General features: G+C 38.3%; 2 protein-coding genes across 2 annotated transcripts; one reads left to right on the forward strand and one right to left on the reverse strand.

The window, feature by feature from the left end:
* Positions 1-24,012: 24,012 nt before the first annotated feature.
* LOC150090607 (alpha-1-inhibitor 3-like) lies at positions 24,013-96,068 on the reverse strand. The gene is made up of 34 exons (XM_090371723.1): positions 95,972-96,068; positions 90,767-90,882; positions 88,199-88,353; positions 86,368-86,559; positions 81,043-81,098; positions 80,455-80,527; positions 79,996-80,109; positions 78,260-78,344; positions 76,708-76,810; positions 76,008-76,104; positions 75,344-75,462; positions 70,509-70,664; positions 66,799-66,978; positions 57,606-57,866; positions 56,935-57,084; positions 56,654-56,738; positions 56,443-56,477; positions 54,283-54,385; positions 44,833-44,893; positions 44,701-44,784; positions 43,562-43,790; positions 41,337-41,576; positions 39,676-39,727; positions 39,345-39,437; positions 36,082-36,258; positions 35,177-35,415; positions 34,569-34,815; positions 34,144-34,334; positions 29,333-29,545; positions 27,292-27,410; positions 26,132-26,222; positions 25,906-25,980; positions 24,415-24,517; positions 24,013-24,202 (listed from the first exon to the last, which is right to left on the reverse strand). The coding sequence occupies exons 2-34, from the start codon at positions 90,832-90,834 to the stop codon at positions 24,156-24,158; spliced, it is 4,293 nt and encodes a 1,430-aa protein (XP_090227849.1). The 5' UTR covers positions 90,835-90,882; positions 95,972-96,068; the 3' UTR covers positions 24,013-24,155.
* Positions 96,069-106,169: 10,101 nt separating this feature from the next.
* On the forward strand, positions 106,170-121,560 carry LOC150090608 (putative glutamate receptor). The gene is made up of 7 exons (XM_090386793.1): positions 106,170-106,196; positions 107,178-107,269; positions 111,294-111,378; positions 111,675-111,833; positions 119,421-119,574; positions 120,578-120,810; positions 121,282-121,560. Exons 1-7 carry the CDS (start codon positions 106,170-106,172, stop codon positions 121,558-121,560), a joined length of 1,029 nt encoding a protein of 342 aa, XP_090242919.1.
* The last annotated feature ends 336 nt before the right edge of the window (positions 121,561-121,896 follow it).

Consider the following 121,896-nt stretch of genomic DNA (forward strand, 5'->3'; position numbering starts at 1 on the left):
GGACTGCAGGAAGTTTTATTTTAGCCAGCGAGTTATAAATTATTGGAATAAGTTGCCTTCATGGGTGGTAGAGGCCGACAGTTTGGGGAAATTCAAAGGTCATCTGGATAGTACTTTCGGGTAAGGGAAGCGCATAGGATGATAGGATTAATTTCCTTTTTATTTATTTTTTATTTCATTTTATTATTTTTATTTATTTATTAATTATTATTATTTATTTATTTATTTATTTAATTTTTGTTTATATCATTGTTTTGTTCGGATTTTTTTTTTTTTTTTTTTTTTTGGCTGGTGCAGCATAAGCCATAGGCTTTCTTGCACCATACGGCCGTTACTAATACTAATACTAATACTAATACTAAATCAAGCAAACACATATTATTGGGAAACTCGTATAAGAAAGCAAAGAGATACTTTGTTTATTTTTGTACAAATGTCAGGCATCAACTCGTATTTTCAGAGACTCAATTTCACCTAACAGCACAACGAATTGCAATTTATGATTGATGCACAATCAGTACATCTACCATACGGAAAAGTCTCCATCAGCTGTAGAAAGTTCTGCTTACATGCGAGGGCATGTAGATGGAACGTTCTATACAAGGAGAGGCATCACAGCGGAATTATTCTCCCCTTCAGCTATGGCATCCTGTTGCATGTTATGCGTCCCTTTTCCAGTTAAAAGGAAAAGCAAAGCACTTTTATTATACAGAGAATGGCAGATGAATTGGTGGCTGTCAGATAAAATGCTTCTAAAATGTTCCCCACAACTATACGAAGATTCTGACAACTGTTTAGATTTTTAACTGTTTAGATATTCCTTTTTTTTTTCAATCGAATTTCAATTTACTTTCGTCTTAGATCATGTTAAAAAAAATCAAGTGGTTTAGCAGTGCGTTGTATTCGACGGGCTGATTTGATGTTCCTCAGTTTGAAAAACCTAATTAAGGAATATGGAATGGTAGTTTCATCTGTTCGATGTAACTCACACAACTCTTTTTTGTTATAAATTTATTTGTGTTCACTTTATTGTTTTTCATTCACTTTTGACACCAATGCTTAATCATGAAGCTTTTAGGGATTTTCAAGGTTGCAATATTCTCCATTCTTCACGGGGAAAGTCACTGCCTCCTTCAGCCCACATTCAGTAAGTTCTGATTGCATCATCCGTTACTTGAGACTGAATGAGCAACGCCTAGTTTGGGCATAAGGCCGAGAGAGAGAGAGAACTTCGGCTTGTCACTGTGTTCGAATGTAATGATCAACGTGAGGAATCAATATAGTCGATCACACTGGCCTTGTTTACTCAGAAACTGGAAACTACACAATTGCTGACTGGCCACGGCTCCATCAAGGCCCGCCTAAAACAGTTTTAAATAGTTGAGGATGACACTTGTATCTGCGGCGAGAAGAAAGAATGGGCTCATCTCCGCTCAGCACGAATGCGTGGCCTACGTTCACCTCAGGCAACAGCTTTTCCTTGAGACCACCTTTCCAGACCTTCATTCGCTCCATTCCTGATTGTAAACAAGGAAGCGTTCAGTAGCTTCCTACAATTTTTGACAGCTCTCTTCAAGCGAAGAAGACACCTTCTGGCCACTGCTTCCACACTTTCCATCCCACTGGCTCCCGAGAAGCCCGTTCATCTGGGCTACACCCGGACAAAGTCTTTTCCAAAATCAGTATGAAACGTCAAGATGATTGCTAACCCTTATGTAGGATTTCATCGCAGACCAATATGGTTGTGTGGGATGTATCTGTGCAGGCTCCTTTCTCTGCTTGCTCTCTTCCTCTTTTGGGAAGGGTGCGTTCGCTGTCAATCTCTCCGCGCTCCCTCCTGTTTCTGTCTCTGTCATCAACTTGCAAATTACTTACCGTTCTGAACGGTCGACCATTATTTTCTTCTGATTTCCTGCTGACCTTAAAGACCAGCTCCGCTTGGCTCCCACTATTTTTGAACACTTTTTATCCCCATTCTCCCTCTGTCCTTTCTTCATTTCTTGGTTCAGCTCCCTCATTCCTTGCAGGAGGGTAGACCCCGACAGGCGTCACTCTACTGACCATGGATACTGAAAGGCCATCTCACCCATTCTTGTTGAGTGGAACCTTCCAATAACTAAGAGGACAGTTGAACTACACGAACAACACTACAACATTATAGTCACGGTACCCACACTACTCACACCTTCATCTATCCTTGACAAATTTTGCTACTTCACAGTGGTACTTTTACGTGAATTTATTGAAGGCTGAAGGTACAGCTGAGAGATACACCCAATGTCTGCTATTTGATGGATAACGCTCATATTATTTCTGGATGCGACGATTCCCATGATCACCTGTTCGGCTTATAAATTAATGGCCATCCCTTGATCTTTGTTCTATTTTCTTAGTGGAAGACTAAGCCGGCATTGAGTTTCAAGAGGATATGACCAGGATAGTGAAGTTTCTGTGCCATCAGCAATGTTCTTGTGTTTTATGTTCTGAGTGCTTGTCAATTTATTGACAGAAAACATCCCCGATATTCATTGAAATTAAATGGTGTGCTCTGAAGCTTTTTTTTTTTTTTGATAGATCTTTATCCTACCTTTATTCAATTTAAATACTTCTTACCATAGATACGAGTAATATCTGTTATTTAAACTACTTAGTTCTCTTTCAAAACTGAAATAAATAACAGATAATGGAGCGTTTCGTAGAAGGCATTTAAGTGGGTAACTAACACGCATGCTCAGTCTATTCAAATATGATTTAATTCTCAGTCGGTAGATTTGTTATTTGTTTTCTTATTTTTCAGTTGTCATAACGCTCATATTGTTTACCAAATATATTCTTCTGTGAACCATTAATGTCACATTTATTCCAGCTTTATTTCTAAAATCCATTTGATAAATATAGAGTGAAAATGCTGGCCGTTTTAACTGCATAAGTAGGATACTTTTTGAAAAGGTTTAAATAACCAGTTTCCTCTGTTTGCATGCATAATTCAACGAAACAATAATTAATTATTTACCAACTTGGTCTAAATTTCTGTTAGCGAGATGGTACCAATAGCCATAATCCCTTTATTCGACACCACATCAACTATGCACAGTCGTATATCTTTGCATAAAATACGCTGAGTAGCCAAACATTTAGGATCTCGTAGACGTCTAACTTTTAAGGCGCATAAGCATATATAATGTGCCTATTGTCTTCACTATCTTTCTCCCTCTATCTGTCCGTCCGGCCTCATGTTAGAACTCAACTCGCACTGAAGGGATTTTCATGAAATTTTATATTTCGATATTTTCAAAATACTTGTAGTGTTCATCAAAGTTTATTAAAAATTTGTCCACATGAAAATCCGGGCAGTTATTTTTTCTTTCTTTTTTTTCATTCATAACACACAGATTGTCTCTGTACCTTATAGTGCAGGAGAAGCACTGGAGATTACGTTTGTTGTCATATGCAACAGGTACGAATGAATGAGCTATGTGGTATAAATTAAATTTTCTCAGTTCTTCCTTAATATTATTTACTTGTTATTTGTTTTGTTATAAACCATGAATTAATAGAATTATTACAATTTCCTAATGTGTTTGGAAATAAACTCACTAGTACATTGAATAACTTGTTTCATATAAAAGAGACCTATAAAACATTTAGGAAACTGAACTGAACATTTCAACAGCTAATTCCTTGGATTCAGACCAAACCAGCTGGTCGAGGTGCTAGAGACTTTTGCAGTTATTAATGCCCTCACACATATTGTCCAATCATTAACAGAATACTAAACGATCCTAACCACACAGAAAACACTCTTGACCTTTTTCTCACAACGCTTCGAAGTACACGGTAGGGATGAGTGGTCCTTCAGGCACCTCAGTGCACAATTTGGTGTGGTCTCTTCCCCAGTGGAGTTTACCTTTCTCTTGTATTAGATATCAGCTTTTCAACATTAAAAGAATTTTCCTTGGTTGTATTACTGTCTTTAATCTTCTAATGTCAATGTTTGTTCAGATCATGTCAATAAAATTATTAGTTTAGGATTCATCCATTATTCCATCCTTCACCTTAAAATCTCGACCTTTATCTAAACTTTTGTTTTCCAATAAATAAGATTGAGAGCAGTTATTAATCAGTCCAAACTAGATTTTGAAAAGTCCAATAGTGGAAAGCTTGAATCTTTCCCAAACAGTAGTAGAGCATTTCGGTTTCTTGCCAAAGCTATTGCTGCAACATTTTCCCATTCTCTATTCCCACTCTCTGCCCCACCAGGTCATCCCACTCTCTAGTCCCACCTCCGTTAAAACCTCATGGTTCTATTACCTTCACACCTAAAAATAACCTATGGATTTTCGACTCTTTTTCTCTCTGACTGCTCGTTGAAAAATATAGTATATTACAATTTGTCTTTTAAATTTTCTTGTAATGCTGGTGTTCCTCAGTATTCAGTTCTTTCTTCCACACTTTTCCTGTTGTATATTAATGACATTTTTCTACTGACATGAAATACCATCCATAGTTTTGCACATTGCATTCCACCTTTCAGTTTGAGACACCTTAACTGCATAAGCATCTTCATCTTCTCGAATATCAACAACCAAATCCTTAAATACTAATCTTCACGTAATTCTCCAAGGGGACGAAGAAAATGTAGTTAAGTTCAAACCATTTAAAAGTTGGTCCTGTTTTATTTCGACCAAAAATGATTCTACCGCTTTTATGCTCAGATTTCAAACAAGATAAATTTACTCTATTAGGAATACACTGATGAACTCCAATATCTCTTCAATAAGGGGCTTAAAGGGGAACAGGTATCCTGTGTGTTATCAGACACTCAGCCTAAAACACTGATGGATCCAATATCTCTCTATTACAGAAGATTTAGGAGAAGTCCGGTTGACCTGCCTCCCTAAAATCCACTCATGCACACCTTCTCGATGATAAGCCCTGTTACGTCACTTAGGTGGCAACGAACGTGTAGAGTGGTTCTCTTCAAGACGCCTGGTCAGCGTGAAGAGGAAAAGACCAAACCCTCCAGCACATGAAAGCACGACGAAACAAATGGCCCTCAGTCCCCAGCAGCTTTCACTCTCCCTCTTACGGCAGCGAGAGGATCAGAGTGGAAGCAGAGGGTGCTAAGAATCTCTGGGTACGACCAGGCTGCCATGCACGGAAAATGAACTTGGCCTGTTATAACGTAAGAACACTCATCGGTGAAGACAGGATATTAGAGCTGGAAAAGGAATTGGAAAATGTGAATTGGAATATCATCGGTTTGGCTGAAACAAGAAGAAGAAATGAATCACTTATAAGTTTACCAAGTGGAAATCTGCTGTACACCAATGGAAACAGTGAAAGAAGTGAAGGTGGAGTTGGGTTTCTTGTCCATAAAGATTTTAAAAACAACATTTTGGAATTCAAAAGTACATCACCAAGGGTGTCAAGACTAATACTCAAGATTTCTAAGAGATACAAGCTAAAGATTATAATGATTTATGCACCAACATCGAGCCATGATGATGAAGAGGTTGAAGAAATGTATACAGAAATGGAGAGTCTTCTAGACGAGCAGAAAACCCACTACACTATTATTATGGGAGACTTCAATGCTAAGGTTGGAAAAAGACAAAACAGCGCAGAAAGGGGAACAATAGGAAATTTTGGAATTGGTGAAAGAAATGAAAGAGGTGAAAGACTTGTGGAATTTGCAGAATCTCAAGGATTGTCAGTAATGAACACTTTTTTCAAGAAAAGGGTGAACAGAAAGTGGACATGGAAGAGTCCAAATGGATTAACTACTAATGAAATCGACTTCATCCTCACTAACAGAAGATATATTGTGAATGATGTTACTGTCCTGAATAAGGTAAATGTTGGAAGTGATCACAGAATGGTAAGATGTACACTTGATATAGATGTAGGAAAGGAAAGGAAAAAACTGACCCGAGTAAATAATACAAAGGTCTTTGAGATAACAGAAGAGGAGAAAAAGCAGTATGTACTGGAACTTAAGAACAAGTTTGAGCTTCTGCAGACTGCTCAGGACCAAGATATCGACGAGGAATATTACAACTTTTTGAAAGTGATAAAGCCCAAGAAACCTATAGGGAAAAAGAAATCCAAAGAAGAAAAAATTAGTCAAGAAACACTTGTCATGATGAACCGAAGACGACAAATGAAAAGCAAGAAAAACACTGACAGGGAGAAAATTGAGTATACTGAATTATGCAAAGCCATTAGAAAGAGACTCAGAGAGGACATAAGAAGATTTAACACAAGAAAAGTAGAACAAGCATTAAGGGAAAACAAAGGATTTAAATCAGCAGCCATGAGCAGTAATACAGAAAGACAAATGATACTGAAACTGAAGAATAGCGATGGTGTACTTATAAACAGCAGAGAAGGCATAATTCAAATAGCAGAAGACTACTATAGAGAATTATACAAGGAGCAGGGGAATGATGCCAGCAGTGGGGAAGATCGATCACAAATTAGTAACACATACGACATACCCAATATTCTTCCTGATGAGGTAGAACATGCATTGAAGAAAATGAAGAATCAGAAAGCCCCGGGGGAAGATGAAGTTACTGTAGAGTTGTTAAAATTGGGAGGAAGAGACATAACACAAAAACTGGCAAGGCTCTTCACAAAGTGCCTTAGAAAAGGTGTGATGCCTAAGCAGTGGAATAATGCAATCATGGTTTTGCTGCATAAGAAAGGAGATAAATCAGAAATTGGAAATTATAGACCAATTAGCTTGCTATCCCACATCTACAAGTTGTTCACAACGGTCATTACTAACAGATTAGAAAGAATACTTGATGAGAATCAACCGAAAGAGCAAGCTGGCTTTAGGACAGGATTCTCAACTATGGATCACCTTCACGTAATATCACAGCTAATGGAGAAAGCAAATGAATATAAAACATCATTATGCCTGGCATTTGTGGATTATGAAAAGGCATTTGACTCCATACAGCATAAGGCAATGTTTCGGGCACTGCAAAAACAAGGCATTGATACCCCATATATTATGATTTTGAAGAAAATATATGAGAGTGCTACATCCTTTATTAGACTAGACAAAGACAGTATGAAATTTAAAATCGAGAAAGGAGTTCGACAAGGAGACACAATATCTCCGAAGCTGTTTACTGCTGCCCTTGAGGAAGCTTTCAGAAGATTAGACTGGTCGCAGAAAGGAGTCAATGTGAACGGAGAGTACCTAAACCATTTACGATTTGCAGATGACATTGTGGTCATTAGCCACGATCCCAACGAATTAGAGGAAAATCTTAATCAGTTATGCACAGTTAGTAAGGATTTTGGACTAAAGATGAATATGGCTAAAACAAAAGTAATGATGAACAAGTATGCCACAGAAAGGGAAATAAAGATTGAAGGAGCAGTAATTGAAAAGGTGGAGTCATATACTTATCTGGGACAAGTCATTAGCTGTAATAATGATAAATGGCTGGAAGTCAAGAGAAGAATAAATTTTGGATGGATAGCATTCAGGAAATATAGTCACATACTGAAGAGCAATATCCCAGTTTGTCTGAAACGTAAAATAATGAACCAATGTATACTCCCCACCATGACTTATGGAAGTGAAACTTGGGCACTCACCAAAAGAATGGAAGAGAAGCTGAGAACTACACAGCGAAGAATGGAACGAATCATATTGGGAATCAGACTGTTAGATAAGAAGAGAAACACATGGATTAGGCAACAAACTCAAGTAAAGGACATTCGTATCAAAACTAAAGAACTAAAATGGTCCTGGGCAGGACACATAGCTCGAAGACATGATGACAGATGGACTAAGAAAATAACAGAATGGTATCCAAGAGGAGCTAGAAGAAAACCTGGAAGACAAAGGCGGAGATGGATAGATGAAATTCATGAGTTTGTGGGTAGTAAATGGATGGCCAGTGCTCAAAACAGAAGGAACTGGAAAGTTGCTGGAGAGGCCTTCATCCTGCAGTGGATTGAAAATGGCTGATGATGATGATGATGATGATCTCTTCACATCACAAAGATTGGTTCATCTGCATCCAAAGAACAACGGTTCTCTTTCGCTCGGGGCATTGAAAATTTCTAAAATAACTACTTCCTGTGTGCAAATCTCAAATCACTTGAATCATGGAATATTATTCCCATATCGAGGGCACCATTAAAACCTCTTCGTCTTCGAACACCATTCAAAATAGGGAATTCTGGTTAATTGATCGCTAGTAATTTCACAGTAAATTACTCAGAGAATATAAGCTGACATCTTAGATTAGGAAGATACAAAGTTCTTTCTCCTGGTGCATTCAAGAAAAATATAGATTTAATAAACAGTAATGAGGACTTTCAAAATTGTTTGTAAAATTTTAAGTGCTTTTATTGAAAAGAGGTTTACAACAATCTCGAATAATTACAGTAAAGAGAAAAATACTTTTAAAAAGAAATAAAAGATTTTCAGATTTAATTACACGACCAATTGTTCAAATATCCTATTGGTCTATTAATATTCATCTTAAAAAATTACAATTTAACTATAAATCCAAGCATTAGACATCTGGATTGATTCACCAATAAAATGGCATTTTTGTGATGAAAACCGAAAATATTTTCAATAAAATAAAATTTATTGTTATTATTATTCTTATTATCAAGAAGTAGACATTAAAGTTCATAATAAAACAGTGAACATTCGGCAAGTATTCATGCGAGAATAAGTGATAAAATTTTACAATAAATATATTTTATTCTTCGCAATTTCCACAAATAGTTGGTGTTTCAGGCTCATAACTTTTAAGGATATTCTCATCTTTGTCTTCAATAGATTTTCTCTTCTTCAAGGTACGTCCAACTACCAACTCAGTGATCCACACAAACGTACAAATCATCAGTCCGACCAACCACATGTAGAACACAGGGATGACATTGTGGATGCGTAGGCGGTAATCAATTTTTTGCTCAATGCTGTGGCATTGGTCATACTTCGCTTCAAATCTCTTGTTAACCATAACGGGTATTCCAGCTTCAAACATGCCAGTGATTCTGTAAAAAAATTGAATGAGCCTTGAAGGTAAAACAAAATTACATACAGTTTATTACGAATAAGGCATATTTAATTTTATTGAATATAAATAATAAATTAATTCACAGTTGTGAATCCTACTAAAAGTAAAATACAGATTTTAAATTATTAGAGAAAATAATTAATGGTCCCTAAGAAGAATGAATTCGGCTCTCATCAAGCCTCAGGACTCGATATCAAATTACCATTAATCGTAGAATAAATTGTCTATTTACCTGTAATTGATGTTCTCCTTGATTTCTGCAGATAAACCTCTCCTAAATGCAGAAACTCCCATAAATTGGCTGACGGGTACCTTTCCAATGTGATAATTGCAGATTCCATTTTGTTTCTTTTTGTACCGATCGATTCGGTTTAATGCTACTTCCACGTCCAACACAATAACGTGTGTACCCTTGCGAACCTTCCGAAACTCATCGTCTCCCAATTTCTCCATCAGGTTGCCTTTCATCCTCTCCCACAGCGAATTATACAGGGAACTCTCCCTCGCAGCCTACAAATGAAATACGCATGAAGAAAAACAGACATATTAGGAAAACTCTAATTCAAAAATAAATATATTCACAAAACAGAGCTCAATATGACATACCATCTTTGGACACCATACTTCGGCATTGTTGTAAATGCATTTTGACTGTGGTTACCAATTAACTCAGTACAATAAAGGAATATTTAAAACTCTAAGAGGTGGATTGACTAGAAGTAACCTCATCTGCTAGAGTTTCTATTAAATAACTAAAAAGTAAAAATGGAGTCACTTTCTTTCTAGCAATGCTCCACTAAAAAGAACGAACTAGTGCTTACACTACATTTACATTTCATTTACAGTATTTTTAATTTTCTACTCACTCTGAAATAATGCTCAAAGACTGTGCCTCCCCAGACGAGAGGAACCATTCCAGCCTTACCATTGACATCCTCCAAGCTCTCTACTTCAGGGACAATTTTCCTTGCCGTTACTTGGGTTGTGACGAGTCCTCTGAAGACATTTAAGACGATCAGTATTAAATAGAGCAGCCAGACCAGCTGGAGAATACCAGATGATATTCTGTACGGTTCCTTTATATATTGCATCGGATTTCCTAATGCAGGGAACAATATGAGATTAAAACGATGTTTATATGCCATATATCTTAATGGAAAAACGTGTAATTTAAAAAATATTAAGAACTAATTATATCAAAAACGTTAGTTCGTGTTGGAAAGTTGAATTTGAGTGAAAGACAAGCTATATTTTTAAAGTCTTTATTTACCTTGAGATAGCAAGAGATGGACGTAGTTAAATTCTTTTGAGATCCATTTCAAATACATTTCACCAGGAGTTGGATGCTCCAGCTGTTTCAACTTTTCGATGGTAACTCTCAAAACTGTAATAACTATCAAAGTCGTGAGAAGTATAAGCCATACCTGAAACCAAAGAGAGGCTCAATTAAGTTGTAATGTGTTCTTCTCATTGAACAGAAAAAATGTCTGGTGTACAATTTACAAACACAATTTATAAACAGAGTATGACATCCTTTACGAGCAAACCGTTTCTTCATTTGAGCCTGTTAAGCCTGCAAATTAATTTTAGAAAATCGACTTGAGTCCATTTGCAGTATATGCAATGAGTAAAATTAAGAAGACAGCTGAATCTTACTTACTTGAAAGGAAAATATGTTCAAAAGGCAGTTTAGATCTGCATGCTGTTCCACAGTTCGACTTATCAACACCCAGTATTTATCGATCAAAGGATTGCTAAATTCGGCAGCCTGATGACGACTATATGATGGAAAGAATGGTCCGACTCCAATATCTGCTTCCTACAAAAGAATTGAAACAAATTTCTGAACCTATATGGAACATTCTCCAAAAGGGAACTTACAATTTGAAGTATTAAAAAACCTTTTAACTTAGCAAATAAAATGCTTCTGCATAAAATAAGATTCCGCTGAAGATTCTTACGTTTCTTTGCAGCATGCCAATGATTCCAGTGAAATTTCCATCCTTTTGCATGGAGCCATAGTTCTGTACTTTTGTAAGTTCATAACTGTTAAAGATAAATTGAATTAGAATGCAATGCCCTTAAAAAGAAACTTTAAAAAGAAAATTTTAAGAAATGCATTGGTCTAATACAAAACAGAACTACAATTCTGTTTTGGATTAGACCGATTGATTATTGAAGACTTCGAGGTACTCACCCAAGCGAATCCTGAAATTTTGTTTACCTTTGCTGAAACTATGCGGCAACGAAGAACTACAGCTGATGTTCTCAGTTTAGAAAGATAAATAAATAAAGCGTGTAGAGTTCTCCAATCAGAAACACTTAGCATATTATACAAAGCGAAACAAGACACTTCAGTTTCGAAACTTTAACCATCTAGGACATTTTGGTTAATAATTTATGGAGTGTTTCTCTCGTGACAGCGTATGTTCGCACAACCAGCGATCAGCTCACCACATCAGAATAACAGCTGTAATACTGTCGAGTGGAAAAAACTAAGAAGCAGTTTCTGTAGGCGAAAACCGAAAGCATTAAAAATTGCTGTTTCCAAATCAGACTGTCTACCACCTTATAAAATTCAATACAAAACACAGGGAGGAATCCTACATATTGTAAGGTCGTTCCTGTGTTTGCTTATTTTAATACTGACCCAACGCTGGTCGGTTGGGTCATCTAAGTGTGAGAAAAGGAAAATGCATATTTTGGATGTCGAAATGTGAAAACTAGATCCGATACACAGTCTTTTGTGCTAAATTACTTGAGTTGAATAAAGAAATATAAACGAAGTGTAACGACTGAGGAGATTAGAGGTATAATCTCCGTAATGCGCGTAGGTATAATCTCTAAAGAGCATATAAATATTACCAACCAGTAAATTCTGACATTTTCACCAAAGCTTTCGTGGGTTGGTACGGTTGGTTCGAACCCAGGTCTTTTTACTTAGAATAGAGACCTGAGTTTGAATCCTGTCAATGACGCGAGGAATTTTTAAGTACCTTTGCACAACGTGGCTCAGTTAGTTGGCCTCAGGAGAGGGTGGCATGGTCCACCCTCCAGAAACTCGAGGTTTTCATCGAGAACAGGCAAATCGACCACAAAAGACTTGCAATTTACGGATACAATATACTAACGCCTTATGGCCTTCGTTTTTCCGTTTTTTTTTTACACACTCTCTCCATACCGAGATCCGCCCATATGTTTGGAAATAAGTGTAGTCATATTTGTTACTCCAAAGAACTGATATCTACTTATGTATGGACAGCATTCGCTGCACCAGCAATCGAGACCAATGAATGAGGTTGCTGAGATTGATAGTGCAGTCGTACAGACTTGACTTGTTGACTCCTCAAACTGAGAAAAGAAAGATGAGAGCAGGAGTGTGTAACAGAATAGTGAAAAATGAAAAGGACTGGGGAGGAGGGGTGTAATTGTGCAGTCAGATATGAAGTTTTGTGAACCGTGCAGACGGCTGTTGCAGTACAACCCAAAAAGGGTTTTGTCAATGATATAAAGTAACTTTTTCAAAGTATTCAAAGTATTTTTGTATACTGCAGCCTCCAGGGTTTCCCCTATTGCTGCAATGGTTCCTGTAAGGTTCTAAGCCGGCGAGTGTGTGTATGGGGAGGTATTGTGTAAGTGTTTGTTTTGTTGAGTGTTGTATGCCGGCACCTGGAGACTTCGCAGCCAGGAGGCAGGAACAGATGTGTCCTGCGTCCTGACTCCCGTCCCTAGCCACGTGGAGGCGCTCCAGGGAGTCTAGCTTTCACTAAAGGAGGTTCTTGAACCTCTTGGAGTGCTAAAAAAAAAAAAAAAAAAAAAAAAACCTCGATGTGTGCCCCAGGCCCGACCAGGTCGGGTGGGGCGCACATCAATAGTAAGAAAACTTGGGGACTGCGCAGTATATTAAGCCTTTCTGTTATATGGGTGACAGTCAGGTTGTTTTTAGTGTGTATTTACATTATATAGTTCTTATACTTACCTGATCAATGTTGGTGACAAGCTGTATTCTATCTTCAGTCATATGTTGGGTGTACTGCTTTGTCCGGCTTCACCAAGTCTTTGACATTAACAATGTATTGTTAGCATAGGGCTATTAACAATGTTGCTTTTTGATGTCTCACATTGGGTTTACATCATACAGTTGTGTTGCAGTATGTAAACATTGGGTCATCTGTGTGGACAATCACTTAGAGTTTTAAGTTATTGTTTGGTAGTGCGCACTGCGCATGAGTCAGTCATACAGTGGTATTTGCACTTATTAAGCCTCTCTCCCGCAGGGCTTAATCCTGTCCAGGTGAGAGAGGAACAAACTAAGAGTGATTTTGATAATGTGGTTAGTTAGCACACTGTTGGAACCAATGGCTTCAACCCAGTCTTTGAGGGCTATAACCAAGTTTATTTTTGTTCCTTACGGATGTCTCTTCCCAGTTATGCTGTGCTCCTAATGCAGGGCTCAATCCTGTCCTTAGGAGTGAGGAACAGCAGCTGGAAAAAAAAAAAAAAAAAAACAAACAAACACACTTGTGCCAAAGCACTATGGAGCCGTTGGCCTCCACCCAGTCCTTTAGGGCTGTGGCCAGATAAAGGTCGCGATTTCCAGGGTGGCAGTGTCCCTGTTAGGTGGGAGCTGCTATTCTTGGTAGTAAGCTTACCTTTCTTCTCCGCTTTTTCCTGTCTTGCTGCGTCTCGTCTGTTTCTTACTTCCTTTATCTTTCCTTCCTCCTCCCTATACTTCTCTATCCACCCTTGTTTTTCTTCTTCCGTTTTCATCTCCCTGTCATTCTCTTCCATCCCCAGTCTGTTTATTCTCCTTGTTGGAGGGCAGCCCTCCTCTTAAATACTTTCCCTGCAAATGTCGAAAGTAGTTTGAGGGATTCTTCTCTGTCTATTAGTTGTGGAAATTGTTCTTCTGTGGTTACATTTGTTCCCAGTAGCAGAGGGTGTCTCAGGTCCGTGTATAAGTAGCAGTCAAGTATTAGGTGTTTTGCTGTTTCCTCCTCACCACATTGGCAGAGGGGAGTGGGAGCTAGGCCTAGCCTGTACAATCTGGAGTTGAGGCTGCCATGTCCTGTGAGTAGGAATGAGGTGTGCATGCTGAGCGTCCTCCATTTCGTAGATTTGTCACGCAGGTAGACATTAGGTAAGAATGCGTATGTATCTCTTCCGGCAGTGGTCGTTTCCCAGGTGTTCTGCCATTTGGCTATTATTTCCTTATATATCCTAGTTTTCTCTTCCTTAGCACTTTGGCTGATGTTGTTGGCCAGCTCGCCCATGGTTGTCTGTATTCCTATTCTCCTATTGTGGGCTAGGTAATGGTATATCACTTCATAGTATACCGGTGGCCTTCCACACAGGACCTGGAGTGCCTCAGTTGATGTCGTCCTACATGCCCTGTTTGTGGCCAGGAGAAAGATTCTCTGTGATTGTAGTAGGTATTTTTTGTTGGCCGACATTAGCGCTCTGTGTCCCCATGCCCCTGCTCCGTAGCATACAATTGGTATATAGAGGCAGGAGTAGTAGAGGCTGAGAGTGGAGGAGCTTATTCCCCACATAGCTCTAGTGATGTTTATAATCCAGCTTGCCATTGTTCTAATTTTTTGGACTAGGTACTTGGCGTGGGGCAGGAATGAGAGCTTATCATCTATCCATATGCCCAGGTATTTGTGTTGGCGTACTATTGCTATATTTTGGCCTTCCAGTTTGATGGTTGGTGGTCTGTTTATGTCTAGGTGACCTTTCAGTAACATTTGTTTTGTTTTTTGAATGGATATTATTAGTTTGTGGGTTTGGCTCCATGTGTGGAGGTCCTGTAGTATTGCATTCGCTTTGTCTTCGAGGTCCTTGCGTGAGTTGCCAGGGATCAGGATGGCGAGATCATCTGCGTAGGCTAAGGGGGTTAGTTCTCCATGTGGAAGGTTTAGCCAGCCATCCAGGACCACATTCCAACATAGTGGTCCCAGAACTGAGCCCTGCGGGCACCCCCTTGTCACCTGGCGTTGGACTGAGCAGCAGCCTGAAGTAACCACAACTTGTCTATCCTTGAAGTAGTTATCCAGCAGCCTGTAGATAGGGGCTGAGACTCCGGCCTCTCGGAACCTCGCCAGGGCACTCGGCCACCAAAGTGTGTCGAATGCCCCTTTGAAGTCCACAAAGAGGCCCAACACATACTTGTTGTCGTAGTTTCTGGTTGTGGATAGTAGAAGGTTGATCGCATCCGTGGTGCATTTATGCGGCGTGAATCCTAGTTGTCTTTCTGAGTTTAATTTTTTTGTATAATAGTATGTCTTTAGCCTTTGTGCTAGAAGTTTTTCTAGAATTTTTCCTAAGTAAGGTAGTAGGGCTATAGGTCTGTATGATGTAGCTTGGTTCGCCGGTTTTTCCTTGGATTTCAGCAGTATTTTTAGCTTGGCTGTTTTCCAGGCAGTAGGAAATGTACCCGAAGTCAGGCAGGAGTTGTAGAGATCCAGTAATAGCTGTGGGGAAACTTTCCAGACCCTTTTCACAATGGATACCTCTATTAGGTCTGGGCCAGGGCTCTTGCCATCTTTTAGTGTGTTGATTGCTCTTTCTACTTCTGCTGCTGTGAAGGGGTCCTCTGTTACCTCTGCCGAGTATGTCAAGTGTTGCATCCTTATTTGTGTTTGTTCCTGGCTTTCCGGTACCATTACATCTTGGTGAATTATTTCGTTGAGTATGGTGTTCATTGTTGAGCTCCAATTTAATGTTTCTGTGGAGTCTGGATTTTGTATGGACGTGTATGCGGTCGCGGGGTGTAGCTTTCCTGCCAGTAGCTTGTACGGTATTCCCCATGGGCCATTTGCCAGTGATCTTTGGATGAAGCGGTTCCACGCCAGTTTCTTTTCTTTCTGTATGCTATTGAAGTATTTGTTCCTGGCTGCTTTGTATAGTGTGTAAAGTCTGGTTACTTCCTCTTGTTGTTGGTTATTTCTTTTTGCATTTTGGAATCGTTTTCTTGTGGTTTTTAGATCTTTTCTTAGTGTTGTGAGCTGAGGTGTCCACCAGGGCACTGACCGAGATTTCCTCTGCCTGAGCGGGAAGGATTGGTTTGAGGCTTCAATGATTGCTTCAGTTATGTTCTCTTCCAGCTGGTTTGTATCCATATTGTGTTGTTTTGATCCAAGTTTTCCTCTGATTGTTTCCTGTAGGTGCTTATCAAAATGTTCCCACTTTGCATTTTTTGTTTTGTATCTTGGGTGGTCGTGGTTCTTACGTAGAATCTGTGTTGTTGTCAGTGTACCTATTGTGAAGGTGATGGGATTGTGGTCACTGGGTGTCCAGGAAGGGTGTACTGTCCAGTCGGCCAGGCTGTAGGTGAAGGTCCTGTTGGTGATGGTTACGTCGATGAAGGATTGCCCATGAGCGCTGACAAAGGTAGGCGGGTGACCAATGGTGTTATGTACCTTTAGGTTATTCGAGATGATACACTCCTCTAGTAGTTCTCCTTTTAAGTTGGTCGTTGGACTGTTCCACATGGTGGATGCTGCGTTTGAGTCAGTCATGATCAACAGTGCTGACTGCGGGAGTTTCTGCAGGATGTTTTCTATGTAGTTGAGAAATGGGTCAATATCTTGGGTGTGTTGACTGCATCTCATGTAGATTGATGCCACGTAGATGCAGCCAAATGAACCTTCCAGGCATGCACAAGCCGAGTACTCGGTGCAGAGGTGGTTGATTTTTGTTACTGTTATTTGGGGGTCTAGTACTGTGATGGCTGCCCAGACCCTGGTTCTTGTGTTGCCCCCTGTTCCAGTTGTTTCGGGGTGTGAGGTTACCATTTGTGACCCAAATGGAAGTCCTTTGACTTTTCCTCTCATGGTGTATGGTTCCTGTAGTCCTAGTAAGGTGATGTTTTCTTCTGTTATAATTTTTGTGAGATCGTTCATTACTGACAATGCCCGTTGGCAGTTTAGCTGCAGAGTTTTGATGTTTACGCTTTCTCTAGTTGCTTGTGTGGTTGTATTATCCATAGTCGGTTCTTGATTTTGTTTGGTCCATAGCTCTTAGGTATTCTGGGCAGGTGCGATCCTTATGTGAGTGTTGATATTCTTTCCTTCTGGGTTTGCAGTTTGCACAGGTAGGCGGGGAATCTTTCTTGGGGCATTCGGTAGTTAGATGTCCCTTTATTCCGCAATGGCCGCAAGTATTTTCTGTATTGTTACAGAACTTTGAGCTGTGGCCAAAGCCTAGGCATCGGAAGCATCTGGAGACTATGGTGAAGTCCCTTACACCGTGTGCCATCCATCCGATGTAAATTTTTCCTCCCCCAAGGAGAGTTTTCCTGATGTGCCCGGGTACTTCTATCACCCAGTGTTGTTGGTTCTGGGTGCGGGCCTTCATTTTGAATCTAACCTTTACTGTGTCTAGGAAGGTATCATAGTCGGTATCTGTATTCTGTAGGTTCTTGTGGTAGAGGTCCATGAGGAACTCTTCCTCACCCAAGTCTGTGCTGATGTCATAGATAACTAGTGTTGGCTTTAGTTTTCTAAGTGGGTCCACCTTGAGCTTAAGGTCCGCTAGTTTCTTACTTTGTTTAAGTATGTCAAGGTCAGAGGAGGTGGCTGTTTCTATTATCACTCCTCTGTCCCTAATTTTCCTAATCGATTTGATTTTTACTCCTCTGAATTCTTCTCTCAGCTTGTTTGAGATTTCTAGTTTAACCTCCTCACTTGATTCCAGGCCTGATCTTTCATCTGCTCTTACAATGATTGCGTGTTGTGCCTGGGGTTGGGTGGGGGTTGTTATGTCAGCCCCTTTTGGTGTTTTAGTTACCATTGCAAATGTGGGTGACGGTGTTATCACAGATTTGGCTGTGAGACATTTTCTTTCTAAAATTGTAAATATTTTGGTGATCTCTATAACTGTTGATGCCATTATATTTGGGTCAGCTTCCAATGTTTTAATTAACCTTTCTCTTAGGTTAAACACGTTGTTCACCGTTGTATTTGCCATAGCCTGTGTGGGGGTGGATGTGATTCCTTCCCCCTTTGGGCAAGGTCCTTCGGGGTTCTGCAAGGCCACCGTTGGGGTTATCTTGTTGTCAGTTTGGAGTATGTCCCGAAATTGGTTCTTATACTTTGTCGTCTCTATGTTAACTGTATTTCCTTTGGGTGTTTGTCCTTGTTGGTTCTCCACATTGATTACCGTTATGTCATTGGTATCAGTCTTGTCTTGCATTTGGACTGTGTGTGTCAAGTCTCCTGTGTTCTTTTCTTTTTCATTCTTCTCCTTCTGCTGGTCTCTTTGACCCCTAGTGTTTGGCTCCTTTGGAGTGGAGCTCATAGGTTTTGCCTTGCGAGATCGCAATATCATCCCCGCCTCTGTTTCTTTCTTAGAGTCAGCTCCGGTTGGGCTCGGGGCAACTGTAAGGTTTCCTGGCATCTCCAGGTACGAGGTATCAGAGGACGAGGTGTCACTTGTGGGTGCTAGTATATCCATTGATGAGCTAGTGACTGAGCTGTAGGATTCCTCTGAGTTGTTTCCCGAATAATCCTGGGGATTCAGTGAAACCTTGTTCCAAGTTTTGTCTCTGTAGGTTGAGTAGTTCCTGAGAAAAGGGTTTTTCCCGGTTTTTCACTGTTTGACCCACCAGGGGGCGCTGAAAGTTGGGGGGGATGTCAGTAGGAGGGTTCCCTTCCTGTCTTCCAATTTTCAGCCTCCTACGACTTCTGGGAGCCAAGATAGGTCTGTTTCATAAAGGATGGTAATGTTCTTGTCCCACTCCTTTGTTGTGTATTTCAGTTGTTTTGTTGCCTGTGTTAGTTGCCAGGGAAGGCCTAAAGCCGATTTCCAGGTTGGCTGGCTACCAGTTCTCCGGGTATTGGAGCTTGAAAATTTTTTCCCCGCCAGGGGCGCTGAGTTTCCGGGGGGGGTGTAGGGACTTTGGTTCCCTTTTCGGCTCTCAAGTCTGAAGTTCCTATGTGCTCTGGGGGCCGAGATATCTCCGTTTGAGTGTGGAGGCAAAAATACGGCGATGTGCTTGTAGTTGGGGAATATCATTTAGTTGAGTGGCTGGTGTAGGGTTCAATGGGCCTAGTACCAAGTTGCATGAAAATCTGTTCATTGGTTTCTCTGTTATTCGTGTTTAAAGCTTTGGACGGTGATGTTCTTGTCCAATTTCAATGTTGTTCACTCTTGTAGTTGGGGTAAGGCTATAGGGGCCTAGTACCAAGTTCCGTGAAAATCTGTTCATTGGTTTCTTTGCTGTTCGTGTTTAAAGTTTTGGACGGTGATGTTCTTGTCCAATTTCAGTGTTGTTTGCTCTTGTAGTTGGGGTAAGGCTATAGGGGCCTGGTGCCAAGTTTTAGCTCAGTGGTCCCAGAAGTTCCCTATATTCCATTTGTCTCTGGGTGAAGTGGTGATGTTCTGGTATTCCTTGTCAGTGGTGTATTTCTATGGTCTTCCGTTACGTTGCTATGACGTCGGGCCCTGTCCCGTGCTTTAACTGTCGTTGTCCCCAGATGCCCGTATGTACTTCTCCGGTGTCAATCGCTCCTTTCCCGCCAGTTTCTTTGTTTGACCATCGGGGAAGAAGCCAATATGTCCACCTGAAATGTTGTTGTTTTCACTGTGGGTTTTATGGCTAACGGAATTTTCCCTTTTCCGGGCCTCTGTTCACACTATTTCTATTTTGGAGATGTCCCCAGTGTTAAAGACATTAACCCCAATGTTCCAAATACATAGTAATGAATAATAAAAGCCATATCATATAGTTTTGGTATCAGCAATAAAGTCCTATGTAACAGTATATGTAGCCTTCCATATTAAGTCTATGGGCCAAGCACGTTTATCGGTACGATTTTAAGTTTTTTGATTTATAGCACTTATTTTAACTGAAATCATTTAGAACTTCTACTACAACACTAACCTGTCTTCTTCCATCCATCCAGTATCTTTTGGTTCCATTCTGGAGCTTCTAACTGCAATTTTAAAGCACTTTTTAAAAAACTTTTCAGGAGCACTGTAAAACACGACCGATCGCTACGGAGGGCAAAGAATTTCGACATAAAGTAACTTTGCTAGCAGGCAGAAGGAGGTGATTATCCCGTTGTATAAGACAATGGTCAGGCCATATCTTGAGTATTGCATACAGGTCTTGAGGCGCCGACCGGGCTAGCCAGGTGGGTAAATTGCTTGCCTAGCAACCCAAAGGTCGCGGGTTCGAATCCCGCCTCGGGCTTGGATCAGAGTAGAAAATGCAAAAAAAAAAAAAAAAAAAAAAACAGTTCTGGAGGCCTTATTTTAGGAAGGACGTAGAGCTGTTGTAACAGGTGAAGAAGGGCAACGTGAAGGGATCGGAATGGCGCTCTTTCCAAGAAATGCTTCAGTTCTTGCTGCGTCTGGAGACTAGGCACCTTCAAGGCGATCTAATAGAGGTTTTGAAGACTTTGAATGGATTCTTCCTCTTGTCCACATCACATTCGAGGAGGCATAAATTAAAATTGAGGAAGGATGATTGCAGGGTAATGTGCGGAAGTTTGTCTTCTGTCAGATAATGGTTGATTATCGGAACAAACTTCCATGTCATGTAGCGGTGGTGGGCAGTTTGCATAAATTGAATACAGAAATAGATATATTAGTAGACGCGATGGACAGGTGATGTGAGAAGGTTTTTTATAATTTGCTGTCTTGCATCATATGCCACTACTACTGCTTCTACAATTTCTAATAATAATAAACTACTGGTTGCTCTTTTGCAGGAATGCCTAACGAGATTGATCAACTATCTTTCCGAGTATTTTGTGATTATATTGAGCCATCTTTCTTAGTCTTGCTGGATGGTGGTAGTACCGTCAGACTTCAGTTTCATGATAACATTACAAATGGTCAAATTTAGATGGTGTCAGCAGTTGTAGGAACCAACACACCAGCAATATGACATCCGACTATAACACTCTTCTGGACGTCATTGAGTTCGGCAGTACGCGCCATGATAAGAACATCTAACTTATGTGGCTTATTCGCCTTCCTTGTATATCAGTCTGAGTTACTTGTTTATATGGGGAGGTCCAATGAACTATGCAACCAGAGGTATCTAGATAATTTTTAGAGAATAATATGCTGACACATTGTTGCTTTGACAAATTGCAAACGCCCAACCATTCTTGATTGCGCGGGTGGTATGATCAGATTCTTTGCAACCCTCAAGTATACTAACATGTACACCTCCGGAACTGCCATCACGATGATTGGTTTGTTAGTTAGCTGAATAATTGGACGTCATGGTGCAGCGGCTGTTCAAACAGAAGTGGAGATCAGTTCTGTGGAGTAACAAATATCGGTATATGGGATAAACATCACGTACTCCTCAGTATGGTCGACTATCGCTACAAACGTTTGAAAGGAAGTATATTAAATTTACTTGGATCTCCAATAAAGTCGGATCCGACCCCTTTTTCAGTGGCATGCTCAATATTTTGTTTGAGAAAATGCCCCCCGCATTTTCTATTCGTTTTGTTAATACACCTTTGATATACAGTCGATTACGTTCGTCGTGAGGGAAATGCTGTTTATATTCAATGCGATATCACTGCAACCCGTGCCTTGGCAATAACATCGAATGCCTTCTTTTCCATTCAAATATATTCATTGGTAAAAAATTAGCATCGATTTTCGATCGGTTTAAGTTGCTTGCTCTGCTTCCATCACATTAAATGCTTGGCTGTTATTGAGAAATAGTCCTGTTTAGGAAGGAAGAAGTGATCATAGACCAACGACATTTCTGATGGAAGCGAGATAATAATTAAACTCTTGGGTTATTCATACAGAACGATGCACGAACACAATTTGGAAGAGTAAACAATAGTTAAATTCTTTCTTCCTAAATGTTATTTTCATAAGACTGTTTCACTGAGGTGGAATACGATGAAAAATGGAGTATTCTCCCAGTAATGTAACGTTTAAAAATAAAATTATTAAAATGGTGATCGTGGTGTATCTATTTATTCGTCACAGCACGCAAAAATTACAGTATTTATAAGCAATAGTGGTTTCGATTTAGACCAAACTCAAGATTTCAATAACCGTCCATACAAAATTTACAATATAACATCTTTTATTTATGGATGTTTCGCCATCTGTCGACAAACAGTCAAACTATGAATTGCCATGCGCAGTGCGAGCAGAAAATGAACATGGTTCCTGAAAATCAGTCGTTTAGAACTACCCTAGGTGAATTTTGAGGGCAACTTCGACAGGGAACCATCAAAATATGCAATATTATTGATCAAGTAGAACACAAGGAATCCTGAAGTACTGTTTGTCTGTCCTATTTAGATTAATTCTTCGAGGTTTCACTAGAAAACCCTGAGAACACAATCGGGGAATTAATATGTTAAGATAAGAAATGCATTTCTCCCTAAAAATATGAAAATATTCATTTATATGCATTTCTTTTTGTCTGAGGATTCAAACTTCATTGACCATCTTCCCAAAACAAATACCAGAATTATGATAAACAGACAAGTTAGTTTTGGGCAATGATCTGACCACTGTTATTCACGGGTGCTGTGGCATATATCTTTTTTACACAATACCTAACTGAATCTTATAATGGTTTGCACAAAACGTTAGATCCAATTCACCAAGTACGTCATATTTTTATTGGTGTAATGTTTTTTTTATGGTTCTAACTTAACTATTGGGCATCAGTCATAATCACAAGCACATTACACTAACTATTTAATGCATTTAATAATCAAAGAGGGAAACCAGAGTGATGGGAACTTCTCTGTTGTAATAATCTTTCTTCAAAGATTATTACCACAGAGAATGAGCAATCTTTCTTACTTATTCACGGATCTAATACGGCTTCCCAGAGATCAAGGTGTTTAACCTTGTCTAAAATTTCATCTGTGTTCTTTTCTTGCTTTTCTTAAAAATCCTAATAGTTGTTATGGACAAAATGTGGTAAAGTATCCTATAACACCCATCGCAGTGGGCTGCTTGATGTTTTATCAGCTTGCACTAGTGTTTCTTGCTGTACCAAAGACGTTATATGTCCTTCCAAATATGGTCCGAAAATTTTAAAAATGGTAATTGAAGTTTTAATGCTTTTAAATGTAAGGTTGTGGATTTGGAGAACGAAAATCCTCGAGTCGTTTATAAGCTAGGGGAAGAGGAACTAAAATTGTCAAGTGTGCATTGTAAAGGTGCAGTCTGATATGAAATTTTCTAAGCAGTGTAAACAAGCAACAAAGAAGTCACACGGTACCTTGTTCACGATTTTTAGGACCTTAGGAAGAAGGGAGAAGGACGTCTTTATCTCTCTATACAAGACGATGGTCAGACGGCATTTCGAAAAGTGTATTCTGGTCTGGAGACTGCACCTAAAAGGTATAGATCTTCTGGAAAGGTCTTCGAGAAGAGCCGCCAGATTGGTGACAAAGTGCAAACTGATGCGCATTTGAAAAAGGGCTTAGAAAGTGGAAACTGCAAAATTGATAAACTAAACATCGACGGGGAGACCTGATTGATGTATACAAGGCAATGGTTGGGTTTGGAAACTGAATGACAAGGTCTGTGCTCCTTCGTAAGTACGAAGAGAACCAAGTTACACAAACGTAAAATCTCAGTTAATAACATTAGATTGGTTCTCTTGAAGTTCACCTGTGGCTGTCCTTTATTGGAGTAAGTTTCTTCCCAACTTCGCGGAGGCACTGAGTCTGGTTAAATTTAATACTGAATTGGATGAGCTCCTTGTGGGAATGGAAATCGTGGAAATATTCTGTTTTATTTAAGCAAAAAGTGGATTTTTGCTGAATCTGCTGATTCAGCAAAAATCTACTTCCTTGCGTCATTTGGCCTTACTGATACTAACTCATCTGATAGAAGTTCAACAAGTACGTACGTGTGTTTCTTGATATCTCAGATTTTACGGTAACTTTTATTATTGAGACCAATGTAGTAATGAGAGTCACAAACACACAGATAACGATGGAATGACTTTATTAATAAACTATTCGAAACAACAACGATGGAACTTTCGGTTCTGTTTTGCAATGATGTTAGGATATGGATACTCAACATTTGATTTTTAACGATTGGTGAATTACTGTGTGACGGGATTGACATCTACAAACACTGGCCATCCACATTGTAGAAAGCTGACTCCTTTCGTTCTGGAAAAAACAAAAAAAAACAGTTTTGTTCTTTCATTATCACAGAACAGAGAATTGAATAATGATATAAAGACAGAATTAAAGCACCATGTAATAATTGTTTAAGATTTCACTCATCCCTCCATCACGATTTCACTCGCTCCATCTGCAGAAAAGTACTAATACCATCAGCCAAATTGCAATAACAAAATTAGAGAGAGGACAATACTTACCGTTTTCATAATAATCGTACACATGGACTGTGGATGGTTTCAAACCTTCCACCTCCAGCTCCTTTTCAAGAACGAACTCAAAGCACTTCTCTTCATTAGACAGCTGTGGAGAAAAAAAAATTAACAGTAAATCCATCTGTAAGAACATAATAATATGTCTGCCAAAGTCATACGGAAAACTGGTTTCAGCTTCAATTTGACTTATATGAGTTGTTCTCCATATTTGCCTGGCTTCTATTGGAGAGACACTTTCAAGTTGAATCGTGACTAGTTGGTTTTTCTCAAAACTATCCTGTTAAGTAAATTCACAGGTCGAATAATAGCCTGTTAATGGGAGATTTTTCGGTCTATCTTATATATTCTCCTATTTTTATGTCATTAGCAGCAAAGTAAAATCTGTCTTTTATGTTAACTATGTCTAATATGTTAACTGTCATGAAAATATCAAGAGGGGTTGAAAAGTATACGTTGTATGTGGTGGCAAGCAAAGGAATTCAATAAAATTTCCTTGGCTGCATTCTATTATTAATAAACAACAAGATGAGATATGTCCAGCCATAATCAACAGGGTATTTTCCAATGTTTCTTGCTTTGAGAATTGTTGTAATAGGATTTTAGGAGTATCAGCTTCTAAGATCGTATTGTTCCATATATACTGTCTGTAAATTGCATGCGTTCTGTGGTCGATTTTCAGTTTGATTAACGAAAAACCCGAGTTTCGTGGAGGTAAAAACCATGCAACCCTCGCCTGAGACCGTCTAACTCCTCCACGTTGTGAAAAAGACCAATAAAAACTCCTCACGTCATCGGCAGGATTCGAACTCAGTTCCTTTCCACCTGGTGTGGGGAGGACGGTGGTTCTTCGAACTGTGTTATTCGCGAGGGCCTTGAAGAAATGCTTAGAACTTAAAAGAAATACATTCTCTCTTGGTCTTAGATGCAAAATACTGCTGACGTTTCGCTTGATATTCTTTTATTATAACTTGCCTCGAAGATGGAAAATTATCAGTCCCTTCCTATGGCGGTATGAATTATAGGATCATATTAATTTTTTGAAAAACTAAAATCATTATTTGATCCATTTTAATCTCAGTTTGACCCTAGGATTCTGTTTTCAGTTATTAAGATTACTGGGGGGGAAAAGAAAAATGTGGAGAACTGAAACTTGGTTGTTTTTCCTTTGGAAAGTAAAAGGGTTCTTCCCAAGTTCACATATCATATTTCCAGTACATTTTTAAGACTCACACTCGGTTTTAAGTCCTACATACAAAATCCCTTTCGGTTTCAGTATTCCCTCACCTTTTGAGAGATTCTGAAATTGAAATTTGCTATTTAACAAAATAAACCGGAAATTACAAATGGACTCTGACTGGAACACTCATTGTTGAATGCAAGCCATAATTCCTCTGCTTTGGTGACAAATGTAAAAAGCTTGAACTGATCAAAATATCCATAATTTACCCTTCACCTTACTACAGGAAATCTTCTTACCTCATCGAAATAAAAGTTCAACTTGTTTCCTTCCATATCGTACCTCTTCAGCTGGAGTTCCTCGTTCGAAGAGAGCTGAAAAGAAAACAACGACGCCATATTAATATCACTGCTTTGTCCGTTATCCTAAATATAATTTTGCAATTAACTGGGAAGAGAGTTACATGCAGAGAACGTACACATTAAGCATTGATCCCAAAAGTTTGAAAGGTGAAACAGTTTTTACCTTTGATATAGAATCTTTATCTGCTGTAAATCCCGACAGCATCTTCACTTCCACTATGGCCATATTTGACTTTTGTGCCTCAGGTTTGTATCTGTAAAATACAGAAATTTCATTTGTTTATTCTCAGTTCGATTTTCAGATTCAAAATTTGCGTGACAATTCACGGGCTAACATTTCAGCCCAATCTCAGCAGCGAGCCAGCAAAATTCAGAATTTTAATCTTTAATTATAAGGATATGTGGTCCGATGATTTTTAAATATACAGCAAATTTAAGGAAAGTTTCAAATTGTTTTAAATGGGGGACAAACCTTTATAGAGGCTAAAGTAATTGAAGGCGGGCTAAATCAATATTCTGAGGAGTCATTAAGCTTTCGTTATCATGGTACAGGAAAAAAATATACATTATTTTGATCAGAAGTGGGGTGGGTATATACAATAAATCCTAAGGGAACAAACAGCCTAAAGGCATTGTGTGATTATGAGAGGGACATGAGTCTTCAGCAAAACAACCGTCGGATCTTGGCCAATGGCAGATATTTCTGTGCACTGCAAGTGACTGCTATTTTCATCCACGCAATTTGTATTCAATGAAAATTGATGGACTGAAATGCGGGTGCAAATCGGCATGGTAACCTATGTTTTACACTTTGCAACATAGTGCAGTATGATTCCATTAAGATTCTGCATGATTCATCACATTGCCAATGATAGCTGTTGAGGTAGTTTTTGATAGAGAGTGGGGAACCGTAGTTTTCATAGCTTGGGAAGGCCACTTCATTCTGAATAGCTAACAAAGTGCCACAGGTTAAGTGAACAAATGGTCACTTTCATAAGATAATTGCTATGGTGCTTCATAATGCCCCATTTATCCCCACAAGAATTAAGAACAGTTACGTTGCTACTATTACCACGTTTGAGTATGGAAATGAGAGTTAGTATAATCTTAAAGAAAGGGGGAGCTACATTCAAAAATTTGACTGAGGGTTCGAAGCACATCAGCGAGATACGACATTTCTATGGTCTCCCCAATCGTCAGATCCTATTGCACAAATATGGGTTTAGCCGAAAAGTTTCTATATTTTTACCGGTATACATACAAAATTTGGAGGACGGGAGAGTAAACTACTACTATGAAGAAAAATGAGTCTGTTGGCTTCACCTGACACACACATCCACCTCCGTCTTCTTACAATCATGTGATGTAGTTCCATTTGTCGAAACTTTAATATCGAAGTCCTTTTCTTCTGGGACGTTCTTCACGTTGTACCGAACAACCGTCTGAAACACAAAATTCACAAATTAGTCATACAAAATGGCACATCACAAATGGGTAATGTCTGTTTAGCAAGTCATCGACCTATAAGAGAAAGACAACAAGCAGTACAATTGGAATTTACATTAAATTTGCATCAGTTTGCTCCGAGATGCAGCCTTTTCCAAAACGTACAGAGGCCGCATGGATTAGACTGTTTTGCTCGAAAAAAGACATTACTGAAGTATATTGAGGGATTTTTGGAAATTTTCCAGTAAGGAAATTGTCTTCCCAATTACAGATATTCACAGACACTCAAACTGTATTACTTGGGAATGTGCGTATAAAATCAAGAGAATTTACTGAAAAGAAGCGCATTGAATTTATTAAAAATTACTAAAATTTGCCACATGCCTTCGTCTTGTGGGCAGTTTTATGTCATAATATGTAGAATTTAGAACTTTACAAGTTAAAGGTGCAAACATTCCTTAATGTAACATATTAACGTAATTTTCTCACAGTGGAACTACCAAGAAATTTAAACTTAGGAGTCCACCAGTTGTATTTCTTCAATATTGAGATAAGCTGAATTCCCTCGTGAATGTTCCAACTTATTTCCACACCTTCAGCGACATCTTGCAGAAAAGAATTTCCTTAAAAATAATGAGATCACATCACCAATGTGAAAATTGGAGTTTGAGAGCTTTTCATAAACTTTGACAAATTGTCGGATAAATATTTAAATTTTCATATCGATTATTTTGCCAAATACAGTCCTCCCTCCATGTAGCTACAGATATTTTTCCTCTATCTCATTAAAGATTTAACTACAGTTACAAGAGAAAGTTGAGTCTCATTAATTATAATATTAATTTGATGAGGTCTGTTTCGATCTAATTTAGCCTTAAAAATAATCATTTTAGTTTTAGAAGACCTAATGGTAACTTTCTTCTGAGGGGTTCATTTAAACAAATCCTTTAATATATGGTTGGCAGAAGACTCTATAGTCTTTCTGGAATTACCTTCCGTTCATACAGTTATCAGCATATATTTTAAGTGAAGTTCTTTCAAAATATCATGCTAACCATTCCTGTAATACCACATTCCACATTCTTCTTCTTTTTGATGCCATCTCCTACTGGAGGTTGGTGATCACCACACTGTACTTCTCTCTATCTGTACTAGTCATGGTGATTATTCTTGGGAAGCATAGTGCAGTAGTTCACCCTTACTTTCTGCACCTCAGTAAGTTTGAGACGGTTAATATTCCACATTAACCGTCTCAAAATCGAGCCCTGAGGACAACCTTTAGTAACCTTCCGCTCCACACATAGAAAGTTTTATCTCACCAGTATTTTTCTTTGTGAAAAATAACTTTCATACTAAGTTATATAACTGCTGAGGGAAATTAGCTTCACGTAGTCTTGCGTGAGAGCTCTCAGACCAAAAGGTGTCGAAAGCCCCTCGAAATCCACGCGAATAGCAAATCATATTTATAAGAAGTATTTTTTATGTGACTCACAAAATTTCAAGCGCTTGCTCACTAGATCTTCCTGGGCAAAATCCACATTGCCGATGGGAAATTAAATTAACCTCATGAAGGAGAGAACTTATTCTGGAAGTCATTAAGCGTTCCAGAATCTTTCCAGATTAACTAATAAAGGAATTAGCATAAGACCTAGCATCGTTTGTTGGTTTTCCAGGGTAGGATTAATAATGCTGTTTTCCAACTAGTAGAATTTTACAAATACTTCTCTAAAAGAGAATAAATTAAACAGAAATGTAAGAGATGTTTGCAAATAAATGTCCTAGATTCTCTCGGTTGGGAATTTAACTTTAATTATTGGGTTGAGGAAATTCAAACAGCGCAAAATATAGAAAGCATTGAATTAGACAATAACGTGGAAAATTTTAATGATGTCCTGAAACTGTCGGCAATGTAGCTCACCTGAAATAAAGCGCAACCACTGCCCATCGCTTCGACGTCAAACGCTGAAGGAAGGTGTGGAATCTTTGTTTTTTGTACCACCAGTTTATTTTCTTCGGTCAAGTTAAAAACCACATTTTTCTCTTCTCCCTCCAATTTCACGATCAGATCCATCGTTTCATCCTGGAGAAGGGAGGAATACTTCGCCAGAGCTTGCAATGCCAGCACGGTGTCCTGTGGATTAAAAAGAAAATTAACTAGGCAAGCAAGGCGTGTGTTACTAGAGAATAACAGGACTCAAAGTGAAAACAAAACATGAAATTATTACAGACACATATACAACGCAATATACAAATTGAATTAGAAAGCATACAGTCCTAATATACAAAGTCGACTCAGAGATACCTTGCATATATTATTGCATACCTATTAAGAAATATTGTTCAAGGTTTAGGCCTAAATGGTTATCAAATGAACTAATGAGACTCGTAACAGGGAAGAAAAATGCATGGGATGCATATAAATTACCAAGCGACTCAGAAGCCTATGGCAGACATAAGCTAGTCTGTAATCAGGTGACAAATGAGGTTAGGCAGGCGAAGGCAGATTACGAGAAATTTTGGGCAAAGGATGCTAAGAAAAACAGCAAGGATTTCTTTACTTATATAAACTCTAAAAGGAAGGGGATGAATCTGATTGGTCCACGTGACATCGATGGTTCGACTGTTGATGATCTTGCTCAGATAGCAAAGCAAACAAACTGAATGAGTATTTTGCATCTACATTCGCACATGAGGAGTTATTAAGGGAGGGGAATGCTAGACGTTTATCAAATTGTAGCAGGGTCCTTAATGATTTTGTAATAACTGAGAGCAAAGTGGAGGAGAAATTGTTCAAGTTAAACACAAGAAAGGCACCTGGGGTGGACGGGATCTATCCAGTTATATATGAAAGGAGGCAGCAAAGGAAGTAAGCAAAACCTTGGCCATAATTATGAGAGCATCCTTGGACTCAGGGGTGTTTCCCACGGACTGGAGATGTGCAAATGTATCCCCAATTCACAAAGGGGGATCGAATGGTGACAAGAGTAATTACAGACCAGTTAGTTTAACTTCTGTTCCGGGTAAAATAATGGAGTCATTGGTTAAAGATGCATTGCATGATCACCTAGACAAGACTGCAGCAATAATTCAGACACAGCATGGGTTTGTTAAGGGAAAGTCTTGTCTGACCAATTTGATTGGTTATTATGATGTGGTCACAAAGGAACTGGATGCAAAAAATAATTTTGATATCATATATTTGGATTTCAGGAAAGCTTTTGACACTGTTGCGCATGAAAGGCTATTGTACAAATTGGAGCAGAATGGTATTAAGGGTAAGTTGCTACAATGGATAAAAGGATGGTTGAGTGGGAGAAGACTGAGGGTGGTAATTAATGGGTGCTGCTCTTCGTGGACTAATGTTATTAGTGGAGTCCCACAGGGTTCGGTGTTGGGTCTACTGTTATTTTGTATATTTATCAATGATATTGATGAAGGTATATCAGGCTTAATGTCGAAGTTTGTAGATGATACAAAGGTTGGCAGGGTTGTTAAGGACAGTAATGGCAGTGTGCTACTGCAACAGGATCTAGATAATTTGGGCAGATGGGCTAAGACGTGGCAACTGAAGTTTAACCTTGACAAATGCAAAGTACTGCATATGGGTAGAACTAACCCCAGACTAACATATGAACTGTGTGGTACTACTCTTAAGGTGGTAGAAAATGAAAAAGACCTGGGGGTAATTGTGCAGTCAATTATGAAGTTTTCTGAGCAATGCAGACAGGCTGCCAGGGCAGGTCATGGGGTTTTGTCAATGATATATAGGAATTTTGCTAGCAGGGAAAAGGAGGTGATTGTCCCTCTGTATAAGGCAATGGTCAGGCCACGCCTTGAGTACTGCGTACAGGTCTGGAAGCCTCAGTTTAGGAAGGATGTCGATTTACTTGAGCGTGTACAGAGAAGGGCAACAAGATTGGTGAGGGGAATGAAGGGATCCTCTTACCAGGAGAGGCTTAAGTTCTGCAAATTGCAGCAGCTGGAGACTAGGCACCTGCGAGGAGATCTGATTGATGTGTATAAGTCCTTGAATGGGTTGAACATGCTGAATTCTGATGGGATCCTTCCACTTGTTCAGATTACGAACCTAAGGGGGCATAAATTCAAATTAAGAAAGGACAGATGTAGAATAGATGTGCAGAAATTTGTCTTTAGTCAGCGGGTGGTTAATTGCTGGAACAAACTTCCATCTGTCGTTGTGGAAGTTGATAAGTTAAATAAATTTAAGGAGGAACTGGACAAGAATTTGGAGGGAATGGTGTGAATTTTTTTTTTTTTTTTTTTTTTGGCTTATGCTGCATAATCTCATACACTTGCTTTCTTGTATCACATGCCACTACTACTACTGCTACTACTACTATTTCACTAACAGTCCTTCTTGTTAACTTAGTGTACCTAATATATCGCTCACCTACTGCTATCTTTTTCTTTTCTTCTCCAAAGGTTTCGAGCTTCCATCTTAGGCTCTCTAGGCTATCTTCTAAAGCTTTCCTTCATCTGCTTTCACCTGAATCTACTTCATATAATTTTCCGGAACTCTTGGCTGCATGGGTCTGGCGTACTTTCTTCTGCTTCGAATACACTACTCCTCCTTTACTACGGATAACTTAGATGAATCTTTCTCCAAGAGGTCATTACCTTTCTTGGTTCACTTAAGCGTCTTTCATAACCTTTTGCTTATCATACTTGTCCTTGCCGTTACTTTTCTACTCTTAAGTATTTTCCCCTTTCTGTCTAGGGCCCTTTTTTGCATTCCCTACATTTCTACACTGCCCGATTAACTTTTTCTTCACCCCATCTCCACGATCACTTGTTTAGGCACACTCCCTCTTACTCTGACCGCTTCTCTCTCTTCACACTGACAACCCCAACTTTCTCTCCACTCTTTCAACCTCTTCCCCAGGACTTTCTACCAATCCCAGGAATTCACCTAATCGTTCCCTCTTTTCTATTTGTTAAAAAAAACTTACCATAACTATTTGCCCCGTGTGCAAACCAAGCTATTTTCTTGTTTAGTTCTAAGGGTAGAACAATCGTTTCATGTCTGCCGTCCGTCGTCTCCCAGGATAGCCATTTTCGTCTTTTCCCATTTGTGAAAATGTTGACAACTTACCAAAAAGCCGCCACAGTGATCTGGTCTTTTTCGACCCAAACGCTAGTCCATCGGAACGTATGTCCAGATGCCGCATAGATCAGACGTTTCTCAATCAGCTGCAGTTTCACTGACCCATTGTTCCTTTTCCAATAACCCCTTTCCGCTTGTCCACTAATGACCACTCCTTCCCTGGTACCGGCAGCTGCCTTTGTTTGCTGTCATTTCACCTCCTTTTCTCTCACCCATATACATTTATGTTACTTTCTCTTCCATTTGACCGCTATTCAGTTTGCACATCTGTAATCGCTCAATTTCTAAACCCAGTATTCTTCCCATATATGCTTCTCTTAAATGTCAATATTCCTTTCCATATCAAGGATTAAATTATTCCCAAATTACAAAAATTTCCCATAACCTCTAAATCTCCATATTTGTAAGACTGACATCTTACAATATGTAACGAAGAACTTTATGAAGAATTAAAGAAACTTAATTTTAAGTTTCCTTACAGCAAACATAAAACATTTGTGTCAGTGGTAAGTTTATCAAGTTGCGGCATGGTATTTGGTAGAGCAGTTTTCCAACATTCACGATCAGTTAGAAAGAATTAGGATAAAGTCGGGTTTGAGGCAAAGAACAAAGAAGGCAAAGTGCACACTTGTTGCGTTTTATTTTTGCAATGGCCGTTTTGGTTCATCCATTATAAATGAAGAAACCTTTCCTGGGAGGAGAATACGCTTTCTTAATTCTTCTGATTTTTGGTCCTCCCACTCAGAGGTCCTCCAATCCGGGAAGATCTTCCTGGACAACTGATTCCTAGACTTTATGAGTCACAAATCCCAGGGATTATGAGTGAATTCTTTGTGTATTGACAGCTTTGTCTTAGCCTGTTTTCTTATTCATATAAATTTCTAAAATATTCTAACATGTATTGATTACCAAATTAGGAAAACCGTGGGAATATTGATCTGCCCATGTATATCCGCAAAATGTACATATCCTATGCTCGATTTGCCTGTTTTTTGAAACAAAAAAACCAGAGTTTCCAGGTGGAAGAAACTTTACTGTCCAGGCCAGACACTAACTAACTCAGCCAAGTATCGAGCTCATAACAGTTCCTCGCCTCATTGGTTGGAATCGAAATAGAGCCTTTACCACCAAGGGTGGGAAGAGGGTAATCATAACCATTGCGTTACCCTCAGACATATGCATTTGGAAAGAATCAATGAATGATCGACTCTCAGTTTCAAAAATGTCTTAATGTGTCTTTCGATTCCAATGTCCCTACCAGTAGTTGAAGTGACTTTCCAGGCGACCCTAATATAACCGTTTGTTTGCCTACATAGATGGGTGGATGAGTTTATTCTCCCGAATGACCCTACATTAAATATTTATTTAATTTTTACTCGCAAACATATACAACAAAAGCTTGGAAATTGCAGCACATTTCTATATCACAGAAGGTAAGGAGAAGAAATTACAACAGCCGATTTGCAAATTATTTAGTGGATTTTGAGACACCAAGAACTGCAACTAAACTTTTTTTGCATTTCACTGGGTATTATTCTATGTGCTTGCGGCCACGTATACTTTATTAGGACTGTTGAATTAGAGAAGCGTTAGTGAATGCTCACCTGCGTTGAGTGGAATCCTCCGTTGGAATTTCTTTGCTCTGCAATCCACTTGACGATGGGTAAAGCTTTAAGTCGACTTTCCGAATCTCCTTTCGCGAGCAAGGCCAGCACCATATAAGCAGCTGTTTCAACATCAATAGAGGCATAAACTTTGTTACTTCCGTCTTTATTTCTCCAGTAAGTGAGCGAACCTGGAAATCGGAAGAAATTAAGGATTCCTTCAAGCATATTAAAATTGACTTAAGTATGAAGACTCGTGTAAAACCAATCTTTTCACTTTTTTTATTCTTAGTGCACTTGTTTCCTTTTCTTTTGTATATTTTTCTACAACCAGGAAACACAATTATATACGTAAATTAAAATGTTTATATACCCGGAAAAAACTGAAATGACGAATGCAATTGTTTCCTTCAGGAAGTGCTTACCGTTCTTGATGGCCAAGTGCCACATCATGTCCAAGTACCTGTCCGCCAAAGGATTGCTTGCGAGGGTTGTTGCATAAGCAAACAGAGACAGAGAATAAGGAGAGGAGAAGATAAGACCTTCAGCAGCTTTCAGGCATGAGATCGATCGCGTGATCACATTGACATCGGAAAAGCCTGACTCCAGCATGGCAATGAGAATGAATGCCGTCAGAGAACTCCGAGAATCACTTCGGCCCTTCACTCCTCCCTGCAAAAATAACAACAGACAATGTGTATAATGGAAATGTGGAAACACTTGGTACAGACACGTTTATTGATTCCTCTCCACAACGAAAGAGGACGCTGTTTAAGAAGGAAGTTAATGTATAATTACAATTTCAAAATGGAGGACCTTACGTTTTCAATGCAATTATTTATTATCTTTGAGCTTCTATTCAATCGGTGGTCATTAAGACGGTGGGGATTCATTGGTAGCCTTTAATACTCATATCAATAAAGATCCTTAAAGCCCTAACGCAGTCATCCTTTAACATTTTTTACCAAACGAAACTACTCACATTTTACTAGGTTTAGAAAACAATGTGAAATTTTCTGCAGGATTAACTTACCTGAAGTTCACTATGGATCACTCTTCCCACTTCGGGAAAGCAGCCGTCCTCCAACTGTTGTTTCACCACCCATTCTGTGGAGCGAGTGAGGTCCTTGTCATCCACGGTGATGAATCTCTGAGCCTGAGAAAAAGCTCTGATCACGAAAGCTGTTAGCCATATGCTTCCTTCTTTGTCCGATTTTCCAAAGGCGCTGTACGAACTGTCATCGTGCCTGTACGTTAACTCTCTTTGGTAGCCTGAAACAATAAGTTGCAATTAGGGTCTGTGGAAAATAGTGCAATCGCATGGATCTTTGTATTATATTTTCAGTAATTATTAATGTTAATCACTAATGATGTTAAACGAATACGACTTGCTGCGAAATATTGTACTCTTCTGAAAATCTGCTGCGAGTTCGGACAGAATGTATATGTATTTTCAATCCTGCCAAAAAGCGATAGAAGAGATTACACGCTGAGCCATCCGTGCCCTCTAGGCAGAAGGAATCCAATTTAAAGAGATGGGATTCATTGGGACAACGGTTTTTGCAAGTGCTACTAAGGATACCTAAATGGTTCAAGGAATTCGTTAGTTAAGGGGGAAAAAGAGTAATCTAGACACAGGTTTATCCAATGAGATGTGTCAATGTACTGTTGAAAAACTACCAAACTTTACCTTTAATTATTAATGTTCAGTAAACTGCATCCAACTGTATTATATCACCTAATTATCATTATCTGAACATCTTGAAATTGTCAGTCTATAAACTAATTAAATGATGACCATATTTCTATCACAAGGTGGCACATGCGTATTAACTTCACTTAGAGCTTTTCACTTCACTTTACTTCTTCTGATAGTATCTATTGACATAATTATTTGTTAATTTGGAACAAGGAACTTTGACCCAAGAACATGCTTACCTGTTTTCAGGTGAGAAAGAACCCGGGACTCAATGTCTGCTGTTAGCTTTCCAGTGGACTTCAGATAGTCCAGGACAAATATATTCGGCACAAACAGGATCATGTTTTGCTCTCCGCATCCAGTAGGCAGTCTTACCAAGCGATCCAGACCTTGGACAGTTGGTCCCATCAGATCACCTAAAATGAATAAAGATTTCATAAATACTGGTATGTGCGCAAAAATCGGTATAATGAGTTCTGCAAAAAAAAAGAACAGGTTGGTTTTGCAGTAACTGTTTCCATCTTAATTTATCTAAGTGCCGTTCTGTTATATTTCTGTGCGTTTATCATTTACATTAAACCTAGAACGTCAGTTCAAGGCAATTCAATTATTTTTAGTTCAATTTTGATTTTGAAATTGAGATCAGCACTCACTGTTATACCTGAAAGAGCATTTTGATGCTCAGTGTACTATTCCAAAATTAGATACAAGGCTAAATGCTCACTGAGAAACGTTTATCATAATAACAAGAGGATAATTGGTGTAACCACATATTGAACGATATCCGTGAGAATTATTTTCTTCTACCATTAAAAGAGTTCATAGGCGTCGGCTTTTCAAAATTAAAAGAAGACTTCGAAGGCATGTGGTTCTTGTTTTAACAATAACCACATAATTTTTTAACAAAATTCATTAGGATGATAGCAGAAATATGGATAAAATATTCGAATAAAGGGAGAAACTCTTTCAATTAACACCAATGTTCGTATAGTGCGATAATTTGATGCATTATTAATACCCCATGAAAAAACGAATAACTCAAGTTTCATTTTCATTGGTCAAAAGGGTCAATTTCTTGTTAATATAAGGAAGCTTATGGAGGATTTTCGAAAACGTTGAAATCGATATGCGAACCTCGCTCACCACAGTCATATTCGCAGTCTCTTCCCACATATTCACATGCTTCCACATTGAACGTTTTGATTGTGCCTCAACAGAATGAAAACTGACTACAAAAGTGACGTTGAAGCACTCGTGAGTAGCACAGTTGGTAGAATTGCTGTTCTCCAAACACAGGATGGAAAACACCTGCGTTTGAGTTCAATTAATAATGGTTTGAATATTTATGGGCCTTTTTCACAACGTGGTTGAGTTATCCAGTCTCAGGAGCGGATAGCATGGATTTTTTCCCCGAATACCTCATTTTTTCGTCCAACAAAAACGAAATCGACCTCACAACACATGCAACTTACAGACAACATAAACGGAGCAATATGGCCTTACTCGCTGATTCTCATAAAACCCTATTACAAGAACAGTTACGTCTGGTAAGAATAAGCAACTCTGTTTTGAGATAAAGTGCAATCATGAACTCACACATCTCTATAATAGTAGTAGTAGTAGTGGCATGTGATGCAAGAAAGCAAGTGTATGAGCTTATGCAGCATCAACCAAAAAAAAAAAAAATAATAATCAAACCATTCCCTCCAAATGCCTGTCCAGTTCCTCCTTAAATTTATTTAACCTATCAACTTCCACAACGCCAGATGGAAGTTTGTTCCAGCAATTAACCACACGCTGGCTAAAGGCAAATTTCCGCACATCTATTCTACATCTGTCGTTCGTCAATTTCAATTCATGCCCCCCTTAGGTTCGTAATCTGAACAAGTGGAAGACTCCCATCAGAATTCAGCGTGCTCAACCCATTCAAGGCCTTATACATCTCAATCAGATCATCGCGCAGGTGCCTAGTCTCCACCCACTGCAATTTGCAGAACTTAAGCCTCTCTTGATAAGAGGATCCCTTCATTCCCCTCACCAATCTTGTTGCCCTTCTCTGTACACGCTCAAGTAAATCTACATACTTCCTAAAATGAGGCCTCCAGACCTGTACGCAGTACTCAAGGCGTGGCCTGACCATTGCCTTATACAGAGGGACAATCACCTCCTTTTCCCTGCTAGCAAAATTCTATATATCATTGACAAAACCCCATGACCTGCCCTGGCAGCCTGTCTGCATTGCTCAGAAAACTTCATAATTGACTGCACAATTACTCCCAGGTCTTTTTCATTTTCTACCACCTAAAGTGTAGTACCACACAGTTGGTACGTTTTTCTTGGGTTACTTCTACCCATATGCAGTACTTTGCATTTGTCAAGGTAAAACTTCAGTTGCCACTTCTTAGCCCATCTGCCCAAATTATCTAGATCCTGTTGCAGTAGCACACTGCCATTAATGTCATTAACAACCCTGCCAACCTTTGTATCATCTGCAAACTTCGACATTAAGCCTGATATACCTTCATCAATATCACTGATAAATATACAAAACAACAGTGGACCTAACACTGAACCCTGTGGGAATCCACTAATAACATTAGTCCAAGAAGAGCAGCACCCATTGATTACCACCCTCTGTCATCTCCCACTTAACCATCCTTTTATCCATTGTAGCAACTTACCCTTAATACCATTCTGCTCCAATTTGTACAATAGTCTTCCATGCGCAACAGTGTCAAAAGCTTTCCTGAAATCCAAATATATGATATCAAAATTATTTTTTGCATCCAGTTCCTTTGTAACCACATCATAATATCCTATCAAATTTGTCAGACAAGACTTTCCCTTAACAAACCCTTCTAGATCATCTAGAAACCTAGATGATCCTGCAATGCATCTTTAACCAGTGACTCCATTATTTTACCCGGAACAGAAGTTAAACTAACTGGTCTGTAATTACTCGTGTCACACTTCGATCTCCCTTTGTGAATTGGGGATACATTTGCACACCTCCAGTCCGTGGGGACCTCCCCTGAGTGTAAGGATTCTCTCATAATTATAGCTAAGGGTTTGCTTACTTCCTTTGCTGCCTCCTTTAACTGGATAGATTCCTGTCCACCCCAGGTGCCTTTCTTATGTTTAACTTCAACAATTTCCCCTCCACTTTGCTCTCAGTTATTACAAAATCATTAAGCACCCTTTTACAATTAATGAACACCACATTTCCCATTTTTACTGCGCATGCACCATCGTAGCTTTGCAGTTGTCCAATGGTAGCACCTTGTACAGAGTAATTCTTCGTGTAAATTTAAAAACTGCAGAGCCCCCTAATCCCCAGAACCTCCTCACCTTATCCGCGTTTTCATTGGTTGTCATTTAAAATGATCACTCTTTATTACTGATACACAACGCCAATAAAATTTAATGAAAATCTCATTTACATTTGAATCTACTTATTATTACGATGATATGTATTTTCAGAAATATTACTAATTTTACTCACCAGATACAGAAAAGAAAGCTCTGGCTGAACCTTCCACAACATTATTTGGAACATCAAGATCATATTCAGCTTTAAAAACCTGATTTTCCAAGTCTGTAAAAAAGCACAGAAAAATTCAAACATTTGTCTAACTTCATAAGACAGAAAACTATAAAATAAGTTGATCACATTTCGTTTGGAACCAATAAGAGTAAAAGGGTAAATTGTATTAAAAAATAGACCCAAACGAATATTAATAATAGATATATTTATAACTTTGAAGTGGCACAAATTTCAAATGTTTTGAATATACTACGCAATGGAAATTTAGGAGAAAAATATACAAACTCACCTTTCATGCAGAAGAAATTGTTGTACACCTTTTCTACAGGAATCCCTTCTGCCTGTAAGAAATAAAACAGTTTATTTCAAGCGCTCAAATATTAATTAGTTTTCTTTCATGTTAAGCCAATGTAACTGAGGCTATGAGGTATTAATATGTTGTCTACAAAACTATGGTATGCTGTGGTCGATTTGCCTGTTTGCTGGACGAAAAATGCAGATTTCCATGGAATACGAACCAAGCAACCTGAGATTGATTGGAATTCACGCCTTTTTCTCCTGGTGTGGAAGACGGTGGTTGTATCTACTGTGCTTGCAGTAGCATTAAAAAAAAAGCCCCTTTTCTTAAAATCGCTGACCCCCAACCAGTAGCAGTGAAGAAGATACCACGAGATCCTTTCGAACATCCAGTTAATTAAAAAAAATCGAAAGAAAGGTGTTTCGAGAAACGATCCATGAGGTACGCCTTTTCTAACTTTGCTCCATTTCGAAGAGTAATCATTAAATTCAAGGCTCTGCTTTCAACACTGCGGCACTATATATTCAACATTATGTATAATCAACTACAGGACTTACTTGCCTTTAGTCTTAAAGGTTTTCTAATAATCAGTCTGTCTCGATGATAAAATATAACTAACTGAATACGTTCATCCATACCCGTGGGTAGCACAGTTGTTAGAATGGCCGTCCTCCCCACAGCGGGTTGAAAAGACCTGAATTCGACTCCTGTCGATGACAGGAGGAATTTTGATGGGTCTTTTTCACAACGTGGTCCAGTTAGTCGATCTCAGGTGAGGGGTGGGGAGGATTCGTCCAACAAAACAGACAAATCGACCATAGATCACTCGCAATTAACGGACACAGAGCACGGCATAGGGATTTAAATATTCGAATGGCCTAATATAATAGTTTGGGTTTGGTTTTGTTTTTTTTTTTTTTTTGGTCTTAGGCAAAGGTAGCATGGTTTTTTCTCCCGGAAACTCCGGTTTATCCCAGCAAAACAGAAAATCGACCTCAGAACACGCGCAATTTACAGATAATATAAACGGAGTAACGTGGCCTTCGTTGCCGATGCTCCTAAAACCCAATAACAACAACTGCTCATCTAGACACACCCCTTTCTACTCTGGTTGCAAGTCGGTTGTATTAGGATTTAAGGAGCATCAGCGACGATATTGCTCCGTGTATACTGCCTGTACAGATTTGAGAAACGACCGTTGAATTCATCAGGACCATCATTTGGGTTGCAAAAGATTTTTTCACATCCCTCACTCAACTGTTCGATTTCATTCGTTCTTTATATTGTCATATATGAATAAATTTTTGTTCCTTTATTTTCTCTCATGTCCAGTGATTAGAGTTATCCCCTGTTTGCCTAATCTTTGCTGTGATACTGTTAAAGATCAACTTGTAGCCACTTGTGCTCCAGTACGTTTCGTTGTTCTGTTAGTTTCTTCAGAGTTTCAAGCGAATTTGCTCAAGAAAACACTTCTTTTCTTGACACTACGCTGACAGACCTCAGAAAACGAAAATTTTCGTGCTTACTTTCAACCTTCTTAAATAAATTTAAGAAGGTTGAAACATTAGTATAGGCAATTAAAAACATTAGTATAGGCAATAGAATTAAAATGATTAAATGAAAATTGGAACAAAACGCAAGAGCGCACAAACCTCCACTAGCAACTGTCTTGTCACAGCATCTCTTGCGGTCACTGTGGCAACTGTCTCGTTAACACAGCCATCTTCTTCATTCATGGAGTGTGCCGATACCGTGAAGTTGATTTTGCCGAGAACTTTTGGTTCCACCATGAACCTGTGGGTCGCGGTGTCCCCTCCGCAGACACAGAACTCAGTGGTGTGGGAGTCATTGAGCAGTGTGAAGTTGGCGTTCGGTTCTAATAACAATTTTATCTAGAATAAAAAAAAGTCATTGAAAATTAAAGATAAAAGAAAATAAAACATCTACTTGTCACTGCCTAGCAACCAATTATCACTATCGGAGCTTATGAAGTGAAGAACAACATAATATAATTTACCGAAAAAGATATCCTTATGTCCCAGAACACCAAATAGGAAACCCCACTCACATGGAAAAATTAGGGGTTTAAAAACAGACGTATTCTTTATCACTGCGTGTGGCAGGCTCCTCTGCATTTACTACTTTTCAACGATACTGTTCAATCAATGTAGACTAAAGATAACCATTTATCAGGCATGCATGCGTAGCGTCTGAAGAATTCAGGATACTAGTTTTATCTTGAATTTGGAGCGCCAACCTAAAATGTACTAAAAACGCGTGAAAAAAGTTTATTAAGTCCCCTGTGTATTTTCCACAGTTCCACCTTCAAACAGAAGAATCGTAGGTTGGTTAACATCGATTATACGTTCATCATCTGGGAAAAATCATCGGACTATCAGAGTAAACTTGGCTAGCACAGCACAGATATTCTTCAGAACTTGAAATATGATAATATTACATTATCATCCGTTTAGTTTTAGCGTTGTTCATTCCATAATAACAAAACTTCAGAGGCTTAAACAAGCTTCAGTCTATTGACTGAAGTTTGTTTAAGAATCTTCTTTGTGGTCCGGTTATGCCATGTTCCAACAATTTAACGTATTTGCTACAGTACATTATCAATTATCAGTTTTAGATCGCGACCAACAACCATGTAAGGGAATTCGATTTTCATAAAGAAGCAGTACGGTATTATGTATAGTTCAAGAACTTTGAAACGAGTTGGATTATTGCATTGTTCGAAGCTGAATGATCAACAACACAAACCGCAGTTCTTCTCGGTCATACCTTGTCTTAAAAAGAACAGCCATCCAACTCAGTTTTGAACATTACGAATCTCTCCCCATCGACATCGACTACCGTGACGAGGAAGCTTTTCCGCACAAGCAATAAGGGTCTTCATTTAGTCCCCGAAATTTTATATTTGTGACCCGGAGATCATCCTCGATCTTCCAGTAAAATTGCACCGTGTATGTTCACTTACTGATTCCTTTTGCGACCTTATATAGCTTAATTAGGCTCCCCCTGAGATGTCGAATCCCTATGCTTTGCAATCCGCTGCTTCCGAGCCTCTCTCCATATGGACATCGATTAGCATCCCTCATTACTCTGGTTGTTATTCTTTGAACCATTTCTAAAGCTTGTCTTTCTTTCTTTGTGCTATACAGTCCTGAATATAATATTCGAAATGAGGTGTCATCATTTTCTTACAGAAAGGCACAATCAAACCATTTGTTTCAAATATTGAATGCCTTGTTTTCACTGCAGAATTTTTTTTTCATATTTGACTGGATCGTAGTCCGTAAATCTTCTTTGTCCTGAATACATTTAACTCCCCGACTTGCGCCTAGCTTATATTCCATTAGCCATTTCTCAATCCACCTTTTCAACGGATTTCAATAGTTCTTAATCAAAATGGCTTGGTTACAATCGTTAACCCCGCATCCTAGCAGTAAGTGAGTAAGCAATCATGATTTTTGCATAATCGAGAACATCTTCGTCCTTATTTAGCTGCACACTACATTAATAAACAAAGTGCCAGAAGGCATTCAAAAAAGCCTCAGCAACTATTTCTTCTGTTCTGGAACACACCCAGAATGAAAGAAATATAATGTAAACGAACAGGCTGCTAGAATCAAGTTAATGTTGCAAGAGGTCATTTCAAGAACCTTGTAGATTGAAGAGGTGTATAGTTCGTGCAGGATTTTGCCACCTAATTTTCATCCAGAAATTTTCCCACCCAGTCTTAGAACGAAACTAACTTGCAAACCAGATTCGTAAAGCTTGGGATGGCCTCACACCTCATCTCAGGTTGAGATTAACTTTATTGATATAAACTCTTTGTGTAATAAGAAAAACAGACCTTGCTTCCACTCACCGGAAGGCAATCCGACAGGTAATTAAAGACGGACACCACAATGGGAACTTTCTCTCCTCGAATGACCGAATACGGCAGTCGAAATGATAGAAAGAAGGCTTGGAATGTAGTAATTCTAGCTTCATCTGAGAGACCTATTCCTTTTTCTTCATGCATGCACACTGCACTGCCAATCCACTCGGTAATGGTGTGCGGCAGCTCCTTCTTTAGCACCAACTTATCTACATCCCTAGAAAAGAAATGGAGAAAAAACAGCCATTAAATCATTCATCGTGCGCTAGTTCTATCCTTCTTCGCACAATAAATATCCCACTTGAACGTTGACTAAAGGTCAGGACAACCGATCAAACACAAATCAGAGAAAAAGAAAGGAAAAGCGCCACAAAGTTACATGAAAACGTAATCTTGTTTTTGATAAAATATTTATGAAACAAAAATTAATCCATTAGCATTCCTTAAAGATTGGCTTTGTCTCTACAAATGAGGAATGTTTTTTGAAAGTGAAGTGCACTAAATGAGGTTATATCGTTATTTGACAGAAATAACCATATAACCAACCCTTCAGAAACCGTAGAGCACATGTGATTTAGTCACCCTTGTTAAAGTTGGGTGAAAAAGGCCTGCATTCAAATCCGCTTAGTGAAGGAAGGAGTTTTGTCTCCATGAAACTCGATTTTTCGTCCAGTAACAGGCAACTCTACCACAGAATGGACATAATTTAACGTACTGAAACCAGACATAACGTACTGAAACCGTCATAGTCTTTCACGCTTAACACACTATTCTTCAGATTAAAACTATTATTTTAAATCGACCCGAGAACAAATTCATCCGCCCATGGATGTTGTGTCCAGGAATTGCATGAGTCCTCTAGCCAGTGTTCCTGTTTTGATGAATGAAAAATCAGAGTTTCCTCTTGGAAACCCTTGGTAATCCACGCATGAGAGCGATTAATACTCAGCGAATAAAAAAAGTCGTAAAAGTTCCACGCTTCATTTGAGGGATTCGAACCCGGACCTTTTCCATCCGGTGTAGAAAAGACGATGATTACTATCACTGTGCTACCCGAGAAGAGTAATTCTTATAATAATTGCGATTCATTAAAATAACACTACATTGGTTACATGAACGTAGATTACCTGAGTGTGTGGATATCCCAAAGCCAAGTTTCTGGAAAATAACTGCGAATTTCCACAGCCGAATTCGTCTTTACTTCTTTCTCAGGAGTTTTAGGCAAAACTCCCCCTTTAGGGGTTCTTTCCATAAAAGCTGGTTTAAAACCTCTGTCATGATGAATGGATACAGCACTTAGTGGTACGTTGTCCGGTTTGTCTAAAAAATAATTGAATATGAAAACACCAAACACAAATTTTGTTTATTTGAACAAAAACATGTCAGAACAAACACACGGTTTGTTCTAAGTTTGAATTATACTGAAAATTCTACTTAAATTAAATATGGGAAATCATCATGATGAAAATAATCTGTTTTCTTGGCTTTTGTTAAAGGTATTTTGGTAGAGGCTACTCTTCGTTTCTTCTATTTACAGAGAATCTCCTGCCTGCGTAGAAGTAGTATCGATGTCAATTATGATATTCAGAACATCAATGGAAATCTTTTTCCAGATATTAAAGACACGGTCCTCAATATATGATATTGTAAGAAGTGAATCTTACAAATATGGAGAGTTAGAGTTCATGGGAAATTTATATTCCCATGAACTCCAATATATCAATTCGCAGATTATTAGCAAATAATTTTCATAATTTATTGTTATTCCAATCCAAAAAAAAAGAACACTAAGAACGGCGGATGAATAGCAAACCATAAGACCCTGATACATACCCACTGGACGTTTTGAATTTGATACTAAGCAACACTGGAATGCACACCAGTGTCCGGCAAATGCGTACAAGTCACCCTTCTTACGCATCTTTCGATGTCGCATGTGCACCCTTTGATCTAGCTACAATACTTAACCCTCACCTGTGGCCATTTGGCTCAAGGGTCAAGGATTTTGGGGAAAATTCTCGAGTTTCTGTACCCAGACATCGTCGCTAGCAACTAAAGGGATCAGAAGACATTAGATCTGACATGCTCTGCTCAATTTTTGCTCAAAACGTCTGGAGCATCTGCAATAAGCTACACTCCCTGAAATCACTCTTGCTCCTCGAGGAATTTGGGATTATTTGGGATTATTTGTCTTGCAGAAACCTGGATGTCTTCCGATAAACAACTTGATACCCTGTTGAGTACCTCGTCTTATCATGCAGCTACTGATGATCGTACGGGAAGAAGAAGAAGAGGAGGAGGTGTTATGATTATTTACCATCATAATTTTTCGCTTTCCTGCCTAAAGATCAGCAGTACAGAACGCTGTGAAGCTCTATGTGCCAATGTTACATCTGGAAATGACCTAATCCAAATTTGTCTGATTTATCTTCCACCTGATCAAACACAAGACTACAGTGATGAATTACAGTCATGGCTCGCGACCCATCTCACCACTGATAAACCAACCTTCCTTACAGGGGACTTCCATATGCCCACCACATGACACTCTGAAACTAGACGAGACTTCATTATGTTTATCGAAAATTTAGGGCTGGATTTGGATGAAACACAGCCTACTAGGAGAAACCAGGCGTTGGACCTAATATTTCATCGTACTGCAGATTTGACGCCCACAATCCTGACCCTTGCCTTTAATTCAGACCACAAACCACTAACATTTGCCTTTACTTTCCCGTCGATGCATCCTGATGATGATGAAGTCCTCACCAAAATCATTTTTTCCGTTAATTCCATCAAGCAAGATGAGTCATTATGAGTTTTTTCACCTCAACCAACTGGGATGCTCTTTCCACCCTGCATATCGATGAAGCCACTAATGGCCTTGCTTCCCACCTGTCAGCAATGGCTATTCAAGGGGCTTCAAAAACCATCAAAATCTCCAAACGTACAAAACCATGGTTCTCGAGAGACCTGAAGCCCGCCTTTCTAGATAAGCAGCGTGCCTTCGGGAAATGGAAGAGTTCAGGAACCACACACGATTTTATTAACTTTAAAAAGAAACGGGCATCTTTTCTGAAGCAAAAACGACAAGCCAACTATACAGGGGGTTTCAGTTAAACGTTTCAGAACTTCTAAGAGGGGTAGGGTACATCCTGACAACTCGAAATCATATAGCAATGTGGGGTCGGAAATGCTTTCCTGAAGCGGTGTTGTACACAGAAGCACCATAAAGAAAAGAGACCGTAAGTGAGAAATCGTTTTAATAATACATGAAAAGAAGCAAAAGGTACATGGATTAAAGTAAGTGTTCGAAGTTTCTTCCACGGGCTACAATGCACGGGACCACCACGTCCGATCCACTGTTGTGGTATTATGGGAGATCACCTCATCGGACCTTACCTGTTACCGTGTCGTCTAACCGGACCTATCTACTTGATCTTTCTGCAGCAAGTATTGCCACAACTTTTGAGAGATTTCTGCATCGACGCAACAGACAATGTGGTTCCAACACGATGGAGCCCCTGCCCATTATAGCGGAGATGTTCGTAACTGCCTGGATGTCACATTTGGTCAACAGTGGATCGGACGTGGTGGTCCCGTGCGTTGGCCTGCTCGGTCACCCGACCTATCATGTCTTGATTTTTATTTCTGGGGTCATATGAAATCGCTAGTTTATGACACCCCTGTTGACAATGCTGAGGAGATGGTTGCAAGAATCGCAGTAGCTGCCGAAGAAATTCGAAATTCGTCTGGAGTATTCCAGAATGTTCGGATGTCCATGCTGATGTCGGAGATGTGAGGCGTGCATTGTAGCCCGTGGAAGAAACTTCGAACACTTACTTTAATCCATGTACCTTTTGCTTCTTTTCATGTATTATTAAAACGATTTCTCACTTACGGTCTCTTTTCTTTATGGTGCTTCTGTGTACAACACCGCTTCAGGAAAGCATTTCCGACCCCACATTGCTATATGATTTCGAGTTGTCAGGATGTACCCTACCCCTCTTAGAAGTTCTGAAACGTTTAACTGAAACACCCTGTAGATATATAGCTGACAGTTTAGTAAGCTCGAAACGGCCATTTCCAAAGCACTGCAGGAATATTTAGATGGATGAAAGCCTCTTTATAAAATGGGCAGACAGTACTTTTGGCGAGAGTTGAGTAAAGGAAGAATCTAATCCTGCTTTCCCCATCAAATCTCTCAGATAAGCACATTCCTTCAATACATCCCCTTACGCGGTTTGACTCCCCTGTCTACACTTAATATCACAAAGGAAAATATGTTGAAAGTAATAAACGAGTTACCAAACAAAGCTACCGTTGGGCCTGATAGATTTCCTTTGTTCATCATTAAAATATCCTGTGTCTTCATTGTGGATGTTCTTTTATATATCTTTAATGAAATTTTTCCAACATCTTCAGTACCTCAAATTTGGACACACTACTGCGTCAAACCCATTCCGACGACTTCGAGGTCTAAAACTGCGAAGGATTTTCGTCCGATTTCAGTGGGTTCTTCGCTCCTTAAAGTTTTTGAAAGGACAATCCTAGTGCACCTTATTGAGCACTGTTTTCAGCACAGAACACGTCACCTTCACAACGTTGTCCCTGGGAGATCTACTGCCACCAATCTCCTTGAAACGCTGTTTCACATACAGGAAGCTTTGAATTCTGAAACGCAGCTCGACATAATTTTTCTTGACGTTAAATCTGCATATGATAGGATTTCCATCACATCTTTGCTTAACATCTTGAAGAACTACTTCAGGATCTCCGATAACCTCCTCACTGTACTCAAAAAAAAATTTGCAGGAAAGACTGCTCCTTGTTGAGCACAACGGTCTCTCACGAGCCTTTACTTTCTTCAGAGGGATTCCACTGGGTGGTGTTTTATCAGAAGCACTCTTCGCTGCGGCTTTGGTACCTCTGCAAGCAAATTTCCAAAACATGATATCGTACGCTGACGATCTGAAGTTCTTCATTCATTCAGATCAGCCGGAGCAAGCGCTCTCTGTCCAAAGAGCGCAACAAAACAAATCTCTCAGATAAGCACATTCCTTCAATACATTGGTCTTGAGCTAAATGCCGAAAAATCTGCCCAGATGACGTTTACAAAGAGGAGACGAATAAATCCAATGCACGTCTCTATAAATGGAAACCAAATTAAACTTGTCAACTCTCACAAGGACCTGGGTTTGGTCTGGGATTCGAACACTTCTTTTCTGGAACACTTCAAGGAAGCAAGAAACAAATTCTTCGCAGCCCTTTGGTTTTGCTCGACTGGAACTGGTTGGTTACGGCAATAAGAAACTAATAACTAGGTTCGTCCGAACTTGTGTGGTACCGGCGGAACTATACGCATCGGAAATCTGGTCCTCTGCCCCTCCGACCTACCTGAGACAGTTCTTGGGGACTGAGTATTGGCTTCTGCAATCCCTCAATAGGACTTCAGGACATCCCCTTTCTATCTCAAGGGGTATACTACATTCGCTGCATGGAATGATCCCTTGAAAACAAATAATCTCCACTCGCAACATAATTACCCTCTCCAAACTCATTTCAGGTAGACTGGATGCTCTTAACATCGATAGCTTTATCATTCTGCCCACGAAGAACAGCAGAATAACTAACCGGCTAACATCTTTGATCAGACCTGTCCTCAACCAAATCAGTTCGCCCAGCCATATGTTCCCAGCAAACACGACTGGACTCCTCAACGACCTGAATATGAACCCTGAGACGATTTGCGTCGACAAAGCCTACAGATCAAAATTTTAGCTGATACCTACACAGTCCTGTAATTTTAGATCTTTCATATCACCATCGCTTTACGTGGCTACTGTGTTGGAGGATGATATGCGCTCCTTCTCCTGTACCTGACAGCCTGCAGCATCTTCCCCGCATCTGCGCTCTTCCTGTTCCTGAGAGTTGCAGCATCTTCCCGGCATCCTTGCATTCTTCTTGGGCAGACGCTGAACATATCTGAAGTAATAAGTCGGACCTAATCTGTCTTAACTTCTGTAACTTCTTTTGAATTTTTTTGGTGGGTTAGTTATTTTCTTTAACAAAAGGAATTTAGCATTCTTTCATTTAGATCACTAGTTGAGTTAGCATCACAATAAAAAAAATCACATTATATAATTGAAAATCTTTTTATTTATGAATTTATTCATTTCATATGAAAGATATTTGAATTACGTGTAGTCCAATGCAAACTGAATTAGTAATATCTTCACATGAAATGTCCTGTAATATATATAAAAAGAGCATGCTGATTTAATTCATAAAATTAAAAGCAAGACTAAAGACTAATATGCCCAGTACAAGAAACAAAAATAGTAACCCCACAGAGAAACAACAGAATCCAGGCAAGCCTATCAGTTGTATCCCAACGATATACAAGATTATGACCAGCTGCATAACCAAGAAGATATCACACCACTTGGAGAGTCAGAACATAATAGCCGAACGTAGTGTATAGTGTTCATTGTATGGTGACAAAGACCCTAGCAGCACTAGGTCTCCCAGAGAACATGTACAAGGAACTCCACAAAATTACAATCCTGAATACCTGTAGGATAGTCAGAGTTCCTGGATCTACAGTAACACGACACATAACAGCCACCCCGTGCACTTGGAAGTAATACTCGTCGTGGGGTGGATCCACCCAATCAGTATTAATGTAAGAAAAACAATACTGCTACTAATAAAGCAGTGTCCCAGTCCATAATCCAATCATTGATTTCATAACCTGTAGAGATGACATCGCACATTTTGTGAAGTATTGCACTGAGTGGGATAAAAGGTTTAGAAATCACTTGTAGATGATCACACTATGGGAACGTTGCATTATACAGCCTCAGCCTCAAGAGCAATGTGACTCTACATAACAGCCTAGCAGCAATAAGTACACAAAGAACAGATACATATAAATACACTGAGTTAGATAAATGGTTCAGACTTCACTTTATTGATAATGACAGTGTGGTAACGTTGCATTATATGGCTTCTGAGCCACAAGAGCAATGTGAGCCTTCATGACAGCAATAGGACTCCCAGAGAACAAATACATACATATACACTGAGTTGAATAAAAGGTTCAGATTTCACTTGATTCCATTATATAGCTCCTCAGACTCCAGAGAGCAATGTGAAATAGCGCTCGTAGAGAACGCACACAAACATATACACTGAGTTGGATAAAAAGTTGACTTCACTTGATTATTAATGATACTGTTGGAACCATGTATTATACAGCTCGTTAGCCACAACAGCAATGTCTCCCTAGATAACAGCAATAGGACTCCCACAGAAAACTTACATACACATGCTGACTTTCCACGACCAAAGCCATATTGATTTTAATATGGAAGGCCTGAAAAAATTGAAAAGTTGTTTATGCACTACTGCATCAAATAGTTTAGAAAGCTTTTTTTGCTGGGGAATAGTCTGAAATCTTATACGGACCACTCGTCACCTGTTTTTAAATACCAGAAGTATGTTAACCCGATTGAAATGCTTTGGGTAAATACCCAATCTCAGATATAAGTTGCAAATATGAAGCATGATAGGATTAAGAGTAGTGACAGATTTTTTTTCCAAATACGGTTGGTGAGTCACCTGAGTCTTTTGTATTGTCATTCTTCATATTCTTCAATGCTGAGTTTTGGTCATCCTCATCAATCAACAGATCTCAACCAGGAAATGAAACCAAGGCTCCTTATCAATAGGCTCAATCCTTGACAAATGTTTGGCAAATACTTCAGCAGTGTGGAATTCATCTGACTATAGAATTCAAACTGAATGATGGAGCTATATGTTATTTATCATTAAGATATATGCAGTTCAGAATGGTCAGTTCATCCAGTATTGATCAATTAATATTGCTTTGATACAAGTGATCGCTAAAAAAGAGAAATCATGACAATTTTCCCCTCTATCTTTCACAGCACATGCTTGACATTTCCCAATTACCTGTGTCTAACACGTTTCAATAGTTTTTAAAAGGAGTTTCATGCTTGACTGGACAGACAAGCCAAATTCATATTTTTCACTTTTTGTTTTTCCATAATTTACAAGATAGAGTGAATAAGCACTTTTTGCACATGCGCTTGGTACTCCTGGTTCCCAAACCACTCTAAGTCAATAAAACTTGTTTTAGCATAAAGTTTTTGTAGAACTTTTTCCTTATGAAAAAACAAATAGACTTCAGAAAAGCAAAATATCTGATACACTTCTCATTGTATTCAATAATTCCTTTGATGGCCATTTTAATCCATACTCTCTCTCTCTCTCTCTCTCTCACATTAACATTAATACCACAATTTGTCCACATCATGATCTTGTGGGCCTAATAGTAAACCTTTAGATGTTTCACAATTATTTCTCTTTAAAATATTTCTAGCTAGGTAACCTTGAGACATACGCCAATACATTTTCTTCATAAATATCGATATCCTCACAGTAAATGGCCGATTATAACTCTTTCACTTTGTCAGTGAGACTCTGGCTAATTGGACTTGATTTCAGAAACAGTAAAGATGCTATGACATATTTAATGAAGTTTTTATGGAATAATTTAATTATTTCAAAAACTATTACTTCGATTAATATCAATACACTATTCGTATGAATTAATGTAATAAGTTATGAATTAGTTATTAATTAGCTATTCAGTATTTTTTAAACATTTCCAGGTTCTATTAATTCTGAAAAATTATCTTAAATGTTCTTTCAGAAATTAGTACAATCGAACTCCAGATTTAGCGCACACAAATGCACAAATAATTATAACAATAGTAAATTTTAAATTTTTTAACGAACAGAAAAGGGGGACGATTAGGTAAATTCTTGGGATTGGTGGAGAGTCCTATGGGAGGAGATTCAAACCACGGAGAAAAAGTTGGGGGTCGTGAGTGTGAAGAGAAGACAGAGGTGGCTGCAACAGTGATCGTGGAGACTGGGTGAAGAAAGTAAGTCGGGCAGCGCAGAAATGTAGGGAGTGCAAAGAGAGCCCTAGACAGTAAGGGGAAAATAGTTAAGAGTAGCACGAAAAGGGAAGTTCAAGGATGATAAGCAAAAAGTTATGAAAGACGGTTAAGTGAACCAAGATGTGCTTTATATATCATTTGTATTGTTCTCTAATTTCATCCCCATTCTTTCTTTTGTGCTGTGATTAGCTTTCCGGAGAACAGCTTGAATTTAATTGCAATGTTTTTGATGTATGGTATGAAGTTAACGTTGGGATTCTGTAACTACTGAAAGCCAAATCCTGTTGATTTTGATTGCAAGAGGTTAGTTTTCTTGAGCTTGCCGCGAAATAGTATCATTTCGGTGTTGAAAGATGAGAGAATAAGTTTATATTGAGTGGTGCAGGGAAAATAAATCAGCTATTACCATATTGATAGTTTAATCTAATTCAGCTCTTGCGTTTCCTTGAAAGAAGGTAGTTAAGTTATTTGCATATACTATTTTATAAGTATTCTCAAATTATTTCTGCATCTAATTATTGAGAAAGGTTCCGTAGAAGAGGACCTACAGTGGATCCTTGAAGGCTCTCTCCAGGTTGGACTAAATGACAACCGATCTGTCAGCAAAGTATTGTTTTTATATAATTTGAAACAGTTGAGAGGAGCACGCAGTAAAATAAAGAGGTTAGATTATACTTCTCCACCAGAGGCAGTCCAAAGCCTCCTCGAAATCAACTAAGACGGCCATGGCATTTGTAGTTAGCTATTTGCATGCGTTTTACGAGTTTAACTAGGCAATTTTCGTAAAATCTGGCAAGGTGGAACCCAAATTGCCTAAAATGTCTTAAGCTGTTCATTTCTAGAATAGGCCAGATCCTAACGTCAATCATTATTTCTAGCAGCTTTCCAAGATTTGCAAGGAGGATATTTCGCCTATACCTATTTCTGTCTGAGGGAGATTTGTCGGTTTTTGATGATATTTAGAAGCACACTATTCTCGGCATTTGAAATTGAATTCTTCTGTTCAGAAGAAGGTCTTCGTAGAAATCACTTGGTTTCTTTCTAACTTTTAGGTTGGAGTTTGACCAATATCAGCAAGTATTAACTCATTATACGCTTGAAAAATAAGCCGTGAAAAAAGAGGCGTGGAATTCATCCTCAACCGCAATTGATTTCTCACCCTTATCAGCACTGGTTTACATCAACAGTCAGTAACGAAGTAACGAAGTAACAAAGTAAATCTTTCCCTGGAAGTCAGAAAGATTCTTCAAAGTTTTAATTATAATGCTGTCTAAAACAGAATGAAAATTCTTCCAAGGAGGAACGGACAGCTGTCAAAGAGCTTATGGAAGGTCGTCCGATCTTCTCTGATTTCAACTGTTCTAGTTTTAAATTTGTATTTTTAAAATGGGACCTCGATTTTAACTAAATCAGACTGAAGTTTGAATAACTATATCTATCTTAACTTGATATCGTTTAATTTATGTAATACCAATGTCGTTTTAATTTATGAGCCTGATTTCTTCTTGTAATACTTTTAGAGAATAACTGGTCTTACATGAGAATTCCTACTCTGATTGAATTAGTGATTATTCAACGCTTTAACTTTTGCTTTACGTTATTTCTATATTCCAGGGTGATTTTCATCAATTTATTTAAAAATAAATAAAAATGAATTGTTTTTAGAAATGTTTGATTTTTGAGTTCACAATGAAAATATATAAAAATGACACCTACTTAAATTAATCGGTAACGGTGACATATCAAAACTGCGGTGGTACACCCTCCAGTTGCAAAGAACACCCATTTCCAGATTACTGATAACCACAAGTCCCGATTTCTGTGAAGTATAAAAGAATTTGGGATTAAATGGTAATGCATTTAATTACCTATCTAATTAAAATAGATGTTTATGTATTTCATTGCAAAATCACTCCACTATGTTGGCAAAAGCATCGGAACATCCCTTTCCACTCATTCGGAAAAAAACTTCATCCTCTAATACTACTGGCACCTTTCTTCGAGGTGTGCGAACAACTACATACACTTACCTTAATTGGAGATTCTAGTTTCTCTCTCTTAACCTGAGGGGTCTTACCCTCTTGGGTATGAAGAAATGTAGATCCAAATCCGGATTCCAACGACCCACAGAGTACAAATAAGATAGAAATATAATCCAGATTCATCATTTTAAGCTAGTGTCCCTGTGAAATATTAGAAATCGATCAATGGATGAACTTTCAGTATTCAACAGTGATTTGGGCGGTTTGCGCTGGAACCAAACCTTTACGTGCTATATCACATTAGGTAGTTCTTTAGGTAGCCCCACAAGAAAAAGTCTAATGATCTCAGGTCAGGACTTCTTGGTGACTAAGGCTAACACTGACTGAGTGACTTCTTGGTGGCCATCTTACTAACACTGTCTGAGGCGGTGCGCGTAGGAGTCATTCTGCGCGCACTCACGGAGCAGCCAATGTCATTGTTCAGGTGTCAAACCAAACTTAGTGAGTTACCACACCGTTTTCTGATACCATCACAGCAATCGATCAAATATTTCGGAAGATAATTAAAAGGGAAATCACGGACACCTTTTACGATCGCCCTGTATTAAGGTCCCCAGAAGGTTACTTCAGCTATCGATGTGTATTGCGTCTATAATTGCATGTTTTCTCTGGTCGACTTGCCTGCTTTGCTGGATGAAAACGCCAGTTTTTCTTTTCCGGAAGAAAAACATTGCTATTTACGCCTGAGACCGAATAACTCAGCCGCTAAGTGAAAAAAAAAAGCCCAGTAAAGTTCCTCGCGTCATCGACGGAATTCGAACTCGGGCCTTTTCCACCCGGTCATTTCCACTTACAATCTGCTAATCCCAATGTACTTTTCTCACAGAATTTCAGTTGTCGGTTGATCAACCACTGCTCATTTCAGATGTCCGAAATATTCGCTATATCATTCCTTTCGCCTCAAAGGTGGTACTTGTGCATATATCCGTTAGAATATTCTGTGTCATAGACTTTAAAAAAATTGGAATCTACTCTTTTCGATCTTCTGTGGCTCATATCCTCTCCACCATATTCTGTAAAATTCATCTGTTGCCTCTTTCGATCCCTCAAATCCAAAAATCACTAGGAACTCTATGACTTCCTCTCTTTGCAACTTGACCAACTTTCCTAACAGTGAAGTAATTTTACTTTGTGATTTTATTGTTCACAACTCCAGCTGGCTTCCGTTTTCTAGTCACACCGACCCAGCTAGTCGAGATTCTGAGGCGTTTGCAATTAGTAATGACCTCGTACAGGTTCTTCATTTGCTTATCAGAATACGAGACAATCCTAAACTCGCAGCCAAGGCACTTGATCTTTTTATCACAAACAACCTTTCTAAGTGCACGGTCGAGGAGAGTGGTCCTTTCGGCACCTCCGATCTCAACTTGGGGATCTCGTCTCCAATGGAATCATTCTCTTGTGAGCAGTCGCAACCTCGTGTTTGGCATTACAAGAATGCAAAATGTTATGACCTCTGAAATTCTTTTCTTCTTTTCCTTGGTCGGAATTGTGTTAGAAACGTTCTGGTGTCAATCCACTAAGTTAACCACAAAGCGGTTAAAAAAAATCTCCAACATTTAAAATTCAAACATACAGAAATTGCATCAACGAAAGTTTTCGCTTTCATCTCACACACTCCAAAGAAGAATGCCACGAAAAATCTCAAAAACCAAATCGCAATTCCAGACCAATTCCAAACGCGGTTTATCGTCCAAATTTTGCATAAAATGAGTAATGGGGATACAAAAACATAAACACATAGATCAATCAGGCTCAACCTCACTGTAGAGTTAAAATTGAAATGAATTGATAACATATGCTATAAGTATAAAGAACAAAACCATATATTTACCTTAAAATCCTGGCGAGCACCCACGAAATCGCTGCCTGTAAACATAAAATATAATCAGTGATAAGTCCATCTCAAGATAAACACACACACACAGATAGAGACAAAGGGAAAACTTATTAATTCATTTCAGTACGATGGTGTACCATCTTCCTTTTTATATCTGCTGCAAATAAGTTACAAATTCTTCAAAAATTATAACAGAATTACTTACCCTCGTGAAAGCGTGGATGGTAGCATTCTTCATCCAGTTGAGAATCAATTCTCTGTTTGCGTTTATCCTCAACTGCTTCGAAGATCTAGAAAATGAAAGACAATCGAGCTAACATCAATGTTTCTTCGGAACCGTAAAGCTACAACACGGTGAATATCATTGGTACAAAATCAGTATAACGCTAGCAACTACCATTAACTGTTTACAGCAGGGATGTGTACACTTTGAAGAAATTACGGGTTTATTTCGCATTTAACTCAAGAATATCAAGTGTGACTCACCTTATCCACTGTAAGTCTCTTCGTTGAACTCATCAGTTGCACACTTTTGTCCACCACTCCTAATCCACAGACGGAATTCGCCTCTGCTGTGAGGGTAAGGGATACAGGAACTCCTGGCTGTTCTTGGTCCTTATTAAATGCCAGTGAAACCTAAAAACATTTAAGCTAAAACTCAAATTCAAAATAGAAATTAGATAACCCTCAAAAATTCAAATTAATTTGGCCATTTCGAATGAAATTGTCACTTCCGAAGTTTAAATAGGTTCATTTTAATGTTCCACGTTTTGTTTCAAAAAGAAACTGAGGAGGAATTTCTTTACAGCTTTGCGATGTGTCAAAATGAACGTGGTTACATTTTTGTATTATATTGATATAAAGCAAAGATGAACCGATTAAATGTTGTATATAGTTAGCCTCCATTGACTACAGCTTATGAGATTGACCATGGTTAATATGGAATGGTCTTCATCATAATCACATCAGAATTTGTACGAATTCTTAAAAGTCGCTTCAGTCGAGGATTGTACTTAACGAAGATAGGTTTCTGTAAAGAATTAAAATTATAAATTGTTACATCTTAATTAGAGTTGTCTGCATTATACGCTGCAGAATGCAGCAGATCAGAGTTGAATTTACACCGAAATTCTCACAGCTTCGTGAAAACTACTCACCTTGTTTTGCAGGCATTTCTCCACTGCAATTTCTTTTCTATCAGATACAACTTCTCCATCTCGCGTCACGTAATAAACGATTAAAATGAATGAGGGAGCCATATTTGGACTGATGAAGACATTGATGGATTTTTTTCCTATTTTCCCTATGGAAGATGTCCTCTCAAAGCCATCCCAGGAATCCTTGAGCCTGTCCATCTCATCTTCCTCGCGAAATACGAAGTTTTCGCTCATTGTAAAATGCTGTCCTCCAAATATAACCTGTGGTCAATAAAAGTGGATATTATTGCATAGAAACACAGCACATTTAGAGCAAGTTATAAATTATTTTCCCACTTTTAAGAATAAATAACTCGAACGCTATACTTTTTAAACTATAAAACCGCATTTTTTACATTGCGATTAGTATACCTGGAAGTTTTTCACCAATAAGAAGTTCTAAAACTCACCAAAGGGGACACGTGAAGTTATTAATTTAGAAAAATAACACAACCATCTTTAACAGAGACTGGATTTCGTTGCTTAAATTAGAGCGACAACACCTTCGAACTTTTTACTTTGACGAAAAATAATACGATTCCGACAAGCGAACGCCGATGTTCTGCCATCATAAGCCATTCCAATCGTCATATTAACAGGTAGAACAAGCTTATCTGCAAAAAGATCAAAATCTCCCAAGCAGTTCCTCATTCATTTCACAAGTATACCTGGTCTCAGTTCCATTTCCACTTACAGTTTGCCAAACTCCACTTGCTCTTTTCTGGTAGAATCCCAATTATCGGTTGTTTCAACCACTGCTCATATCAGTTGTCCGATTTGAAGTGAGAGGAATCGCACAATTCCTATCAGTTCAAACGTGGAAGTCGTGCATAGGTCCGCTCTGATATTCCCTGTCAGAGACTTAGTAATTTGGAATTTCCTCTTTTCGATCTTCACTAGCTAGAAATCTCTCTACCACATTCTGCAAAATTCATCTGTTGCCTCTATCGTTCTACAACTCCACTAATCACTTGCAAATCTTTGACTTCCTCTCTTTGAAACTTGATTTTCTCTAGTCCAACTTTCCTAACAGTGAGGTAAATTACCTTGGTGATTTTAAACTTTCCCAACTCCAGCTGGCTTCCTTTTTCTAGTCACACGGACCGAGCTTGTCGAGATGCTGAGCCTTTTGCAATTTCTAATGACCTCGCGCAGATTGCTCATTTACCTACCAGAATATCAGGCAATCCTAACCACGCTTGATCTTTTTCTTACAAACAACATATGTACACGGTCAGGTGATTAGTTCTCTAAGCACTCAGATCAAAATTTTTTGATGAACTCCTCTTAAATGGTGCCTTTCTCTCGCGGCAATTCTCAACCCGGTGTTGTTTGGCATTACAAGCATACAAAATTGGATGATCTGCGAGATTTTGTTCTTCTTTTCCTTGGTCGAATTTGCTCAGATCATGTTAGTGACATTACGAATGGAATCCTTTATTTCACACTCCATCTTAAAATCTCGTACTTTATCTAAACTTTGATATTCCAATAAGTATGTTAACGCTGTTCAAGATAAGAATTATTGCAGGTCACATTAGGCTTGTATCCAAATTTTCAGGTTTATATTGTATCTTCATCAAAGTTCGCAGCAATTGTAAAGCAGTTATTAATCAATCCAAACTAAATTAATCAGTCGAAACTAGGAATAGGATTTTAGGAGCATCGGTAACTAAGGCCATATTGCTCCGTGTATATTGTCGGTAAATTGTATAAGTTCTGAGGTCGATTTTCTGTTTTCTGCACCATAAACCCGAGTTTCCGGGAGAAAAAACCATACTGTCCTTACCTGAGACCGACTAACTCAGTCACATTGTGAAATTCCTCCCTTCATCGACAGGACTCGAACTCCCGGTGTGGGCAAAACGGCGGTTCTACCAACTGTGTTACCCACAAGGGCATTATATTTCTAACAGGCTAAGAATAACAAACTTGCTTCTTGTCCAAATAGTAATCGAGCATTCTAGTCTGTTGCCAAAGTTATTGGTCACAACCTTTACCCATCTGTGTTCCCACCTCTGTCAAAACTGGATGGTTCTATTACCAATTCAGCCAAAGATAAAGCAGACTTGCTAGCATCCTACTGTTCTTCTAACATGTGTATGTTGCTGATCTTGATAAATCATTCCTGCTACACACCGTTCAATGCCTCCTGTGCATATAATCCTTCAGTTAAAGGATGTCAGAAGAATTCTGAGCAGTTTTGATGCCAAGAAAGCGCCAGGTCCTGACTGTCTTTCTCCACTTTTTCTCCAAATCTGTGGCCCTTAGTTGATTTCTGTTTCGTGCCTCCTTTTTACACTTTATGATTCCAATGTGGTTCCCTTATGCTTGGAAATATGCTCTTATGCCTTATTCTTGGAAATGGGTTTATGTGTTTTCCCTTATTCTTGGAAATGTGCTCTTATCCAGGCAGTTACTAAAAATGGTGACAAATTCGCCCCATTAGGCCTTAGAATCGTCAGTACAGACTAAGAACAAAAGTTTTTGAAATAGGACGAAACTAAAAAAGTTTTCGGATTTCAATTCAATTCAATGGAAAAGTTTGGAAATCGAATTGCAAAACAGTTGGCAAACAATATGCTTCCACCATATGCAATTGGGTATCCAGTTGTCTCTCTGATCACTCACTGCTGGTGATGGTAGATGGCTCTCTGTCTCCTAACTTCACTACTAATGCAGGTGTTTAGTTCAATCTCCCACTGTGATCTCCAGAAGTGCAATGATAACTTAGTTGGCTTCGATCCTTCCAAAACGGAGGCCTGTCTTATATCTCGCAAAAAGGATTCTTCTGCTCCTGTGCTTATCTTATCTTCGATGACACTCCGATCTCTAGACATGATCGCATATTTCTCAAAGAAATTTCCCTGACTTCTAATCTATCTTGATATGAGCACATCAAAAAATTGCTTCCTCTCATTTAAAAAACTAAACAGGGTTTTTCTCTTTCACACAGGGGTTACTTTTGTTCCAAACAGCTGCTCATTATGTACAAATTGAAAATCCGCCCTACCATGGAATATTATTGCCACACCTGGGCGATGTCCCCACAACCTCTCTCAGGCTTCTAGACTATTCAGAAGATGACAGTTTGGTTAATTGATCACTCATCCCTAACAAAATCTCTCGACTCCCTGTCTCACAGACATTCCGTTTCTGCTGCATGCCTTTTCTATAGATGTTTCCATGGACACTGTTCTTCTGAATTGGCTTCTGTATTCCCACTCTCTCTCTTCCATATGTGGGCATGATTTATTCATGCCCACATATACTGACTGCTATGGAAAATTACCGTTTTAAAAGTGGGAAACGATGTCATATTAATCTGGATAATTTTCAAAAATATAATTAAGAATAATATAATAATCATAGAAATTATTTATCCCTTTAAGTTAAAGTGGGTGTAGAATTAGAATTACTGACCTAAAATATAATTGTGTTTATAAGTTTTTAAAATCCTATGTTTATTAGGTTTTTAATATTATAAAGCCAAAATGGAGGTTTTCTTTTTGTTAGCTTTAACAGACATAAATAGATTCGGTAGACAGATTTGGTGATATTAGAGTGAAAGGCCTTTAGAATCGTCAGATTTTTTGTGAAAGTTTAACACCTTATTATGTCTTATTCAAGCTGGTTTATTAAGCGTCAGTGAAAACCTGTTATTGTATACTATTATTTCCTAAGCTTCTTTGTAATTCTGCAAAACGCCTTCTTCTTCTGGCGTTATAACCCAGGGTGGATCTTAGCCTTCTCAACGATGTTCCACCAGTAAACCCTCCCAGAAGTCACACTTCTCCAAGTTCTTATTCTCATGGTCTTTAAGTCTCTGCTACGTCATCCATTCCTCTTTTTCGCTGTCTTCCTCTTGCCCTCCTACAGAGAGGTTTCCATTCCATTATCCTCTTAGTTGTTCTGCTGTCATCCATTCTCATAACATGTCCCAAAGAGGGAAATGTGCCTATGTGTCCAGTCACTTCTAATTTTCTGACAGCCGCCTCTAAAACCAAGTTAAATAACACAGTAGAGAGTGCATCGCACTGACTAGTACCAGAGTTAATGTTAAAGGGAGTCGTCAGCTAATTGTCAATTCTCATCACTGCTTTAGAGCTAGCCAGGGTTGCTTTTATGAGCCTAACAATCTTTGCAAGTATACCCAGAAGATAAGTGTATATAAGTGTATATTGTACTCGAATATTTTTCCTATATCTGCCTCAAAATAAAAATCTAGTGAGTTGTTAAGCGATTGGGTTTGAAACCACACTGATATTCTCCAATGATTTTCTCAGAATATGCTCCAGTCTGTTATAAATAACTCCCGAAAAAATCTTGTAAGTATTGATCAGCAATGTAATACCTCTATAGTTAGAGCAAAGTAGTTTAACACCATTCTTGTGAATCGGCTGTATGATTCCAAGTGTTCGTTCAGTCGGGATGTTTTCATCAGACCATATTAATAATATTAGATTATGTATTCTTCTCCATAGTGTCACTCCACCGTTCTTGAGCAACTCTGCAGTTATTCCACTGACTCCTGGTGCTTTAAAGTTCTTTAAGCACTTAATAACTTTTCGAATCTTCGAAATTTGGGTCTTCGACCCATGGTTTTCTTGTATAGTACAATAGCTGTTTTGTTTCAGTCCTACCTCCTGTCAAAATACGTACTATTTCCACTGTTTCAGAACTTCCTTTCTCTCAGTCAGCAGGTTCCCTTCACTGACTCTACATTCAGTAACTTTTGATCGGAATTCATATGTACTTTCTTTAATCTTCATATGAAACTTTCTGCTTTCCTTCTTGTTGTAATGTTCCACCATTTCGTCGACTTTCCTTCCCAAAGCTTCTCTCTTTTTCTTCCTACACAACCTATCTGCGGCAATCCGTTTTTCCTTGTAGTGTTCACTATTCGCTCTGCTGTTCCTCTGTAAACGTTTATCTCTGGCTTGTGTCTCCAATTCTACTGATACTCGACACTCGTCATCATACCATTCCTCATTTCTTGGCATGGAGGTCTCAACCAAGGTTACATGTGCTGCACCCAAGCCGTTATTCAAGTCCATTCATCTTCAATCTTGTCACTTTTTTCCTGTTCCTGCAGTCTTCGGGCCAACTCTGCCTGGTATTTTGTTTCAACAAGTCTATGTTTCAATTTCTCACATTCCACCAATTAGTTTTCTCAGCCTTTCCTCTTGCTACCAGAAGGTCTGCAAAACATGGGGAATAAAAATAACATTCAAGGACCAACGGATTCTTCACTTCCTCACGAGAGGTAACCCCATTAATAAATTGTTTAAGAAATACAGTCTTTGGATAGGGTGCCTAACCACGGTAGTAAGAATTGGTAAATGTTGATTTATTCAATTTTCCATTGTGCCCTTTAATTTTTAATTTTTTTATTAACTCCGATTCGTGCCTACAGATTACACAGCTAGAGAAATATAAACTCAGGTGCAAAATTTAAAGAAGTAACACATTCTTAAGAGAGAAGGAAATACCATCAACTCCTGAAAATAATGGATTGAACAGAATGGGTATGATCACTTCCTCATGTTTATGTAGTTTTGACACTAAATTTTCAACTTCAAAACCTGACAAAGTTGAGAATTTATTCGCTACAAATCCTCCTTAAAACGTAAAAATATTTTAAGGAAGCTTTTTAGTCAATAAATCCTGTTTCCCTTTATGAGGAGATATTAGTTCATGGTTCATTCTGCTAACGGAAATTTTCAATTCAAAACTTTCTAAAAGCAGCCCATGCATGTTCTAAAGGTTTCAGATCAGAATTCGCTGGTCTCATAGAGCTGCTTATTGTTGATTACTGTTTTGTCTGGTAAACGAGAAATATGTTATGCAAGATGGATAGACGGAATAGGACGGCTATGTCTGCCAGATATCATCATTTAAGGGCACAAAGGGTGGTATTATTGTACACCTTGGCACTAATGATATTAGAGCAGGAGATCCCAGTACTTACTTAACGAGTACAGGGAAACGTTGGCAAAAAGTCACGAATTAGTGTTGAATTTGAATCTGAAATCTGAAAATTTGAATCTGAATCAAAAGATCTGAAATCTGGGCGTCGGCAACGAGACCCAGGCTAAAAACTACCTCATCTGATGAGTACTGGCTTCTTCGCTGGGTCCTCTTCAAACATAAACTTCCATCCCTCACATACACTTCGGATATTACAAAATTACTAAACTACAGAAAACTCTCGGAACTGATCTTCACCCTCCGCTTACCCGTCTCAATAAAAATGATCGTGGGCGAAATTAATACGCCTAGTTTTTGTCAGATGTGTAATTGGATGATTCCCCTAAACCCTCAAGAGCCCTCTTCTCTCTCTTCATTCTGTGGCGTGGAGGCTCAGGATAGGCGACAGGTTCCTGCCCATGGAGATGCACACCACAACATTCAAGAGATGGATATCCACTCTTGCATACAGAATGTCTCATAATGAAGGATTTCAACTTTTAAGATTTTGACTGAATTTGAGGATTGGTCACTCTAACCCTAGCAAGAGGGGATTTCTTGGATGACTGTTTTCTACAGCAACATGTTAGAGCGGCAACAAGAGGAATCAATGCTTTTGATCTGCTTATCAGTAGTGATTCTTCATTCATTAAGAATCGGCAGGTAAAAGACCCACTGGGTGGCAGAGATCACAGTGTATTAATGTGGAATACAATTAAAGAATTACCTACTGTCAAGGGTAAAGGGAAAGGCTTTTACTTTATTAAGGGTGACTACAGGGGTCTCAGACAGTTTTTAAATTGTGCGCAGCTGGACCAGCTGATGATGTTACACAAACAGCAAGTTCTAAATGGAAAATATTCAGGGAAGTAATCAAAGGGGCTACTAATAGGCTTTTTATAGCAACGGAGAAATACCGTTCAAAGCTTACACCTAAATGGATGTCAGATGAGCTATTCAGACTCGTAGTAGAGAAGAAAAATACGGGATGAATATAAATTATCAGTTGATACAGAAGGCTATGGTACATAGAAAATGGTCGGTAAAGTCACAAAAGGCAGATTAACAACTAAGGAAAATTATAAGAAGTCTCTGGCAAAGAACCCAAACACAAACAACAAACGCTTCCATGCTTATAATAAGAGCAGAAGGAAGGGATTTAATCACATCGAATCACTTTTGTCAATACGTTTACTGTTGATGACTCATCTCAGGTTGCGGACAAATTGAATAGGTATTTTGCATCTTCATTCACTTTGAGGAATTCTTTAGGTAGGTAATGCAAGCAGTATATCAAACTCTAACGGGGCTCTAAATGACTTGATAACTGAACGAAAAGTGGAGGAGAAATTCCTGAGGATGGGCATAAAGGCACCTGGAGCGGATGGAATATATCCAAATATATGAAGGAAGGCAGCATTTTGAGGTAAGCAGTCTTTGTCATAATTATGACAGCATTCGTGGATTCAGGGAGGTCCCTACGGACTGGACAAATGCGAATATATCTCCAATTCATAAAGGGGATCAAAAGGAATCATGAGTAATCACAGACCTGTTAGTTTCACGTCTATTCCGAAAATAATTGAATCACTGGTTAAAGAATTAATGCAAGACCATCTGAACAGGAATGCAATTATGCTGCAATCACAGCAGAATTTGTCTAGGGGTGGTGTTATCTAACCAATCTGATAGGATATTACGGTGCAGTGACCGACGAACTGGATGAAAAAATTAATTTTGATATCGTATATCTTAGATTTCATGAAGACTTTTGATACTGATGCATATAAAAGACTGCTGCACAAATTGGAGCAAAGTGGCATAAAGAGCAATGGATAAAGAGATGGTTAAGTTGAACCATCCTGCTTTATAATGCTATGGATAAAGAGATGGTTAAGTTGAAGAAAACAGAGGGATGTTGTCAATGGGCACTGCAGTTCATGACTAATGTTATTAGTGGGGTTCATAAGGTTCAAAGTTGCGTCCAATGTTTTTTTCAATATTTATCAATGATATTCATGAAAGTATATCAGGCTTAACGCCTAAGTTGCAGATGATACAAAGGTTGGCAGAGTGATTAACTATAGTCATCAGGATGAACTGTTGCAACAAGATCTAGAATATTGGGTTGGTGGGCTGAGAAATGGCAGTTGAAGTTTAAAATTGACAAATACAAGGTACTGAACACAGTAGCAGTAACTCCAGAGAAATGTATCAACCAACTGTTTGGTACTAAAATCAGGACATCGGAGAATGAAAAATATCAGTGGTTAATTATGTAGTCAGACAAGAAATTCTCCTAGTAGTGCTGATATGCTGCCAGGAGAGCTCAATGGATTTTGTCATTGGGTTTTGTTGGGCCGCATCTTGAGTACTGTATACAGATCTGGAAGCCTTACTTTAGGAACGATGTAGATCTACTAGGATAAGTGCAGAGAAGGGCAATCATATTGGTGAGGGGAAGAAAAGGATGCCCTTACCTAGAAAGGCTTCATTTCTGCAAATTGCAGCGTCTTGACATGACTCCTGCGGGAAGATCTGATTGAGGGGTTTAAAGCCTTGACTGGATTGTAAGTTGAATTTAAAGGTATTACCACTTACCACATGAGGGGACATTAATTCAAGTTAAGGAAGGATGGTTGCAGAATCGATATGCGGAAATATCCCTTCAGCCAGCAGATGGTTGTTTGTTGGAAGAGGCTTCCAGACGGCCTTTTCTCCGCTATTTGGCTCTTCATTGGTTAGTTCCACGAAATGAGAGATGCTAAATGGAGGACAGTAGTTTAAAACTCAATAAAAATTTCTGGCTGAAAGCCTCAAACTACGAAACTTTACTGGACATGCAAGACATACTAGACATACAAGTTAATACAATTTCACAACTAGCTGAGAGAATCCTGCTGTTGTTTTTTGTCCCGAGGCAAAATTCCTGACTGGAAATTCGATCCTGCATAATTACTGTAATTCAGCACTCCTTATGTTTCTGTCTGCTGTACTTGTTTTTCCGCAGCCACGAGATAATAATTAAACCTAGCGAAAGTTTGGGAAACCATTCCATGTGTTTGCTCCAACTTCTTTCCAATAATTTTAGTCACATGCAGTGGAAAAGGAATAATTTCTTTACTTTTTTTTTGCGCATCGGTATAAATAAGGAATAATACTACCAACACATTTTGATTCTTACCTGATAATGGAGGAGGAATTTAAATCCAATGTGTCCATTAAACAGAACCTCAATTTTGGTACTTTCATTACAAGGAAGTGCATCGTTTATTTCAGCAATTTGTAGGAAACTGTTGCTGTCTGATAATCGCCGTTTGAGATGTATAGTAGCCTTTTGTTTGGATCCATCTCTGAGAGTTGCCTGAAAGATGTTTAAACAGTTTAAAAATTTAAACAATTAAAAAAATATTTTTTGATTTATCGGGAGTTAAAAAAATAAATCAATGAAATAAATTAAATTTTAAATAATGAAACTGTATTTTCATCATTTATAACCATGACAAGATAAAAACTAAATGTGGATGTTGTACTTCTAATTCCGGTATGATTATTCTTGACATCCGAATCACACACATAACTTTCAAGCTGCTTACAAGGTATTATGTGAAATTATTGTAAAAACCTCTCTAGAGTCACGCTTATAGCTATGAAAATACTGTATATAGACCCTGGAATGTAGGGTTGTGCGGGAACTTTCCACCAGGGACATCTCTGAAAAGCAACACATGAGTCTTAACAATGAGTCTTAACATTATGCTGAACAATGGACATGAGCACTCAGGAGCACTCATGTCCATTATGTTGAACAGGAGCACCCTGTGCTCCTGTTCAGCATAATGTTTCTTAAAATTAAAAAAAAAACTATTTATTGGGTCTCCCGGAAAGTAATTTCAACTACCCGTGGGTATTATGTCTGTAAGCCGGACATTAAAGCAGTACATGTCTCCAAACTTCTACTGCCCCACATAAACACCAAAGGTCAGGTTCAAGTCCAAATTTGCACAATTTATCCCTGAATGAACCATGGCACCAACCGGCATAATGTCCGTTTCCCTGCTGTTAGAAGACAGAGAAAGAAAGAGATGGGTGCATCATCCATACCATCTTAAAACACGACCACATCGAGTAGCAGTTTCAAGTTTACAGTTTAACTATCAGTAAAGAAAGCATTCGTGCATCTATCTCAAATACACAGTGTGTTCTCTGATCTGTCAGTCTGGTTCTCTTCTATAAAACGATGGCATACCTACAAACATTGGGGTCGTACTTATGTCTCTATTCCTAAGCCTCTATCCTATACACATTTTCTTGATACTGTGTTCACTAAAAACTAGAGAGAAAGAAAGAGACAGATAAATAAATTGCTGCTATGGATAGATGATAGTCTTAATGGTATTTATCTCTTCTCTTACCATGTAGTCGTCTTAAAGTCATCTCTTTTTGTTTCCAATAAATCTTAACTCTAACTTTCTCAAAATATTAATTTTGAATGTTTAAAGTTCTGGTTACCCAGCTTGAAACTTTACTGCCAAAAATCATTCAGTGCAACATACGTTTCAGATGAATCAGTTGTATATGACACTGGCCTATCCTCAAAGTATCCGACTTATATTTATTTCACAGTGAAAGCGCTGCCTGACACTTCAGTGGTGTTTGTCCACCTTTGATCTCTACGATCCACAGTGCCACCCACGGAGGGATGTCCACCAACGAACGATATACTACAGTAGGTATTAACCACTATTCTTCCTTCAGAACAGTGTATAGTTGAACTACAGATGTGGGAATGCACATTTGGTCCTCGCTCAATATTCCATTCATTTGTGAGTGTTCCATTGGTTTTAAAGCGGCACCCTGTGTAGCCATCCCAACTGTTGTTCATTCATATCAATGAACAGCTCTCGAACAGAATAATATCACAAAATAATATCACATATTAGGGGCTATGGAATAGTCCAAAATGTTATGGGAGAATTGTCCAAAATGTTATGGGAGAATTGTCCAAAATGTTATGGGAGAATAACGAGTCCCATCATTAAGATACGACGCTATTCCACGAGAAACAGCCGCATATTTGTACCATAACACCATCGATTTATTTGTTAGCACAATGAACTGTGGATTGCGAGATGGTAGTTGCACCATCTGGATTCTATTTCATGATAAAATCATCAGCGGTCGACTTGGATAGCTCATGATGTCAATATTCGCACGAATCGATAAGCCAGCAATATGACATCCAATAAAGAGATTTCCTCCTAAAATCAGATTGGATCTGTGTGCCATAGTAAGAACCTGCCTGGATTATAACATTTCCTTACGTATTGGTTTGAATCATTTTTTATCCGGGAAGGTCCAATGCATTGTAAAAACTTGAATGTTCAGTCATTTTTTGGGGAAATAATGTACAGATAAAATCGAAACGAATAATTTGTGTACCACACTAATTTATAATGGATTATACTGCAGTACTTCTTAGTTTACACAATTAATGTCCAACTCATAAAAAATCTGACTGTGATTGCCTTATAATAATATAGTTTAGGCAAAAACTTCACATGAAAATACGTAGTTAACTACAAAAAATAATAATAATAATAATAATAATAAATAAATAAAAGGGCATTATAGTAACTTAACTGCTGGACACCAGGACATGTGCTCTACTAGTAGTATTAATTACAACTAATATCGGGATAAACATAAGTTTTTATGAAAACATTAAGAATTACTTTAATTGCTGAACAGCTGAAAAATATATATATATAAAATGTAGGAGGTCCATTGGTCCCAGTGACCCCAATGTTCCGTTCCGAGATACTTTCGACCATTTATTCGTAGAAGGCAGAAGAAATTTGTGTTCATTCGTGTTTCAGTATAATCACCAGTTCATCTGTAGAAGAACAAGTTATGTATTTCTTTTTCTGGATCCCAGTTTATCCCAAAGAGGGAAAACTTCAACTCTCGACTGTGTGCTGGCCAGAAGACTCTCTGGAGATTTTTTTTTTCCAATCAAACAGTTTTACAGCGCTCTGTATGGGAAAAATCATTATCATGCTGGACCATGATAATGAGGACCCATTTCCATAGAAGTGCCGAAATGTGCAGACCACAGTTTTCCACGAGTCAAGCGTATATCTCAATATTGATGTTTTTTTTTGGCACTGCAGGCAATGCCCAGTGTCCGTACTTCGAGAAGCACGCTGCGACTCTGATTCCTCTCAAGTTCACTGTGGGCGGCGCGCTACCCTGAGACAGATGACGTTCTCCAGTCACTCGCCACACACTTAGCCTGGCTGAACTGAAGACCATGGAGCATAACTTCAGTTCCATGGCTCAACAACGATAGCCGAAACACCACTGCTAACCACATCTGGAAATCAATGGTGTAATGTAGGGCTTTTGACCAGCAACTTTCCCTTGAAAACCGATGGGGTTCTCTACATACTGAGAGGGTGCAGTTACGTATTACTGTAGATATCTGAGCATTCCATGCACCAATTTCAAATGATATTGCTTGGTTCGCTTTCACTTCTCTCATGCCTACTTAGGGCTCTCTTGACCCTTTCCTCTTTCACTGTGTTGGTTTATTTTGCGTGGTTCAAATGTAAAAGTTATCGCAGGCAATGAAAAATTGCTAATGTGGCACCTTCCAATTAATCCTTCGTATTGAAAAACTGTATTCCGCTTTTCTTCGAAACACCCAGGCTTGTTTGCGATATCTTAACTGCTGGAAGAAACCTTTTACCTCTGTGAACTTTGATCACTGACACTGGGAATGGTATCACATCACAATATATTTGGTAACAGAGTGTACATTTTTTTTATTGCTAATTCTGGGTAGATTAATTTATAGCAACCCTTTGTCATTTGCTATTTCAGAAAACTTACCATAATTTTAATAACACGTCCGTTATCCTTTGAAATAAAAGTGAAGGGCACGTTTCCATTTTCATCTGAAACCACATCCTTGCATTTTGAGTTAGAAATACACATCATTACTTTCACTCCTGGAAGTGGATCTCCATTTGGATCAGAAGTATGAAACTGTGGATAAACAAGAAGCACACTGTTTGAAATGACAATACTTCACTTAAGTAAAATATAGAACATACAGTAATTTTAATCTAATTTTAAACTTTACTTTAAAAAATTTCCAAAGTTGCAGTAACAACTTTAAGACAACTCCAAAAGACCAGTCTGACAACTATTGCTTATACGGTAGTAACCCGTTTAAATGACCACCGCTTAACCGAATCGCCGGATTAAGCAATCTCCGATTAACGGACCTCTGTTTATCTGACGGTCCTCTCCTTACAATTTTAAAACTGATGTGTCGTGGGCAGGACACATAGCTCGAAAACATGATGGACTAATAAAATAACAGAATGGTACCCAAGAGGAGCTAGAAGAAAACCTGGAAAACAAAGACGGAGATGGATAGATGAAATTCATGAGTTTGTGGGTAGTAAATGGATGGTCAATGCTCAAAACAGAAGGAACTGAAAAGTTGCTGGAGAGGCCTTCATCCTGCAGTGGATTGAAAATGGCTGATGATGATGATGATGTGCGTGACACTCTGCCGCGGGCAATGGTAGTCCAGTGTGCTTGCAACTGGTAGAACAGAGTGCTACACCAGACCTACTTGTTGAGTTGTATTCTTCCCGGGAAATCAGTTATGTTTTTTTTCCAAACCGTGTCTACACCAGATTTACAAGTACTTTAATTAAATATTACATAAATTAATGAAATATGGGTGTGGAAATAAATAGAATTGTTGAATGCGCTGGAAAACTCAGTAAAAACTCTTGAAAATTCTGAAAGATGTTGGCGAGACATCTATTAAATATTGGGAAAAAAAATAGAGGAGGGATAGTTAAGTTCTTGTTCCACTTTAAAGTAACCAAAATAAGAGATTAGTATTAGTATTAGTATTAGTAACGGCCGCATGGTGCAAGAAAGCCTATGGCTTATGCTGCACCAGCCAAAAAAAAAAAAAAAAAAAATCCGAACAAAACAATGATAAAAACAAAAAAAAAATAAATAACTAAATAATAATAATTAATAAATAAAAAAAATAAAATAAAAAATAAATAAAAAGGAAATTAAACCTATCATCCTATGCGCTTCCCTTACCCGAAAGTACTATCCAGATGACCTTTGAATTTCCCCAAACTGTCGGCCTCTACCACCCATGAAGGCAACTTTTCCAGTAATTTATAACTCGCTGGCTAAAATAGGACTTCCTGCAGTCCAATCTAAACATTCCCCCCCCCCCCCGTAACTTGAATTTATGTTCCCTAGTTCTAGCATCATTTATAATCTTGAAAACTTTGTCCTCATTCATTTTACTGATGCCTCTCAGAGCCTTAAACACCTCAATCAAATCTCCTCTAAGGTGTCTAGTTTCCAAACTCTGCAACCCACATATTCGAAGTCTTTCTTCATAAGGACGCCCTTTTGCCGATCTCACCGGGCGAGTTACCCGTCTTTGCACCCTTTTAAGAAGCTCGATGTCTTTCTTTAGATGCGGTCTCCATACTTGAACACAGTATTCCAAGTGTGGTCTAACAAAAGCCTTATATAATGGGATTATCACGTCCCTATCTCTACTTTCAAAAGTTCGATAGATCATCGATAGGACACCATGGGCCTTCCTTGCAACCTGTTTACAATGCTCAGAGAATTTCATGTCTGACCGTATCGTAACACCCAAGTCCCTTTCCTCCAGTACTGGGTTTAGTTGAACTCCACCAAGTGAATAAGTTATTTTGGGGTTGCTGTTTCCCAGGTGTAATACCTTACACTTTGTCGGATTAAAGCATAGCTGCCATTTTTCTGACCATTCTTGAAGTCTATCTAGGTCTCTCTGAAGAAGCTCAGCTTGACAGTGATCATTAACTACTCTACCAATTTTGACATCAACTGCAAATTTAGACATCACGCCCTCTATCCCTTCATGAATGTCGTTTATGAAAATTAAAAACAACAGTGGTCCTAATACTGATCCTTGGGGAACCCCACTTCTTACATCAACCCAATCTGAGGAATAGCCATTTATCACAACCCTCTGCCTCCTGCCCTGAAGCCATCCTTCTATCCATCTAAGGATTTTCCCAGTGATTCCAACCTGTTCCAGCTTATAAAGCAACCGCTCATGTGGGACTGAGTCAAATGCTTTACTCTGAAATCCAAATAAAGAACGTCGAAATTATTCCCTAAATCCAGCTCGTGAGTGACCCTTTCGAAATAGCGAACCAGATTTGTTAAACATGATTTTCCCTTTACAAAACCATGCTGAGTATCCTTGAGAATTTCAATTCGATCCAAATGATCCTGAATTCCACCCTTGATCATTGCCTCCATGATTTTCCCTACTACTGAAGTCAGACTGACAGGTCGATAATTTCCAACTTCACTTTTAGAGCCACCCTTATGTATGGGAGATACATTTGCACTTTTCCAATCCAAGGGAATCTCCCCAGAGTCTAGTGATGCTCGCATAATTAGCCTCAATGGTTCAATGCACTCGCTTACCGCCTCTCTTAAGATTATAGGGTATATTCCATCAACTCCAGGAGCCTTACTGGTCTGTAGACTCGAAAGTTTTTTCATTAAATAATCTTGCGAAATTTCAATATCATTAATTACATATTTTTCAACTTCGCTCCCTCCCACAATTTCCCATTGCCACAAAAGGCTTTTCATTTGTAAATATCGATGCAAAATAACTGTTGAGTTCATCTGCAACGGCAGCTGGCGTATTTATTACTATCCCCTTTCCCTTACGTTATTATGATGTTAGCAAAACATACTGCGTGGTTTTTTGAAATAAAGAAGATACCAATGTTCAAACAATAAACTCGTAAAAGCACTAGGAAAGAGAAGGAATTTTCCTGCATCAAAAGACAGAAAGTTTGCAGCAAGTAACGGATCTCTTAGACATTAGAAAAAACGTCATGGTTTCATTGAAAGATCTTTAAACTAATATTCAAATATTTCCAGAATATTTAAGATCATTTATCAATTAAATAATTGAATGAAGAACAACTTGACAACATGGACGAAACCGGTCTACAAAAAGAAGATGCCAAAAGAGCTTACTCCCTAATAGGATACAAAAACGAGAGGGAAAATTAGGGCAGACCCTTGCAGCATTGCAACTGCAACTCAAAAATTGCCGTTTTTATTGATGGTAATTCAACTAATCCTAAAACATCAGAAAGCATCAATTATTCATCTTTACCAGTTTAACAGCACTCACCAAAGCAACCATACTTGGAGTCTGCATTATGAAAAGGAGGGTTTCTTCATGGATGTGCCTTCTACAAAGAAACTCTTGAAGAAAATACATTAACCCATAAAGACTGTTGTCCGTTCTCTTTCTGGATAACACTCCTTCAAATTTCGATTGTGAGGAATTTAAAAGGGCTATGAAGGCTAGAAGGCCATGTTTTTGCTACTGATTTTAACATCCTCGATCTAGCCTATGGATCAAGGGAGATTTAGAATATTAAAAGATACGGTCCGGTCAGTTAATATAGCCTATAATCCACTTTGTGAAAATATACCGATAAAACTTCCTCGCGTTATTCGAACTCAGATCCTTTCACACAGTGTCGGGTGTTGAAGAAAGCCAGATTTTCAAAAAAGACGGTATTCTTGAAGCATGCCATAAGGCAAAATTGAAAAAAATAAGGAACATAGCTTTTCGAAAGCAACCGTTGCATACAAGGAATAGACGAAGAATGGAAAACGCATTTCTAAAAGGAAGAAATGCGGCCACAGAAAGTCGGTACTCCGAAAATAAGACCACAGGAATTTAAATCAAATCATGCGACACTACAAAAGGTTCAGTTGCAGAAAATGACGGAAATTTTCAATTCAGGCAAAGAAAGGCTCCTTTCAAACAGAACTATCCAGTGAGTAGAAGAATCTGTATTTTGGTATTCGTGCCTGTACGAAAGACACCTCTTTCTGTAATAAAAATCGAAAAATTCAACTAGAAGGTGCCACCAACGCCAAAACTGGACTACAGAAACCTGGAAAAAATGTGGCCTGACGAGTCTAGATTGATTCCACCAGTACACGCAAAAAGCATAAATCGAGACTTGTCGAAATGAACGTGTAGCGTGGACTTCAGGAAACCATGTATTCAGACTGTCTCGTATGCAACACTCAACTGGATGGTATCATGGTGGTTTGGACATGTTCTGTTAATACGAACTGGGTCCTATCATATCGTTAGAAGGTCGTGTTGCCTCCAATGAATATCTTTCTGTCGTATTGGACCAACTTCACCCTATAATGCTTAGCTCAACTATTCAACAAGCAAAAATGGTATCTGAATTGTTCGAGGAACATTTACAAATTTAACAACATCTTCAGTGGCTGTCTAATGATGAAGACCTCAAGCCAGTTGAGAATGTGACTTATGTTGAAAAGGCCACTTCGGCCATTGTCTTGAGGCCACAACACAGCAGTTGACAAATATCTTGATGAAATGTTGGACAAATGTGGAACTGGACACCCTTAGCTATCTACGCCACGACATGAATAGGCTAGGGGTTGTGATTTGGGCAAAAGTTAGAACCATTAGATAGTAAATAAATATTTATAATTTTTTCCCTTTCAGTTTACACTTTGTCCTGTTGTATAATAATTATATCTGAAGATAACTTTAGACAATCAAATAGCAATGATATCGGGAAGAAGTCCAAACTTACCGTTCCATGGTATGGTAAACCGGGTTTGTAAACATCATTTTTCAGTGTAGATTCAGAGACTGATAGTTTCACAGCAGTCTGGTGTCTTATAAGCTCGAAGGTCGAGTTTGCATTCAAACCTGTTCCAAAATAATAAAAAAACCAGCTGTAAAGAATATATTATCAGAGTAGTGAATCTTCAAGAGACAAAAAGCAATTTACGTACCAAATATGTTTCTAAGAGCACTACAAGCGATCTTACAATTATATAAAATGGTTTATTGTATTGTTTACTTGTTTATTTTTAAAAACACATTATAGTACGATATCTGCATTTTTTGTTGTTTTTAAACTAATTATAAACATTTGGTTTCAATGAAAATAAGGTCTTAAAATTAATTTCAAAAAATAAAATAGATGGAGGATTAATAAAGGTAAAAAGCCATTAGTAAATGGTCATGTACTGCTCCCCACTACACGTAGAAATAAAACCACCAGAAAAACGTTCTTCAGAAACAAATAAACATATTTTAAGTCTGTGAGATCAGCCGTCACCATTTTTGTTACCGCTGGTAGCGCCACCCCTACTGAATTAAGAATAATTCAGTAGTGGTGGCGCTACTGAATAATACTTAATAGTTATTGCTGCACAGCGAAACTCTAAAGACAAGATTCCTTTACTCACCTGTATCTTTCTCTGTCAGCTGCGCTTGCAGAAAAATTTGCGAGTGTTCTCGAGTGACATTTGTCAAATCCAAAGTGTAATTGTAGCATCCCTTCACCTGGTAATTGAAAATCTTTTAGTGTTTCGTTCATAGGTTTTTTTATCAAAATTATTTCAAAGTATAAGGAATAGTAACTTCTTAGTTTAAATTATTTGAATTAACTCTTTTAACCGCAAGCAGAAATTTCCAAAATAATTTTTCCAGACAGCTTAGATATTTGATAAAACCACAAATATTAATAAATGGTTTCTATGTTTTAAAAACTCATTTTTGTTGTTGGGTTTAAGGCCCATCAATGACTTATATCATTTGTATCATACATAGTGGAAACGGCAGCCCTTAAAGTCTATTTCTGGGCTTGGAGGGAGAATTTGAATTGGATCCATGGGCGCCTTTATTCAGATGGAAAATGAGGTTTTCACCTTCCTCTGGGTTCTTTTTATTCAGAATGTAATCGAAAGTGTCAATTTATTTTGAACTTTGGATTAAATTGTAATTTTATTTATTAATTTATGTAAAACTTCAAGTTTTGTAGTTTTTTTTTAATGCTGAAAGCCCTGGAGATTTCTGAAAAAAGATTTTATTTTTTGAATTCTCCTTGGGTATACCAATATTAGTAGCAAATATCCACAAGGTAGGTTTATGTAATATTTAGCTAACCTTTTTATATCCATCTGGCAATAATATGGTTCCTCTAGGGTGTCTTTTCCGAATGGCTGCCTGTGTTACCAATGTGCCCTCCACGTCTTTTCCGTACGTGTACCTGTAAGAGAAATAATAATTGGGACATGATGTACCATAGAAAGCATAATTTTCTTCAGAGATTAGTGTCGAAAAGGTGATACTAAGATATCAATTTTGACTCAATCATTACCCGCAGGTGTTGCAAACTGGTGGTTGCAGCTCTTCGGGGTTGCTTGCCACGGAGGGCTTTGATTATTAAAATAATCTCGATTCCTCGCAGGCATAGTAGGTGAAACCCTCGATTTGTCCTCCCAGTCCCTTTCAACGTTTGTTGAAGTCTTACGTACTGGGTTACCTTCCATCCGTCTTCTCAAAGATGAATGCTTCTAACTCATAGATGTCTGTGCTTGGGTTGCAAAAATTCTTGCAGTACGTAGGACTTCTTTGAGTTCTGAACTGGTGGCCACACCAAAAATGAAAGCCCTCTTACGTTACAGATGACACCAGTTTAATACAATGGGTTTTGATCGGCAAGGGGGTGGTCCAATTTTATTCATTTCTAAGATGTCTTCTAGATATTTTAGTGGGCACTGCGTTGGATTATTATAACAACAGACTTTCTTTATTAGAAAGTCCGTTGTGTTATACCTCAACAGTACGAAATATAAACTTATGGGGAAAATCTTTCATTTATGAAGAATGCAAATTAATATGTAGCAAAGGTCGTAGGATTACCTTGTCAGAAAACATAACCCCTAATAAACTCCTGCTGGCCCAACTTCATGGAAGTATTTCATAGCGTATTTGAAATTCCAGTTAGTAGTTTATCATTAAAAATCTTTCTCTCCACACAATCCTATTAATGCTTCATATGGTAATCTCTGTATAACTCAATAATGGCTCCATTTGGAAAACCATCTCGCTCAAAGTTTCTTCACCTGTTGCCTACATGGGTGGGATTATTATCACTCATTAAAAGAAGCTGATGTATACATCACCCCAGAGGAGACTGAAATAGGCTTAAAGGGTAGAGGTAATCTGATTCAAGTAGCGATAACCGAAGAGAAAGGAAGAATCCGTAATATTGAATGGTCTTGAACGATGCTTTGGTTTTGAGTATTTCATTCAGGCTACTGCCAGGTTTAATGCTCATTCGATTACGGATTTCCCATCTAACGTAGTGATTGCGATCGGTATTAATCCAATAGAAAAGTTCAGTACGAACCGATTGATGGGTACAATTTTTATGAACTTTCTTTAGAGCGTGGCTGATTTGGTTGGTCTCTAAAACGTGTACTTTTTGTCATGAATATCCACAATTTGGAGACACAATATACTAACGTCACCTGGCATTAGATGAATTAGTACTTAATGCACACAAATATTTGGTTAGTGACAATGTAGGATTTTGGTCATCGCGAATTCCTAAATTACTCGAAACTTTCGAAGGCAGTTTTTGAGTAATTAGGAATGAGTTGTGCTACACAGTAAGAAAACTTATTTACAAAGCATTATTTGAATGACTTACTTGCCGCAGATGGTGAACTTAGCTGACTCATCTGTGATGAACGTATAGTTCAGTGGGGTTATGGTGACTTCGAATTTTGGCAACTCTGAAATATTCAGAAAATAAAAGGCTCATTTTAAAATCTGCGTCATTTCCTTGGGGTTTGACAAGTAAATTTGTAACTAGCTTTGAAGGTTTTGTTACCCAATTTGACATGTATGGATAATGTTCAGTAAGTAGCGTGAATATCAGAAAATATTTTTTCCTGTATTTATATATATTGGAATAAATAAATTCTTTCTCTGTATCTGTCTCTCTCTCTCTCTCCAGAACACCAAACACAGATGTGCAAAGGCTCCATTTGTCTTCGTGAATGGTAATTCCAAATGAAATTATTTCATTGATCCCCTAAAGGTATGTTACCAAAGAATGGAAGGATCATAGAAAACAACAAACATTCTTAAAAATTAAAGGAAAAGTTATTTCTAAATGGAGAAGAGCAAAAACTTCAAATGAAACTTGCAGTAACCGAAAAACGGCCGTACTTGTTGCTCAATAAAAGTTGAAATCATCAGTAGAGAATTCGAAAAATACATCCATCAAAATTTAAAAAAAATGGGTCATTCATGTTCAAATTAAAAATTAATAGTAGCCGAGTGAAGATCCTTGTGAGGTGTCTCGTTTGATAGTAAAGGAAATGGGTGATGTTGCAGTGAGTAAGACCGAATATTGTAGATAGTCAAGACAACTATAACTACAACGTTTATAAGTATTTTGTGTATTCCGAGAAGAAGAATTTCCTGCATTTGGTTTGAGTCGCAAAAGTTATTTGTTGTGGTTCTAAGTTTTATGTAGAAATTTGTTGTATCCGGTATCCACTTGTTGTACTCGCTCATTGTTTTATAAATTCTAATTTTTAAAATTCATAATAAGTACCACATCTTCCCCAAAAAAAAATATTCGGCAGTGAAGAGATGAATATCCACGATGGTAAATAATCTCCATCATTCGTACTCGTTTAAAGGAAATCCAGCATGGACTAAAGCAGCTCAAAAGTGGCAGTAAATTACCACCCCAAGTCTGTTAACAGATTCCATGGTCTAACCGTAATTGTAATCATTCCCAGAAAGTTTACAGACCCAATGACAAATGGAGTTATCTTTATTACATGATCCAAATTGAGACTTTCTTCTGATGCTCTGCTGATGAACAGTGGCGAAATCACCATATCGCCAAGTCAGTAGGCTCTGAAAGTTTGACGTGATTGGCTTTAACGGTCACGTCAAGCCTTGCAGTAGGTTTTGGCATGATTTCTAAAGAGAAACAAAACTGTTTGACAAGTTCCTGTTTATTGTGATCAGTGTGGCGAAATTGGATCCATTATAAGTTATTTTTCAACAGATTTGTAATATTTAGGCTAATTTACTTTTAAAATTTACTTTTCAGGGTGAGAACCGATGTTAATCCCTCTGCGAATGTGAGTATAACGCCAGCAATTGCCAGATTTAGACAATGGGCATTTTTCAACTTCGATTAATCTGTTGCTAATGTGAAGTAAAACAATTAATTTAAAACAAAGTAATATAAATCGAAGAATACAATCTTTAAATGTGCAATTTTTCATCGTTAAGAGCAAGTAATAATTATTATTATCAAATAACTCGAATTTGATAATAATAGTATTTCCTTATTTTGAAACCACTGATGAGTTAAATTCATCAGGTTAAATTTAACTACACTAAACATTGATTACATACCAAATTCCTTCACGACAAAGGATTGCCTCTCAATGTGGTCTTTTATTTTTAGAGAAATTTTCCACTCTCCCTGCACAGGTTCCTCAGATAATGGCATCTCTACTTGGGCCATACCTATCCGAAAGATATCAAAACTTTATGAGGTATAAAAACTGCACGATGCTCATTTTAATAATTAATAACTAAGAAACAAGCGCATGGCATTCAAATTTTACGTTTCCTTCGATTATTTCTTTGTTAATTCCACGGTCCTTGCTACAAACTGGAGCACTGTCAGTTTGCATCAACAGAGGAATAACTGACCGGCTAATTTATGTGGGAGAGCGGCTCAGTTAGCTTTTATTTCTCCAACTGCTGAGGAAACGATCTATATTTCGTACCATTTTTAATAATCTTGCTACATTAATGAACAAAACAAAATTAAGATCTTTGAATATACAAAGGTTAAAGAAAACTTACCAGCAACGAAAGAAATATCTTTCCATTGAGATATTCTTGTTCCAGAAGGATTTTCTATCCACAGGTATCCAGTCTGAGGAATATTACATAAAAGAGAAAGTATGAATTATCAAAAGCAACTGGACACTAAATCACAATAATTATGTATGAGAACTTTAGTAAAGTAATTGGAATTAGAATATGCAGGTGGTGGACAGAATAACGGAAACACCTACGAACCCAATTCAGTCAGAATGGTATAGGGTTATCGTACATGGCAAAAATAGGTTAATATTTAAAATTTACGTTTATTCATGCGATATACAATACACCCAAGTGTAGTCCATCTGCAAATTGCCGATAAACCAATGCCCTAGACCGCCTACCCTGCCACATTTTGAAGAACGTTCCTCTGTTTGGATCCGATTCGAATTCAAACCTTTTCCGCATGTTGCAGAAAAATATCGAGCTCAGTCACCTTGTTAACAGCGATATGGTACAGTGGGCCCTCCTGTTTTCGTACGTTTTAGGATACTAGTATCCTTGTGGTTCTGTTGTTCAATCCACCATCTGTATGACTTTGGAAATAAGATCAAAGAACAAACTTACCACATCTTTTCCTACAGGCTTTAGGTTCATTAGCATTGGAAGAATCCTTATTTTCACTACAATAGAAACAAACAAATTAAGTTTATCGGAAAATCATATTTAATATCTTCAAAAAATTATCCCTAAAGTTTGCTGATTTTCTCAAACAAGACAAAAACAGGATTTTTTTATAGGTCAACGACGACAGGCACAACTATATTCTCGATACCATACATTTAGAAGTACAAGGAGTAATACATAAGTTAAACTGCTGCTGAAATTTTGACCTTTAAAATCCGATTTTAAGATTGAGGGACGAAGTGTATGAGTTTCTTGTAGAAAAATTGAGAGCCCCGCAAGTTAGCTGTGACAATCACGAAGTTTCGAAAGATGTGCTACTGCATTGAACGACATGGAAGCTTGTATACATGTAACTGTCCCCTTTATTGGTCCTCGGAAGCAGCATCTTAGGAGAGACAAAACTGATGATAAATATTGGTTGAAATCCAACAACTGCAATGGGCACACGAAACCATGAATATCAGAAAATCTGAAAAGGGTTGTTTAAGAATGGGTAATGCACTTTCATCATTTCTACTACCCAGGTCCTTCCAGAAATCCATTGCAATGCCTCAGCTACGAAAAACGTGAGCTACCTGAATGAAATCAGGTTTCAGGTATGTCTGCCGGGAGCAACTATTGATGATGTCACCAACAGACTGTCAGATTTTAAAGGGGGTAAAGAAAATATTATTATTCATGTGGGAACAAATAATATTAAACGTACACGATCTGACGATTTGTTGGAAAAATACAGGACAATGCTGAGGAAATGTCGCGAGCTAGGCCATAATGTCTATGTGTCTGCAATTCTGCCCAGACACGATAGGAGGGATTATATGTTAAGAGCCTTGTGGATTAACTCAAGACTTGAAGGAATCTGCAAGGCTTTAGGGGGTAAATTTCTATCAGCATGGCCCATGCTTGTAGGTAGAAGGAATTTGTTTTGTAGAGACGGGATACACTTAAACAAAGGTGGTGCAAAAGTTTTTGCCAGTATTATAGAGGATACCTTAAAGGTTCAGGGAAACTGCTAGTTAGGGGGGACGTGGGTAACACTGACACGCGTTTATCTGATAATATTGGTCAATGTAACTCTTGCACATACCTTAAGAGTTCTTATCTGTTACCACAACTGGACGTATTATCTAGATGTTCTGGGGGCAAAGACGTTTCACGTGAGCGGGTAGCTAATATCAGGGAAGAGAGCCTAAAAAACTTCAAGGGTTGTGTTAGGGTTGTTAAATATACAAGAACAGTAAATCTTAATTGTTTATACAGTAACGTTAGAAGTGTCGTCAATAAAATGAGCGAATTCGAACTGCTGGTTAAAACAAGTAACGCGGACATAATAGGGCTTACGGAGACGTGGTGCCACCCGGAAATTGGGGATGATGAGTTTCAGTACGGCTTGTATAATGTATTTAGGAAGGATAGAGTAGATAGAAGGGGTGGTGGGGTAATGCTTCTTATCAGAAGCAGCCTGGGTGCGACGATAGCTTTCCCGGATTCAGACATTTCACATGCTAGTATAGAGTCTGTATGGTGTGAGATAGGTGGAAACAAAGGTACAATGCGAGTAGGAGTAATCTATAGGCCAGGTGATTGTGAAGACTATGACAAAAGCCTCTACATGCAAATGGAATGGGCAAGTAAGCGTCAATGTCTTATTATGGGTGATTTCAATTTGCCTCTAATTGATTGGAGTAAATGGGAAGGAAACTCGACATGGGGAACAAAATTTTTAAATCAACTAGATGACTGTTATTTGTATCAACATGTCAGGGAAAGTACTAGAGAAAAGAACATCCTAGACCTCATCATCACACATGAATCAGATGACATAACAGGGCTGACAGTAGAGGAACCAGTAGCAGAAGTGATCACGGAGTTCTATGGTGGATGATGACGAGAGAGGTAGCAGAAGTAAAAGGCAAAGGAGTGGGTTTTAATTTCAGAAAAGGAAATTACGATGCCTTAAGGTACTACATGGCCTCTATTAACTGGGTAAATATCGCGCAGAGAATGAATACAATTGAATTGTGGTACGCTTTTAAAACATTAATCACAGATGCCTTGAATGCGTATATACCATTAAAAAAATACTCCACGAGGAGGGTTCCAAGTTGGATGAATAGTGAAGTTGCCGCATTACTTGAGCAGAAAAAGGTGGCATGGAAAAGTTACAGAGCAATAAAAAGTACTGAAGCCTATGCTTCAGTACTTTTTATTGCTCTGTAACTTTTCCACCAGCTACAAGGTGATGTGTAATAGAGCCACAGAAAAGGTTCGACAGGCAAAGGCAGTTTATGAGAAATCACTAGCAAACAGAGCAAAGAGGGGGGATAAAGAATTCTTCACATATATAAATGCCAAGAAGAGCAGGACAAACCAGATCGGACCTTTACGTAAGGGAAAGGGGACAGTAATAAATACACCAGATGCCGTTGCAGATGAACTCAACAGTTATTTTGCATCGATATTTACAAATGAAAAGCCTTTTGTGACAATGGGAAATTGTGGGAGCGAAGTTAAAAAATATGTAATTAATGATATTGAAATTTCGCAAGATTATTTAATGAAAAAACTTTCAAGCCTACAGACCAGTAAGGCTCCTGGAGTGGATGGAATATACCCTATAATCTTGAGAGAGGCGGCAAGCGAGTGCATTGAACCACTGAGGCTGGTTATGCGAGCATCACTAGACTCTGGGGAGATTCCCTTGGATTGGAAAAGTGCAAATGTATCTCCCATACATAAGGGTGGCTCTAAAAGTGAAGTGGGAAATTATCGACCTGTCAGTCTGACTTCAGTAGTAGGGAAAATCATGGAGGCAATGATCAAGGGTGGAATTCAGGATCATTTGGATCGAATTGAAATTCTCAAGGATACTCAGCATGGTTTTGTAAAGGGAAAATCATGTTTAACAAATCTGGTTCGCTATTTCGAAAGGGTCACTCACGAGCTGGATTTAGGGAATAATTTCGACATTGTTTATTTAGATTTCAGCAAAGCTTTTGACTCAGTCCCACATGAGCGGTTGCTTTATAAGCTAGAACAGGTTGGAATCACTGGGAAAATCCTTAGATGGATAGAAGGATGGCTTCAGGGCAGGAGGCAGAGGGTTGTGATAAATGGCTATTCCTCAGATTGGGTTGATGTAAGAAGTGGGGTTCCCCAAGGATCAGTATTAGGACCACTGTTGTTTTTAATTTTCATAAACGACATTGATGAAGGGATAGAGGGCGTGATGTCTAAATTTGCAGATGATGTTAAAATTGGTAGAGTAGTTAATGATCACTGTCAAGCTGAGCTTCTTCAGAGAGACCTAGATAGACTTCAAGAATGGTCAGAAAAATGGCAGCTGTGCTTTAATCCAACAAAGTGTAAGGTATTACACCTGGGAAACAGTAATCCCAAAATAACTTATTCACTTGGTGGAGTTCAACTAAACCCAGTACTGGAGGAAAGGGACTTGGGTGTTACGATACGGTCAGACATGAAATTCTCTGAGCATTGTAAACAGGTTGCAAGGAAGGCCCATGGTGTCCTATCGATGATCTATCGAACTTTTGCAAGTAGAGATAGGGACGTGATAATCCCATTATATAAGGCTTATGTTAGACCACACTTGGAATACTGTGTTCAAGTATGGAGACCGCACCTAAAGAAAGACATCGAGCTTCTTGAAAGGGTGCAGAGAAGGGTAACTCGCCTGGTGAGATCGGCAAAAGGGCGTCCTTATGAAGAAAGACTTCGAATATGTGGGTTGCAGAGTTTGGAAACTAGACACCTTAGAGGAGATTTGATTGAGGTGTTTAAGGCTCTGAGAGGCATCAGTAAAATGAATGAGGACAAAATTTTCAAGATTATAAATGATGCTAGAACTAGGGGACATAAATTCAAGTTACGGGGGGAAATGTTTAGATTGGACTGCAGGAAGTTTTATTTTAGCCAGCGAGTTATAAATTATTGGAATAAGTTGCCTTCATGGGTGGTAGAGGCCGACAGTTTGGGGAAATTCAAAGGTCATCTGGATAGTACTTTCGGGTAAGGGAAGCGCATAGGATGATAGGATTAATTTCCTTTTTATTTATGTTTTATTTCATTTTATTATTTTTATTTATTTATTATTATTATTTATTTATTTATTTAATTTTTGTTTATATCATTGTTTTGTTCGGATTTTTTTTTTTTTTTTTTTTTTTTTTTTTGTCTGGTGCAGCATAAGCCATAGGCTTTCTTGCACCATACGGCCGTTACTAATACTAATACTAATTCAGTGGTATCAGCTGCTTCACTCATCATAAAAGGAATAAAATCATTCTAAAAAAATCGAGGTAAAATTGAGAAGTGATTATACCTTCAAATGAAGACAAGTGCAAAGAATAACATTGCAAAGGACCGACACACTGTGACTTATTGTGGTTATTAGGATTGTCAATAATCATACGAGGATTTTCTGTTTAAAGTCCAATAACGAACATTTGCTTTGTTCACATAAGTGCCTGAAGGAAGATGGACTCCATTGCTGTCTTTAAATTGTGTGACACATTTTGAAGGATGTTGCAAATCTCGTTCCAAATATTGAACGTCTGTTTCTCAAATTCATTTAAGTATTAAGATAATAACTGTACTTTGTAAAGGTATGCTGACCAGTTGAAATGTTAGAATTTTAAGATCTGCAAGAGCCATCATGGAACCATGCTTCTTTTAATTCAATATCCAAATTCCATATGCCTTTCTAATCATACATACAGAAATTCGTAAGAAACCTTGGTTTGACAAATCGCGTTCTCAGAATTATGGATGCAACTGATCTGACACACCAAATGCCATTGCAGCTACTGCTTCCTAAAAGTTAGGTTTAAATCTTGCTTTTGAATTTCTAGAAAAGCATTTGTTGTTTTTTTGGAACTCGAGTGAAAAGACCAGTTAAGTTTTCAGATTCAATCTTCTTTCATTTTGGTTTTAGCTTTGTATAAATAGGGGTTATCAAGGAAGGAGAAAAGCTAAAATTAAAAATGAGCATATAATAACAAAGAGGTTATATAATAACTGGTGCTTATTGATTTTATCTGCTTGAAAGTGGGAATTGTAACAGTTTCATATTTATATTTCGTTCTCAGAATGTTTATTTTTAATTTTTTTAAAAGAATTAATAAAGGTTTTGTTTCGTTCAAGATAACCAAACTATGTGTAGACATTTTGAATCATTCCAGTTGAAAATACACAATAGCTTGCAATGAAATAAAAAACAAAAGTTTCGTGATCAGATAAAGTTACCTGTTTGGCTGGGTTTGTAGACTGGTTTATCCGTTTGAATGAATACAACCATCTCGTGACCATCTCGGAACTTTACCTCCTCCTCTCCAAACATACGGTGCTTGGCTTCATTTCCAACGTATCCGTCTATTCTGAGGCGTCCCGTCGTCTCCTTGATATTAGGGACAGTAAGGTCAATCACCATATTTGATTCTCATAAAGAAAAGAAAGGAAAAAAATTATCACGGAATCACCTACCTCAATATATAAGTAAAATCAGTGAACATTACTATAAACTCTTACACTGAAAATCACAGTGGCAGACAAAACGAGGCTTCAAAGTCTTCAATATAACCGGACAAGGTTGTGTTGAATATTCCCTGTGGCCTGAGCGTATCGTATCAGGGAACTCCATGTACTGGATGACCGTTTTATCTCTTTCGGGATGAAAATTTCCTTTTCCTGGAAAATAATTCAACCATATGAAAAACAAAGCCCACTAAACGCACTCCCACTGTAATTGAGATCTGATCCATACTACTTTTCCCACCAAGTGGAAAGAGTTCAATAATTAAAAGGAACGGTCCGTAAGTTATGCCTCGTGGGGTAATTTTTTTTGCAATTGACTTAGCATAATGAATTTTTATATGTTGCTAATATTTTTATATGTCACCCGAGGATAAACTCATCTGGCCACGTGGTGTAATGTGCCCATAAATTGTGCGTATTATCTGGTCGATTTTCTGGACAAAAAGGTCGAGGCTTCTGGGAGAGTGGAGTTATTACTATCCATGCCGGAATCGACAAACTCAGCAAAAGTGAAAAAAAGCCCAAAAAATCTTTTACGGAATTCAAATTTGGGCTTCTTCCACCTGGTGTGGGGAGAATGTATTTGAAACCGGACCTCTCCAAAAGATCCACAAGGGGCGGAATCATTATGCTCGGACGAGGTTTCTCATTCGGTGTTTGAGTTCTAAGGAAAAAACAAACGTTGCCGATTAAGGATTTGTGGATCTAATAAGGTTTCTTCCTCAAAGACTACCACACAGTTATCACGGTCGCTCTATTGAAGATGACCTCCAAAGTAGCACAGTGTTTGTATTTGCGTTTAGCACGCAGTCAAAATAACCATATGATTACACTCAGATTACTAGCAAATATACTCCCGCCTCATAACCCAATTCGCATTGGCACCTAAATTGGCAACTCCATACATCCGTTGCACATTATCTTTGTTGTATCCTAGAAATCGGCGCTGTTGTTTTTCTGAAATCACACTGAGACAGTTAAGAACACGAGGCATCTGTATAATGCCTCATGTCCTCAGCGTATGTCCTTTGTCCTCAGCGTATGTCCTTTGTCTTATCTGTCTCTTGTCCACATATTTGAATTCAGAGATGATGTTCAATGCGCCCATTTGCTCATTCCTTTTTATTTCAGTTAGTCGAAATATATTTACAACTTTCAACATGCCGAATGGCATTTAAGTTTGTTTTCATCAGTTCGGCAATCATTTCAGCGGTTAATTTGGTTGTTGTTATTGTTTTTATTGTAGAGTTTTAGTTACATCAGCAACTTCGACCACACTGAACGATATATATAATGTCTGTAACTGCATGTGGTCTGTGCTCGATATGATATTTGCTGGAGGAGAAACCAGAGTTTCCAGGAGTTAATGCCCTACCATCCTCATGTAAGAACGACTAATTAAACCACATTGTGTAAAAGGCCCTTAAAAATTCCTCGCGTCATTGACGGGATTCGAACTCAGGTCTTTTTCACCCTGAAAAAGACCTGAGTTCGAAAAATTATGTATGAAATAGTCATCATCGAAGGAAATTGATACACTTACCAGAGATGTAAACTTTTTTAGAAAATACTGTATTCCAATTACGATCCATAAGGGTAATGTTTAATTCGCCGGAACCTGTGATGCCAAACAGTTGCAATAACAACGTTTGATTGGTGTTCTTCTCCAAAACGTAAGGTGCGGTGAACAAATGTCCCCTTAAAATAATTCAAAAACGTATATCAGAACATTCATTATCTTACACTTTTGTGTCAAGAAAATTTGTCAAAAAATAACTTTATCAGAGCAAAACTGAAATTTCTAAAAATTTTAAAAAAGTGATTATAAATTAATTTAACTGCATTAAGAAAAGAACGTAATATCTGCATCCTTTCTGTACATTTACCAATTAAAACTACTTCTATTAATAATCAATTACACTAGCCAAAAAAATATATTTTTTTTCATAACTCCTCGATGAAAATATGCGACTCTGGAGGAAATAAAAGCCCTGGTTCCGAAAATCACCACAAAAAGTCTCTATCGCGTCTACATCAAAAGATGTACCAATGTTTAATGTTTAAATAAAGGGATGCATACATATAATTCAAGTTTGTAATTCAAGGGTAAAAAAATATTATACGTTCTCTATAACTCATTTAACTTAGGAAAAATACCATAAATCATTATGAAATAGTTATATTTCAATAATGTTTAATCAGCATACCTATAATTGTGTTTAAAAATGTTTGTTACTAAGGGGATTTTCTCTTGTATTCCTGCTTAATATCTCTTTCTCTCTCACAGGGAACCAGCAGTAATCCTCCATCGTTACAGGATCCCAGCGACCATGGGATCCTGCATTTTGGTAAAAAGTACCTCCCTCTATATTTAATAACAGGGACGTGATGCGAAACTATCACGGTGATTTCTGAAATCTACTCATAAAAATTGGTTAAAAACAGCATTTAAGTTGTTGCAGGCAAAAATCGTGTTGGCTAATCCAAAATAGGTCCTTTTGTAATAGTTAGCGTACAGATATTTTGAATGAATGAAAATTATCTTCCTCCTCTTCTGATTACTGCAAGGAACCACAGTGACAGTACCTACTGCACTGTCTTAAAGTTCAGAATGCAGCACTGCATGAATTTTTGATTGTCCACCAAAATGTTTCAATTTAAGAGTTGCCACCTCACCAAGTTTAATCCGAAGACTTTGGGTTTACGGATTCCATTTCAGGCTCTGGAGTTTGTGGTAATTTCTCCGGATCGTAGGACGATAAAAAAGAAATTAATTTTTCCATTTTATTCCGAGGCGAAAGTGATGGTCGCTTCTTGACGAGGTTTTAGGAGCATCGGCGACTAAGTCCATAATTGCTCCGTGTATATTGTCTGTAAATTGTGTGTGTTATTCTGAGGTTGATTTTCTGTTTGCTGGATGAAAAGCCCGAATTTCCTGGAGTAAAAACCATGCTGCCCTCACCTGAGACCGACTAACTCAGCCGCATTGTGAAACACGCCCATTAAAATTCCTCCCACGCAGGAACTACCCTTTTTGTTAATTAGATTATTGCTAGGAGATTACTGAGAATATTAATTCAAAACAAAAAAAATTTCCTTCAGTTAGCGTGTGCCCATTGTATTCCTGATCTTGCCTAACCTCGACAGCTCATCCTCCTCATATTTTCATGTTTGCAGAAGGCGTTAAATTAGATTCTTGTCTCAATAGTACTCCTGACCAGATTCCTATTCAATAGTCACTTAACAGATTGACTTGTGGCATTCAGTTCTGTTCATTGCGGGACTGCTGTCTTCTGTCAGTGATCTCACGATCATGCCAAATAAAAATTTCACTTTTATCTCTTCACTATAACCGAACTTTCGTCAAATTCGAAAGTAATCGTAACATTTGGTTCTTAGGAATTTGGAGTTTTCTTGGCCATACTGAAAATTTTATTATACCAACGAAATGCGGTAGATCGGTTGATTCATTGAGCTCACCGAATTCCACCGGAGATTCATCACAGGATTCCATATGATAATACCAATCAATAATTTAAGTGACCAGAGCAGCAAATGGACTTTTTGTGTTTCAAATGACAAAGGTATCCGGTCACACTGTACGCCTTGTAATCACTTGGTTTGAAGACTCGAACATACTACAGCTTACACGTGCTCAATTTATAGATTCAGTTGAAACCAACTGGAGAAATAGTTTTATAATTTTTTGTATCATTAGAAATGAAGTTTTGCGGATGGAGTGCGTGATTCTCTGGGGCCCTCTTTCATTGTTTGGCCCCGGTTTGTTTTATTTTTTTGACATAACCATGACTGATGAGATCTATCTAGGTATCCTGAGTTATTTACGTTGTGGAAGCGTTGGAGAAGATCCATATTTGTATCAAGGCCAAAGGTTTCAGCGCCGTTATTAGTGTTCCTGTACATAAAGATTGTTTTTAGATATACAGTTCCCGGTATTAACGGTGGGCCAATATACGTATTTCTCGTAGATTAAGCCTTTAACTCTTAACCCATTCGACTTCAGCTATCTACGTTTCACTGGTGATTATGAAAGTTATGAAAGAGGAAGAAATAGTGATGGACAAGACGTATTAATAGTGAAATAGCTTACCTTTTCCCATTAGAAACTTGAGCGAATGCAAGCCACGTCACGAAGGTCAGTAAGATGAAACCGGACATCTTTTCACCTGAACACTGGATGGAGGTGCTTTACTTTCCTCGATGACACTATGAAATAACAAAGCAAAGGTTAATACAAGTAGATATAAGAAGGTGTATGCCATTCTCAACATGGCAACGTACTTTATATTATCGGGGTTATTTGGAACTTTGGGACAGAGGATCTTTCGATTTTTTCGAAATACAATCTATGCAAAGTGTAAAAAAAGTAAGCAGTAAAACATAATTTGAGAAAATTACAATAAATTACATTTATGCTTTGCGCATTATGTACACACTTAGCTTTAAAATAATTTATAGGTTGGATTTCAGCCTATCTAGTTGCCATCCGAAGAGCGTTCAACTCAGAACCAACCATTTCTTTCTAAAGCGAATAATCACCAGAATAATTATCTTCATTTTCGCTCTGTCCAATTCCGAATAGTATTTAATCTTGAAAATACTTGATCATTTGTCAAAATGTGAAAATATGGACGGTTGGATCTCATTGATTTATCATATAAATGGACTAATAGTCCATTTATATGATAAATAGTTCTACGTTCAACGTATCATACTGAGGTAAATTTCTCTCATTCTTTTACAAATAAACTCATCCATATATTGATATAAACTTAGAACGTATTGAGCTTTATAGCTCTGTTATACGAGGGGTTATCAAAAAGTTCGTACCCTGACCTAGATAAAACATCAGTAGGAAGATGCCGTTTTTAATATAAGTTGTCTACATATTCAATAACTAACATGTGGAATTTCATTCCTGTAGGTGATCGTACACCAGAGATAGAGCCCGGAATCTCAGCAAGGACACTATGGTTGACAAAGTGGAGTATCGAGCAGCGATCAAGTTCCTGCATTTGCAGGACAACGGAGCTCAGGAAATTGACGAAGATGAAAGCTGTGTATGGACAGAATTGTCCAACCTATGGCACCGTAAAAAAGTGGAAATGGGAGTTTCACTGCGGTCGTAGAAGTGTCTTTGACGCGCAAAGAGTGCGAAAGCCATCAATATCCACAGACAGTGAGAAGTTGCAAAGGTTGAGCAGCTGGTGCTGAGTAACAATTCATTTCATCACAAATGCAGTGGGAATTAGTTATGGGTCTGCCCACAGCATTTTACATGACCAAACTATTATTTTAGGCCACCCGAATAATTAAATTCATCTGCCATGCTGTGTCTCTTATGTCTGTATATTGCGAGTGGTCTATAGTCGATTTGCCTGTTTTGCTGAACGAAAAGTCCTCATTTTTGGGGGAGAAAACCTTGCTATTTACACCTGAGACCGAGTAACTCAGCCACGGAGTGAAAAAAATCCCATTAAAGTTCCTCGCGTCATCGACGGGATTCGACTCGGGCCTTTTCTACCCCGGTGTGGCGAGAATGGTGACAATACCGCTGTGCTACACATTTTACACGACCATTTGCACATGTCTAAGGTCTCCGCACGATGGGTTCCAAGATTTGTGTTTAGATTTGTGTAATGCGGATGTTGAGAACTTTTTTGATCGGTTTGTGACAAATGACGATTCTGGGTATACCAGTACGATGCTGAGATTAATGACACGTCAAAGCAGCGGAAGCCCACCTCCTCCCCACCTTCCAAAAAAGGCAAAGACCACTTCATCTGCGAAGAAGGTGATGCTGTCCGTGTTTTCGGGCAGAAAAGGGGTTTTCCTGACAGATTACCTACCTCGTGGTTCCACACTTACCGGAGAATACTACAGAAATCTTTTAAAAATGTTACTCGATGCTTTAAAGGTGAAAAGGTGTGGAATATTAACCAAACGTGTCTGTTTTCTGTCAGACAATACACGGGCTCACCACCAACTTTGTTGCCCGGTGCGGCTTCGAAGTACTGCAGCACCCAACCTATTCTCCTGACCTAGCACAGTCAGACTTCTTCTTGTTTCGGGAAATGAAGAAACCATTGCGGGGACGCCCTTTGATTCGTCTCACGAAGTCATCAATGAAGTGGAATCGTGGTTTCGGGCAAAAAATGCGGACTTCTGTGATCAAGACATTAAAAAACTGATCCATAGATGGGAGAAATATGTTACTACACATGGAGAGTACATAGAAAAGGATTGAAGTTCCTGTGAAGTTTCACCTTTCTAGGGCTATTATTTCTAGGTAAGGGTTAATGTTTTGATATCCCCTCGTATACTGTCCTAATTTGATTTCATAAGTATTATGGTAAATTTAATTCGAATAATTGAGAAGAAACCAATTTGACTTACCCGATATTATCCAAATGCTGTAATAAAACTGATCCAAAGTCTTCAATGGACTGCCTTAAACTTAAATACACTCTGATTGCTGATCATGTAAGAATTTCCTTCACTTTCTTCGTAGTTTAAATAGAGGCCAAATTTATACAGTCCGTTATACTAAGAAACGAAATTTCCTCTAATCGATGAAACAAGGCTAATTCTGCAAACCCTCTCAGTTTCACTGGAAATGGGTGACACGGGTTCGCTTCGTAACACTTTGCGGTTATTACGAAACTGTTTGATATACACGAGACGACCTTTCTCTCTCATCAGCTTTATTTTAAACAGTTTTTATACGTGCGAAGGATAGATTGCTCTTCAGTAATGTTGTACGGTTAGTAGATTCCGCGTCTGATAAATGGCTCTTACACGAGATTTATTCCTTAATCACTTGGTTAGTTTAATAAAAGCACTTTGAAATCAGGTCAAAGTCATCCTCTACATATTAGTCATCATGTTTTTACTGAAAAACGTGTGTAGAGAAAATTGTGCTGGAAGATGCTAAATGATTTCACTTGATATTTGTGTAGTATTTATAAAGCCCAAATGGGCATCCATCCATCAACCGTTGTGTCATGGTCTAGAGATCAATACACAATCTTATTAGAAAACGTAAAATTAATGAGATTCAGGTTATTGATTATCTAGTTTTAGAGCACATTATCTAATTAATCTCTATGCACTGCATTGTACAAGTCAGTGAGTTGGAGACGAATTCCGTTTGACACCATCGCAATACATGATGGAAATGGTATATAACAGCATGAGGCATGTTACAGACATTCTTCCAAGTGTGACAGCAGCAAGCTAATACGTGGGCGTGAATTAATACAACTAATAATTAGCTCCAGATTTGGAATGAAGTTGGCCGATTTTGATTAAATCCAGTTGTCCTCTGAAAATCCTCTGATTGCATGTTGATGACGGTGGGTCTAGTAGTAACGCTGCATATAGACCCAAATACAACGTCAGAAATACTGCACTTATTTTAATGGAAGTGGCCATCCTACTATAAACCTCTTAAGCATTCGGTGCAAACTTATTCCATAATAAATCCAGAGGTCGAGGCATTTACATTACACGCAGAAATGGCCGACCCTCTGTGTTACAAGGCTGTGTTACAAGTGGCTGCCAACTTTGATCACCTGGTGTGACACCACCACTCTTCTTTCTGGAAGTTTTAAGTGGAGAAAACCTTGTTTCATCTCCAAAGAAACGGTCCATCTACCCCCCATAATCTCCTCTGCTATGCATTATGGATCATGTCTTTTCAGATAGCGATAAGCATAACGAGTTCCAATATGCCTTACGTTTCGAGGGTACAGCTGTAAAATAGTTTCGCAGGTTGCCCGCTAGATAATTCACTGGACCGAACATACTGTCTGCGCGGATAGCACAGTGGTATCCACACCGACCTCCCCACAACGGTGGAAAAAGCCCGGTTCGAAACCCGTCAATGACGCGAGGAATGTTTATGATTTTTTTCACTTTGTGGGTGAGTTAGACGATGTCAGGCGTACAGAGCAAGGTTCCCCCCCCCCAAGAAACTCGGGTTTTTCTACCAGTAAAACAGGAAAATCGACCAGAGACGATAAGTAATTTGTAGACACAATACACGTGGGGAGTTGAAATTATTTCCGGGTGATCCTAATATAATAATTTTTTATTTGTAACACTCTAGGGGACATCCGGATCGGCTTGTATATAACATTACTGCTTCTAATCTGGTAGTCTATGACTGGGGATAGCTTGGCTGTAAAGGGCACTGTCGAGGCCACGTTATGTCATTGAGTTGGGTATATTCTTGATGTGAGTACGCCATATCTAAAGGTTTCATTGATTTATGAATTCTTCCCTCTGCTTTATATATTGCATGCCTCCTTAAGAGTCATATTAATAAAAAATATGATCTGCGAAAAGGTGTAATCCTGTTAAATGCTTCCTCATTTAGTTCATAAATATACGTGTTCTCAATTCTAATCTTATTTATGCCCATTTCCGTCAGCAGTCTCTCAAGCCTCTCTTAATTTTATTGAGAGAACCTCAATCATTTGTTATCCCAACTACCACCAATCTCATTTGCCATAATTATTCGCCGAAATATTTCTTTGGCTTTAAATGTGTCACGAGTACTTATACACATGTTCCCTCTAATATTCTTTCTTAAGGACTTCCTAATTTGGAACCTCCTCTTTTTAAAATATGGTTATCGCATTCTGCCAAATTCATCTCTTACCTACAAATCATTCATAATATTTTGACTTGCTTTCTCTGAAACTTCCGAACAATGCCATACCTCTTATGGTACAATATTGCCCCATAGTATATTCATCAGTTTGATGTCCATATAAGTGCTGAAAAGAAATCGTTGAACAAAGCAGATGCTGGAGATATAATCCAGCAACCATTTCCAGATTTGGAGAAGTACATTTTTAATTATCTTTTAATGATATCGGATAAAAGTATAGATCTGAATATAAGTACACGATCCCACTTTCATTTAAACAAAGAAATCGTCCAAATCTTTTCATACGTTTCCTTAAGGTTTCATGGTTTTTCATGTAATACTTAAATATAAAGAATTCAATAAACCTAATCACTAATGTTAATACCATAAATTATTCTTCTACTGAGATGTAACTAAACTACAATTAAATTGGTACTTCTAGGACTCTACTATCACGAACCCTTTATGGCATCTTTCTGTTAGATCAGTATGCTTTCTTTTATGTTATAGAATATGATTTCGTACCATTTAAGGTAAAATTTATTAATTTCCAATTAAGACTTAACCGTATTCGTATTAATTTCCGATTAAGAAAGTTCATAGTTCAAAAATTTTTAAATTTTTCATCAACTGACTTACCCAATAAAACCCGAACTCAATGGGTAGCTCCCAAATCTGAAACAGCTTCGATATCCTGAATGTATCTGTATTAAACTGAAATGAACTGAGCTTTTCGGTGAGTTAATTAATACGGATAAGATTCCAATTTCCTTTATTTTTTTTGGAGGCACACAATCTCAATGTTACATAAAACCCACGAAAATTTCCTTGGTAATGAAACAATTTATTGCTCTTCGAAACAGGATTTCCGTTAATTGATAAAAAGCAGGATATTTCACTAACCATATCAGTATTTGAACAGACCGTGCCTCTACCTTACACTGACCAGATTTGTTTTAATGCACTGCTTGTATTAAAATAATTTAAGAATTTATTAAAATAATTCTTAAATAACACCTCTTTCTAACTACATGATTGGGGTATAAGCAGCCTCTCTGAAATCCCTGCCAATTAATAATCTACATATTACTGTCATATTTTACTGAAAATGCATGGGTTGGGAAAACTCTGCTGGAAATATCCTCGGTACTCCAAGAACGACACCGCACGAATTTAAAACGAACTACACACGCCAAAATAGAAGGTCCAGTGTGCAACAAATGATTCGAACATTCGGATCTGAATGGCAACTGTCCACCGTGCGAAAATTAAATCTGAATGGTTCGAGAACCATTCAGATTGCATCTGAATGATTCAATTTTCCGATGTCTATTCTGGAGGTCTAATTCTCCAGGTCTGCACTGCTAGAGAACTTCACGTTGGCTGTACAACTTCAAATCTCTTTCGTTTTGTACCACCTTCAGGGTGGTACCACACAAATGGTTTAATCCTGTGAGATTACTGCTACCCATATGAAGTACCTTGATTTTACAGTGTTAGTATTCAATTTGTGCTTACCAGTCCATCTTGTTGCAGTAATACACATGGACTCCTGTCATTAACCATCCAACCAACCTTTGTATTATCTGCAAACTTATACAAGAAGCCTGATTTGCCCTCATCAATATCGTTAATAAATACAGAAAACAATAAGGAACCCAGCACTGAACCCTCAAGAAATCCAACTAATCGCATTAGTCCAAGAAGAGCATTGTCCATTTGTAACCATCCTATATCTGCTGCCACTTTACCACCCCGTTATCCATGGCAGCAAATAACTGAATTCCTGTCAAGGTATAGCACATTACTTCTTTAACCAGAGACTCCATTACTTTCCCATGAATTTGGGAGAAGTTTGCCTTTCAATTCATTGGGACCTCCTCTGAATCCAAGGATGCTCTCATAATCATAGCTAAAGGTAAGCTTCACTCCCTTAATCCTTCTCTGAATATAAGTGGATACATTCTACCAGCCTCAAGTGAGTTTACTTTTAGCTTGGACTATTTTTCTCCACCTTCCCTCTTAATTATCGCAAATTCGTTTCGCACCCAGGTAACAAGCTGGTCAACAAGGTGTGACTAAAAAGAAACTAGAAATATTTTTTAAATCATTTATTATTTGAAATACAACAAGTTTGATATTTATCCACTTCAAAGTACTCTCCAGCTGCATCTATGCAGCTCTCCATTCGCGATTTCCAGGATCTAAAACAGCAGCGAAAGTCATCGGAAGATACGGCCTTTAATTGCTGCATTGGGTTCTTCCGAATGTCGGCTAGTTCTCAAATCGTTTTCCTTCGAAATGGATTTTAATTTTAGAAACGGAAAAGGTCTCACGGTGTCAGATCTAGTGAATAAGGCGCGTGTTCAAATGTTGTGATCTTGTTTTTCGTTAAAAACTCTCTCATTGAGAACCATGTGGACGCACTCCATTCTCATGGCCAATGGCTTCCTCAAAATTGTTCTTACTGTTTCTTTGTTAATGTGTAAGTGTTCTGCAACAGTCGATACGATGGTCTTGGTGCACATCTCTCGAATTTTTTCAACATTCTCTTCGGCGGTTGAAGTTAGTAGCCATTCTGTCTTTTTGTCGTCTTGGGCATCTTCCCGTCCCTCTCTGAACAGTTCGTGCCATTCGTGCACATGTCTATGACTCATGATTCCATCAAGTACACTTTCCGTAACATCCCCAACGTTTCTGCACCATTTTTACCGAGATTCACTAAAAATATAAACTATATTTCCCCAAGAAAAAAATTCCATAAAAGACTTTTTTGATTAATGTTAGACATATCTCATATTGTTATTTATTGACTATAAAATGCAGCCAAGGAAATCATATTGATTTCCTTGGTTTTAAACGACATTCAACATGTACTTTCCAAGCTCTTGACCTTTGACCAACCGCTTGACCTTTTTTGTATCAACCACTGAAACATTTTAAGATTATTATCAGGCAGCTTCTGTAAAGTGCTTTAACACATATACACACCAAAGAGCTGCTCTCTGAAACACATACATTTTGAGAAATAGGAAAATGCTCGTTGGTATATACTGGTAGAGAATTTTCTAGAAGGCTCTCAATGTTTTTCGAGAACTCCTTCGAAGTTTCTAGAAAGTTCCAGGAAAATCATGACCTTTCTTCCACACGTAACAGTAATCTAGAACTTATCGGTACATTCTCGAATGTTGTAGAAAACTCCCGAATGCTCTAAATATTTCCCAGATAATGTGGAAAAACATTAAATAAACAATAAATAAAACAGATGTAAAAGAAATAGACAAAATAGACAACAAATAAGAATATATTCTCTGATGTTTGTTCTTTCTGCACATGTTATTGTCATGTCCCGAATATCACCATAATGTCTGCCTTTCATTACTCAATCAATACTTCAAATCTATCAAATTTATTTACTCTGCTTTAAGCGTCACTATAGAAACACTGGAAGAATCAATTTTTCCTCTCCTTCCACCCGTTGTTAATCTATTAATAACTGTTTCCACCTTCACCCGAACTACAATTCGATTGGTTTAATTTGGATGTTTCGATAATTACCAAGGAGATATACGAAATGCAGTTGGGGAAGAAAAAATTCTAATGTTCTTTCGGTCCATTAATATGACAATTTCGTGTGTTCCCAGCAAATGATGAGTTTTAAAATGTTATACTAGGATTCTGAAGCAGTTCGATTCGGGACTTTCATTCATTATTCACAAGTAATTTTTTCGATTTAACATGAAAAGAAAGAGATGTGCGCGTGTGGAGGGACACGAGGTTGGCTAGTTGTTTAAATACATTTTAACTTCCAAGCAGCAACTCAATCGATTTCATGATATATTTCATGATATATTTCGATGCCTTTCTTTAGGGGTAGCCTTTACCTGTACACGAAAATGTTCGATAAATCATCGAGGGAACATTGTGCATATTTTTGGTTACCAATCTGTGCTCTCAGAGAACTTCATGTCCGATCGTATTGCTGCCCTTTCTTCCTCAAACAGTTTTTAATTCAACCCCAGCAAGTGTATAAATTATTTTGGGGTTGCTAATGCCAAATGTAAAACCTTGCATTTTGCATAAAAGCATGGTGACATTTTTCCGAACATGAAGGAGCAACGCTTGTAGTTGAACAATAATAACTCTTCAAATCTTCACATTTGCAAGTTTTGACATTACGCTCCATATCCCATTTATAAAAATCAAAAACAACAGAAATCCCACAACCGATCCTTGGGGAACTCCACTTCTAACGTGAGACCAATCTGAAGAGTAACCATTAATCACAACTCTCTGCCTCCTGCCCTACAGTCGCATTGAAATTCATCTTACAATCTTGTCCTTGAGCTCACAACGTGAGCTCAAGGAAAAGACTGTAAGATGCTTAAGGACAATTATATACAGTAATCCCTTTCAACATATCAAAATATTTTATGAAAATGAACAATGTTGAAATTATATTCTTCAACTAGTCACAAGCAATCGTAACAAAGTAGCTAACCTCATCATTTAAAGACGAAATTTCCTTAACAAAAACTCGCTGTATGTTTTTCAGAATTCCATTTCGTTTCTCTTAAATTTGAAGATTTGGTTTGAAAGAAAAGTCCTTGGTTTGCACTTTTAATCATTGCCTCGAAGATTTTTCCTACCACATAAGTCAGACTAGCTTAGAGTTTAGGGTCTAATGTTTTCTAATTAATACTGAGTTGTAATTTAAATATATATTTCATACAGCTCAGACTTTATCCCCTTTCATCGGTATAAAGGGTCCTTCCTCTGTACAGTTTGTTACAAAGCAGCTGTTCAACTCAACATCAGCTGTGTTTTCTAACACTTTTTACACCCATTAGTCAGTGTCCATCATCATCTTCTGCTTTGTATTCGCATAGATGAAAAACTACTTGTCCTGTCCTTCGCTCTCTTATTCAACTATTTTTCATAATCGTCCTTCGTGAGCCTCTTCTGTTCTGCTATGCCATCGTGGATAGCACAGTTGGTAGGAGTGCTGTCCTCCACATACAGGGTGGAAAAGACCCAAGTTCGAATCCCGTCGGTGATAGGAGGAATTTTTATGGGTCTTTTTCACAACGTGGTTGGGTTAGACGGTCTCAGGTAGGACAGAATGGCTTCTTTGTTCAGAACATAGAAAATCGAAGTCAGAACACACGCAATTTACAGACAATATACACGGGGAAATATGGTCTTAGTCGCTGATGCTCCTAAAACCCTATTACAACAATAAAACCTTTTTTGCTGCTATTGATCTGCTAGAAAATTCAACATTCTTTTCTGCCGTCCAATATTTTTTGTGTTCCGTGCTTTAGTCCATATACTTTTATATCTCTCATATCTTTTTTCACTCATAGTTTGATTTTAATGTCATGTTTTAGTATTCGGTACTGCAGTATTTCCCATGAATTAATGAGTGAGAAGATGGGGATGCCTCATACAAGTTTTCTCCAGGTAAATATTGATTGGTACCTTCCCATAAAGTATAAGTACTCTCATATGAAAGGTCGATTTCAAGCTTGCCTACAAACAGTGACGGAATAACAGACTAGGTGGCATGAAGTCTAAATCGCCTACAAGACTACCTCCCTCAAGGCACGCTTTAATCCTTTAATCCCTAGAACTGCTGTCATTTTAGCGAATGTAAGTGATCAGAATAAACTCGTTCTTAAGCTGCCAATTTTTCATATCTTAAAATGATTAATATAAATATAAAATGCTTAACATAAAATGCTAAAATAATTTATAATACTTTTATAAATTATTAAAAGATTAAAAAGTGTCTTAGTGTCCGTCAGACAACTAACACTAAGGCACTTTTTAATCCTTTATCGCTAGAACTGCTGTCATTTTAGTGAAAGTAAGTCATCTGCTTCTTAAGTTGCCAACTTTTCAATACCGAGATCGAAAATGAATAAGGAAACAGAATTTACGTGCATTTCCTGTCATAATTCTTTCAGTGAATCCTGTCTAACACTTGAGATGAACAGGATCGGGAAACAACCGATGAAAACAGGAATTTCCATCTTATCGGAAAATGTGCGATCAGGAAAACTTATTGGCAGAGAAGAAACCTACTGTGCCTTCAAGTCAACTACAGTCAAGAACAAAACGGCAAGTGTATGCCATTGAGTGGCAAAGGATTTGGCACAACAGATCAAAAAGACCCAATCGATTGTGTGCATGAAACTGACTACCATCCAGTACGAATCGGAAAGAATATGTGAGTGCCAAACTCAACTTGATCCCACACAAGATTCTTTCATAATCGAAATTTCCACGATCAGTAAAAATATGATAAAGAACGGATTGCAGAAATCGCTAAGATTCCAGTGCTGTATCAATGGACTTTCTCAGAGAGGTTCACCCACATACAAACTTGCATCTCCGAATTCGGAGAAGCAATAGCTTTCGCGTTCAGAATGCAGTCATTCATTGCAGCCTGAACGAGGTGCAGACCCAACGACAACACGACCAAAAGTAGTTCATCTGCAAAGCTGGAATACCTTGTAGTGAGCCTGCCTTCATGGAACCCGAGTCTAGGAAAGTTTATCGCCCACATAAACAATTTATAGCCTACAAATGATCGCTAGCATATTTTATCGCCAGGCAATACATACAATTTATATAAATTTATTGGTCATTTTAAATTGAAAATAAGGTGTTTCTATAGGTGTTATTTAAGAATTATGTGCAGCTAAAAATGGAAGTTATATGCTAGGATACATTTCCCAGAAATACATACCATTGCAGGTGCTTTAATTTAATTGCATGTTATTTTCCAAAATTGGAATTAGGCAGGTGCCTACTTATTCCTTTTAACTTAAGTAGCATGTTTTAGGGGAGTGGGGGTAGGGCGTGCCGATTAGGGAGGTACTTATATGTTTATAATCTCTTATAATCACAGCATTTTCTTATTTTGAGTTTATTTTTCATCCTTTATGCCGATGGGACTTTCAAAACTGTTCCCTTACTTTTTTATCGCCTGTATACGATACATGGATTCGAGGACAAAATATCGCGTCCATTAGTTTATGCATTATTGCCTAACAAGTCTGAGGAAACGTATGTATTTCTATTACAGCAGCTGAAAGTACTGGAACCGGCTACGTCCCCGCAATCAATAATTATAGATTTTGAGACTGCGATGATGGCCAGAAGAGTTTTTCCTGACACTTTGCAACGGGATTGTTTTTTTTCACTTTTCACAATGTATTTTTCGTTCCATTCAGAATAATTGATTGAAACAACGTTATGAAACTGACGCTAATTTTGCTTTAAATAAGCGAATTTTGGCAGCAATTGCATTTGTGCCCACTCCAATTGTGATGGTCGTTTTTGAACATTTGTGTGAAAATGGTGTTTTTCCTCCAGAATCGCAAGAAGTTGTTGATTATTTTGAGGATGCATGGATTGGACGCCCAACCAGACAACATCTTCGTCGACCACCAAAGCATTCCCACGAAATGTGGAACGTTCACCAGCTTGTTCTTGAAGGATTACCAAGAACGAATAATTCTGTTGAAGGGTGGCATAGAGGATTTGAGGAACAAGTCGCTGCTTATCATCCCAACATTTGGAAATTTATCGATTGCATTAAAAAAGAACAAAGTATTAACGAAATGCGCGTTGAACAATATTTAAGTGGAAGTGATCCTGGCAACAAAAAAAAAGAAGTATCTCGATTTTGATGAACGAATTAAAAGGCTTGTTAGTGCATACGATGAACGGGGTGATATCTTTGATTATCTAAGAGGTATAGCGCATAATATTTCTTATTAATAAGGTACATACTGTCTTGTAAATATTACAGTTTCTTAGGAATTAATTATCCCAACATGACTGATTCTGAAGATTGCAAAAACATTCATTTTGAATTTATGACATGCCTAATGTTATAATTAGTTTAGTTTAAAATTAACCAATTGTTATATTGTTCAAATAATGGATTTTTTACTATTTTTGTGATACATGTAACTATAAAAAAATACATAATCTACCTATTAAATTACATATTTCCATACATGTGTTTTTTTTTTATTTCCGTACTATTCCCTCATAGTTCATAGAATTCCAAAAATATGCTAATCGTAGCTTAAGGCAGAAACTTAAATTCCTTTCTCCAAAATGATTGGGTTGACTGACAGTCCAGACGCGCTCAGCGAGTAAAGGAACACGTCCGTTGGCTGTCGCTGAGCGCGTGATGTTAATGAGGACTTCATCTATTCAAAAACAAATCGAACAGAAATTCCATTGCTCTCCAAATCAGGAAGATTCACCTGCTAATTCCAGAAACGGGAAGGCAGGAATAGTCCGCAGAATTCACCTTTCAGAAGACCAGGTGGAGAACTACATTCCTCTTTAAGAACAAACCAAGTTTCTGGCAGAATGTCAACAACAGAGGGAAAGAACCTATGAGTTATTTCACCTTTATTTGAGTGAGCCCATCTATGATTCCAAACAGTCATTAAAATCTAAGTTTCGCTTGGCCTCGTTCTTAGGATCATTATCCAAATCCAACTCAAGATCACGAATAATAAAAGGAGTTCCACGCCGAATGTTGAAATTCATTACTCTGTAAATCAGAAAACGATCAATTGGCATTTTCCTTGTGACAATCTGTAGCGCACCAGTGGAGACATTCTACAAATGAGAGAAAAGCCCTACCTCAAAATCCTTCCAAGTAATTCTTGCTATCATGTTAACAAATTTTATATTTGCAGATAGAAAATTGATATGTGTGTCAAATCTTAGACATCTGTCAATGAAGACTTCAAGAGCCGTAGCCGAGTGGTCCAGCGCGTGGGTGCATAAGTACCTATGCCTTGAATTACCAGGGTTCAAGCCCGTTACTGCTAAATGCGGTGCTGTTTCTTATATTCTATCTATCTTGTAAACTCCTCTGACCGTTTGGTCGTCCCGGAGTATAAACAGAAATTTGTTTTAAATTTAATATTCTTAATGGACTTTAAACTTTCGCAACCAATCAACACATGAGGTTCTCTATGAAGAGATAGGTTCCCCTTTAGCAATAATATTTTTGTTTTTGACCTGGATATTGTTAATTTAAGGAAGTTACACCAATCATTCAGATTTTTTATTATTTCATTAGATCGCTGTTCAATTTGTAGCCGTGTAGAGCCTTCAGATAATATTACCAGATCATCCGATTATTCAATCATATGAACATGATTATATTCCTTCCGTATCCAATCCTCTAATAACAATTTCCACATTAGTGGCCCAAAAACAAATCCTTGCGGACATCCAAGAATAGGAGATCTAGTTACTGAATTCCAACTAGACTTAACCATAAAAGATCTTTCCTTAAAATAATCCACTATGATGCTATAAAGCTGATGGGAACATTTTGCGAGGCGAAACACCAATAACGCACTGTCCCAAGAGATATTATCAAACGTTCCTTCAAAATCAACGAAAATGTCAAGAACATATTTCGCATTTTAATCTTTAATTAATTTAACCAAAGATTTTAAAGCATCCTCTGTACACGACCAGGAGTAAAGCCATATTGTTTATTTGAGAATCCCAAATTTTCCTGCGTATATTGAAATATTCGCTGTGAAAGCATGCGTTCATAGACCTTGCCCAAACCCGGAAGAAGTGCAGTTGGACGATAAGAAGAAGGCTCAGTTTTAGGTTTTTTATGTCATTTCAAAATGATCTTAAGAAGGGAATCATTTCAAGGCGAGGGCAAAATTCCATCAAGCAGTCATTTGTTGAAAACAAGAAAAAGGTGCTCAGGAAACAGTTTGAAGAGACGCTTAATAACTTTCCTCTCAATAAGGTCTATACCAGGAAACATGCTATTACGAATTTTGTTAACAGCTGAATTAAGATCTTCCTTTGAAAATGGTTCCTCTTGAATATCGCTAACACAACCGCAATCTAACCGATCAGTACTATCAGAATGCCCCACCTCCTCCACATGATGATGAGATCCATTGACTAGGTGATCAAGTGTAACATTAATACTGCCGAAACAATCTGCAGTTTCAGAGTCTCCACAACGCATAGAATTTATCACATACCCAGATGGCCGTCTTGAATTTTGCAAACACAACGTATAATTGTGAAATATGTGCTAGATGTCCAGTCAGAAGAAAAGCAGCGAAGAGACCTTACCATTTAGTGCACTCAATTGGTTGCATGCAGACCGACTGCCTTCAGCTAAAAAATAGTCGATGAATATTTTATTATAAATGCTTTTAATGCTGTGTTTCTAAGTTGAGCTAACAGATTTTCATTGCGCTATTTATTCATGATGTAACGATCCTTCCCGTGCAGTAATAACTGTAATAATATTGCCTTTGGTTTCATTATGAGAAACGAACTGAGTTGGATTGCTTGGGCAGGTGAGTACTTAAAAATAAAATTACATTTCTTTTTGACTAATATTGTAATATCAGCGAGGTATGTTTTCTTTCTACTTCCTCCATCAATTCACAATCTCTGCAAAGAGCCACAAAATGCATTTGTTGCCATAAACAAAGGCCAGCGTTGCATCCTTGTACTGAAATATTTCGAGCTCTTCGTTTTGAGCTTGAGAAACAGAATATAGCAGAAGAATGGGCAGTACAAAGGTGTGTACCGATAGATCCAGAGGCCGATGTTTTCATTCCTCTGGTAGTAGGTATAAATTTTATGTTTTCTAATGATAGTTTTGCTGGTAATTTCTGTGTTTTTACCTTTATTTGAACAATATGCAGGTTTAGGGATGGATGTAATAAAACAAATTTTGTTTCTCAAGTTGATACGAGTTTCTGCTTTTCAGATTATCACCACTAATTGCGTGGGGTAAACTAAGATGGTCCATCTTCGAATATGTTATCCGGTAAGTATGTAATGGTTCAACTGTAAGCTGAAAACATTTTTCTCCAAATAAAAATTAATTAATTCGTGGCTCCCATATTAATTAAGATTTCAGCAGAACTTCACTAATTCGGTCCAAAGGAGCTAGAATTATAGAGGTTCTGAGTTAGAAAAGTCCTACTGTAATTGAAATACCGTCTAAAAATGAAATAAATATCACGAATTGGTTAGAATTATGAGGGTTTCTCATAAAGTAAGGGCAATACCATATCTAGTTGTAAATACACAGCTCGAAACCTTCCAGTGGCTCTCCAAGCAAACATTCAGGAAGCTGGTTAATGCCTGTATCCGAAGCTCAATGGAAATCCTGACGTGACTGTGTTACTCATGGAAGATAGAGTAAACTTATTTATAATGATAAACGTGTTGAAAATGAAATATTATCGTTATACAAACATTTATCTCTGAACAGACCTAATTGTTTAGTATTCAAGTTTGAAGACCGAAGGTAATATCAGAGACACGCAACCCATTGTACGTTTTGAATTTTATTTCATCTATCATTACAGAGAACCATCTACCTGTTTCTTCCTCTTGGATGTAAGGGAGTTGTTTATTTGGAAATATCTGTCAAACAACCGAAGAAACAGTCTGCTTTAGGGGTGGTTCAGTTATGATGAAATTAAAAGATTACTTTCTTTAACGGGATTTATTTCGATGTTGAGGACAAAATAACGAATCCACTAAGATCTTATAATGTTTACAAATCCACATCCTATCATTATGATTTAGAATTTACATGCTCAGAGTTGTTGGTTTCAAACCGATAAGGCAAATGATGTAAGTCAATTTTCCATTTCTTGCCGATCTCAATTTAACGTCTTTTATGTTTCGAAATGGAACAATGTTCAAAAAATATTTCTATTCCCCTTATGCAGGATTTGCTAGAACATAAAATATAAACTCTATGCAGTTTATTTACGCTAGTCTTTCTCTTCTATAGAACTCAGATTTCGCATATCAAAATGACTTGAATGATACTGGTGGAATATTCGTGGATATGATGCAAAAACTCTCCAAATCAATGAATTTTACGTAAGTTTATGCCATAAGTTTGCCTATTAATTAAGAAATTTTAACCTTACAATAAATTTCTCTCTCTCTCTCTCTCTCTCTCTCTCTCCTTTCCTAACATGTGCTGACATGATACACTTCTGCCGAAAGTTTGGTACTGCTTTTCAATTTTCCTAATTTTCAAAGATTTTATTCAAATTGGACCAACTTGTATACCAATTTTTATTAAAATATTTTCTGTTATGTATCTTCTTCTTTGTCTCCGCCTTCTTCCCACGTTCGTATGGGGTCGGCATTCCCTTCCTTAATTCTCTTCCTCCATTCCTTTCTAACCAGGGCTTCCTCTCTCCTCCATCCTCTCTCTTTCAAATCCTCTGCCACCTTGTCCTTCCATCTCAGCTTAGGTCTCCCCCTCTTCCTCTTCCCTATCACTTCCAGCTTTTCGCACCTCTTCCCTACAAACTCCTCACTTCTTCGTTCCACATGACCAAGCCACCTCAACCTAGCTTCCTGTATTTTTTTACTCAGAGGCCCACCTTAACCGTACCTCTAATGTGGTAATTCTTAACCTGTCCTTCCTCGTCACACCACACATCCATCTTAGCATCCTCATCTCCGCCACTTCCATCTTCTTCTCCTTGGCCCTTGTAATCGCCCATGTCTCAGTACCGTACATAAATGCGGGTCTAACCACAGTTTTATACACTCTTCCCTTCATTCTACACTGCTGCGTGATAATTTTCTTATCACACAGCACCCCACTCACCTTTCTCCAGTTCAGTCATCCACATTTCACTCTGTGCCGTATTTCTGCACTCAATCCTCCATCCCTCTCAACGATCAATCCCAGATACTTATATTTCAAAACAGTTTTTCCATCATGTCCCATAGGATATCGATCCCTTCTTCTTCCAGACTACTCCATACCTCTACTGGTATCTGATCAGCACCTACTGCTTTCCCTCTCTTCATTTTTCTGAGTGCGCTTTCCACTTCTTTCCTGCTTATGCCTTCCACTACTCTCACATTCATCACTCCTTCCTCGCATAGTGTTCTTGGGTTTTCCTCATTTTATAGCTTCTTAAAATATTCTTTCCACCTTTCCTTAACCTTCTCCGGGTCCTGTGTAACCACTTCGCTCTCATCTTTTATCTGTTTTATTGATGAGAATCCTTTGATGCCTTATCTCTCGCTTTGGCTATTCTCATCAATTGAATAATCTCTCCATCTTTCCTTTCCAGTTCCCCATAGGCCTCGTCCACTGCCCTTGCCTTTGCTATTGCCACAGCCCTTTTTGCCTCCTTATTTGCTATTGTATATGCTTCTTTATCTTCCTGGCTACCTGTTAAATCCCATCTTTTCTTCTTCTCCTTCTTTTGTTTTATCACCGATTGCACTTCCTCATTCCACCACCAAGCCTCCTTTCCCTCTGGCGTCCCCTTTCCTGATGTTTTCTCCAACAACTCTTCACCAACTTTCCTTAAGAAACAACTATTTGTTTTCGCCCACTCTTGCACGTCTTCCGGTAAGGTTATTCCTTTTAGCACCTTTTCCCTGAACTCCTTCCTCAAACCCTCCTCTTTCAAACTCCACCACTTTATCCTTTTCTCCCTCTTTCCTGAATATTTCCTACTTTTGTCCACTGCAACCTCCCAATCGGCCACAGGCAATCTATGTTGTGCAGACACACTTTCTCCGTTTATCACCTTGCTGTTCCTCATTTCCTTTAGATGCCCCCTACAGCACATGATATAGTCAATCTGGCTTGTCCTTTCCCCACTCCTGTATGTTATCAGCTGGCTTTCTTTCTTTTCGAAGTAGGTGTTAACTATCTCCAGTTGGAATGCCACTGCGTGTTCTACTATCCTCTTCCCTTCTCTGTTTCTTTCCCCAATACTCCACCTTCCATACACTCTTCATTCCTCTCTTTTGCCTCTTCCTAAATGACCATTTAGATCGCCCCCAACGATCATCCTCTCTTTCTCAGGTATTTCCATGACCACTTGATCCATTTCCACCTAAAAACTGTCCTTTTCTTCTTTTCCCTCATCCTACTTGTGGGGCATACGCACATACTATCGTGGTCAAGTGTATTTTCTGTTATGTATAAAAATCAAAAATTGAAATAATAAATTTCTAAAATATTCTGGAAACTGGAAGTATTATTTGAATGTCACAGAAATTGTAGATGATTCGAGTGCGTTTCTCAATAATAAATTGAGAAGTAAGAATTGTAGCTTATAAAATAACACCCGCCATTCAGAAAGATTGTTTGGTGTAAGTTTTGGGTGTTTCGCGATAAAGATGGCAAGGAATAAGGAACTGAGTCGTAAGAAAAGAAGTGCTATTATAACTTTGTATAAAAGAAAGTTATTACATGGAAGTATTGGCAAAAAACTAACTGGATGTTTCATTTAAAGGATTTAAAACTATCATTCAGTTTTAACTCCTTTAAATGAAACATCCAGTTAGTTTTTTGCCAATACTTCCATGTAATACAGTGAGACTGACAGTTTAAAGGACAAACCACGATCAGTACGATTGCGCGTTACAGTAGAAGCCAAGATGAGACCATAATATTGGTTTCTAATCGCAATCGACGACGTACTGCACTGAATGAATTCAACAGGAACTGAGAAACTCCTGTGTCTATATCCACTGTAAAACTTCGTCTTAAACAAGCAAGGACTTCAGGATCTTGTAACAGTTCGAAAACCCTTATTAAAACTGGAAAGATGAAAGAAATGGTTAGCATGGGCTAAGAGCCATCAAATTCGACAGTTGAAGAGTGGAAAACGTACTGTGATCTGATGAATCCAAATTTGATATTTTTTTGATCCAAGCGTCTATGAGAGACGATCAAAATAGAAGTAAAAATGGTGCCACGCATTCTTAGGTGAGTACTGTCAAGCACGGTGGTGGTTCCATCATGATCTGGGGTTGCTTCTGATTTTCTTGAGTGGGTGAATCGTCAGATTTAAAGTAATTTTGATAAAACAAAGCTATACAACCATTCTTGAACATAATGCAATATTCACTGGACTTCCACTTTTGAAAGAAACCATATATATATTACAAGACAATGAATGATCTGAAGCGCAACTCTAAAACGTGCAGGGACTTTTTAGCAACCAAACAACAGGAAAGGGTAGTGAAAATTAAGGTATGGCTACCCCCAGTCGCCAGACTTTAATCTAATAGAGCTCTTATGGGATCATCTAGACCAGGAGTCGGCAACCGTTTTTGAGTGAAGAGCCATTTTTGATCTAATTAAAAAAAAAAGAGAATCCGAAGAGCAGCACCTCACGCAAGCTGGGAGGAGGGGGGAAGGTTTTCAAGAAATGGAATAGAGTGGAAAGGTGTGGAAAGGCTGTCCTTGCAGCAAAAGGGCTGTAAGGGCAGCCTTTTGCCTCTCGAAATCCTCAATTTCAGTTTCAAGGCATTTAATCTTTCACTCCACATGTCCATGATTTTTAAGTCCTCTAACTCCATTTCAAATTGTGCTTCATGTGAGCTAAAAGTTAAAGAGCCACAGGTTGCCGACCCCTGATCTAGACTGTCCAGTCCCTGAAGTCCGCCCATCTTCGCAAAATGTATGGGAAATCTTTCAGATCTCTTGGAATAATGATTGGCAAGACATTGTTATAAAATTAATCGCCAGAAAGACACATCGATGTAAGGCAATGATAAAATCTCGTGAATGTTTCGATGAAAAATCAGTATAGATATATTAATCCTTTCAATATTTTTTGCGGTAAATTTTCAATCCTTAATACACAATCTTAAAATACATTATAGTTTGTTGTTTTGTTATATTAAACCTAAAACAATGTCATAACTAATTTCAAAAAGAAATTGAAAAAAAGAAATTAACGAAAACGGTTGTTATAAGTTGTGATTCCAAACTTTCAGGCGAGAGTGTACGTACATGAGAGCAGAATGAATAAATCTTTTAATGTCCCAATTTCCTACTTTACTGTTTAACCAAATTCATTTCAATGATTTTATGTTGCATACGCTTATTTTTCCTTCTGTTTACTAACAGGTATGGATTCACTTATGATTCGCGCTTTGGACAAATGAAACCAAATGGATCGTTTTCTGGAGTTATCGGGATGGTTAAACGGAACGTAAGTAACTAAAATTTTAGCAATTTCGAGTGCGAAAAATGGCAATACGTACAGAGGCACCTCCCTAGAAAGACATCTTTATGCTAAAATTTAATAAAAATGATTTTAATAATCAGAAAACAAACAGAAGTAATACATCTGCGCTGAACGTACCTAAATTTAAATGTACTCATGGCATTAGTTTATTCTGGAATGACTGTTAGCTAATTATGCATTGTTTGCTGATGGAGTTTCAATATCCAGAATTTTCCTGTCTTTTCTAAATCTTATCTTTCTTCTGATCCATTAACTTCAAGGAGGCCGACATTGGTGTGGGACCTTTTTATCCGTCGTATGTGCGCCACCTTGCAGTGGAATTTAGTAATCCAGTAATTGAGAAGAAATGGGTCCTCGTAGGTAGAACCGTTGAATATTCTCCCGATATGTATTCTCTCTGCAATATATTTCCACTTTGGGTAAGTACGATCATATTTAGAAATATTCTTAAAACATTTAAGAAAAAGTCCGATGCGTAATCGAATGTCTAGTCCACATTTCGTAGAAATACGAAAGCTTCTTTTTTTTATTTTGTACCTAGTTATGAACGGGGCTGTAACCACTTCTTGATCGTCTCTAGGATGGATTTAAACATAGTTCTGGTGGGTCTTGTCGTTCTCTTCTTGGGGTGGCCATGGTGTCTGCGCGAGTAGCACAGTGGTATCGTCATCGTCTTCCCCACACAGGGTGGAAACGGCCAGGATTCAAATCCCGCCGATGACGCGAGGAACTTTAATGGGTGTTTTCACTCCGTGGCTGAATTAGTCGGTCTCAGGCGTAGACAGCAAGGACTGTCTACCCAGAAATTGGAGTTTTTCGTCAAGCAAAACAGACAAATCGTCCATAGAACACACGCAATTAACAGACATAAGATACACAGCCCGACAGATGAATTTCATTATTCGGGTGGCCTAAAAATTTGGAGTTTTTTTTGTTTTTTTGGGGAGGAGGGTGGCCATGGATCCCTTTATGCTAAACTTGCTATGTTTAATCTGCCTCATTCTCCCCTCTATGGCAGCCCAGAAACTGGAAGCATGTTCTTTTCACCTGTCCATATTACTTGGATCTTCGTCAGCCTCTGTCAGCTGTGTGTCAACCATTTTCTCCAGGCAATGAGTCGTCTCTCTTGGACACCAAAGAAAAATTTAATCTTCTGCAAGATTTTGCACATAAAGCCTTTGCCAGACGTGGACAACTTATCAATAGTGCCCCAATTTGAGGATCTACTCCAATTCCAGTCCAGACCAGCATCTCCATCGTCGCCATCTTGATACTACCACCATCGTCACTACCACCATTTTTTAGCTCAAGTACCATCTTCTCTACCACCTTCGACTTGGACAGTTGGTAATCAAACTTGTACGATGTCGAATGATATCGTTATTTCTTCTTGACTTCTATCTCCTGCTGACCTCAGGCCAGTCCTGAGGCAGGATCATCTGCTGGCACCATCTTGCACTGGAGCGGGATTTTTATTCATTTTATTAACTTATTTTTATCTTTATTTTTTCTGAATTTTATTTTTATTTCGATTTATTTACTTATTTTTAGCTTTAATTTTTCTGATTATAACTTTTTTTTTCAAATGTTTTATTTCTTTTAACTTTTAATTCATTTTATTTTTATAATTTTTATTAATTTACTGTTTTATTTTACTTTATTTTCTCATATTTTGAATGGTTTGAACATTCAGAACGTGACACTCGAGGTTGCTGCGGTTCGCGCTCAGTTGTGGCCCGCCTCCTCGCGGCGCAGACGGATAGCAGGACGCATCTTCCTGGTGGTTGTTGCTTCCTGATATCAAAGTGGCCAGAAACAACATACATGGCACAAACATAGCATTACACACATAGAATTACAGGGGGTTGAGGAATAGCTTATCGCCAATTCCACTGTCCGAGGTGCAAAATAAAATTCAGCAATGGATTCTACGTCGAAAAGTATATAGGAAAAACGCCCATCCTCAGTCAAAAGCTACAAGAATGGCAGGAGGCAATCTTTGCAATGCTGAATCTTCCAATTCTGTATTTGTGGAAGTTTCAGGTGCAAAAAGCCCTAGAAATTGAAAACAAACTTACACAGACGATAATCTCTTGCAGCTGAATCTTCTCATATATATACTGATCCATGTAACTCAAGATTAAGCCACATATACAGGGTGATTCATTACCAGTGCGACAAACTTGCAGGAGGTGTAGGGAGCACAAAGGCGAATCGGAATCGCATAGCATTGCAGGGTCCGAAATGCCTTCGTCATGCGGTAGAGGACATTGAACGGGAGGTCGCGTGAACAGCGATCCCGCTGGAAGTCAGCATTTGCGAACCGGTTCCCGAGACAGTAGGATGGACGAGTATTCAAACGTTGAACTGGCCGACATGCACCTCGCGTATGGAGCTGCGGACTGTAACGGGCGTGCCGCTCTGCGCTTGTACCAGGAACGTTTCTCGCACAGGCGTGATCCTCATCATACGATTTTCGCTCGTGTGCACAGAAGGTTACGTGAGACTGGTTGTTTCAAGAGAGGTACCATGAATCGAGAGCGAACGACGAGGACGCCAGGCAATGAGGAGAATGTCCTACGTCTTGCAGAAGGCAATCCGAGTACGAGTACTCGAGCGATAGGTCAACGATTGGGTATTTCCCAATCTACTGTATGGAGGATACTGTCAACAAACCAAATGAGTTCATACCATCTGCAATGCGTCCAATCATTGCAGCCTGCGGATTATCCACTCCGGAGGACTTTTGCTACTTGGTTTCTTCAACAGAAACGGTTCGCAAATGCTGACTTCCAGCGGGATCGCTGTTCACGCGACCTCCCGTTCAACGTCCTCTACCGCATGACGAAGGCATTTCGGACCCTGCAATGCTATGTGATTCCGATTCGTCTTTGTGCCCCACACACCTCCTGCAAGTTTGTCGCACTGGTAGTGAATCACCCTGTATGAGCAAGATTTAATGTTTTGTTTTTATTTACAGAAGATATCAACGATGCTGTTCAGACGTGTGCATGTATACTTGCGTGTACACAAATGCTAGGAGTTTGGTAAATAAATTTGATGAATTTGATGCATCAAAGCATCAAAGGCGGATATTGTTGGGATATCAGAGACGGGGTGTCGCACAGATATAAGGAATGCAGAATTGGAATTTGGGGAGTACAATGTGTACAGAAAGGACAGACAGGATAAGAAGGGAGGAGGGGTTATGCTATTAGTTAAGAAATACATAAAATCCAAGTGCAGTGTCGTGTCAGTTTGGTGTGACATAAGCATTGGGAGAACAAAATTGAGAGTAGGAGTGTGCTATAGGCCTAATGACTCTGATGAGTATAATAAGAAACTGTACAGGGAAATAGAGTGGGCCAGTAAATCAGAGAGTCTTATAATGGGGGATTTTAATTTCCCAGATATTGACTGGAATTTGTGGGTTGGTCACTCACACACTAGCAAGGCTTTTGTGGATTTATTGGTTAATTGTTTTCTACACCAGCATGTTCGGGAGGCAACTACAGAGAGTAATACTCTTGATTTGATTATCAGCAGTGATTCTTCATGCATTAATTATCTGCAGATAAATGAACCACTAGGTGGCAGTGATCACAGTGTGCTGAAATGGGATTTACTGAAAGAGGTAACTACCATTAGGGGTAAAGGGAAGGGTTTTTGCTTCCGTAAAGGCGACTACGATGGACTGAGACAGTATTTAAATTCTATTCAGTGGGACCAACTGATGATGTTACCAACAGCAAATTCAAAATGGGAAGCATTCAAGGAACTAATCTTGGAAGCTACCAGGCTTTACATACCAACCAAGAAATATTGTTCAAGGTTTAGGCCTAAATGGATGTCAGATGAACTAATCAGGCATATGGCAGAGAAGAAAAATGCCATATAAATTGACACGTGACACAGAAGCCTATCATAGATACAAGTTGATCTGTAACCAAGTTACAAAGGAGGTTAGGCAGGCAAAGGCAGATTGTGAGAAATCTTTGGCAAGGGATGCAAAGAAAAACAGCAAAGAGTTCTTTACTTATGTAAACTCTAGAAGGCAGGGAATGAATCAGATTGGTCCACTTGATATCGATGGTTCAACTGTTCATGATCCTGCTCAGGTAGCTAACAAACTAAATGAATATTTTGCATCGACATTCACACATGAGGAGTTATTCAGCGGGGGAATGCCAGAGGTTAGTTTGTTATTTGGTTTTTAGGAGCATTAGCAACTAAGGCCATATTGCTCCGTGGATATGCGGTGGTCATTCCCTGACCTTTCCGCATCCTCCGTATTTGGTGGTGACGGCTCGAACCCCGGTCTAATCAAGAAGCGTGTACTACACACTGCTGCTCCTTCCCACCTGGCAAGGGAGACGCCGAAATGCAAGAGGTGTATTCAACTCTGGCAGTAAGCTAGATAATCCAGTAATAACTGAGAGTAAAGTGGAGGAGAAATTGTTGAAGATAAACACAAGGAAGGCACCAGGGGTAGTAGTAGTAGTGGTAGTAGTAGTAGTGGCATGTGATGCAAGAAAGCAAGTGTATGAGCTTATGCAGCATCAGCCAAAAAAAAAAAAAAAAATCACACCATTCCCGCCAAATGCCTGTCCAGTTCCTCCTTAAATTTATTCAACCTATCAACTTCCACAACGACAGATGGAAGTTTGTTCCAGCAATTAACCACCCGCTGACTAAAGGCAAATTTCCGCACATCTAATCTACATCTGTCTTTTCTTAATTTGAATTTATGCCCCCTTAGGTTCGTAACCTGAACAAGTGGAACGATCCCATCAGAATTCAGCGTGCTCAACCCATTCAAGGCCTTATACACCTCAATAAGATCACCGCGCATGTGCCTAGTCTCCAGCCACTGCAATTTGCAGAACTTAAGCCTCTCTTGGTAAGAGGATCCCTTCATTCCCCTCACCAATCTTGTTGCCCTTCTCTAAACACGCTCAAGTAAATCTACATCCTTCCTAAAATGAGGCCTCCAGACCTGTACGCTGTACTCAAGGCGTGGCCTGACCATTGCCTTATACAGAGGGACAATCACCTCCTTTTCCCTGCTAGCAAAATTCCTATATATCATTGACAAAACCCCATGACCTGCCCTGGCAGCCTGTCTGCATTGCTCAGAAAACTTCATATCTGACTGCACAATTACTCCCAGGTCTTTTTCATTTTGTACCACCTTAAGTGTAGTACCACACAGTTGGTACGTTTCTCTGGGATTACTTCTACCCATATGCAGTACTTTGCATTTGTCAAGGTTAAACTTCAGTTGCCACTTCTTAGCCCATCTGCCCAAATTATCTAGATCCTGTTGCAGTAGCACACTGCCACTACTGTCATTAACAACCCTGCCAACCTTTGCATCATCTGCAAACTTCGACATTAAGCCTGATATACCTTCATCAATATCATTGATAAATATACAAAACAAAAGTTAACCTAACACCGAACCCTGTGGGACTCCACTAATAACATTAGTCCAAGAAGAGCAGCAACCATTGATTACCACCCTCTGTCTTCTCCCACTTAACCATCCTTTTATCCATTGTAGCAAATTACCCTTAATACCATTCTGCTCCAATTTGTACAATAGTCTTCCATGCGCAACAATGTCAAAAGCTTTCCTGAAATCCAAATATACGATATCAAAATTGTTTTTTGCATCCAGTTCCTTTGTAACCACATCATAATATCCTATCAAATTTGTCAGACAAGACTTTCCCTTAACAAACCCATGCTGTGTCTGAATTATTGCTGCAGTCTTGTCTAGATGATCCTGCAATGCATCTTTAACCAGTGACTCCATTATTTTACCCGGAACAGAAGTTAAACTAACTGGTCTGTAATTACTCGTGTCACCCTTCGATCCCCCTTTGTGAATTGGGGATACATTTGCACATCTCCAGTCCGTGGGAACCTCCCCTGAGTCCAAGGATGCTCTCATAATTATGGCTAAGGGTTTGCTTAGTTGCTTTCCCGCCTCCTTAAATATAACTGGATAGATCCCATCCACCCCAGGTGCTTTTCTTATGTTTACATTCAACAATTTCTCCTCCACTTTGCTTTCAGTTATTCCAAAATCATTAAGTATCCTGCTACAATTTGATAACCTTCTGCCACTTTCAAACCTTAATAATTCCTCATGTGTGAATGTAGATGCAAAATACTCATTCAGTTTGTTTACTATCTGAGCAGGATCATCAACAGTCGAACCATCGATGTCAAGTGGACCAATCAGATGGATGGGATTATCGAGTTATATTAAAGGAGGCAGAAAAGGAAGTAGGAAGTAAGCAAACACTTAGCCATAATTATGAGAGCTTCCTTGGACTCAGGAGAGGTACCCATAGACTGGAAATGTGCAAATGTGACCCCAATTCACAAGGGAGGATCAAAGGCTGACACAAGTAATTATAGACCAGTGAATTTAACTTCTGTTCCAGGAAACTTAATGGAGGCACTGGTTAAAGAATCACTACAGGATCATCTAGACAAGACTTCAGTTATAGCTCGGACACAGCATGGTTTTGTTAAGGGGAAGACTTGCTTGACCAATTCGATTGGATACTATGAAGCAGTCACAAAAGAACTGGATGCAGGGAACAACTTTGATATCATATATTTGGATCTTAGAAAGGCTTTTGATACTGCTGCACAAATTGGAGCAGTGTGGCATTAGAGGCAAATTTCTGCTACGGATAAAGGGATGGTTGAGTGGGAGAAGACAGAGAGTAGTAATCAATGGACACTGCTCATCGTGGAGTAATGTTATTAGTGGAGTCCCTCAGGGTTCAGTATTGGGTCCATTGTTGTTTTCTGGATTTATAACTGATATTGATGATGGTATATCAAGCATAATGTCCACGTTTACAGTCGGTACGAAGGTTGGCAGGGTTGTTCAGGACACTAATGACAGTATGCTGCTGCAACAGGATCTAGAAAAGTTGAGTAGATGGGCTGAGAGGTGCACAATGAAGTTTAACATTGGCAACTGTAACATACTACATATGGGAAGCAGCAACCCCAGAATGACGTATCAAATCTGTGGTACTATACTGACAGGGGTACAGAATGAAAAGGACCTGGGGGTAATTGTGCAGGCTGATATGAAGTTCTCTGAGTAGTGCAGACAGGCTGCAAGGGTAGCTCATGGTGTCTTCTCAATGATATACAGCAATTTTTCTAGCAGGGATAGGGAGGTGATTATTCCCTTGTATAAGGCAATGGTCAGGCCACACCTAGAGTACTGTATACAGGTCTGGAGGCCTCATTTCAAGAAGGATGTAGAGCTGCTGGAATGAGTGCAGAGTAGGGCAACAAGATTAGTGAATGGAACAAAGGGGTGCTCTTACGAAGAAAGGCTTAAGTTTTGCAAATTACAGTGTCTGGAGACTAGGCACCGGCGAGGTGATCTGATAGAGGTGTATAAAGCCTTGAATGGTTTGAGCATGCTCAATGCTGATGGGATTCTTCCTCTTACTCAGAAAAATCACCTGAGAGGGCATAAATTCAAATTGAGGAAAGACAAATTTAGGATAGATGTGTGGAAATTTGCCTTTAGCCAGCGGGTAGTTGGTTGTTGGAACAGACTTCCATCCCTTGTGGAAGTTGATAGCCTAAATAAATTTAAGGCTCAGCTGGACAGGTATTTCGAATGAATGAAGATGAAGTGGAAGTTTTTTTTTTTTTTGGCTAATGCTGCATTAGCTTGCTTTCTTGCAGCATGCGTCTCTATTAATGATAATGCTAATGATAATATGTGAAGAGTTTCATATCTAACGAGGTTTATATTGGAATAAATTCTAATATATCACATGATTCTATTTTGCCAATTAAAATCGCATATTATTGAAGTAACAACAGCAGATAAACCATTTATGCAAAATACTGTTTTGTAGTGCAAGATTTTAGTTAAACAGAATTATATTAAAATTATTTTTGATCGTGAAAGTCAACCATCTTTAATATCTGGTTTTAATGAAATTGTGTTTCAGGTGTGGATTTTATTGATTATCTCGTTGACAAGTGTAACCACAGTAAGTGCAATCATTGGAAAGCTGCAGAGAGTCAAGAGACTACGTAGCAATCAGTTCTTTTTCGAATGGATTACCAGTGGAGGCTACTATGCGGGGCTCCTACTATCTCAAGGTATTTGTGATGACAGTTGAACAAGTGAGAATCGCTAACACTTAAAATTAATATTGAATTTTACTACCAAAATATTTACAACCATTTTGTATTTTAACATTCCCCTCTAAAATAACGAATTCATTAAATAAGCATCGACATTCTTTTCTCTTTTAACGATTTTAAGAATTTTATCATAAGCTCAATGAACGGGTTGTTCTGTAATAAATTTAAGTTTAATTTAAATTAAATAAATTTCGTTTAAGAAAACGAAAGTAGCACAATAGAAGTGATATTCTGCATGCGAAAAAATATGAATGGTATTTAACAGAAACGTTTAAGTCAGTTCTTTGTCTGTTTTGTATAATTTATCATCAGCGAGTGCAATATTTATGAAATTTCGTTTGTTAATAAACGGATATTCATTGGAAAATAGAAATTCGACATTCTTTGGGCCCACACATCTGTTGTCCACGTTCTTGCAGTGACACTTAGAGGATGGTCGAATAGAGAACTTAAATGTTACACCATTTTAAATGCCAGTTATATGGTTACAAAAAACTGACCATTTTGAAGACCGTTGACTTTTCTTTTAAAAGTAAGAATGTCCAATACTCCAATATGCCAGCAGCAACAGGATGATGAAGATGTATCAGCTTGTGGTGATGGTGAACATACTGGGGGGGGGGGGGGGGGTGGATCCAGCTCAGTGACGTGAAGATGAAACAGGGAATATGCAGTTCAACAAATCTAGATGTCAATGAAAGGGAATTAACTCGTTAACGTTCCTTAATTCATATCTTAATTCACCCCTTCTCAGCTGAATTTGAGGGATGTCCGCGATGAACATTGTGAATTTCAATAGGAAGTTTATTGAATAGAAAAACGATACAAACGCAGGTGGGGTCCGAGCATGCCCTTAGAAATACAAGCAGAAATCGGGGCTCAAAACATTTCAAATTAATCAAAATTTGCCTTTTCGTTAATATTTCTCAAATAATTTTGCTGTACATTTTTAACGTAGGAAAACCGGAACCGAATAAGAAGATGGAATACAAAACAAGCCTTCGTATTCTTAACTTTATGTGGCTGCTTCTTGCTGTACTGACGTTGATGAATGTTTTTAGAGGATTACTTGTATCTCAACTGGCTTCTAGAAAGATTATTCCTGAGGTTGAAAGTCTTGAGGACGTTTATAAGAAACCGGAAATGGTTCCACTCGTTCTTCGGGGAACTTCTTATGAAAAGTTCTTTAAGGTTTGTATTTATTCATTTTCTTTATTTTTCCCTATATAACTAAAATTATAAAAAAAAATTAGACGTCATGAAAAGTTCAGAGAAAGTTTAAACAAATTTTATCTGAGTTTTGTTTCGAAATATATTCTAATCCTCAACATTTATTGGTATTTAGATAAATAAATTAGCAATTCAAATGCTAGCTTCCATAAAGTTTAAACGACCATACATTTTAAAGATTTAATAAACAAAAAGGCTGTTCACAAAGTAGTGACAACACTACTATGTACACGAGCTCATGAGTCGGAACAAATTTGACCCCAACGCGACTTTAACCAAAGACTGATGATCAATCAGATAGTTGTAAATAAAGATGTTCTTTACAGCAGCAATTATGTTATTACTTTGTGAACAACCGTCGTATATTGCTTAAAGTCCTTGTAATAATCTTCACTGCGATAATGTTTTTTTATCTTCTCGATCAAATTTCAGACTGCTGAAACTCCTGTTCTTAAAGAATTGGCAAACAGAATAAAAAATGAGTTCTTTGGAAACTTTAAGCCACCAGACATGGAAAAAGTAAGGAAAGGAACTCATGTGATCATCCGAGATGCTGATATCGCTCTTCCTAAAATTGCCAAATTCAGGAGAGAACAAGGTGGAACATGCAATTATCATATTGGACGGTTCCCGGTTTATCAATTTTTGGGAGTTGCTGTTTTCCGAAGAGAATTGTCACCAGCAATAAAAGAGGAGATCAATTTAAGGTAACTATATGTTTATATTCTGTAGGGAACACATTGAAGAAAAAATATTTTATTTTAGAAACTTATGCGAGGGCAAATGTATATCCAGAAAGGGGATATCCAGAAGCGGAAGCATATTTTTCAACGCAGTCGCCAAGTGTACCCAAACATCTGAGAGATATAAGACGCATAACTGCCGTAGGTACATAATCACGGGGATCTTTCTGCTTCCTTAAAAGATCGACGCAAAAAACTCGGTGCTAAAGAATGGTTTTATGGATTCAACTTATAGCAAACTACCGTTAACTGCAAATCTGTCTTATTTTGTTTTCTACATTTAAGTGTCCTCTGCTGACGCCTT

This window comes from Mastigoproctus giganteus, chromosome 1 (assembly GCF_048544385.1).
Source record: "Mastigoproctus giganteus isolate SK-2022 chromosome 1, ASM4854438v1, whole genome shotgun sequence".
Taxonomy (NCBI): Eukaryota; Metazoa; Arthropoda; class Arachnida; order Uropygi; family Thelyphonidae; genus Mastigoproctus; species Mastigoproctus giganteus.

Excerpts from the sequence above, each read along its gene's own strand:
- LOC150090607 (XM_090371723.1), bottom strand. The coding sequence starts at position 90,834 with ATGTCCGGTTTCATCTTACTGACCTTCGTGACGTGGCTTGCATTCGCT. Across the intron at positions 88,354-90,766 it reads CAAGTTTCTAATGGGAAAAG|GGGACATTTGTTCACCGCAC; the intron begins GTAAGCTATTTC and ends AATTATTTTAAG. Across the intron at positions 41,577-43,561 it reads ACCTGTCGGATTGCCTTCCG|ATAAAATTGTTATTAGAACC; the intron begins GTGAGTGGAAGC and ends TTTTTATTCTAG.
- LOC150090608 (XM_090386793.1), top strand. The coding sequence starts at position 106,170 with ATGGTCCATCTTCGAATATGTTATCCG. Across the intron at positions 119,575-120,577 it reads GGGGCTCCTACTATCTCAAG|GAAAACCGGAACCGAATAAG; the intron begins GTATTTGTGATG and ends TTTTTAACGTAG. Across the intron at positions 120,811-121,281 it reads CTTATGAAAAGTTCTTTAAG|ACTGCTGAAACTCCTGTTCT; the intron begins GTTTGTATTTAT and ends ATCAAATTTCAG.